Below are 144,179 nucleotides of genomic sequence, written 5' to 3' on the forward strand. Positions count from 1 at the left end.
TCCCCTTATAGTTATATTCCAGTGTGTGTGGGGTGTCGGTACGTGTGTCGGCATGTCTGAAACGGAAGGCTTATCTGCTAAGCAGGGCAGCGAGAGACAGAGACTCCCAACTGCCCCCCCCCCCCACCGCGGGACACTGTGGCCCGCGGGTGGGACAGCGGGACAGTCCCCAAAAAACGGGACTGTCCCGCGAAAATCGGGACAGTTGGGAGGTATGCATATGGCAGCAGAGTATACCACTGTGACTGCCTGGTCACTGCAATGGCTGATGCACAGGACACTACCACTGGCTGATGCAGGACAACACAGCAACACTGTAAGGGACTTGTTATTATTATATGGCAGCAGAGTATACCACTGTGACTACCTGGTCACTGGAATGACTGATGGCTGATGCACAGGACACTACCACTGGACTGATGCAGCACAATACACCACCACTGAACTGATGCAGCACAACACAGCAGCAATGGACATATGGCAGCAAGAGGACATAACCACTGTGACTGGGCAAATACAGCACAAGACACAGACACTGAGAGAATGGAGACACATCCTCTCTCTACACTCTCCAATGCCTGAGTGAAAATGGCGGCTCCTTATATGGAATCCAAACCCCGCAAGAATCCGACAGCAGGATGATGACGTTTTGCCTTGTTTTCAGCGGGAAAATCCAAGCCTGACTCTGATCCGGGCCCGAATTGTGAAGTCTGGTATGGTTCGGTTCTCTGAGAACCGAACCCACTATTCCCTACACCCCACCCAAATCAAACTCTCTCTGCACATGTTATATTTGCCCCTCCTGCAGTGCACATGGTTTTACCCAACTGCTAACAAATTTGCTGCTACAATCAAGTCTGAATTACCCCCATTGTTCCCAGCAAACGAAGTCCAGTATGTAATGTCACCCGCTCGCATGTTTGTACCAGGTCAGCCAGTAGTTGAATCTTTCTGCACCTCTCTTGTGACAGAGGAACTAGATACTGTAGTGTTCAATTGTACCTCTAAGAACTGTATTTGCTGAAGTGGATTTGACTCGCTTTTCTCCCAGTTTGTTATCCAACCATAAGACTGAAGGATCTGTAATTATCTGTCCACAGCATCTTTCACTGTTTTTTCTTTACTTTTCTGCAAAATAGTAAGTTGTCCAAAAACATCCAAACTTCTACCCCTTGTCTTCTTAGATAAGCAATAAGCGCCACAAAGGAATTTTGTAAATATTCTTGGGGAAGTTGCCGATCCTAAGAAAAGATGTGAACAGAAGATGCATTCCATGGATACAGAGGGGTAAATTTACTAAGATGGGAGTTCTATTTAAGATGGAATGTTGCCCATATGAACCAATCAGATTACAGTTATAATCTTCTAGAATGTACTAGATAAATGAGAAGTAGAATCTGATTGGTTGCTATGGGCAACATCCCATCTTAAATAGAACTCCCATCTTAGTAAATTTACCCCAGAGTCTGAGATATTTTCAATGTTCCCTGCATACTGGAACATCAAAAAAAATAGTAATCTTTTAGCTCTATTGATGCTATAAAAGCTGTTTCTCTTACGTCCTAGAGGACACTGGGGTCCACATTAGTACCATGGGGTATAGATGGGTCCACCAGGAGCCATTGGCACTTTAAGAGTTTAAGAGTGTGGGCTGGCTCCTCCCTCTATGCCCCTCCTACCAGACTCAGTTTAGAAAATGTGCCCGGAGGAGCAGGTCACAGCTAGGGGAGCTTTGCAGAGCTTTTCTAGTAAAGTAAACATTTTTAAAGGAGGCTGTTGGCAAGAGCCTGCTTGCAGCGAGGGACAAAGGGGGGGGAGCAGTGTCCGGCCTGCGGGGTCTGAGCCACTGTTTCTGCTGACTGGACACTGAGCTCGAGAAGGTTCGGATCGTTCTCCGCCACAGGGGACTGCTCGCCCCAGCAGCATGCCACCAACCCCTTACAGAGCTGAAGTGGTGAGTGAGACACCGACCCCCCCCCCCCCTTGCAAGCGGGGGGTCGGTGTGAAGATGGTGGCAATGGGGAGGGAGAGCAGTGTTAACTGCGCTCCTGGGAAGGCTCAGAGGCACATGGTGCGGCGCTGTGAGGGTAGCCCTGGGCCAGCGCTTACCCCCACACTGGTCCAGAGGTTTGTCGGGGTCCGCGGATCTCAGCCAGCACATTTTACTTCAGGCCAGTATAATCCTTGAAGAGCGGGAAGACAGCGCCATTAAGGGGGTAGAGCTTCTCAGCGGATCCAGCAGCGTTCCAGCGCAATTTTCCTGCCTGCACAGCGCTGAGAGGAAGAACAGGTCCCTCCACAGCAACTCCAGCTATCTGTACACGGTACCAGGGGGTTGTAGAAGGGAGGTGAGGCTGTAAAACGACTGTATCCTATTAAGGTGCACAGTCAGCGCTGACAAGGGGTCTCCCTTTACTAAAAGTGCTGTGTGTGGGTTGGCTCCAATGTCTGTCTCTTGCCATTCTTGGGGGGAAACTGTCTGTCCCCGTGTGTGTGTGTGTGTGTGTGTGTGTGTGTGTGTGTGTGTGTGTGTGTGTGTATAGAGTGTTTGGTGGTCTCCTTTAGCTATGTCCAGGGACACTGTCATATGTTGCAGAGGATTTATCCTCCCAGGATGATCCCATTCCATGTAATCAGGATAGCACTGGTCTAGCACAGATACCTGCAAGGGAACCAGAGTGGTTTTCCTCTATCAAATCTTGGATTTCTCAGATTTCTGACAGGGTTGCAAGTAATGAATCTGCAACACAGGTATTACAGAGCTCTTTGGCAGTATAGCCGGTTTCGGGTACCTCAGGACGCTCCGCTATATACCCCCATAAGCGCGTGCTTGTGCATGTCACACAAGACGACACTGATACCGATTCTGACACCACAGACGGTAATGGGGATGTGTTGCGGGGGTCCGCATCTCTTGCAAAGGGGGTGAAATTGATGATAGAGGCGATCAGGGATGTGTTGAATATTAATAATACCACACCTGAGCAGGTTGAGGAGGCTTTTTTCACTGAAAATAAAGCCTCGCCAACCTTCCCTGTGTCAAGGGAATTAAGTTCTGTATTTGAGAAAGCATGGGAAAACCCTGAGAAAAAATTCCAGGTCCCTAAAAGGGTACAGGTGGCGTTTCCTTTTCCTGAGGAGGTTCGAAAAAAATGGGAAAACCCGCCGATTGTTGACGCATCTGTGTCCGGACTCTCAAAGAAGGTGGTTTTGCCTGTTCCAGGTTCTACCGCCTTAAAGGAGTCGGCTGATAGAAAAATTGATAACACGCTTAAATCATTGTACACTGCTTCAGGGGCTAGTGCATGGATTGCAAAGGCTTTAGTAAAGTGGTCGGCTACCTTACTTGAGGATTTGGATACGATGTAAAGGGATGACGTTGCTATATATTTACGCAACATACATGATTAGCAGGTTTTATGGTAGAATCCATGAAAGACCTGTGTTCCATGGCTGCAGGAATATCTTCCATGTCTGTTTCAGCTCGTCGGGGACTGTGGCTGCGACAGTGGTCGGCGGACGTGGAATCCAGGAAAAGTGTGGAGGCCCTACCCTATACAGGTCAGGCTCTCTTTGGGGAAGCGCTAGATGCGTGGATATCCACGGCTACAGAGGGTAAGTCTCCGTTTTTTCCCTCTGCAGCACCTGCTCCGAAGAAGTCCTTCTCTTCATCTGCAACGCAGTCCTTTCGGCCTAACAGGCCTAGAAAGGCCAGAACGCCCAATACCTTCTTTAGGGGAGGTCGAGTTAAGTCCAAGAAACCTGCAGCTGCAGGTTCCCAGGAGCAAAAGCCTGCTTCAGGTATGCCTAAGTCCTCCGCATGACGGTGGACTGCGCGGCCTGGAGATGGGGCCAATTGGAGCCAGACTCAGACACTTCAGTCACGTCTGGGTATCGTCCGGCCTGGATCCCTGGGTGATAGATATTGTATCCCAGGGATATATGCTGGAATTTCAAAGTCTCTCTCCTCATCGTTTTTTCAAATCAGGCTTGCCAACTCTGTTGGCAGACAGCACTATACTACAGGCCGCTGTCCAAAAACTGGTAGAGGCACAGGTCATTGTACCAGTACCACTTCACATGTAGAACAAAGGTTACTATTCGATCCTTTTCGTGTTACCGAAACCGGATGGTTCAGTCTGGCCCATTCTGAACCTAAAATCATTGAATCCCTTTCTAAAGGAGTTCAAGTTCAAGATGGAGTCTCTCAGGGCGGTGATATCAGGTCTGGAAGAGGGGGAGTTCCTGGTATCTCTGGATATTAAGGATGCGTACCTCCACATTCCGATCTGGCTGCTGCATAGGGCTTATCTCCGTTTCGCATTGCTGGACTGTCAGTTCCAGGCCCTGCCATTCGGCCTCTCCAAGGCACCAAGGGTGTTTACCAAGGTGATGGCAGAAATGATGATTCTCCTCCGCAAACAGGGTGTGAACATCATTCCATATCTGGTCGATCTGCTGATAAAGGCATCGTCCAAGGAGAAGCAGCTGCAATCCATTGTTCTCACAACATGCCTCCTCAAGAGTCATGGTTGGATCCTGGACCTTCCAAAGTCACATTTGGAACCAACCCAGAGGTTATAATTTCTGGGAATGATCCTGGACACTGAAGTGCAAAAGGTGTTTCTTCCGCAGGAAAAGGTGTTGGTGATACAAACTATGGTCCGGGATGTCCTGAAGCCATCCCGGGTGTCGGTTTATCAATGCATTCGCCTATTGGGAAAGATGGTGGCCTCTTACGAGGCTCTCCAGTACGGGAGGTTCCACGCTCAGTCCTTTTAACTGGATCTCCTGGACAAGTGGTCGGGATCTCATCTCCACATGCACCAGAGAATTTGTCTGTCGCCAAGGGCAAGGATTTCACTCCTGGTGGCTCCACTTGCCTCACCTTCTAGAGGGCCGCAGGTTCGGGATTCAGGACTGGGTCCTTCTAACCACGGAAGCGAGCCTTAGGGGCTGGGGAGCAGTCACACTAGGAGTAACCTTCCAAGGACGGTGGTCAAGCCTGGAAGCCGGCCTGCCCATCAACATCCTGGAACTAAGAGCCGTCTACAATGGTCTTCAGGTGGCCCCTCTTCTAAGAAATAGGGTCATTCAAGTGCAGTCCGACAAAAGAATAACAGTGGCTTACATAAACCGACAAGGCGGAACGAAGAGCAGAGCGGCAATGTCAGAGGTGACAAGAATACTCCTCTGGACAGAAAAGCCATCTTCATTCCGGGAGTAGACAACTGGGAAGCAGACTTCCTCAGCAGACACGATCTCCATCCAGGAGAGTGGGGCCTCCATGTGGAGGTGTTCAAGGAAATAACAGATCTTTGGGGTCTACCCCAAATAGACTTGATGGCCTCTCATCTCAACAAGAAGCTTCAGCGTTATTGTTCCAGGTTGAGGGACCCACAGGCAGTGGCAGGGAACGCCCTGGTGTCTCCATGGGTGTTCCAGTCAGTGTACGTGTTTCCACCACTCCCACTCATTCCAAGAATCCCAAAGCTCATATGGAGAACAAGGGTTCAAGTGATCCTCATTGCCCCAGACTGGCCAAGAAGGGCTTAGTACGCGGACCTTCTGAATCTAAGAAGAGCCGAGGCCTCTTCCTCTTCGGGAGGACCTGCTGCAGCAGGGGCCGTTCGCCTGTCAAGACTTACCGCGGCTACGTTTGACGGCATGGAAGTTGAGCGCCTGATTCTTGCTCGGAAAGGCATTCCGAAGAAGGTTGTTCCTACCCTCGTACAGGCTAGGAAAGGGGTAACGTCTAAACATTACCTTCATTTTTGGAAGAAATATGTCTCTTGGTGTGAGTCCAAGAAGTTTCCTACAGTGGAGTTTCAACTGGGACATTTCCTTCTCTTCTTGCAAACAGGAGTGGATATGGGCCTGAGGTTGGGATCTGTGAAGGTCCAGATTTCGGCCCTATCCATTTTCTTTCAGAAACAATTGGCTGCCCTCCCTGAGGTTCAGACCTTTTTGAAGGGAGTTCTGCATATCCAACCTCCCTTTGTACCGCCTACCGCGCCATGGGACCTTAACGTGGTGATGCAGTTCCTCCAGTCAGATTGGTTTGAGCCTCTACAGGAGGTAGAGGTTAAATTTCTTACATGGAAGGCGGTCACGTTGTTGGCCTCAGCTTCTGCTAGACATGTGTCCGAGCTGGGGGCTTTATCCTGTGAAAGCCCTTACTTGATATTCCATGAAGATAGAGCTGAGCTCTGGACACGTCAGCAGTTTCTTCCGAAGGTTGTGTCAGTGTTTCATATCAACCAACCTATTGTGGTGCCAGTGGCTACTGACTCCTCAATTACATCAAAGTCCTTGGATGTCGTAAGGGCTCTGAAGATATATGTGAAGAGAACTTCTCGTCACAGAAAATCGGACTCTCTGTCCTATATGATCCCAAGAAAATTGGGTGTCCTGCTTTCAAGCAGACTATCTCTCACTGGATCAGATTCACTATCCAGCACGCTTAATCTACGGCAGGACTGCCGTGTCCAAAATCTGTTACGGCTCACTCTACTCGTAAGGTGGGGTCTTCCTGGACGCCTGCCCGGGGTGTTTCGGCAGTACAACTTTGCCGAGCTGCAACTTGGTCTGGGTCGAACACGTTTGCAAAGTTTTACAAGTTCGATACTTTGGCCTCTAATGATCTGAAGTTCAGTCAATCAGTTCTGCAGGAGCCTCCGCGCTCTCCCTCCCGTTCTGGGAGCTTTGGTACATCCCCATGGTACTAATGTGGATCCCAGCATCCTCTAGGACGTAAGAGAAAATAGGATTTTAGTACCTACCGGTAAATCCTTTTCTCGTAGTCGTAGAGGATGCTGGGCACTCGCCCAGCACTTCGTTTTCCTGCAAATGTTATTTCACTTTGTTTTAGTTGAGTACTGCATTGTTATTTGGTAAGTAATGTTTCAGCAGTTTCTGAATGTTCAAGCTACGTTGGCTTGGCGTGCCTTGTATGTGTGAGCTGGTACGAATCTCACCACTATCTGTGTATAATCCTTCTCTCGAAGATGTCCGTCTCCTCGGGCACAGTTTCTAGACTGAGTCTGGTAGGAGGGGCATAGAGGGAGGAGCCATCCCACACTCTCAAACTCTTAAAGTGCCAATGGCTCCTGGTGGACCCATCTATACCTCATGGTACTAATGTGGACACCAGTATCCTCTACGGACTACGAGAAAAGGATTTACCGGTAGGTACCAAAATCCTTTTTTTTTGTCGTAAACCTGCCAAATTTTATTGTTTCCATACAAAACCTTATCTTCGCAAAAATTTTCAGCTGTCTGAGATCCAGAATAGTTCTGAACCCCATGTTGCCTTTTCTACCAGAATATAGTAGAGTAAAACATTTCTTTATCTTTGATGACTGGACAACCTCCAGAGCCTTTGAGCTGATTAATTTTTGTTAACTCTTCTTAGCAAGCAGTGTGACTTCCAAGGTCAAAACTGGAATCTCTGATTTCACTAAATGATTCCTTCTTGGAATCCCTGCAATTCCATACTATACCCTTGAAATACTATATCCCAAACTCATCTCTTCTGCACAGATTCCTGCCAATGCCTGACAAATTTCAGAAGACCCCTGTCACAGATGTGGTAGACCACATTTATGGGCAGCACATGCATGCAAGGAATAGTCTGTTTTCTAACTTATGAGAGTTCCCCCCCTGTTTGGTAACAGACTGGATGCGGTAATGTAGGAAATGTCAGGAGGAAAAATTTGCAAACTTACCTAAGGATAGGAGTAGTAGGTACCCTTCTATACAGCAATTTTAAGAAGCTAGTTTTATGCTAGCATGGCATTTCGGTGGTAGACATTCTATAGGAATGTCGATGCAGTCCTTCTGCCAAACCTTCATTAGAGGCAGTTGAAGATAACAACTACTACTACAGGTCTACCTTGGTGAAAAAGCTTCCTGTCTAGAACTAGGGCGATGGGATGCAGTCTATGTGCAATGGCTGCCATGAAGTATTAAAGAAGAAGTAGGCTCTACTGAATGCTGAAGAGATGCAGCTTGGTCAATGTGCCAAAAAATCAAGATCCCTACCAAATTTTATTTATGATCCTTTTGACACTAGGGTTTGGTGGCATAATCTGGCAGTGTATGACATCTGAAGGAGAGAAGAGTCTGGGATGTCCCCAACTTGTTTAGTTACAATATAATTCTCTTTAGGGAGAAACCGCAGTCATAAGTTAGTGTGGTGAAGTGCAGTAATACTAATCACTTTGAGGTCATGACTGGGGCAGGAATTGATGTGAATAAATACTTAGTCTCTGTAAAGCGATGCCTATTTAAATTGAATGTTGAGCATCTCTGTACTCTTACATTAATCACTGTAAAATATTTCCTATGTTTTCTCAAGGTCTTCAGGTACATGATTCCACTCTTTAAGAGTTAACTAAGGCATCACCAGAAGTTTAAGTTTTTGGAAAGACTGAAATATGATTGTCCAACTAGGTCGTATTTAAATCAATGCAAATACACTACTGATGTTCCTGTGTCACAAAAGTACTATTGTTTAAAATAGTTTTTCAATCTGGTGATTTTATCTTGGGGTATGAATAACAGCAGTCTCAATGATGGTGGATTGGTCAGAGACCATGGAGATGATTGTCTCCAGGTGCTAGCACTGAAGTGGTCTCCTTGACCTTCTCAATTGCCCCATGTTCCACTTTTGATACCCCAGAACCAGGTTAGGCCAGGAAACCAGCGAGCTTCCACAGCATCTAGACATGGACAACAGATCAGTGGCAAGTTGCAATTCAGGGACCAGGCAAGGTGCTCGACCTCTGCCTTCTTTAGGCTTCTCCCCCCTCATGCACTACAGGGGAGTGCATTTTCTCCCAGCTCTGCCTATGGGGGGCTGGGGGTAGCACACAGCTGACCCAGAGCGTAAGATCAGGTGCGGGAAGGGGTTTTTAATGTGTATACTATACCTCTTTATGCTGTTGGGGTTGAGGGGTAGCAGTGTAACTCGATTTTGGTAGAGTGGGTAAGGGTGTCTCTGAGTGCTGCTGAGGTTGTGGTGTTTGGTGGGAGTGTGCAACTCTGTGCTGCTGAGGTGTTGGTGAAGATGCTGCTGTTATTTTGGGGTGTTGGTCAAGGGAAAAAGTGTGGCTCTGGCTGTTGAATATGAGAGAGGGCACCTGGGTGTTGCTGAGGTTGGGGTGTGTCTGTGTGCTGTGGGAGTTGGCTTGTTGGTACAGGGGGCAACAACTACTATCTTGCCTCTGGGTGGCCTGGTGGGAATTTACGTCCCTTCTCAGTCATGTAAAATGAAATTACTTCAGTGTATTGGTAAAGATTCAAATATATTCAAAACAAAGTTGAATGGTTATTCTTTTAAACATTAATGACCCACGGGTTTGCTTGGTAAATTTATGCACAAGGCACTTGGAATAAAGTTATGAAAAGAACATCCTAAAGTGGTACATGATGAAAAAAGGTGGAAACACACATTTTGCAAATGCTCCATGCAATCAGCACCCAGACACACTGGTACGGAGCTTGCACATTGAGTTATATTGTAACAGTATAACTTAATTGAAAAGATCACTCACTAATCCTTTCAAGTACCAATGTTTATTTCTATTAAAGCCCAGATTTACAAAGGATCAGTCGTCACATAATCTTCTAATCCCTGTAAAACCGATAATTACTTAAAAATGTGCAAATATGCTTTGCTTGAGTGAATAAGATGCTAACTGTAGTAAAAAAAAAACCAACTTGTTTCCTTTTAATATAATCCAGTGATGGTCAAAAAAATGTTTTCCTGTAGCATTCTGGTTGCCCTGCAAGGTTTAAAGAACAAAGGGGTCAATTTAAAGTTATACGCAATGGGCGATTATTACACAATGGTCCAATAATTCAGGATTGCTCATGCGCACAGTGTGTAATGTACACGTGCTGGTGAACATTTGCAAATGCATAAGCAAGTGTACAGAGAGTGTATGCAGAGAACTGATACACTGTGACATATGGGCATAACAGGTCGTGCCAAAGGAGTGGCTGAAATTTCATTACATAAGTAGGTAGAAATGGGCGTGATATGGGCTGGGCTAGGCCGAGCATGCACATGTTCGCAATTGCATACTTACACGCAATGATCTGAAATCTCTCAACTGAAACAATTTGAGTAGCTCTGGGTCTACACAGACAATGATAATGATGTATGGTTCCAGTGTTTTAAGTTCTATAGTAACATTGGTGTTCCAAACACACCGCATACCTGTGCATACGGTGAAGCTACTTTTAATTTTGCACAATATCTATGCCTATGGCACATACAAAGCACTTTTCTTTATGTTCTGCTCAGGAGCATCCCCTCCCTTAGGGGATACTTCTTTATGATATCCCCATGGTAATCCTGTGGAACCTATGGACCCCAAAGAAGAAAACAAGAGTTATAGTACACTTACCATGGTTAACTCTGTTTCTTTGTGATTTATAGGCTACACAGGATTACCATGGGGTTTAGGTGGTTTGAACGAACCGGACATCAAACAGTTAAAGCTTTTCAGTTCCAAAATGCCATGTGTCCTCCTCCCCTATAACGCCTCCCCAGGCCATACAGGGAAGGACAGATGAGAGGGAAGAATGGAACACTCAAGAAACACACTCATATTAGAAGAGGAGAACTAGTGAACATATAATAATAATAATACCCATAAGCCCAGTGCATCAGGGTGGGAGCTCTGCGGAGCCTATAGACCTCTAAGAAACAGAGTTAGTCATGGTAAGGCTACCATAACTCTTGTTTTTTTCTTTAGGATCCATAGGTTCCACAGGATTAACATGAGGATATCCTAAAGGAGTATCCCCTAAGGGAGGGGATGCGCCTTTCGCCCAAAGGCAGCATCCTGAGGCAAAGGTATCGAAAGAAAAGATACGGAGGAAAGTATGGACGGAAGACCACAACTGTTTGCAGATGATCCATGATTATCCACCCATGAAGGCCCCACAGTGGAATGAGCCTTGAGCACAGTAGGAACAGGTAGATCTGCTTCCATGTATGCCTGATCAATGGTCATTTGAAGCCACCGAGCCAAAGTCTGCTTGTTAGCAGGCCATTCCCTTTTGTGAAAACCGTACAAAACATTGCACGGCTGGAAACACAATCTCTTTATTGATATGAAATTTGGAGGGTATCTGGTATCTTTAGGAAGGTATCAAGACCTAATCTTGAGGACAGCTCTGGATGAAAAATCAAAAAAGGAGACACTCTGGGGGCAGAGGCAATAGCCAAGAGTAACTGATCTGCTTGTAATGCCTGTAGAACTGAAGACAAGTCCCACGGAGCCACCAGAGGGATAAATGGAGGCTGAATGCATATGATCCCCTGAAAGAAAGTTCTAATATCTGGCAGAGAAGCAATCTTTCTCTGGAACCACACGGGAAGGGCAGACACCTGTACTGTACCTTGAGGGACGCTAGACAAAGACCTAAATCCAATTCTGCTTGAATAAAAGCAAGTACTCTTGCCGCCTTGAAAGTAGAATGATTGTAGTTCCTTGGCGAACACTGGAAATAAGTGTGGAAAATCCTATAATAAATCCTTGCAGACTTGCGTGCCTTAAGCATTGTCTAGACAACTGAGCTCGAGAAGACCTAAGATTTTAAAAGAGATGTCTTTGAGCCACGTCATGAAAGACAGCCAAGCCAGGTCCTGATGTAGACCCTGTGTTAACAGATCCAGTCTGAGAGGAGTGTCAATTGACAGACCCTGCATGTCTGCAAACTTAGGATGCCTCAGCCAGTCTGGGGCTATAAGAAGCATTGTGCCTCACTCCTGTTTGAACTTGAAAAGCACCCTCAGAAGAAGTGAAACTGGAGGGAAGATGTATCCCATATTGAAGTTCTACCGTTCTGCCAGAGCATCTATGAAGGCGCCTGCGGGATCCCTGGTTCTAGACCCCTATACTGGCAGTTTGTGGATGTGTCATGATGTCATGAGAGCCACTTCTGGATGACCCCATCTGTCCACTAGATCCTGAAACACCTGTGGATGTAGAACCTACTCTCCTAAGTGTATGCCCTATTAACTTAGGTAGTCTCTCATGGCGGCTTAACTTTTCATGCTTCCCTGATGGTTGAGGTAAGCTACTGTAGTCGCGTTGTCAGATTGGACCTGCACTGGCTGACCCTGAAGAAGGTCCTGGGCCAGACTGAGTGCTCTGAACACTGCCCTGAGTTCCAGTATGTTGATGGGCAGGCGACTCTCAAGGACTGTCCAATATCCCTGCAAGGATTATTGGCTGAACTGGCATCATTGGTGAGTAGCACCCAATCTGAGATCCAAAATTGATGGCCCTGGTTCAAGTGGGACATCTTAAGCCACAAGAGTGACAGCCGAACCTCTCAAGATAATACCATTGTCTTTGCTCTGTAAAGATGATGCTGTAAATTCCATTGTGACAAAATAAGGTGTTGCAGAGGTTTAGAGTGAAATTGGGCTTGTTCCGGCATGTTGAAGGTGGACCCCAGTACCTGCATGGCTGAGTGTATGGACACTCACCGGCATTGAAGAAAACTGGACAGACAAGAGTACCATTATCTTTTCGGCTGGCAGAAAAATCCTCTGACCCTGAAAATCTAGGATGGCTCCCAGATGTAATATTCTTTGAGATGCAGCCAGGGAGGACTTCTTCCAGTTGATAATCCAACCGTACATCTCCAGACAGGCAATGGTCAAACGGAGACCAAGCCAGGATCAGTAGGTCATCTAGGTAGTGTAAAATCCAGACTCCCTGATGCCCGAGATGTGCAGCCATGACTGACATCATCTTGGTAAAGACCCGAGGGGCCATAGAGAGTCTGAAGGGCAGTGCCTGAAACTGATAATGCTATTGAAGAATGGCAAACCTGAGGTATTGCTGATGGATGACATTGATTAGTACATGTAGGTGTGCATCCTGAATGTCCAGGGAAGCCATAAAATCCCCAGATTCCAATACCTGGGCAATGGAACGGAGGATTTCCATGCAAAACTTGGGCACTCGGACAAACTTGTTGAGAGCCTTGGAGTTGAGTATGCAGGGCAGTCGAGAGCCTGGCTTGTCCCAGGAACTATTCAAGGGGCATGGCCTAATCACAGGAGGTGTGGTCATGTACCCTTAGAAAAAAATACTGAAAAAAATTGTATTTTAAGCACCTCCATGGCCACACTACAGCCCAGTACACAGCAGTGTGTGCTAGGCTGAGGAGAAGAGCTTCTAGATAAGGGGGAGGGGGCCCGGGTCCCTACTGGACCCTCTCTGGGCCCCTCCATCAGACCTGGGCCCAGGTAATTTGTTCCCTCTCCCCTCCTCTCTTGGCACCACTGTGAGTATGGGTCGAAAAGAGCCATTTGGTTTGTGGACAAGGAACAGTGTGGAGTAAAACCATGTCCTTTGTTGAAGTAACGGAACTGGCATTATAACTCCTGACTATAGAAGGACATGAACGGCCTTTGCAGAGAGAATGCCCTGAGAGGATCTGCTAGTGACACCATACAACAAAAGTGCTGCGGAGGACATCTCTGAAAGGTGAGAAGGTATCCGTGAGAGACCACCTCCTGCACCCAGGTGACAGTTGTAGTCTGACACCAGGCCTCGGCAAAGTGAGAAGTTGGCCTCCCACTCTGGGATCCCAGAAGGAGGCCCATTCTGTCAGACAGAGGGTTTGTTGCCAGTTTTGAAGCCAGACGTCTGGCAGCCCAAGACTGCTTTGTTCTTGGCTTACCCTTACGGGAACTGGACTGGCCTGCCCCTTGGCCTTTCCCTGCAGCCGAAAGGCCCTAAAAGTTGATGCTTTCGTTTTAGCAGCCGAAGTCAGGAAGGCTGTTTTGGAAGCTGCTACCGTGGCTACCATTTTGTCTAGCCCAGAGCCAAAGAAAATCTCTCCTGTAAAATGCAATGATTCCAATGCTTTCCTTGAATTGGAGTCCGCTCTCCAAGAGCAAATCCAGAGTACCCTTCTAGCAGCTACAGAAGTAGCTGATACCTTAGAAGTAAATATTCCTGTATCCAGGGCTGCTCCCCAATATACAAGGCTGCTCTTTAATAAGAGAAATATAGGAGAGCTGTTCCTGGGTTGCCTCTGCAGAGAGACTGCAGTCCAGAATTTGCTATCCATTCCCTAGCATGCTGGGGGCAGCCCATCACTGGGCAAGGCCGTTCAGCATGCTGACCGCTGCCTCACTCCCCCCCCCCCCCCCCCTTCCCTTCAACAAGCAGAAATTGCAATCATATCGCAATTTCTGCTTGTTAGCAGAAGCAGAGGACAGCTCCTGCCGGTGCAGCTTAGCTGTGCCCGCAGGAGTCCCGCTGCCACATTCTTTATTGCGGCGGCTGTTTGTGACGTCACGCAATAGCTGTGATCACGCCTCCATTTGGCCGCCTCCGCCCCCCATTCACGCCGCACCGCCCTGCAACACTCCGTCTCCTCCCTGGAAACGGAGCGTTGCGCCCACCAACCCGCGACCGCCTCTGCCTGATTGACAGGCAGAGGCAATTGCATTTTCTGCGCCCCCCCTAACAATGCGTGTGATAAACATTGTATATCTGTATAGGCAGCCATTTTAATGAAGACAGCCAATAAACATGCAGCCAAGTTATTGACCTGTTTTGGCTCGGGTGGGTAGTTTAGTACCCAGCACTTAAATATTTATTCCTAGAATAATGAATGCTGCAAAATAAAATGTCTATATACATATAAATAAAAACCATAATGTTAGCCATCACATATTGTTTTTTCTACCCCATCCCCTTTTTAGCAACTTTATTTGAAGCTAACAGTAACACTACAAAAAAATTAAATTTTTTTATATAAAAAATATTCCTTTGCTATGATGTTCATGGATAGTAGTATTTAATTATTATTTGTCATCTCACATGCACCACACCTGTGTTATGTGCGTGTAAAAATCAGTGGGTAGTTTTCTACCCAACAGGTCAATAGATTTAGTCATTATCTAGCACCTTCTAGAAGATCATATCTAGAATCTGATTGGTTCCTCTGGGCAACATATTAACTACTAAAAACCTGCACTTTAGAAAATATACCCTATGGTGTCTGACAAGTGTGTACATATTTATAAAACAACAGCGGCGCACGCCACAAAAGAAGGTGTAGTCTCACAAAAAGGGACGTGGTCACACAATAGTACTCCCATGGTTACAGGAATATAGTGGGAGACAGGGAGATAGTAGGTGACTGGGGAGGCAGGTGTGACAGGTAGATAGTGGGTTACAGGGAGATAGTGGGTTACAGGTAGGCAGGGGTGATGGAGATAGGTGACTGTGGAGGCAGGGGTGACAGGAGATAGTGGGTGACTGGGGAGGCAGGGGTGATGGAGATAGTGGATGACTGGGGAAGCAGTGGTGACAGGGAGAATAGTGGGTGACTGTGGAGGCAGAGGTGACAGGAGATAGTGGGTGGCAGGGGTGATGGAGATAGTGGGCAACTGTGGAGGCAGGGGTGACGGAGATAATGGGTGACGGCAGGGGAGATAGTGGACAACCCCCCCAGCACAGCAAGGCAGCTCCCACTCACAGTATATACAGCTTGGCAGCTCCCACTCACAGCATATATAGCACACACTTTTACAGTAGTATATATAGAGCACACAAACCCTCACACCACATACTGTACAGCATGCGCAGCACACAAAGCACGCGCACACAGTACATACAGTACACATACACACAGTACATACAGAACACGCTCACACTCACAGAGCACATACAGCTCACATTTACAGTATATAGCCACTATAGACCTCAGCACAATCCTAGTTAGCCAGAAGCAGCAGGTCAGCAGGGTTACTGTCATCTGACCTGAGATTACGCACCGGGGTCTCAGTTCCTGAGCAAGGACTCTCTGTTACCCACAGCCGCCTCCCTGCTGCACATGGGTGCCGCCATCTTGTACCTTCCAGGAGGCGAGACTGGCATTGGCTGCTTGGCGAGTGGGTGGGAGGTGGGGGTGGCCAGCAGCAGCTGTGCGGACTGGTCAGTGTCTGGCAGTGGTGGCAGGAGGTGTCACGAGTGTCGCAGATTGTGATGCATTTCTCCCTGCATCATGCAGGGAAGGGGGGGACATGCTATTCCGCCCACAAGAGGTGCCACACCTAGGCATGAGCCTCATGGGAAATCCGGCATTGTGGGTTACCCTTACAGGATAATTTGACATTGTAAAAAAATAATCACACATTGGGGGTCATTCCGAGTTGATCGCTCGCAAGCTGCTTTTAGCAGCTTTGCACACGCTAAGCCGCCGCCTACTGGGAGTGAATCTTAGCTTATCAAAATTGCGAACGAAAGATTCGCAATATTGCAAAAAGACTTCTCTGTGTAGTTTCTGAGTAGCTCGAGACTTACTCTTCCAGTGCGATCAGTTCAGTGCTTGTCGTTCCTGGTTTGACGTCACAAACACACCCAGCGTTCGCCCAGACACTCCTCCGTTTCTCCAGCCACTCCCGCGTTTTTCCCAGAAACGGTAGCGTTTTTTCACACACTCCCATAAAATGGCCAGTTTCCGCCCAGAAACACCCACTTCCTGTCAATCACATTACGAACACCAGAACGAAGAAAAAACCTTGTAATGCAGTGAGTAAAATTCATAACTGCATAGCAAATTTACTTGGCGCAGTCGCACTGCGGACATTGCGCATGCGCATTAGCGACTAATCGCTCCGTTGCGACAAAAAAATAACGAGCGAACAACTCGGAATGACCCCCATTGTTCTTTGCTATTATTACATTGTACATGAGAACTATATTTATTATAAAAATTGTCTAGTGCAGCTACTGAGATTTTATAAATAAATGTTAAAAAAACATCAGGCACAGACATAAGGGACTAAGGGGGTAATTCCAAGTTGATCGCAACAGGATTTTTGATAGCAATTGGGCAAAACCATGTGCACTGCAGGGGAGGCAGATATAACATGTGTAGAGAGAGTAAGATTTGGGTGGGTTATTTTGTTTCTGTGCAGGGTAAATACTGGCTGCTTTATTTTTACACTGCGAATTAAATTGCAGATTGAACACACCCCACCCAAATCTAACTCTCTCTGCACATGTTATATCTGCCTCCCCTGCAGTGCACATGGTTTTGCCCAATTGCTAACAAAAATCCTGCTGCGATCAACTTGGAATTACCCCCTAAACAAAGTCAGAATACAAACAGATTTTACAACAAATATGAAACAACTTAAAGAATGGTCTACTCTAAATGCATTTGTTGCAGCATGCCCTATTTGCTCAAATGCAACTGTAAGTGGTATAGCAATCTTGTTAATATGAAACAGGTAACAGGTTGCTGCACATTTGTGCTAGTTTCATGTTTTTTTAAATTAAATCTTGTGTATAATGTGATTTTTAGTCTGCAGGTTTATGTTTAGCTGTTTTGCAATTACTGTGCACTATTCTTTGCCACTAGAGGGAGCAAGAACACTGTCAGTGTATCTGTCATCTTAGACCACTGTAGGTTAAAATTAGAGATGAGCAGGTTCGGTTCCCTGAGAACCGAATCCTCCCGAACTTTATGCTCCGACCCAGATCCGAGTCTGACTCGGGATTTCCCGCCTGACTCGGAATCCAGAACGAGGCAAAACATAATCATCCCGCTATCGGAATATTTCAGGTTTTGGATTCCATATAAACATCCATGCATCACCGCCATTTTCACTCCGAACTTGGAGAGTGAGGGAGACAGACCTCTGTCTCCCTCTGTGCATGGTGGTGTAGGGTGGGGTTAGTGTGTGTGCTCTGTAGGGGTGCTGCTGCAGCACTGTGGTGTACCTGTGCTGTGTTAGGGGTGCTGTCCTGGGTGTCACTGGTGTTTAATTTGCTGCAGCTGTACATGGGTGTTGCTGTCACTATGTTGTACAGGGGCACTGTCCTCCTGTATGCTGGAAAATATCAGGGTGCTTCTGGCCCTGTAAGTTGTAAAAATTCAGGGGTGCAGTTAAAAATTAAAAGCACACTGCTGAATGCTGTAAAATATAGGAGTGTTGCTGTTCAAATAACATTACACTGGCCCTGTATGCTATAAAAATTCAGGGGTGCAGTTAAAAATTAAAAGCACACTGCTCCTGTATGCTTTAAAATATAGGGGTGCTGCTGGCGCTGTATGTTGTAAAAATTCAGAGGTGCAGTTGTTTAAAATTAAAATCACACTGCTGTATGCTGTAAAATATAGGGGTGCTGCTGTGCCTGTATGTTGTAAAAATTCAGAGGTGCAGCTAAAAATTAAAAGCACACTGTTCTTGTATGCTGTAAAATATAGGGGTGTTGCTGTTCAAATAACATTACACTGGCCCTGTATGCTATAAAAATTCAGAGGTTAATTTGTTAAAAGGTAAAAACACACTGCTGTATTCTGTAAAATATAGGGGTGTTGCTGTTCAAATAACATTACACTGACCCTGTATGCTATAAAAATTCAGGAGTGCAGTTTTTAAAAATGTAAAAGCACACTGCTGTATGCTGTAAAATATAGTGGTGCTGCTGGCCTTGTATGTTGTAAAAATTCAGAGGTGCAGTTATTAAAAGTTAAAAGCACACTGCTGTATTCTGTAAAATATAGGGGTGTTGCTGTTCAAATAACATTACACTGACCCTGTATGCTATAAAAATTCAGGAGTGCTGTTGTTAAAAATGTAAAAGCACACTGCTGTATGCTGTAAAATATAAGGGTGTTGCTGTTTGAATAACATTACACTGGCACTATGTTGTAAAAATTCAGGGGTGCAGTTGTTAACAATTAAAAGCACACTGCTGTATGCTGTAAAATATAGGGGTGCTGCTGGTCCTGTATGCTGTAAAAATTCAGAGGTGCAGTTGTTAAAAGTTAAAAGCACACTGCTGTATGCTGTAAAATATAGGGGTGTTGCTGTTCAAATAACATTACACTGACCCTGTATGCTATAAAAACTCAGGGGTGTAGTTGCTAAAAATTAAAAGCACACTGCTGTATGTTTTAAAATATAGGGGTGCTGCTGGCCCTGTATGTTGTAAAAAATCAGAGGTGCAGTTGTTAAAAGTTAAAAGCACACTGCTGTATGCTGTAAAATATAGGGGTGTTGCTGTTCAAATAACATTACACTAACCCTGTATGTTGTAAAAATTCAGGGGTGTAGTTGTTAAAAATTAAAAGCACACTGCCGTATGCTGTAAAATATAGGGGTGCTGCTGGCACTGTATGTTGTAAAAATTCAGAGGTGCAGTTGTTTAAAATTAAAAGCACACTGCTTGTATGCTGTAAAATATAGGGGTGTTGCTGTTCAAATAACATTACACTGGCCCTGTATGTTGTAAAATCAATGTTCACTGGCCCTGTTTTGTATGGTGTAATTATTCTGGGGTGCAGTGAAAATCAATGTACACTGGCCCTGTCTTGTATACTGTAATTATTCTAGGGTGCAGTGAAAATCAATGTACACTGGCCCTGTCTTGTATGCTGTAAAATTACAGGAGTGTTGTGAAAATACAGGGGTGCTCGCACTGTCTGCGATTGCGATGTCTAGGCCTGACCTTCACAATAAGAATAAATATTTTGAAAAGCGCTGATATTCAACACAAAAACAATAAACTTTTATATGCTTACATTTTTTATTAAAAACAAACTGCTTACACAATCAATATATATAACAAATAAGAACAATATTCACCGGCCAGTGATTATATAAAAACAGAATAATATATAAAATTATTTTAGCATTACTCTAATCCAAATATAAAAAGAAAGAATTGGCTGAGTCCTGTGTGGCAGCAAGAAACAATGGGGGTAATTCCAATTTGATCACAGCAGGATTTTATTTAGCAATTGGGCAAAACCATGTGCACTGCAGGGGAGGCAGATATAACATGTGCAGAAAGAGTTAGATTTGGGTGGGTTGTTTTGTTTCTGTGCAGGGTAAATACTGGCTGTTTTATTTTTACACTGCAAATTAGATTGCAGATTGAACACACCCCACCCAAATCTAACTCTCTTTGCACATGTAATATCTGCCTCCCCTGCAGTGCACATGGTTTTGCCCAATTGCTAACAAAAATCCTGCTGCGATCAACTTGGAATTACCCCCAATGTTGCTACTAATGGCAGCTGAACAGAATTATTTAGAGCCCAGAAACAGTTCCAATATTCTGTTACACATGTATCACAGAAAGCTCCTTGATGATATGCAATGACTCCAATATGTAGAAAGCTTAAATGAGTCAGTAATGGCAGTAATTAATTATTTGTACTCATGAACTTATAGATGCAGATTTAAAGAGCCAGCTGAACAAAATAAGAAAAAGGGGTTACCCTTAATTTTGAGTCGCTCCACAGTCCTCTGGCCATAAGTACAGAAATACAAGATGGCCTTATCCAAAAGATGATCACTACTGAGGCGCTTTCCTCCGTATCAAAGAGGATGTCCGCTACTCCTCAGTAATGAGCTCTCAATGGTAGTTGCTGTTATGCATGGGCTCATTCCTCTCCATACTCAGGAGTTCTTTTATGTGGCTGCCCAATGTGTAGATGGGTGTCCTCTGTGCCCGCAGCACACAGCGCCCACACAGCGGGTTACCTCCATCTTTGTTACAGAGCTGTCACGGACATGCTTATACTGCTGCACAATGTTAGATGTAGTGTCTCCATCTCCACAGTTCACCATGGGATAACCCCACCCATGCAGCAGTGCTCCATAGCAGTGACTCTCCCTGGCTCTATAGTAAGCACGGCCAGCCCCCGCCAAGCACACACCAGCCGGTGATCAATGGTATAATAATTGGGCCCTTTGGTTCTGCCCTTCACAACACTGTATGGGAAGAGGAGGCTCCTACCACCATTTGCATGCCACCTGCAAGTGCTGGAAGGAGCACCCCCAGTCCAGTTGCTGATATTGAGATTGAGGATGTCACTGTAGAAGTACACCAGAATGTGGAGGAAATGGGTGTACTGTAGCTGGCGCTGCGGAGGAAGTTGACAATGAGGATTCTGATGGTAATGTGGTTTGTTTGAATAAGGCACCAGTGGAGACAGTTGTTGGCCATAGGATGAAAAAGCCCATTGTCATGCCTGGGTAAAATACCAAAAAAGCCACCTCTTCGGTGTGGAATTATCTCTCCACAAGTCTGGACACCAGGTGTCAAGCCATCTGTTGCCTTTGCCAATCCATAATGAGTAGTGGTAAGGACGTTAACCACCTAGGAACATCCTCCCTTATGCGTTACCTGCAGCACATTCATCATAAGTCATTATCAAGTTCAGAAACTTTGTGTAATAGCGTAAGCAGTCCACTGACACCTAAATGATGTGGTTTTGTTTGAATATTATTTCTCTGTGAGAATGAGTATGTAAACATTGAGGGGGGGGGGGGATCTGACGACATCTTGCCACTGTAGAGTCAGTTTGTGCAAGGAGAGATTAATTGCTTTTTTTTTGGTGGGGGCCCAAACAAACCAATCATTTCAGCCACAGTCATGTGGCAGACCCTGTCTCTGAAATGATTGGTTTGTTAAAGTGTGCACGTCCTGTTTATACAACATAAGGGTGGTTGGGAGGGCCTAAGGACAATTCCATCTTGCATCTCTTTTTTTTCTTTGCATTATGTGCTCTTTGGGGCATAGTTTTTAAAACTGCCATCCTGTCTGCCACTGCAGTGCCACTCCTAGATGGTCCAAGTGTTTGTGCTGCCCACTTGGGTCACTTACTGATGGGTCCATGTTTGCCTTGACCTTTAATAGGATTAATTTAGACTGAGAAATCCCCTGCTGTAATGACTTAATCCCCTGCTGTATTGTTCTTTGTATTGTATTGCAGCTGAGAACAATAGATGAAGGGTTTATGTTAATAAACCATGTTGTGCCTAGGCGCAGCAAACCAGCCAAGGTAACCAGGGTCCCATCTGTAGCTTAGTCATCCAACGACCTTGTTGCACCTCTTTTTTTTTCTTCTTTGTATTATGTGCTCTTTGGGGCATAGTTTTTAAAACTGCCATCCTGTCTGACACTGCAGTGCCACTCCTAGAGGTAAATTTACTAAGTTGGGAGTTATTTAGAACTGGTGATGTTGCCCATAGCAACCAATCAGATGGTATTTATTATCATCTAGAAGCAGTAAGATAAATGTTAAGTAGAATCTGATTGGTTGCTGTGGGCAACATCACCAGTTCTGAAAAACTCCCAACTTAGTAAATGTACCCCCTAGATGGGCCACATGTTTGTGCCGCCCACTTGTGTCGCTTAGCTTAGTCATGCAGCTACCTCTGTTCAACCTTTTGGCTAAAAACTATATTGTGAGATGTGAGGTGTTCAGAATAGACTGGAAATGAGTAGAAATGAATGTTATTGAGGTTAATAATACCGTAGGATCAAAATTAGCCCCAAATTGTGTGATTTTAGCTGTTTTTATGTTTTTTTTAAAAATCATCTAGATCCAAAACCAAAACCATAAAGGGTGGTTTTGGCAAAACCAATCCAGATCCAAAACACGAACGGGGATCCAGACCCAAACACAAAACCCGAAAAGTGCCCGCCACACATCTCTAGTTAAAATCTGCTTATGCTTTATGCTACAGGTTGAGTATCCCATATCCAAATATTCCGAAATACGGAATATTACGAAATACAGACTTTTTTGAGTGAGAGTGATATAGTGAAACCTTTGTTTTTTGATGGCTCAATGTACACAAACTTTGTTTAATACACAAAGTTATTAAAAATATTTTATTAAATGACCTTCGGGCTGTGTGTATAAGGTGTATATGAAACATAAATGAATTGTGTTTATGTACACACACTTTGTTTAATGCACAAAGTTATAAAAAATATTGGCTAAAATGACCTTCAGGCTGTGTGTATAAGGTGTATATGTAACATAAATGCATTCTGTGCTTAGATTTAGGTCCCATCACCATGATATCTCATTATGGTATGCAATTATTCCAAAATACGGAAAAATCCGATATCCAAAATACCTCTGGTCCCAAGCATTTTGGATAAGGGATACTCAACCTGTATCTGTTAGTAAGTAACACGCTATAGCCTTGGCTTACTTATAGTAATATTATTGGGGTGGGGGTGGGGGTGGTGCCTTATATACATCAAAGCCCCTTAACATATCTGTGATTTCAGTCAAGTTTTGGCTTCTTATAACTAACCCAGCAAGCATCAGCCCCTTTCAGACTGATGTGTTCCTGCTTGTTTAGCAAATAGATGTACAGTACACTAGAGCTGATGCACAGTTGAATGGAAGTTGTCAGTAAATGGCCCTGCATTGCGTGCAGAGACTTATGCATATATTTACACATCAGGGCTTAAAGTGGTACAGGTAGTGGTGGTGGAACTCATTTCCACCCCCACCCCCCCTTCCCCACCACCACCTCCCAATAGGCAGAGCCAGTGCTAGGGTGTTTGGCGTCCCCCTGTAAAAACTATAAATTTGTGCATTGCCTCCCACACTTTATAAAGAGACAATGGTCTCACAAGGAAGGGGCGGGGTGACACAGTAGATCCCCCAATTCAAAATTACGCCACACAGTAGCATAATCTTATTCCCATTACACCGCTTGTAGTGCCCCTTATTCATATTACACCACATAGTAGTGTCCCTTATTCACGTTACGACACACAGTAGTGCCCTTTATTCACATTATGCTACACAGTGGTAAAGCTTATACACGTTATGGAATTACTGTGCAAGGCCATGGAGGAGGTGGAACTAGTTCCACCGACAATTACAGGTGCATAGCTATACACTTTTGATCGACTCTGCATGGCACACAATTTCATTGGCACACCATCACTGATTATTGCCTATATAACAAAGCTCCTTAGTTGCAAGTTATGTGACTAAAAAAGCGTAAAATTTTGCAACGCCAATACTGTTGCTTGAGCATGCATACTCTCCTGACATGGGCATATGTTTATTAGACCCTTTTTGGTGTTATTTCTCCAAAATGCAATCAAAACCGAAATTAGATACTGTAACCCTAAAATAATTCTCTCTGTATATATAGTGTTATAAAAATCAAGCATGACAAATGCTTTTAGAACACAAAGACAACATTTTCTTTATCTTGCGTAGTACTAAAAGCCTCAGCATGGTAACACCTTTTATTATGTTTTATTAATAGGACGTGCAAACCAGCCCCCCCCCTCCCCCTCCCTGTTCTCACACACACACACACACACACACACACACACATTCACCTCGTTTCCATTTTATTTCCCATCAGGTATATTTGATGCATACCAATTAACTCATATAATATTGCAAAACAAGGGTTTTAGAGAGTTTGCTAAGTAGGTGCAAGATCAGAAAACAGAGAAAAGATTAAAGTTGTTTTCTATTTATGAGCTAGTATTACTATGTATATGCCAGCAATGGCTAAGCAATGCTTATAATTTTACATAATCAATATTTGTCTGAAATTATTTTGCTGATGGGGATACAGTGGTTCTGTTTCTAGTGTTTAGAGAAGTGAAAGTCAAATTTCTTGATGTAAAACATTTCTGAGGAAGGTTGTTTGCATACCAGGGAAGGTCTCTATTGTTACAGTAAATCAGTAGGTATCAATGGTAGAAAATTTTTATATATCCAAATCACGCAGAATATCAAATGTTCTATGTTGTCCTATTCTAATTGCCAGTGTATTTTTGGATTGTGGGAGGAAACTGGAGTACCCAGAGGAAACCCACGCAAGTACAGGGAGATTACACCTCAGTTAGGGCCATGGTTGGAATCAAACCCAGTGCTGTGAGGCAGTAATGCTAACCATTACACCATCCGTACTGCCCCTTATGTCATCTGTGTTGTCCTTTATTAGCACAATGACTGAAGGAGATGGTCCTGGTGATCAGTAATAAAGGCTGATTCAGAGTTGCACCTGGATCTTGCCATTATTCGCACTGCGCTTTGCATCCAAGCTGATCACATCGGCTACTTTGAGCAACGTAATACACATCTCTTCCGCATCTCCACTTGCAGCTGATTGGGTATAACAGTGCACCTAGTTTGGTTTAACAAAAATGCAGCCGGAGGCATTTGTATGAGATAGACACCTCCTGCATGTATTTGCGAGTGATGTGTTTGAGGAGGCAGCCTTGGATCTACATCGCAAACATTGTGCTATTCGTAATGTCTTTAGACAATGGCCAGTCTGCATAAGCTGGAGATTACTAAGGCTGGCCGTCAGTTCCGGGCACCCGGGTCTTGTCTAGAGATGAGTGGGTTCGGTTCTCTGAGAACCGAACCCTACCGAACTTCACGTGTCAAACACGGGTCCGAGCCAGGCTCGGTTGTTCCCGCCTGACTTGGAAAACCTGAATGAGGCAAAACGTCATCCCGCTGTCGGATTCTCGCGAGATTCGGATTCCATATAAAGAGCCGCTTGTCGACGCCATTCTCACTTGTGCATTGTAGAGGGTACAGAGAGGACGTGGCTACGTTCTCTCAGTGTCAAATCTCAGTATCAGTGCTTATTGCTGCTCAGTAATACTAGTACAGTGTCTCTCTTGTGCTGCATCTTGCTGCTGTAGGGTGCTCTGGTAGTAGTGTCCTGTGTCTGCATCGGTCATCATTATTCTAGTCACAGTGGTATCTGGGGGTGACAATTCCAGAGTGCTTTTGTGCTGCTCAGTAATACTAGTACAGTGTCTCTCTTGTGCTGCATCTTGCTACTGTAGGGTGCTGTGGTAGTAGTGTCCTGTGACTGTGTATCGTTCATCATCATTCCAGTCACAGTGGTATCTGGGGGGTGACAAATCCAGAGTGCTTTTGTGCAGTGTCTTGTGCTGCATCGTGCTGCTCAATGTCAGTTCTCCGTAGTATCATCAGTGCTCAGAATCATCAGTGCTCAGTATCACTGCTCATTGTCTTGTGATGCTCAGTAATACTACATTACTAATACAAGTACAGTGTCTTGTGCTGCTCAGTGTCAGTTCTCCGTAGTATTATTAGTGCTCAGTATCATCAGTGCTCAGTATCACTGCTCATTGTCTTGTGGTGCTCAGTAATACTACATTACTAATACTAGTACAGTGTCTTGTGCTGCATCTTGCTGCTGTAGGGTGCTGTGATAGTGTCCTGTCACTGTGCATAGGTCATCATCATTCCAATCAAAGTGGTATCTGGTATCTATCTAGTGGTATCTAATTCCAGACATTACTGCCGTCTAATTCCAGATATATTACTGGCATATAATTCCACACATGAAAAAATGGAGAACAAAAATTTGGAGGGTACAATAGGGAAATATCAAGATCCACTTCCACCTAGTGCTAAAGCTGCTGCCACTAGTCATGGCAGAGATGATGAAATGCCATCAACGTCATCTGCCAAGGCTGATGCCCAATGTCATAGTAGAGAGCATGTAAAATCCAAAAAGCAAAAGTTCATTAAAATGACCCAAAAATCTAAATTAAAATCATCTGAGGAAAAGCGTAAACTTGCCAATATGCCATTTACGAAACGGAGTGGCAAGGAACAGCTAAGGCCCTCTCCTGTGTTCCTCATGACTAGTGGTTCAGCTTCACATGAAGATGGAAGCACTCATCCTCCTGCTAGAAAAATGAAAAGAGTTAAGCTGGCAAAAGCACAGCAAAGAATTGTGCGTTCTAAATCACAAATCCCCAAGGAGAGTCCAATTGTGTTGGCGGGTGCGATGCCTGACCTTCCCAACACTGGACAGGAAGAGGTGGCTCCTTCCACCATTTGCATGGTGCACCCACAGTCCAGTTCCTGATATTCAAATTGAAGATGTCACTGTTGAAGTACACCAGGATGAGGATATGGGTGTTGCTGGCGCTGAGGAGGAAATTGACGACGAGGATTCTGATGGTGATGTGGTTTATTTAAATCAGGCACCAGGGGAGACACCTGTTGTCCGTGGGATGAAGAAGCCCATTGACATGCCTGGTCAAAATAAAATAAAAATCACCTCTTCGGTGTGGAATTATTTCAACAGAAATGCGGACAACAGGTGTCAAGCCATGTGTTGCCTTTGTCAAGCTGTAATAAGTAGGGGTAAGGACGTTAACCACCTAGGAACATCCTCCCTTATACGTCACCTGGAACATCCTCCCTTATACGTCACCTGGAGTGCATTCATCAGAAGTCATTGACAAGTTCAAAAACTTTGGGTGACAGCGGAAGCAGTCCACTGACAACTAAATCCCTTCTTCCTCTTGTACCCAAGCTCCTGCAAACCACATCACCAACTCCCTCAATGTCAATTTCCTCCTTAGACAGGAATGCCAATAGTCCTGCAGGTCATGTCACTGGCAAGTCTGACGAGTCCTCTTCTAACTGGGATTCCTCTGATGGATCCTTGAGTGTAACGCCTACTGCTGCTGGCGCTGCTGGCACTGCAGTTGTTGCTGCTGGGAGTTGATCGTCATCCCAGAGGGGAAGTCGGAAGACCACTTGTACTACTTCCAGTAAACAATTGACTGTCCAACAGTCCTTTGCGAGGACGATGAAATATCACAGCAGTCATCCTGTTGCAAAGCGGATAACTCAGGCCTTGACAACTATGTTGGTGTTAGACGTGCGTCCGGTATCCACCATTAGTTCACAGGGACTTAGAGAATTGCTTGAGGTAGTGTGTCCCCGGTACCAAATCCCATCTAGGTTCCACTTCTCTAGGCAGGCGATACCGAGAATGTACACAGACGTCAGAAAAAGTGTCCTCAGTGTCCTAAAAAATGCAGTTGTACCCACTGTCCACGTAACCACGGACATGTGGACAAGTGGAGAAGAGCAGACTAAGCACTATATCACTGTGACAGCCCACTCAGTAGATGTATTGCCTCCCGCAGCAACAACAGCGGCGGCACCAGTAGCAGCATCTCGCAAATGCCAACTCGTTCCTAGGCAGGCTACGCTTTGTATCACTGCTTTCCATAAGAGGCACACAGCTGACAACCTCTTACGGAAACTGAGGAACATCATCGCAGATTGGCTTACCCCAATTGGACTCTCCTGGGGATTTGTGATATCGGACAACGCCACCAATATTGTGCGTGCATTACATGTGGGCAAATTCCAGCACGTCCCATGTTTTGCACATACAATTAAGTTGGTGGTGCATAATTTTTTGAAAACGACAAGGGCGTGCAGGAGATGCTGTCAGTGGCCCGGAAAATTGCGGGCCACTTTCGGCATTCAGCCACCGCGTGCCGAAGACTGGAGCGCCAGCAAACACTCCTGAACATGCCCTGCCATCAGCTGAAGCAAGAGGTGGTAACGAGGTGGAATTCAACCCTCTATATGCTTCAGAGGATGGAAGAGCAGCAAAAGGCCATTCAAGCCTATACATCTGCCTACGATATAGGCAAAGGAGGGGGAATGCACCTGACTCAAGCGCAGTGGAGAATGATTTCCATGTTGTGCAAGGTTCTCCAACCCTTTGAACTTGCCACACGTGAAGTCAGTTCAGACACTGCCAGCCTAAGTCAGGTCAATTCCCTCATCAGGCTTTTGCAGAAGAAGCTGGAGACATTGAAGGAGGAGCTAAAATGGAGCAATTCCGCTAGGCATGTGGGACTTGTGGATGGAGCCCTTCATTGGCTTAACCAGGATTCACGGGTGGTCAATCTGTTGAAATCAGAGCACTACATTTTGGCCACCGTGCTCGATCCTAGGTTTAAAGCCTACGTTGTATCTCTCTTTCCGGTATCTGCAGATGTTCAAAGACCTGCTGGTGAGACAAATGTCAAGTCAAGTGGAACGTGACCCGCCAACAGCTCCTCATTAATTTTCTACCACTACTGGAGCTGCCAGGAAAAGGATAAAATTTCCAAAACCACCCGCTGGCGGTGATGCAGGGCAGTCAGGAGCAAGGGCTGACATCTGGTCCGGACTGAAGGACCTGTCAACGATTACTGACATGTCGTTTACTGTCACTGTATATGATTCTGTCACCATTGAAAGAATGGTGGAGGATTATATGAGTAATAGCATCCAAGTAGGTATGTACGTATACTGGCAGGAAAAAGAGGCAATTTGGAGGCCCTTGCACAAACTGGCTTTATTTTACCTAAGTTGCCCCCCCCCTCCAGTGTGTACCCCGAAAGAGTGTTTAGTGCAGCCGGTCACCTTGTCAGCGATCGGCGTAGGAGGTTACTTCCAGAAAATGTGGAGAAGATGATGTTCATCAAAATGAATTATAAATTCCTCCGTGGAGACATTTACCAGCAATTGCATCCAGAAAGTACACAGGGACCTGTGATGGTGGATTCCAGTGGGGACGAATTAATACTCTGTGAGGAGGAGGCTGTACACAGTGAAAGGGGTGAGGAATCGGAGGATGAGGATGATGTGGACATCTTGCCTCTGTAGAGCCAATTTGTGCAAGGAGAGATTGATTGCTTCTATTTTGGTGGGGCCCCAAACCAGCCAGTCATTTCAGCCACAGTCGTGTGGCAGACCCTGTGGCTGAAATGATTGGTTTGTTAAAGTGTGCATGTCCTGTTTATACAACATATTTATCTTTGCATCATGGGCTGTTTGGGGCCAATTTTTTTAAGTGCCATCCTGTCTGACACTGCAGTGCCACGCCTAGATGGGCCAGGTGTTTGTGTCGGCCACTTGGGTCGCTTAGCTTAGTCATCCAGCGACCTCGGTGCAAATTTTAGGACTAAAAATAATATTGTGAGGTGTTCAGAATAGACTGGAAATGAGTGGAAATTATGGTTATTGAGATTAATAATACTATAGGATCAAAATTACCCCCAAATTCTATGATTTTAGCTGTTTTTGAAGGTTTGATTTTTTAAAACACCCGAATCCAAAACGCATCCGAATCCGACAAAAATCCGAAAGGGAGATTTTGCCAAGACACGTCCGAATCCAAAACACGGCCGCGGAAGCAAATCCAAAAACAAAAAAAACACAAAAAATGCCCGCTGCACATCTCTAGTCCTGTCACACCTACAAAACAGGAGCAACACCCCTTCATGTTGAAGAATGGTGCTAGGGACTGCCCCCGCTCTGCCCCTCCACAAACGCTGCAGCATGTTAGTCATGCTGCAGCTGACGGGGCTGTAAGCAATATCACAAGACCCATTCTACACGTGTCTCGCAACTGCACTGCCCCACAACCATCGGATTTGTACGTATACTATAGGGTTTAAAACAAATCTAAATTAGGCCCAATGAGTAGAAGGTATCGTAGGCTATTCGGAGTTGAGTGTATGCAGAGATCTGTCTGATTTCTGATGGTTCTCTGCACCATAACAAGGGCTGGTGCAAATATGCACTGACAATGACGATGACTAATTTGACAAGCAAATGAAATGAAATGGGGTGGTGCTGCCACATTGATGCTGTTTACTCTGTACTGTATATATTACAAGATCCACATTTATATCTGAACACGTAATGCAAACACATCTGTGACAGACTTTGTACAGTTCATGATCAGGCCCACAATGACTAATGGGGCAGAGAAGAGGGTTGTGTGTGTATGGACTGGGAGGCTGTATGCAGAGCTGCAAATGCTGCCTTAGATGGCTTATAAGGGTGAAAGGATCACCTACACCAAAGTTGCTCAGTGATTGTAAGAAGAAGTTTCACAAACCTGAACAATCTCCAAATCGGAATCCAGTCGCATAACTGACAGTAAGCATGTTGACGTTCATAATGTTGACACCAAAATGTCAACAATAGTCGAATGGTTCAAACTGTTGACAGGCACCAGGTCGACATCTTCAAACTGTCGACAGGTTCACAGGGGGGAATCCAATTGCTGGCAGCAAATTTAAGAAAACATGTGGCGCCGGGATTTTCCTGCAGCCACTGGTTTTTTAGATTGCAGGACAGAAAATGGGATGCAGTGATTTCTATGTTTTTCTCACATCTCCAGAGCAAGTCTGATTTTTCCTAAAATCGTTAATTTTAGGAAAAATCTCTGGGACCCCGGGTGGCACCATCCCCTGAGATCTAATTAAGCATTTGGAAGTTTCCAATTAGCTTAGTTATGCAGTTATTACCTTCTGCCGAAGCTATTTCCTCTGCAGGAGGGTAAGTATGTGAGGTATGGGGAGTGTGTGTGTGTGTGTGTGTGTGTGTGTGTGTGTGTGTGTGTGTGTGTGTATAAATATGTACGAGTGTGTGGATGTGTGTGTGAGTGGCCCGGGTGTATGTGACTCTCCCCCAGAACTTGCATCTCCCAGCATCCTCCGGGACTCCCAGTAGCCCCCTCCCTAGTGAGAAGATGGAGGGGAGACCACCGGGAGCCACGGAGAACCCTGGACAGGTACCTTTATTTTTTATGCACCATGGGGTTTTCAGTAGAGATGAGCGCCTGAAATTTTTCGGGTTTTGTGTTTTGGTTTTGGGTTCGGTTCCGCGGCCGTGTTTTGGGTTCGAACGCGTTTTGGCAAAACCTCACCGAATTATTTTTGTCGGATTCGGGTGTGTTTTGGATTCGGGTGTTTTTTTCCAAAAACACTAAAAAACAGCTTATATCATAGAATTTGGGGGTCATTTTGATCCCAAAGTATTATTAACCTCAAAAACCATAATTTACACTCATTTTCAGTCTATTCTGAATACCTCACACCTCACAATATTATTTTTAGTCCTAAAATTTGCACCGAGGTCGCTGTGTGAGTAAGATAAGCGACCCTAGTGGCCGACACAAACACCGGGCCCATCTAGGAGTGGCACTGCAGTGTCACGCAGGATGTCCCTTCCAAAAAACCCTCCCCAAACAGCACATGACGCAAAGAAAAAAAGAGGCGCAATGAGGTAGCTGTGTGAGTAAGATTAGCGACCCTAGTGGCCGACACAAACACCGGGCCCATCTAGGAGTGGCACTGCAGTGTCACGCAGGATGGCCCTTCCAAAAAACCCTCCCCAAACAGCACATGACGCAAAGAAAAAAAGAGGCGCAATGAGGTAGCTGACTGTGTGAGTAAGATTAGCGACCCTAGTGGCCGACACAAACACCGGGCACATCTAGGAGTGGCACTGCAGTGTCACGCAGGATGTCCCTTCCAAAAAACCCTCCCCAAACAGCACATGACGCAAAGAAAAAAAGAGGCGCAATGAGGTAGCTGTGTGAGTAAGATTAGCGACCCTAGTGGCCGACACAAACACCGGGCACATCTAGGAGTGGCACTGCAGTGTCACGCAGGATGTCCCTTCCAAAAAACCCTCCCCAAACAGCACATGACGCAAAGAAAAAAAGAGGCGCAATGAGGTAGCTGTGTGAGTAAGATTAGCGACCCTAGTGGCCGACACAAACACCGGGCCCATCTAGGAGTGGCACTGCAGTGTCACGCAGGATGTCCCTTCCAAAAAACCCTCCCCAATCAGCACATGATGCAAAGAAAAAGAAAAGAAAAAAGAGGTGCAAGATGGAATTATCCTTGGGCCCTCCCACCCACCCTTATGTTGTATAAACAAAACAGGACATGCACACTTTAACCAACCCATCATTTCAGTGACAGGGTCTGCCACACGACTGTGACTGATATGACGGGTTGGTTTGGACCCCCCCCCAAAAAAGAAGCAATTAATCTCTCCTTGCACAAACTGGCTCTACAGAGGCAAGATGTCCACCTCATCTTCACCCTCCGATATATCACCGTGTACATCCCCCTCCTCACAGATTATCAATTCGTCCCCACTGGAATCCACCATCTCAGCTCCCTGTGTACTTTGTGGAGGCAATTGCTGCTGGTCAATGTCTCCGCGGAGGAATTGATTATAATTCATTTTAATGAACATCATCTTCTCCACATTTTCTGGATGTAACCTCGTACGCCGATTGCTGACAAGGTGAGCGGCGGCACTAAACACTCTTTCGGAGTACACACTTGTGGGAGGGCAACTTAGGTAGAATAAAGCCAGTTTGTGCAAGGGCCTCCAAATTGCCTCTTTTTCCTGCCAGTATAAGTACGGACTGTGTGACGTGCCTACTTGGATGCGGTCACTCATATAATCCTCCACCATTCTATCAATGTTGAGAGAATCATATGCAGTGACAGTAGACGACATGTCCGTAATCGTTGTCAGGTCCTTCAGTCCGGACCAGATGTCAGCATCAGCAGTCGCTCCAGACTGCCCTGCATCACCGCCAGCGGGTGGGCTCGGAATTCTGAGCCTTTTCCTCGCACCCCCAGTTGCGGGAGAATGTGAAGGAGGAGATGTTGACAGGTCGCGTTCCGCTTGACTTGACAATTTTGTCACCAGCAGGTCTTTCAACCCCAGCAGACCTGTGTCTGCCGGAAAGAGAGATCCAAGGTAGGCTTTAAATCTAGGATCGAGCACGGTGGCCAAAATGTAGTGCTCTGATTTCAACAGATTGACCACCCGTGAATCCTTGTTAAGCGAATTAAGGGCTGCATCCACAAGTCCCACATGCCTAGCGGAATCGCTCCGTGTTAGCTCCTTCTTCAATGCCTCCAGCTTCTTCTGCAAAAGCCTGATGAGGGGAATGACCTGACTCAGGCTGGCAGTGTCTGAACTGACTTCACGTGTGGCAAGTTCAAAGGGCATCAGAACCTTGCACAACGTTGAAATCATTCTCCACTGCACTTGAGACAGGTGCATTCCATCTCCTATATCGTGCTCAATTGTATAGGCTTGAATGGCCTTTTGCTGCTCCTCCAACCTCTGAAGCATATAGAGGGTTGAATTCCACCTCGTTACCACTTCTTGCTTCAGATGATGGCAGGGCAGGTTCAGTAGTTTTTGGTGGTGCTCCAGTCTTCTGTACGTGGTGCCTGTACGCTGAAAGTGTCCCGCAATTTTTCTGGCCACCGACAGCATCTCTTGCACGCCCCTGTCGTTTTTTAAAAAATTCTGCACCACCAAATTCAAGGTATGTGCAAAACATGGGACGTGCTGGAATTTGCCCATATTTAATGCACACACAATATTGCTGGCGTTGTCCGATGCCACAAATCCACAGGAGAGTCCAATTGGGGTAAGCCATTCCGCGATGATCTTCCTCAGTTGCCGTAAGAGGTTTTCAGCTGTGTGCGTATTCTGGAAAGCGGTGATACAAAGCGTAGCCTGCCTAGGAAAGAGTTGGCGTTTGCGAGATGCTGCTACTGGTGCCGCCGCTGCTGTTCTTGCGGCGGGAGTCCATACATCTACCCAGTGGGCTGTCACAGTCATATAGTCCTGACCCTGCCCTGCTCCACTTGTCCACATGTCCGTGGTTAAGTGGACATTGGGTACAACTGCATTTTTTAGGACACTGGTGAGTCTTTTTCTGACGTCCGTGTACATTCTCGGTATCGCCTGCCTAGAGAAGTGGAACCTAGATGGTATTTGGTAACGGGGGCACACTGCCTCAATAAATTGTCTAGTTCCCTGTGAACTAACGGCGGATACCGGACGCACGTCTAACACCAACATAGTTGTCAAGGACTCAGTTATCCGCTTTGCAGTAGGATGACTGCTGTGATATTTCATCTTCCTCGCAAAGGACTGTTGAACAGTCAATTGCTTACTGGAAGTAGTACAAGTGGGCTTACGACTTCCCCTCTGGGATGACCATCGACTCCCAGCGGCAACAACAGCAGCGCCAGCAGCAGTAGGCGTTACACGCAAGGATGCATCGGAGGAATCCCAGGCAGGAGAGGACTCGTCAGACTTGCCAGTGACATGGCCTGCAGGACTATTGGCATTCCTGGGGAAGGAGGAAATTGACACTGAGGGAGTTGGTGGGGTGGTTTGCGTGAGCTTGGTTACAAGAGGAAGGGATTTACTGGTCAGTGGACTGCTTCCGCTGTCACCCAAAGTTTTTGAACTTGTCACTGACTTATTATGAATGCGCTGCAGGTGACGTATAAGGGAGGATGTTCCGAGGTGGTTAACGTCCTTACCCCTACTTATTACAGCTTGACAAAGGGAACACACGGCTTGACACCTGTTGTCCGCATTTCTGGTGAAATACCTCCACACCGAAGAGCTGATTTTTTTGGTATTTTCACCTGGCATGTCAACGGCCATATTCCTCCCACGGACAACAGGTGTCTCCCCGGGTGCCTGACTTAAACAAACCACCTCACCATCAGAATCCTCCTGGTCAATTTCCTCCCCAGCGCCAGCAACACCCATATCCTCCTCATCCTGGTGTACTTCAACACTGACATCTTCAATCTGACTATCAGGAACTGGACTGCGGGTGCTCCTTCCAGCACTTGCAGGGGGCGTGCAAATGGTGGAAGGCGCATGCTCTTCACGTCCAGTGTTGGGAAGGTCAGGCATCGCAACCGACACAATTGGACTCTCCTTGTGGATTTGGGATTTCAAAGAACGCACAGTTCTTTGCGGTGCTTTTGCCAGCTTGAGTCTTTTCAGTTTTCTAGCGAGAGGCTGAGTGCTTCCATCCTCATGTGAAGCTGAACCACTAGCCATGAACATAGGCCAGGGCCTCAGCCGTTCCTTGCCACTCCGTGTGGTAAATGGCATATTGGCAAGTTTACGCTTCTCCTCCGACAATTTTATTTTAGGTTTTGGAGTCCTTTTTTTTCTGATATTTGGTGTTTTGGATTTGACATGCTCTGTACTATGACATTGGGCATCGGCCTTGGCAGACGACGTTGCTGGCATTTCATCGTCTCGGCCATGACTAGTGGCAGCAGCTTCAGCACGAGGTGGAAGTGGATCTTGATCTTTCCCTAATTTTGGAACCTCAACTTTTTTGTTCTCCATATTTTATAGGCAGAACTAAAAGGCACCTCAGGTAAACAATGGAGATGGATGGATTGGATACTAGTATACAATTATGGACGGACTGCCACGGTTAGGTGGTATAAAAAAACCACGGTTAGGTGGTATATAATACAATTATGGATGGACGGACTGCCTGCCGAGTGCCGACACAGAGGTAGCCACAGCCGTGAACTACCGCACTGTACACTGGTTGATAAAGAGATAGTAGTATACTCGTAACAACTAGTATGACGACGGTATAAAGAATGAAAAAAAAACCACAGTTAGGTGGTATATATTATAATACAATTATGGTTGGACGGACTGCCTGCCGAGTGCCGACACAGAGGTAGCCACAGCCGTGAACTACCGCACTGTACACTGGTTGATAAAGAGATAGTAGTATACTCGTAACAACTAGTATGACGACGGTATAAAGAATGAAAAAAAAACCACGGTTAGGTGGTATATATTATAATACAATTATGGTTGGACGGACTGCCTGCCGAGTGCCGACACAGAGGTAGCCACAGCCGTGAACTACCGCACTGTACACTGGTTGATAAAGAGATAGTAGTATACTCGTAACAACTAGTATGACGACGGTATAAAGAATGAAAAAAAAACCACGGTTAGGTGGTATATATTATAATACAATTATGGATGGACGGACTGCCTGCCGAGTGCCGACACAGAGGTAGCCACAGCCGTGAACTACCGCACTGTACACTGGTTGATAAAGAGATAGTAGTATACTCGTAACAACTAGTATGACGACGGTATAAAGAATGAAAAAAAAACCACGGTTAGGTGGTATATATTATAATACAATTATGGTTGGACGGACTGCCTGCCGAGTGCCGACACAGAGGTAGCCACAGCCGTGAACTACCGCACTGTACACTGGTTGATAAAGAGATAGTAGTATACTCGTAACAACTAGTATGACGACGGTATAAAGAATGAAAAAAAAACCACGGTTAGGTGGTATATATTATAATACAATTATGGTTGGACGGACTGCCTGCCGAGTGCCGACACAGAGGTAGCCACAGCCGTGAACTACCGCACTGTACACTGGTTGATAAAGAGATAGTAGTATACTCGTAACAACTAGTATGACGACGGTATAAAGAATGAAAAAAAAACCACGGTTAGGTGGTATATATTATAATACAATTATGGATGGACGGACTGCCTGCCGAGTGCCGACACAGAGGTAGCCACAGCCGTGAACTACCGCACTGTACTGTGTCTGCTGCTAATATAGACTGGTTGATAAAGAGATAGTATACAATACTACTAATATACTGGTGGTCAGGCACTGGTCACCACTAGTCACACTGGCAGTGGCACTCCTGCAGCAAAAGTGTGCACTGTTTAATTTTAATATAATATTATTTATCATGTACTCCTGGCTCCTGCTATAACAACCTGCAGTGCTCCCCAGTCTCCCCCACAATTATAAGCTTTATATACAATACATTGATGTGCAGCACACTGGGCTGAGCAGTGCACACAGACTGAGTCACTGTGTGACTGTGTATCGTTTTTTTCAGGCAGAGAACGGATATATTAAATAAAACAAACAACTGCACTGTCTCTGGTGGTCACTGGTCACTGTGGTCGTCAGTCACTAAACTCTGTCTGCACTCTCTTCTAATCTACAGTATCACAGCAATCTCTCTCTCTCTCTCTCTCTTCTAAATCTAATCTAAATGGAGAGGACGCCAGCCACGTCCTCTCCCTATCAATCTCAATGCACGTGTGAAAATGGCGGCGACGCGCGGCTCCTTATATAGAATCCGAGTCTCGCGAGAATCCGACAGCGTCATGATGACGTTCGGGCGCGCTCGGGTTAACCGAGCAAGGCGGGAAGATCCGAGTCGCTCGGACCCGTGAAAAAAAAAGTGAAGTTCGTGCGGGTTCGGATTCAAAGAAACCGAACCCGCTCATCTCTAGTTTTCAGCGCTGAAATTGTGAGTGTGCATATCCGCTGTAATCCAATATTGGGCTTGGTTATTTACCTTACTAAACCTTGCTCCCAAGTGGATATGCATCACAGTGTCCATATCTAAAATGTCCATATATAAAATGTTGCCATGTGAAATGTCAACATTTTGAGGCTTAGTGACTCCACTTCCATGCATGCACAATGAAGGACCAAACAGAGCTTCATGACACATTTACTGACCCTGCACAGGAACCTTAGCACCAGCCTTGATTGTAGTGTCTGCAGGAGTGGATCATTTTTGCTGGCCTACCAATTTTCATTTGTCAGTAAGCAAATATTTACATATTTATATATTTACACATATACAGTACACAGTATGTACAGTATATCTGGGATGCAGTTAATATACTGGCTGTTGGGATCCCGGCAGCCGGTGAAATGTCGGCTGCCACAATCCTGACTGCAGCCCAGTATTCCTACTGGTGGTGAGAATATAACCTGTGGTGAGCGCAGCGAGCCCGGGAGGGGACTCTCGAGGGGACTCGCTGCAGCGCAGTCAGGATTCTGGTTGACGGGATGCCGTTGTCAGTATAGTGGCAGCATCCAGTCTGCTGGTCTCCCATATGCATTCCGTCTTATCTAATGCCTACTGTATGCCCCACATTTCAGGATCACTGACGTTTCATTATCTCTCCCTGACATGGCACCTCTACATTTCTGTATGTTGGGACAGAAGGACATGTTACCCCAAGAAAAGAAATCTTCTGCAGGGTATTTATTTTTCTAGTAATCATGTGCTATCAGCTGTGCAGTATGTATTACACAACTGATAAAGAACCATTTATTCTATGCCTTCCATCTAGAAACTAGTCTGTGCTGGACTTATTTTATAACTTCCCTTTTACCTAAGTCCTGAATAAACAGCTACAGTACACAGAGACCACATAGAGCTGTGGTGTAGTAGCAATGACGTGAGGAATATGTAGAAATGCTGTAAGTATTGATAACACGCTTGGCTGTACTACTATGCTCTATGTGTTTCTCAGAGATATAATAACAGTATGTACTTTCCATGACCTAGGTGTACACCATACGCAAGACCAGCCCGGTACAGTGTCACACATCAGTGGGTGTCTCCCCTCTGACTCCCAGCTGGGTGTGGGAAGGTGTCTCCCCTCCTCTCCTGGCTGGGGGTGGAAAGGTGCTCTCTTCTACAGTCCCAGTGACTGCTCATTAACACATTAGCTGTAGACTGGATGTGCTCTTAGGTCACACTGACAGCACCAGTCAGACCAGAGACTGCCCTCCCAGCTGACAGAAAGATGCTAGTAAAGTAAGTTGTATCATTCAGATGCCTTTATTCAGCACCAGCACTGCATACTGTAGTTTGTGGATATTGATGGGGAAGTTTAGTGATGGATTATACTTTGCTCAAACGATCCTAATGTAATACAGTGTTTTAGTTGTAAGCTGCATATGTTTACATTGCACCTTTCCTTATTCTTCTGTATATCTGTCCTTTTTTTCCCCCATAGTGATAATGTTTTACTGTATGTCACCCATTTAAAATCACTGTTAAATTGATTGACTTTAGGTGACAGATCTAGTGGAAAAAATTTTTCCCTAAACAAAACAGCAGATTAATGTATATATCTATATGTATATAATGTATATATCTATATAAGGTGCTATTCAATAGTTGTTGTTTTTTAACTGATTAGTTTCTGTAGATTTTATAGGTAACACACGCATATATATATATATATATATATATATAAAATCATTTTCATGTCTCCTGTTTGTTTTTGTTTTTGCTGTGTTTTGTAACATTTTCTTAGCAAGCAGTGTATGGATGTCTATAAATATCCACAATTTTCCCTTAAAAAAATGCTATCTATCCTTTCTTTGACCATATAAAATGTTGCAATATGATTACATTTATGTAATGTGTATATGTGCATTCTGGGCAAGTATAAAGTGCACATAACTGATGGTTCCAGTAGTAGTTTCTGAAAGTGCTTTATATTTAATATCAAGTTTCTAGTATTTAATTTAAGGCGGTCATGTCTATCTCTGACCACCACTTACTGTATAGTCTACTGTAGGTTAGGGATTTTTAACTTCAGTTCTCTGGTACAGTATTTCTGTCTCTGGAAACAGGTGGGATAATTACTGACACAGCAAAATAGATGAATTCACCTGTGCATGATTAAAGAAATGTAGAAAACATGACCTGTTGGGAGTACTTGAATACTGAATATGAAAACCGCATGTTATGGGGAACCAGTGTGCGCAACTGTGCTCATCATGTTTGCTAACATTGATTATAAACTTTTAATTGTAGATAATATAAAAAATATTTCTTCATAATGCCTTGAATTTAAAACTATATAGTAACATATTTATCATGCATATTTTTCATAAAATTATGCAGAAACAGTAGTTTCTGCATAATATTTGATTGCGTTCTGACCCCTATGTACCAAACTCTGAAAGGCAAAGTTTCTCGGAATTTGATCCCATTGGTTTTTGCAATAAGTGCTTTACGAATATGGATTCTATACTCGCAGGACAGTACGTTCCCTTTCCTGCAGCCTACGTATGGCTCCCGAATCTGACACTGCCCATATAGGCCCCATACTGACAACTGTGTTTTATAAATTGAATTAGGGAAATTGTATTTTACTGTATTTAGTAAAATAATTATACATCAATAAATAAGGGCAGACCTTTAAATCTTGAGATTGTCTTCTGCATTCTGTATAATTGAAAAAAGACTATATAGTTATTACACTTTAAAGAATATTTCATATGAACATAATTTAATGTTAGCAAAAATAAGTCGGTTTATTCTACACTTATTTGTGTGACTGTGACAGAGCTGAGGATCTTGTGGCTGATGGACAGCCAGATGTACCCCTGCCCCAAAAATGTTTAAGCTAAATTGCTTTTCTCAGTTCTAGGTCTGGCCTTCGCTTAGGTCCGGCCTTAGGGGGTAATTCAGAGTTGATCGCAGCAGAAAATTTGTTAGCAGTTGGGCAAAACCATTTGCACTGCAGGTGGGGCAGATATAACATTTGCAGAGAGAGTTAGATTTGGGTGGGTTATTTTGTTTCTGTGCAGGGTAATTACTGGCTACTTTATTTTTACACTGCAAATTAGATTTCAGTTTGAACACACCACACCCAAATCTAACTCTCTCTGCACATGTTATATCTGCCCCCCCTGCAGTGCACATGGTTTTTCCCAACTGCTAACACAGTTGCTGCTGCGATCGACTCTGAATTAGGCCCTTAGTTCCCGGACTGAGCCTGTGAGCATTTTGGGAATTTGAGCAGCACTTCCGTACCCCCCCCCCCCCCCCTTCTTCCTTCCCCCTGGAGTAAATGTAATGTAGGGAGATTGTTGAATAAAGGGGGAATGAGCTTATGGTATGTATAGTAACTTATTTATTCAACAATACCTCAAACATTTATATCTGCTATCTGTGGTGAAAATGTAGATTTTTCAATATTGGAACAAATTATATTTTTGGAAATTCCACAGAATTTATTGTGATTAAATGTTCAAATATACTGAATCTGAGTTGGCGCTGCTCCTTGTTTCCATCTATCGGAGCCTTTGTGTTCATTTATCAAAATCAGAAAACCTTTGGTTATTAAAATTATTTATGGTAAACATGTGCATGATATAGTGGGCCTATTTAACGCAATATGGATTTTTTTTTTTAAATCAAGAATGTCAAGTGCTGCAGTGACAAATTTGCAAGAACATAATAATCCCACATTTTACACTGCTTTCTATTGTCAGATGTCCATTTACCATAGCATAGGAATGTATGCCATTAGAACAAATATGCAAAATATTTAAAAAAATACATATTCCTCTGAAAGAGATCTTACATGTTTCATAAAACCTAGAACAGAGCAATGTTCTGCACAATTTTATAAATTCTGATGATTATAATGTAAAGATCACCAACATATAGTCCAGCACTGTGCACTGAGAGGAACATGATACAAGAAACATATTTACCATGACATGAAAATAATATAAAATAGGTAACGAAGACTTTGCCTAAATAAGCATCAATAATGATGTACAAGTTATACTATTATAGATTGTATACTAATAATAGAGATTGCATTAAATATGAGGTTGTGGAGAGTAGATGTTTTAAATCAGCCATGCTACTTACAGCCAATAAAAATTGTTAGTTAGACAAGCCTATCTCCCACTGCGGTCTTGATAGCTATTAATGGGGGTGTTGGAAAGCAGAAATAGATGTTAGAGTAAGGGTGTGTACACACGGTGAGATCCTTGCTATGCCCGATTTTCACTTGCGATTTCCCTTGAACTCCCCAGAGCCCAGCACCACCGATTTTGACTAACTTTTCTTGAGATATGGACTATGTGTGCTTACGATTTTGGCTTATGTGAGATTTTGGCTTATGTGAGATGTCATAGACATGTGAGATGAAGTAGATAGTACACCGATCTAGCAAGGATTGACTTGCCTGCACAGTCTATCTTTTCTTGTGATGCCGACCTGGCGGGACCGCGCATCGGGATCGAATCGGGATCGCAAGGTGACTTTCACCTTGCGATCTGCACTAACTTTTCTTGCAATTTTGACTATATAGTCAAAATCGAAAGAAAATATCTCACCGTGTGTACACACCCTAAGTAATTACAATGTTTCGATGGATTACATACTGTACTATTTACTGGTGGACGGGATGCCGACTGTCAATATCCCAACAGTGGCATCCTGCCCACCAGAATGCTGACAGCGGGGCAAGTGCTAAGAGTCCCATTGCGGGCTCGGTGGTTCGCTGCGCTCGCCACAGGATCTATTCAGTGGGAATAGCCCTGGTGCTCCGGGATGTCGGCTATCGGTATTGTCAGCTGTTGGAATTTTGGTGCCCTAGACGCTGGGATCCCGACTTCCGGCATTTTAACTGCAACCCGTTTCAAATTTCAATACATGTTGGTATCTCAAACACATCAAATCAACAACAGCAAAAAACTACAGCACTCTAAATACAGTATATCCTCCACATTCATTATTGGCTTGAAAAGGAAGGTGCTATTCTAAAACATCACATAGTGTATCATCATAAATATCTGGCGGTTATGACTACCAGCTGTATCTTTGCTCCTTCGGACTGCATCTTTAAACACATGCAATATTATGGTGTGACTACATCTGAATTGATCACAAAATATATTTACCCTAGTTCCAAAGCTTCAGGAGCTTAGGAACTATAGACCAAACAAGTCTCATATCACTTTGCTGATTTGATGTTAGACTTTTTTTTTTTCAGAATTGTGAACTGTAATTTGTTACTACAATATGGTATTTTGTCCGAATATAAAATTATATTACAACTAAAGATTAAAAAAATACTGATTCAGTAATGACAGGCCTCTGAATATTTTTCTTTTCATTATTATTATTATTATTATTATTATTATTATGTTTTGTTTTTTCAAACAGCAACATTTGAGTCATATGGGAGGAAGTTACAACTTTTACAAGGAGAACTTGATGTTCTGAGAATAACATTGTAACATAGAATGTTTTATTGTAATAATTAAATGTAAAATAACTGGGCAGGTAATTTTGTTCTCAATTTAAGACTCACTTTTATAATAAACCATACACTGGATATTTTTTATTATTATTATTATTATTATTATTATTATTATTATTATTATTATTAATTATGTGTCAGGATCTCATAGCTCATTCCTGGGAGAAATCACTTTAGAACAAACAAGTTATTTTTATATACCATTGTTGTTCCCCATAGGCTATCACTTTGGATGCACATTGCTTACTAAAATGGACTGACCTATTAATTCCTGGGACCATATTAAAATAGAAGTTGTGTACCTGCACACTCAAATTAATTTATTATGAGTGTATGGAATCCAAAGACATACACTCAATGATTTGATCCCTTATGGTATTAATAGGTAGTCCTTTATTGGTACAGGGGGTGCTGCCAACTACAGTATATGATAGAACTAGCAACTAGAGATGAGCGGGTTCGGTTTCTCTGAATCCGAACCCGCCAGAACTTCATGTTTTTTTTCACGGGTCCGAGCGACTCGGATCTTCCCGCCTTGCTCGGTTAACCCGAGCGCGCCCGAACGTCATCATGACGCTGTCGGATTCTCGCGAGGCTCGGATTCTATCGCGAGACTCGGATTCTATATAAGGAGCCGCGCGTCGCCGCCATTTTCACACGTGCATTGAGATTGATAGGGAGAGGACGTGGCTGGCGTCCTCTCCATTTAGATTATAAGAGAGAGATTTACTGGAGCTGACTAGGAGGAGTACTGTTACTGTAGAAGTGTAGAGACTGAGTGGAGAGAGTTTACTAGTGAGGACAGTGCAGTTTACTTTATAATCCGTTCTCTGCCTGAAAAAAGCGATACACAGCACACAGTGACTCAGTCACATACCATATCTGTGTGCACTGCTCAGGCTCAGGCCAGTGTGCTGCATCATCTATTATCTATATATAATATTATATATATCTGTCTGACTGCTCAGCTCACACAGCTTATAATTGTGGGGGAGACTGGGGAGCACTACTGCAGTGCCAGTTATAGGTTATAGCAGGAACCAGGAGTACATAATATATTATATAGTGAGTGACCACCAGACACACAGTGCAGTTTATTTAATATATCCGTTCTCTGCCTGAAAAAAGCGATACACACAGTGACTCAGTCAGTCACATACCATATCTGTGTGCACTGCTCAGGCTCAGGCCAGTGTGCTGCATCATCTATATATATTATATATCTGTCTGACTGCTCAGCTCACACAGCTTATAATTGTGGGGGAGACTGGGGAGCACTACTGCAGTGCCAGTTATAGGTTATAGCAGGAGCCAGGAGTACATAATATTATATTAAAATTAAACAGTGCACACTTTTGCTGCAGGAGTGCCACTGCCAGTGTGACTAGTGACCAGTGACCTGACCACCAGTATATATAATATTAGTAGTATACTATCTCTTTATCAACCAGTCTATATTAGCAGCAGACACAGTACAGTGCGGTAGTTCACGGCTGTGGCTACCTCTGTGTCGGCACTCGGCAGCCCGTCCATAATTGTATATACCACCTAACCGTGGTTTTTTTTTCTTTCTTTATACATACATACTAGTTACGAGTATACTATCTCTTTATCAACCAGTCTATATTAGCAGCAGACACAGTACAGTGCGGTAGTTCACGGCTGTGGCTACCTCTGTGTCGGCACTCGGCAGCCCGTCCATAATTGTATATACCACCTAACCGTGGTTTTTTTTTCTTTCTTTATACATACATACTAGTTACGAGTATACTATCTCTTTATCAACCAGTCTATATATTAGCAGCAGACACAGTACAGTGCGGTAGTTCACGGCTGTGGCTACCTCTGTGTCGGCACTCGGCAGCCCGTCCATAATTGTATATACCACCTAACCGTGGTTTTTTTTTCTTTCTTTATACATACATACTAGTTACGAGTATACTATCTCTTTATCAACCAGTCTATATATTAGCAGCAGACACAGTACAGTGCGGTAGTTCACGGCTGTGGCTACCTCTGTGTCGGCACTCGGCAGCCCGTCCATAATTGTATATACCACCTAACCGTGGTTTTTTTTTCTTTCTTTATACATACATACTAGTTACGAGTATACTATCTCTTTATCAACCAGTCTATATTAGCAGCAGACACAGTACAGTGCGGTAGTTCACGGCTGTGGCTACCTCTGTGTCGGCACTCGGCAGCCCGTCCATAATTGTATATACCACCTAACCGTGGTTTTTTTTTCTTTCTTTATACATACATACTAGTTACGAGTATACTATCTCTTTATCAACCAGTCTATATATTAGCAGCAGACACAGTACAGTGCGGTAGTTCACGGCTGTGGCTACCTCTGTGTCGGCACTAGGCAGCCCGTCCATAATTGTATATACCACCTAACTGTGGTTTTTTTTTCTTTCTTTATACATACATACTAGTTACGAGTATACTATCTCTTTATCAACCAGTCTATATATTAGCAGCAGACACAGTACAGTGCGGTAGTTCACGGCTGTGGCTACCTCTGTGTCGGCACTCGGCAGCCCGTCCATAATTGTATACTAGTATCCAATCCATCCATCTCCATTGTTTACCTGAGGTGCCTTTTAGTTGTGCCTATTAAAATATGGAGAACAAAAATGTTGAGGTTCCAAAATTAGGGAAAGATCAAGATCCACTTCCACCTCGTGCTGAAGCTGCTGCCACTAGTCATGGCCGAGACGATGAAATGCCAGCAACGTCGTCTGCCAAGGCCGATGCCCAATGTCATAGTACAGAGCATGTCAAATCCAAAACACCAAATATCAGTAAAAAAAGGACTCCAAAACCTAAAATAAAATTGTCGGAGGAGAAGCGTAAACTTGCCAATATGCCATTTACCACACGGAGTGGCAAGGAACGGCTGAGGCCCTGGCCTATGTTCATGGCTAGTGGTTCAGCTTCACATGAGGATGGAAGCACTCAGCCTCTCGCTAGAAAAATGAAAAGACTCAAGCTGGCAAAAGCAGCACAGCAAAGAACTGTGCATTCTTCGAAATCCCAAATCCACAAGGAGAGTCCAATTGTGTCGGTTGCGATGCCTGACCTTCCCAACACTGGACGTGAAGAGCATGCGCCTTCCACCATTTGCACGCCCCCTGCAAGTGCTGGAAGGAGCACCCGCAGTCCAGTTCCTGATAGTCAGATTGAAGATGTCAGTGTTGAAGTACACCAGGATGAGGAGGATATGGGTGTTGCTGGCGCTGGGAAGGAAATTGACCAGGAGGATTCTGATGGTGAGGTGGTTTGTTTAAGTCAGGCACCCGGGGAGACACCTGTTGTCCGTGGGAGGAATATGGCCGTTGACATGCCAGGTGAAAATACCAAAAAAATCAGCTCTTCGGTGTGGAGGTATTTCACCAGAAATGCGGACAACAGGTGTCAAGCCGTGTGTTCCCTTTGTCAAGCTGTAATAAGTAGGGGTAAGGACGTTAACCACCTCGGAACATCCTCCCTTATACGTCACCTGCAGCGCATTCATAATAAGTCAGTGACAAGTTCAAAAACTTTGGGTGACAGCGGAAGCAGTCCACTGACCAGTAAATCCCTTCCTCTTGTAACCAAGCTCACGCAAACCACCCCACCAACTCCCTCAGTGTCAATTTCCTCCTTCCCCAGGAATGCCAATAGTCCTGCAGGCCATGTCACTGGCAATTCTGACGAGTCCTCTCCTGCCTGGGATTCCTCCGATGCATCCTTGCGTGTAACGCCTACTGCTGCTGGCGCTGCTGTTGTTGCCGCTGGGAGTCGATGGTCATCCCAGAGGGGAAGTCGTAAGCCCACTTGTACTACTTCCAGTAAGCAATTGACTGTTCAACAGTCCTTTGCGAGGAAGATGAAATATCACAGCAGTCATCCTACTGCAAAGCGGATAACTGAGTCCTTGACAACTATGTTGGTGTTAGACGTGCGTCCGGTATCCGCCGTTAGTTCACAGGGAACTAGACAATTTATTGAGGCAGTGTGCCCCCGTTACCAAATACCATCTAGGTTCCACTTCTCTAGGCAGGCGATACCGAGAATGTACACGGACGTCAGAAAAAGACTCACCAGTGTCCTAAAAAATGCAGTTGTACCCAATGTCCACTTAACCACGGACATGTGGACAAGTGGAGCAGGGCAGGGTCAGGACTATATGACTGTGACAGCCCACTGGGTAGATGTATGGACTCCCACCGCAAGAACAGCAGCGGCGGCACCAGTAGCAGCATCTCGCAAACGCCAACTCTTTCCTAGGCAGGCTACGCTTTGTATCACCGCTTTCCAGAATACGCACACAGCTGAAAACCTCTTACGGCAACTGAGGAAGATCATCGCGGAATGGCTTACCCCAATTGGACTCTCCTGTGGATTTGTGGCATCGGACAACGCCAGCAATATTGTGTGTGCATTAAATATGGGCAAATTCCAGCACGTCCCATGTTTTGCACATACCTTGAATTTGGTGGTGCAGAATTTTTAAAAAAACGACAGGGGCGTGCAAGAGATGCTGTCGGTGGCCAGAAAAATTGCGGGACACTTTCGGCGTACAGGCACCACGTACAGAAGACTGGAGCACCACCAAAAACTACTGAACCAGCCCTGCCATCATCTGAAGCAAGAAGTGGTAACGAGGTGGAATTCAACCCTCTATATGCTTCAGAGGTTGGAGGAGCAGCAAAAGGCCATTCAAGCCTATACAATTGAGCACGATATAGGAGGTGGAATGCACCTGTCTCAAGTGCAGTGGAGAATGATTTCAACGTTGTGCAAGGTTCTGATGCCCTTTGAACTTGCCACACGTGAAGTCAGTTCAGACACTGCCAGCCTGAGTCAGGTCATTCCCCTCATCAGGCTTTTGCAGAAGAAGCTGGAGGCATTGAAGAAGGAGCTAAAAGGGAGCGATTCCGCTAGGCATGTGGGACTTGTGGATGCAGCCCTTAATTCGCTTAACAAGGATTCACGGGTGGTCAATCTGTTGAAATCAGAGCACTACATTTTGGCCACCGTGCTCGATCCTAGATTTAAAGCCTACCTTGGATCTCTCTTTCCGGCAGACACAGGTCTGCTGGGGTTGAAAGACCTGCTGGTGACAAAATTGTCAAGTCAAGCGGAACGCGACCTGTCAACATCTCCTCCTTCACATTCTCCCGCAACTGGGGGTGCGAGGAAAAGGCTCAGAATTCCGAGCCCACCCGCTGGCGGTGATGCAGGGCAGTCTGGAGCGACTGCTGATGCTGACATCTGGTCCGGACTGAAGGACCTGACAACGATTACGGACATGTCGTCTACTGTCACTGCATATGATTCTCTCAACATTGATAGAATGGTGGAGGATTATATGAGTGACCGCATCCAAGTAGGCACGTCACACAGTCCGTACTTATACTGGCAGGAAAAAGAGGCAATTTGGAGGCCCTTGCACAAACTGGCTTTATTCTACCTAAGTTGCCCTCCCACAAGTGTGTACTCCGAAAGAGTGTTTAGTGCCGCCGCTCACCTTGTCAGCAATCGGCGTACGAGGTTACATCCAGAAAATGTGGAGAAGATGATGTTCATTAAAATGAATTATAATCAATTCCTCCGCGGAGACATTGACCAGCAGCAATTGCCTCCACAAAGTACACAGGGAGCTGAGATGGTGGATTCCAGTGGGGACGAATTGATAATCTGTGAGGAGGGGGATGTACACGGTGATATATCGGAGGGTGAAGATGAGGTGGACATCTTGCCTCTGTAGAGCCAGTTTGTGCAAGGAGAGATTAATTGCTTCTTTTTTGGGGGGGGTCCAAACCAACCCGTCATATCAGTCACAGTCGTGTGGCAGACCCTGTCACTGAAATGATGGGTTGGTTAAAGTGTGCATGTCCTGTTTTGTTTATACAACATAAGGGTGGGTGGGAGGGCCCAAGGACAATTCCATCTTGCACCTCTTTTTTCTTTTCTTTTTCTTTGCATCATGTGCTGATTGGGGAGGGTTTTTTGGAAGGGACATCCTGCGTGACACTGCAGTGCCACTCCTAGATGGGCCCGGTGTTTGTGTCGGCCACTAGGGTCGCTAATCTTACTCACACAGCTACCTCATTGCGCCTCTTTTTTTCTTTGCGTCATGTGCTGTTTGGGGAGGGTTTTTTGGAAGGGACATCCTGCGTGACACTGCAGTGCCACTCCTAGATGGGCCCGGTGTTTGTGTCGGCCACTAGGGTCGCTAATCTTACTCACACAGCTACCTCATTGCGCCTCTTTTTTTCTTTGCGTCATGTGCTGTTTGGGGAGGGTTTTTTGGAAGGGCCATCCTGCGTGACACTGCAGTGCCACTCCTAGATGGGCCCGGTGTTTGTTTCGGCCACTAGGGTCGCTAATCTTACTCACACAGCTACCTCATTGCGCCTCTTTTTTTCTTTGCGTCATGTGCTGTTTGGGGAGGGTTTTTTGGAAGGGACATCCTGCGTGACACTGCAGTGCCACTCCTAGATGGGCCCGGTGTTTGTGTCGGCCACTAGGGTCGCTTATCTTACTCACACAGCGACCTCGGTGCAAATTTTAGGACTAAAAATAATATTGTGAGGTGTGAGGTATTCAGAATAGACTGAAAATGAGTGTAAATTATGGTTTTTGAGGTTAATAATACTTTGGGATCAAAATGACCCCCAAATTCTATGATTTAAGCTGTTTTTTAGTGTTTTTTGAAAAAAACACCCGAATCCAAAACACACCCGAATCCGACAAAAAAAATTCGGTGAGGTTTTGCCAAAACGCGTTCGAACCCAAAACACGGCCGCGGAACCGAACCCAAACCCAAAACACAAAACCCGAAAAATTTCAGGCGCTCATCTCTACTAGCAACAGTTAAGAGAGATAAACTGCATTGTCGACGCACAAGGCAGATAGGTAATCATTAAAACATAACCTTTATTTTCTTGTAATTTAAAATAGTGTGGTTACAACTCACATACTGATCAGGAACTACAGTGAAACATAGAGGTTAAAATCATAAAGACTGACAAATATTAATGTGCAACTGAAAGAAATATTAAAGATTGTGTGTAAAGATTTAAAATTGTGTCCACATGTTGTTATTGTCCAGATGGTATATTGCCACTATGGTCACAGCAAATCCACTTATTGGCTATATTCAATATAATGGATGCAGTATTAGGGCTCCCAGAACTATCAGTGCCCTTAGGTCCTATTTATGGTTACCCTGGATGTATTAGGTCTATGTCCAGATATCCCTATCACTTTGTATATATTTTTGTATTTTAATCACACTTCACTTACATAGCACTTCTGTGCTTCTTATTAACCCTTATTAATTTTCACCTGTGTGCTGACCTGGGGTAGCCGACCTGTGCCGACATGATGGGGTCCTGCACCCCGGACCCATACCTAGTATTAGGGACCCCCAGTGACGGAGACGCCTTGCCGATCGGCCTGGGGGCTTAACCCTATATCTGCAGATTTACGCAACTAAGATCTCCGTATTATCTGATTATTATGTAGTATTATTTTTCACTCAGTGTACATTAGAGAACACAAATTGTTTTTTCTATGTCCAGAGTTATCTCATATCCAGGATAGAATTCCTCAAATGTTTTGAATATCACATCAAAATTGCTTTCATAAATATAATTATGTCACCAACCTGCTACTCGCTAAATATTACGTAGAAGTAATGCACCTTATTGTTTGTAGGCTGCGAGTACAGTTTAAATGTGACTAGTATACTGTAAGTTGTATTAGCTCCAATTAAAATTTTCATTTCAGTGGATATATAAAATTTCAATAATGATCTTCATATGTATGCATAAATAAGGGAATCGTAGACCAAACAAGATATTTAATTTAAATACAGTATACATCCTATTTTGTGTATCGACAAAATCGCTTCTAGAACAGAGTGGATTCTATGGGGGGAATTAAAATGTTTGAAAAGTCGGTTGAGTGTGTTTTTTCCTGTCTATTAGATAGGAAAAAACAGACACCAAACTGACTTTTCAAACAATTGAATATCCCCCTATGTTTTCCTTATATTAAATATATGACCTACCACCATCTCTTGTTTCAGTAGAAATGATCAGCCTAAAATTAGTTAATTTGGTTAAGTTGATATTTATCTATTATTTATTATCTCACTTACTTTATTACTTCTTTAAGTTGCACATTAATATTTGTCAGTCTTTGTGATTTTAACCTCTATGTTTCACTGTAGTTCTTGATCAGTATGTGAGTTGTAATCACACTATTTTAAAGTACAAGAAAATGAAGGTTATGTTTTAATAATTATCTATCTGCCTTGTGCATCGACAATGCAGTTTCTCTCTCTTAACTTTTTCTAACCATAGTAAAATAGTCAAGAGGCCCAAGCACAGGGTAAACTCATGACAGTCAAGTGGGCTGCTATGGTTCTACTGACTGATTACAACTTTTTTGATTACAAATGAAACAGAATTGTACATGTAAACAAGTTGTATATATAAACTACAGTATGAGCCTGATTCTGATTTGGGAATAAAACAAGAAAGAGCAAGTAACTCTGCAACCGGACAACCCAAGTTGTAATGCAAGGGGTGCAAATACATACAGTTTTTCTGTGCAGGGTAAATACTGACTACTTTCACATGTACTGTAGCCAACAAATACTGGACAGCATTATTTTTAAACTGCAATTTACATTTAGATTTGGGCACACCTTCCCATATCTAATTACTCTGCACATTGTAAATCTGCCCGTCCTGCAGCCAGTAGCGGATCTTGCTACGGGCACACAGGATTTTTGCCCGGGGCGTTGCCTTCTGTAGGGTGCCGCCGCCATGGCAAGATCTGCTACTGGTGGTGACCCTGGTGCTGTGCTGTCACTGCTGTGCAGTGCGCGATGATGTCAGCGCGCACCGCACGGCATTGTGGGACCGGCACATAGACGCTAGGGGTCATAATTGACCTCTAGTGTCTATCCAGTGCTATGGGAGAGATGTCTTGATGTCTCTCCCATAGATCAGAGGAGCGGTGCCGGCGGCCAGAGACGGAGGTCAGCAGCGGTCGGGAATCGGGAGCAGGGATGGTGAGTATTAATTAATTTATTTTTGTTTTATTTTTTTTTTTGTAAGCGGCACAAACTAGGGGTCACAACTCTTTGGGGGCACAAACGGGGGCACAACTCTACAGGGGGCACAAACGGGGGCACAACTCTACAGGGGGCATACCTGACCACGCCCCTATATTTGCCCGGGGCGCTACAAGGGCTAGAACCGGCCCAGCCTGCAGCGCAACATGGTTACACAGTTAGTGTATGTGATGCTACTTACTTTATTCCCAAGTCAGGATCATGCCCTCTGTTTCATGTAGAGAAAGAGCTCATGTTTTGATTGATGTGTCTACTGTAGTTGATCACTGTATGGTTGCTTACGCTCCAGCCTTGCTGGTGATTAAACAGCAAATACAAGAGGCGCATACCCCAGTAAATATAAATAAAATAGAAAGAAAAGGAGTCCCAAATAAAGATCTGTGATTTCTTATAAAATAAGGGAAGCACCACAACATGTTTATAAATGTATTACTCAATTCATTAAAAGTTGAGTCCCAGAAGTGTTTTCAGTATTAATATTGCTTTTTTTCATATATATTTCCCCTAATCAACCTCAATTGGTAACACTTCTTAGTCAGCATCAACCTCTAAGTGAGTGATTATGCTTTACCGTGCAAGGAACCCCCTAATGTCTCAGATCTATATTACTAGTAATCATACAGCATTTCATGAGAAGACCCAGTACCCTATAATTATATGTACTCCCTTCTTCCTTATATTACTATAAAGCAAATAATATGAATAAGTATACTAGTTACACATTGCTAGTATCTGTCAGTGTATTTCACTTTTAAAATAACAAAATGGTATGTTACTACTAACACATGTTGGCTGGCTGGGATTAGTAATGAAATGTAAACAGTCAGCGCTGGCAAAGTGCCCTAAGCCTGAAAAGAAATAAAAAATGCTTGATTGCTAAGGGGAAGATTTATAAAAACTTCTAAAATATAAAAGTGCAAGGTGTTGCCCATAGCAACCAATCATATTTTAGCTGTCATTTTCTACAATGTACTAGATAAAAGATAGCATGAATCTAATTGGTTGCTAAGGTATGGTCAATACCTCCACTTTTCCTTTGACATTGAATGTACCGCTGTGAATATTCATCAAAGTTATGTATATGTTCTATATGTTATAACTTGAAAAAATAATAAGCGTTTTGCTAAGGCATGTTTTTCAGACTTAGGGGGTTGAAAGTATATTGTGCCTTTGCTTTCATTGTCCTGGCTGCAAAATGATCTGAAAGAAAATGAAATACTGTACATATCACATATCTTGCGATTTAATCATGTTTAAGCTCTTTTCTATCTGAAATTTGAGCTTTGCAGATGGGATCGGTATTCGATCCCAGCGGACAGAATGCCAGCGGTCACAATACCAACACTGTCATCCTGATGATCACGATCCTGAGGGGGGTGAGGTAAGTATTCAAACCCCCACCCCTCCCCCCTAAACCACCCCCCTTAGTGATTAACCCTAACCTCCCCCTTAGGGCCTAAGCCTAACCCCTCCCCCGCAGTGCCCAGAGGCAAGTTGGGGTTTAGTCCACCCTCCTTAAAATACCAAAAGGGAAAACATATATGATGTGTGTGTGTGTGTGTGTGTGTGTGTGTGTGTGTGTGTGTGTATATATATATATATATATATATATATATATACAGTGCAGAGATGGTGGCACTCGCGGGTTTTGTAGTTCAAAGGAAAAACGGACACACTGGTCTCAAGCTTAGATCAACGTTTCGTTAATTTAATAACGTCATCAGGATACATAATACAAATAAACACAACAATATATAGCCACTTACCACACCTCGTGAGTCCCCGCCAGCGTCCGCGGCGCCGGGTCCACTGACGACGCCCCTCGACATCACGCACTTCCCGTGCATCTGGCCGCATCGGACGGTAGCTAGGCAACATAACAACACACACAGTGAGGGGGATCGAGCAGGCGTAGTCACAGACACAGACATGGCTAAAATCCACATTACAGAAAATGTCTTAAAATCTCGGACACTGTCTCAAAGATCTGACAAACAACCATGTAAACAAGCACATATATAGATATATCAAGGAGCTGGACAGTGTATATTATATCAGAAAAAGAAACATAATATCTAATTTATGTCTCAGAAATATGCCCGCAAATGCAGGTCCATGCTCAATAATATAGTCATAAACATCAATGTGACAGTCAGACAAACAGGTACTAGAAACAAGAATACTGACATTGCAAAAAAGCCACTTATTTCCCTATAATAAATGTAATACAAAAATGATTAAAGAAAGCAGTTTAAAGGTAAATGTTCATTGAGGCCTCTTGGGGCAATGGTATTCAAGCGATGGATCCATCGGGATTCCATCTGCAACAGTGTTTTGCCTCTGTCACCACCTCGTAATCGTTTGGGCACTGTATCTATGATCTTGTACCTTAACGTGGCTAGACCATGATTAAGAGCTTTAAAATGTCGGGCAACGGTTGATTAATCCCACTTTTGCCACCTTCCAGGGCCTGTCGGATAGAGGACCTGTGGAGTGCCATACGCTCTTTAAACTGTCTTGTGGTCTTCCCCACATAGAGAAGACCACAAGGACAGCGTATGATGTAGACTACATGAGTGCTACTACAGGTCAGTATATGGCGTATGGTTATTCGCTCCCCCGAATATGGGTGGGCGAACGAATCCCCGTATTCCATAAAACTGCATGTCGTGCAACCGGTGCAGCGGTAGCAGCCCGGTTTCCTAGATAAAAACGTACTAGGACCACTTGTCGTGCGGGCGGATATATCATTCTTTACAAGCCAGTCTTTTAAGTTCTTATTACGGGTATAGCTTGACATGAGTTTCGACTTTCTCAACATATGAAGTTCTGGATCGGAGGTCACTACTGGCCATAAATTCTTGACAACCCTCGCAATTGCTGGACTAGCAGAGTTGTATTGCTGAACAAAAGGTATAATGTCCAGCTTCTTCTGTTTATTGTTGTCTTTCATTGGAACCAAAGTTCTGGAACGTGGAATGGCCAGCGCTTTCTTCTTTGCCTCTATCAGATCATGATACTTGTATCCTCTTTTTATAAATTGTCGAATCATAATGTCAACTTCTCTAATGGTGTTATCCATGTCATCTGAAATCCGGTGTATCCGGAGAAATTGGGAATATGGAAGTCCCTTCTTAGTAGAACCCGGATGCTGGCTATCGCCACGCAGAATGGTGTTGCGGTCCGTGTTTTTCTTGTACAAGGCAGTATGCACCCTGCCGTCCTTAAGCGATAGCTGGACATCCAGGTAATTGACACACTGGGTGCTCATGTTATACGTAAACTTGATGGTACTCTCAGTAGAGTTGATCCTTTCCATAAGTTCACTAAATTCGACATCAGTGCCCAGCAAAATAAGGAGAAGATCATCGATATAGCGTACAAAGAAAGCTATCTTCTCAGTGATCTCCCTTTCACTGAAAAATGCCTGTCGCTCAACATCGAACATATAGCTATTGGCGAAGGCTGGTGCCACGCAAGATCCCATGGCACAGCCCCGTTGTTGTACAAACCAACGTGAATCAAATAAAAAGTAATTCCTCTTTAATGTTAATTCTAGAAGTTTGATGAAAAATGATACTTCAGGGCCCCTGTAGATGGAACTAGATGAGATCAATTCTGTCACAGCTTCCAGGCCGCCTGTGTGTGGGATATTAGTATATAGACTTACAATGTCCAAAGTGCATAACCATGCATTGGGAGGGAGCGCTGGTAAATTCTGTAAGAGTATTATTAGTGAGGTCGTATCTTTGAGGTATGTACTTTGGGCCTGGACCACTGGTTGGAGAAAGGCATCCAAATATTGGGATATCTTGTAGAATATCGACTCTCTGGCCGATATAATCGGACGACCCGGGGGAGCAGTGGGGTGCTTGTGTATCTTTGGCAACGTATACAGAACCGGAGCCACCGGATTCTGCTGTATCAGTGTTTTCATAGTTGCCTGAGAGATGATCCCATTCATAACCGCTTCCTCCAACACTCCTCTAAGCTCCGCCTCAAATCTTGTAGTTGGATCCATTGAGAGTTCAAGATATACTGCCGTATCCTCCAGCTGACGGTATACCTCCTCCTTGTACATTTGAAGATCTTGTATCACAATACCGCCCCCCTTGTCTGCGGGGCGGATAACGATACTGGTATCACTACTCAACTTCTTGAGCGTCTCCCATTCCACTTTAGACATATTTGATCTCGATGGTTTGATGGTTTGAGCGACACCCTTATCTTGTTGGTCCAATGACCGGTTGAAGCATCTCAGTGACGTATTCATGCTGGTGGGGTCAAATTTTGAAGACCCTTGGATTTTCCTCAATGGATTCTCATCCCCTGAGTCCATAGACCCACTGTCCCCAAAATGTTCTCGCAATCTTAATTTTCTATTAAAACGGTAGGCATCTATTTTCCATTGGAATTCATTGAACTGGCTAGAGGGAACGAAGGACAGACCTTTGTTGAGAAGACTCTTTTCCTCACTTGACAAAGGCCTATTAGATAAATTGAAGACCCCGGCGAAGAAATAGTCTTCAATTTATCTAATAGGCCATTGAGGAAAATCCAAGGGTCTTCAAAATTTGACCCCACCAGCATGAATACGTCAGTGAGATGCTTCAACCGGTCATTGGACCAACAAGTTAAGGGTGTCGCTCAAACCATCAAACCATCGAGATCAAATATGTCTAAAGTGGAATGGGAGAGGCTCAAGAAGTTGAGTAGTGATACCAGTATCGTTATCCGCCCCGCAGACAAGGGGGGCGGTATTGTGATACAAGATCTTCAAATGTACAAGGAGGAGGTATACCGTCAGCTGGAGGATACGGCAGTATATCTTGAACTCTCAATGGATCCAACTACAAGATTTGAGGCGGAGCTTAGAGGAGTGCTGGAGGAAGCGGTTATGAATGGGATCATCTCTCAGGCAACTATGAAAACACTGATACAGCAGAATCCGGTGGCTCCGGTTCTGTATACGTTGCCAAAGATACACAAGCACCCCACTGCTCCCCCGGGTCGTCCGATTATATCGGCCAGAGAGTCGATATTCTACAAGATATCCCAATATTTGGATGCCTTTCTCCAACCAGTGGTCCAGGCCCAAAGTACATACCTCAAAGATACGACCTCACTAATAATACTCTTACAGAATTTACCAGCGCTCCCTCCCAATGCATGTTTATGCACTTTGGACATTGTAAGTCTATATACTAATATCCCGCACACAGGCGGCCTGGAAGCTGTGACAGAATTGATCTCATCTAGTTCCATCTACAGGGGCCCAGAAGTATAATTTTTCATCAAACTTCTAGAATTAACATTAAAGAGGAATTACTTTTTATTTGATTCACGTTGGTTTGTACAACAACGGGGCTGTGCCATGGGATCTTGCGTGGCACCAGCCTTCGCCAATAGCTATATGTTCGAAGTTGAGCGACAGGCATTTTTCAGTGAAAGGGAGATCACTGAGAAGATAGCTTTCTTTGTACGCTATATCGATGATCTTCTCCTTATTTTGCTGGGCACTGATGTCGAATTTAGTGAACTTATGGAAAGGATCAACTCTACTGAGAGTACCATCAAGTTTACGTATAACATGAGCACCCAGTGTGTCAATTACCTGGATGTCCAGCTATCGCTTAAGGACGGCAGGGTACATACTGCCTTGTACAAGAAAAACACGGACCGCAACACCATTCTGCGTGGCGATAGCCAGCATCCGGGTTCTACTAAGAAGGGACTTCCATATTCCCAATTTCTCCGGATACACCGGATTTCAGATGACATGGATAACACCATTAGAGAAGTTGACATTATGATTCGACAATTTATAAAAAGAGGATACAAGTATCATGATCTGATAGAGGCAAAGAAGAAAGCGCTGGCCATTCCACGTTCCAGAACTTTGGTTCCAATGAAAGACAACAATAAACAGAAGAAGCTGGACATTATACCTTTTGTTCAGCAATACAACTCTGCTAGTCCAGCAATTGCGAGGGTTGTCAAGAATTTATGGCCAGTAGTGACCTCCGATCCAGAACTTCATATGTTGAGAAAGTCGAAACTCATGTCAAGCTATACCCGTAATAAGAACTTAAAAGACTGGCTTGTAAAGAATGATATATCCGCCCACACGACAAGTGGTCCTAGTACGTTTTTATCTAGGAAACCGGGCTGCTACCGCTGCACCGGTTGCACGACATGCAGTTTTATGGAATATGGGGATTCGTTCGCCCATCCACATTCGGGGGAGCGAATAACCATACGCCATATACTGACCTGTAGTAGCACTCATGTAGTCTACATCATACGCTGTCCTTGTGGTCTTCTCTATGTGGGGAAGACCACAAGACAGTTTAAAGAGCGTATGGCACTCCACAGGTCCTCTATCCGACAGGCCCTGGAAGGTGGCAAAAGTGGGATTAATCAACCCGTTGCCCGACATTTTAAAGCTCTTAATCATGGTCTAGCCACGTTAAGGTACAAGATCATAGATACAGTGCCCAAACGATTACGAGGTGGTGACAGAGGCAAAACACTGTTGCAGATGGAATCCCGATGGATCCATCGCTTGAATACCATTGCCCCGAGAGGCCTCAATGAACATTTACCTTTAAACTGCTTTCTTTAATTATTTTTGTATTACATTTATTATAGGGAAATAAGTGGCTTTTTTGCAATGTCAGTATTCTTGTTTCTAGTACCTGTTTGTCTGACTGTCACATTGATGTTTATGACTATATTATTGAGCATGGACCTGCATTTGCGGGCATATTTCTGAGACATAAATTAGATATTATGTTTCTTTTTCTGATATAATATACACTGTCCAGCTCCTTGATATATCTATATATGTGCTTGTTTACATGGTTGTTTGTCAGATCTTTGAGACAGTGTCCGAGATTTTAAGACATTTTCTGTACTGTGGATTTTAGCCATGTCTATGTCTGTGACTACGCCTGCTCGATTCCATCTCACTGTATGTGTTGTTATGTTGCCTAGCTACCGTCCGATGCGGCCGGACGCACGGGAAGTGCGTGATGTCGAGGGGCGTCGTCAGTGGACCCGGCGCCGCGGATGCTGGCGGGGACTCACGAGGTGTGGTAAGTGGCTATATATTGTTGTGTTTATTTGTATTATGCATCCTGATGACATTATTAAATTAACGAAACGTTGATCTAAGCTTGAGACCAGTGTGTCCGTTTTTCCTTTGAACTACAAGACCCGCGAGTGCCACCATCTCTGCACTGTGTATTTGGCCGTAAGACCTGATTGGGAGGCACCGGGGCACTATGACTTCTAAGGAGAGAGTGCCGGCTATTTTGTACCTATATATATATATATATATATATATATATATATATAAAGAAACAGAAAAAAGGAAGGCGCAAATATGAGCAGAGTTTGAAATCTTTACTAGTAAAAGAGTAAAAGCTCACGTACATCGAAGTAAAATAATACCAGCTCCCTTCTCCAAAACCCCACAAGAAACGTCTCCAGATCGCACCCAGCAGTGCTTCAGACAGGGGAACTTTAGCGGTTCACATTCAGCTGTGCTTCCATCCAAGCACTAAATCACAGTGCATGCGGCTGCTCGTTCAGCACTTGGTATAGGCGTCCCGACCGGTTTCGTCACAATAACTTCGTCAGGGGGCGTGTGGCCAAACGGAGTTTCCGTGTAATATTTATAGCACATCCATATCAATTAGATCTTTCAATAAACTAATCAATGTCACATTCTAATACACTTGTTTCTTTGCGCATTCAGTAACCATCATTAAAACAGATAGATTTAATAACAATTCATATTTATAAGAACCGAGGATAATCCATAGCCCATCAGACAGCAATATGCCTCTACTGGAATAACCTTTATCTGAAGACCTAGCAGCATAAATCTTAGATTGTGCTTGCCAGTCAGAATTCTCTGTGCAATTTTATTTATTTCTTCTGAACTGGGACTTGGGGATATATTAGTTTTCTGCTTACTCATATGGCTACTCTTACAGTGGATATAGCAAATGCTATTAACACTTTTAATCAAATTTGAAGTCAGAACTTTATTACCATTTGAACTTAACACTAATTCTAAAAATTTAATATGACTTTCATCTACTTTAGCCATAAACTTCAAATTAAAATCATTAGTTTCAATAAGATCTATAAACTCTTGAAACTCTATGTAATACCCCCCCAGACTATAATAATGTAATCTATATTTTGCTTGAACAATTTGATTTACATTATAATGGACAAACTAATTGTTGTTAAAATAATATTTTTATCCCAGACTCTCATAAAAAGATTTGCAAAAGTATGGGTGAGAACCGTCCTGTTCGTGTTTCTGCACTGTTGAATAAAAGTCTCTTCCAGGAATTGGAAATAGTTGTGTTTGAATATAAATGACATAATATCACACACATTTTCAATAAAAGTTATATCCAATAAAGGGTCATTAAGCAAAAACATATATTTTTTAAATTATATATATAAAATAAACTAATTTATATACTTAAAATTAAAATTAAATTAAATTGAATAACACAATTTAAGCAAATAAGTTGGCTTCGCATAAGTGTTTATTTAGATGAAACAAACCGTATTCCTAAATAATATAAAGCTGTGAAAGTTTAGACAAGAAAACATAACTTTTACTGAAACAAACTATGATCTCTAATGGCCGGCCTGAAAGACTGCACAATTGTAATTGAAAATTAAAGATAGCAGTAAGTAACACTCTCTCTTCAACTTAGTTATTTTCCTATGGTTTTAACTCTAACCACAGTAAGTAGGCAATGTCTATATATAGGTAAGTTCTAAGAAGACCAATGACCCTCAAAACTGTTACATCCTTTTGTTACTACAGTATTGTGTTTTTTGTTGTTTTTCTCTTTACATTACATATATAACTTTCATGCATTATACGACACAGATTGTTACCACAACACAATTTTAACGTAATATCAGAACAACAACAGATATAGATATATTATTAAGTAGTAAAAACATATAGCTGAAACAGTGTGAAGCTGTTTTTGTAGGAAATAAAGCTTGTAAATTATATGAGTGTTAGTACAGTGTATGTGGATACAAGTGTAAATGAAACTGCTATTGGCAAATGTAGACAAAGATAAAGGTGGAAGAAGAGAAGGTAGGGCACAAAGCTTTATTAATGTAGACCCTGCTCACTTGGAGGAATTAATAATATCACATGGAAACACTGCATCTTTATCTACTGAATACAGTATTTGTCCTTAAAAAATGTCTGCCTTCACTATGTGGTCTGTTTTAACATAAAACAGTATTACAGTATATTCATTTTTATGGATGCTCTGTGACTAAGGGGTCTATTCAATGCATGTCGGATCTTCTCCGATGGAGAGGATCTGACAATGCAGTATTCAATTTGCTGGCAAATCCGACTGGTTTTTCCTGCTTTCGACAATGCCAATCCGGATTTTTTTTAAAGTCGGATTGACATTGTCAAAAACGGGACTAAAACCTGTTGGATTTGGCCGCAAATCCAACAAAACAAGTGGATCCGCTGCTAATCCACTGATCCACGTGTTTTCTGACAAGCTGGAAAAACGGCGGTACCATTGAATAGTTCGAATCATGATTCGAACTAAAAAAGTCAGAAACTGCCATCTTTCCGACTAGACGGCAGTTCTGCCTTCAATTGAATAGACCCCTAAAAATGAAAAAAAAAAAAAATATTTAAAGACCTAGTCTAGATTTTCATGTATTAAATAGTGTTCAGAGGTATTTAATAGGTTCAAAAACTAAATTCAATACCTCCATAAAATACTTTATATACTCAAACAGCAGCTAATTTCACAGAATATATTACAATGTTAAAAATTTGTAATTAAAGTAATGTAGTAATTACTCAGACTACCTATATTTTTCGGCACTTACAAATTGCAATAACACGTTTTAAACAAAATAATCACATTTTCTTTTTCCTAAGTCCTTGATATTATCTGATGTCTGTTGCACGGTTGTTCCACTTGCTGTTCTTTTATCTTATCATCAGTAATCTTTTTTTTGGTACAAAGGTTCTCCCGTCACCCACACAGAGCTGAACACTGTACCCTATTTGTGATGTGTAATGCATACAGCATACACTGGGAAAATGTGTGACTCATTTTCCATCTTAGAGATAGGGAGTAATTAGTATTAATAATATACATAATAATGTTTAAGCTCTTATTTGTGTCTTTCATTGTATATTTAAAAAAAAAACAACAACAAAAACACAGTTGGAAATCTTAAAGTGGATTTCAATGTATTAATATTTTCTACAAAAACAGAAATCATATCTACTCTTTAGATGGAACCCAGCTGTGTCCTGTATGCAGTGGTACTGATTGTCTAGCCATTAGATGGTTAGACAATGGTCATGGTAAACAACAATACTCAAGCTGTGTCATGGAAATACTTATTTGAATTTAAAGGGCCTAATGTGTGCTAAGAAAAATTTCCCCACACCTTTACACCACCACTATCATCCTGATCTGTTGGCAAAAGGCAGGATTCATCCATTACAACTGAGTGTATTTATTTGGAGCACTGTGATTTATGCAAACTGAGTGTCTGCTAATTGGTATCTGTATAATAAAGAGCACCTTCAAAATTAAATTAATGTTTAAATAGGGAGTTTTACGGATTTAGCATAAACATCCTTTCCAAGTGATTGCCAAAGCTTATTGTGCAACTAAAGGGATCTTTGCAAATTGCCTGACTATGGTAACATTAGTTTTCCACCCATAATAACTGCATTGCACATTAAATACACATTACTAAAGAAAGATACCCTCCCTAATAAATATTATTTTTTCATCCCTGTTCATCAATCTATAATTTATAATAGAAAGGACCAAGATTGCATGCTCCTGCTCACTCCATTCATTTCTACACCTTGGTAGTCAGTAATGCCCTTCCACATCATAATACTCAATATTATTAATATACAAAGTAATATGAAAGGACCTGACTAATAATAATGAGGAAATACATACAATGTCAAGATTTCGGCAGGAGGGGTTTCCAAATGCGTCATTTTGGAAAAAAAGTAAGAAAAAAAATAGTAACCTCTCTTACTTAAATCCATATTGACTGTCTTACCAAATTAATAAAATAATATTGTAAGTTAGTATTAAAGTTATTCCTCCAGTGCTTGGAATCACTCTAAGCAGCCAAGAAGATGTAGATAAGTACAAATAATGTTTTGGTGGTTTTTTTTTTATTTCTCCTAATCACAGACCACACTAGAGCCACAACATAAGTAAAACAGATAATAGCAGACAGTTTGTTCAAAGAACAGTTCATTGAAATATACGAAGATTCCAACTAAAATTAGTCTTCTTAAGGAAAGTGTTAATAGTTTACAATGCATTTTATTCCTTCTAAACTACAGAACTTTAGTGATTCGAATGGAGGGTGGGGGATGTAAATATTTCTGGACAACTTGAAACCTATCTCAGTGTTCCCCTGCTTAGGGCTTTAACACATAATTGGTTGATTTGGTTGACTGTATATAATTGATTATTTATACCAGGATGCACTTTAGAGATCTACTTTTAAAAATATTGTATACTGTATCTTGAATGACAACACATCAGCTTCGAACATCTATGTTCTTTGGTCTCCTATTCCTCTTCTTTCTTAATTTTTTCAACTAGAGTAGAATATACAATGTGCTTTTATTTATTGATTGATTACTTTGGCCTATTCAGTTCCATAGTATTAATACCAAAGTTTAACATACTGGGGGAATTCAATTAGTTGCAAGTCCTGTCGCTCTATGCTGCACCTACGGTAGCTCTGGACTCCATAGGGCTGCGTACAAAAAAGTATAAGGGGCCCTACTCACTGGCCGACCCGCCGCCGAGCTGCCCGACGGCGGATACGGCCGAGAGAGCGACCCGGCGGCGGGGGGGGCAGTGACGGGGGGAGTGAAGTTTCTTCACTCCCCCCGTCACGAGGCTGCATTGAAGTGCAGGCAAATATGGACGAGATCGTCCATATTGGCCTGCATGCACAGCCGACGGGAGACCAGCGATGAACGAGCGCGGGGCCGCGCATCGTTCATCGCTGGAGTCTCCACACTGAAAGATATGAACGAGTTCTCGTTCATTTATGAACGAGATCGTTCATATCTTTCAGAAAATCGTCCAGTGTGTAGGGCCTATAAGTCTGGGTCCAGTTCGGGCCACGAGGGGGGCAAGTTGTGGTGCCGTTGCCTGCATTTACAAACCGTCGCAATGGAAACTTGCATCCTCCCCTCGCGGCTAATTGAATTTCTCCCACTGTATCTGTTGTCATATCTGCTATTTTCCATGATACCTAAAAGGATAACGTTGCCTGATGCAATGAATTATGCCTATTGGTGTTTAAGTTTTCAAATTAACACACACTACATTTTATTCTGAATTTATAGTAATAGTTGATCAGGATAGGTCAGTATTAATTTGTCCAGAAATCAAGATCTTCTTTGAAGCGAGAATCATTCTACAGTATGTAGAAATTCTACAGTTAAAAATTGTATAAGAAAAAATATCCCTTTGCGTCTATGAAATAATGAACCAAATGTAAACAAATTCATGTATGTCATTGCTGAGATATTTAAGTGTGTTACTACAGTATTATACAAGGACAGACCAGCCACAGCCAGCCCAGCTTTAATGTGTTACTGTGCAGTGTGTTTAGGCATGTGTTACATCATCGCATTATAGCAATTGCCAAATAATTATAACTATAAATTCCTCTAGTAGACAGATCAAACTGTGTTTTTTTAATAACCTGGCTCTGGTCTCTGGCAGATTTTTATTACTGAAGGATTTTCACAACTGAACCATCAAGAGGAATGGGGAGCTTACCCAGCAAAAGAGGATATTCAGCTATTCAGACATCCATGGCCAACACCCAAGGAAATCACGCTGGTATGAGATCTGTTCTTATAAGTTTATGCATTTGTATGTTTTTATTTGAAAGAAAACACAAAACACTATTTTATAATACTTTTGTAATGATTTACACTACTAGTAGAGTATTGTATTGACTTCCTAGCATGTTTACAGCCGCTAGGTACACATTTGCATTTGCGACGCCATGTGTGTACATCTCTGATTCATGCCCTATGGTAGAACATGCGTTGTGATTTATACGTAACAAATGTAACGCTAAAATCTTTTGCTTCACAATTTTCTATGTCTTTGTCAACAGTGGACAAGTGCGTATTTGTGGCTCTGTACAACTTCCCAGTCGGTGGTCAGGCTGATGTAAGCGTAAGAACCGGAGAGCAGCTGCACATCCTTTCTGAGTGAGTGGCCTCGGACAGCTTGGTTTTTTCTACTTTAAGTTGAATAAGATGCAAGTATAAATACGTTCTAAAACCTCAGCTCACCAGCACCTAAATAAAAGTAAAAAAATATATAATGCAAGGCATACATATACCTTGTGTAATGCTTGTGTTATTATTCAGGTATTATGGATAATGATAATGCAGCATTATGTGCCACCTACAAGTCGAGTTATGTCTGCATAAAATCAGATTGCAACGTCCTGCATGTAAGAATGATGGATGGGTTGGGATTGATTTGCCGGCGGTCGAATGCCAGCGGTCAGAGGGTCGACCACACTTAGGTCGACAGTCATTAGGACAACCACTATTGGTCGACAGTGACTAGTTCGACACCTGACGTAGGTCGACACGGTCATTAGGTCAATATGAACAAGGTCGACATGGAAAAAGGTTGACATGAGTTCTTTAAACAATTTTGGTGTCGTTTTCTTTGTTAAGTGACGGGGAACCCGAATTAGTGCACCGTGTCCCCTTGCGTGGCTCGCTATGCTCGCCATGATTTGGGCAAGGTTACTAATTGTAGTCCACGTGGATAGCAAAGTATGAAAAAGTTCCAAAAATTAAAAAAAAATGTGAAAAACTCATGCCGACCTATTTCCATGTTGGCCTAGTACATGTCGACCTAGTAACAATTTCGACCCATAGACCATGTCGACCTAATGCATGTCGACCAATAGTGGTTGACCTAATGACTGTTGACCTAAGTGTGGTCGACCTATTGACCGTATACCGGATCCCAGATGGATAGCACACCAGTCATCCTAACTCATTCCCTTCAGGATGGTAGCTTTTCCTTTCCAAATTTAGCAATGATTTGTTCCTTGAGTTAACTTGGACTCAATTCATTTACATAAAAGATGCATTTTAGATAACTAATTGATTAATTAAGTAAGCTCAAGTTAAGACAAGAAAATATCAGCGCTACATTTGGATGCGGACAAGTATGTCCCACATGGAATTCTGTAGGCAAGGTTGACTAGAGGAGGAATGTGCAAATTACTGTAATATGTCTTTTGCCTTAGACTGTGGGGTTTATGCATGAAACTCAAGGCAGACAATGTAATAATTTAATAGCCTACCCACAATGCAGGGCAGCAGTTTAAATTGTGAAAGGGTATTTTTCAGCAAGTGTGTGGTGGAAGGGGTCTATGTAGACAACCCAACAATTAACAATAACGCCCTTTCCTCTCGACACCTTTTCTGGATGTTCCACCTTTATCATGGGCCTCAACTCTTTCAAGGATTTCATAGACTGCCCATGTCTGACTGACTCTAAAACTATGTGCTCTGCTAGCGGTATACCTGCCAATATTCCCAATCCTAAAATCCCAAGCACAATCAATTTGTGTGAGGCTGCATCTCTTAAGGGGGGTACACACGGAGAGATCCGTGCTTAAAATCTAAGCAATCTTGCTAGATTGCTTAGATTTTAAGCACGGATCTGCCGTGTGTATGCCCCCCAGCGATAGCGATGCGCGGCCTCGCGCATCGCTATCGCCGGTGCTAGATTGAGCCTGCATGCAGGCTCAATCTAGCGGGTCGCTCACTTCACCGTTGTGTGAAGTGAGCGGCCCCCCGTCGGCTTTCCCCCTCGCTCAGCACATCGCGCTGTGCTGAGCGGGTAGAGAGATGTGTGCTGAGCAGTCTGTGTTAAGATCGCTCAGCACACATCTCTCCCGTGAGTACCCCCCTTTAGTCATCAGAATTAAGTACTGCCCCACTAAAATGAGAACTGTTGACAGCCATGCAATGCAGGACAGAATTTGTGGACTTTCTGCTCTGCTAAAACATTACACTTTGGGGTATATTTACTAAGGTCCCGATTTTGACCGAGATGGTGTTTTTTCTTCAAAGTGTCATCTCGGGAATTTACTAAACTCAAATCACGGCAGTGATGAGGGCATTCGTATTTTTTTGGAAGTTCATGGAAAAAATTACGGATGAATACACCATCGGTCAAATACGCCTGGAATTTGGTAGAACTCGGTCATTTACTAAAAAGTGCAATTCACAAACACTGCCGACAATAGCCAAACACTGCCATGAAAAAATACAAATCGTGAAAAAGTGCTAAAATAAAACAGACCTGCTTTTTTTTACCGTGTTCTGATAGGCATGCACGGATCCATGAGATCCGTGCATGTTTATCAGTGGGAAGGGGTGGGAAAGTGTTAAATTTGCATAAAAAAATGCGTGGGGTCCCCCCTCCTAAGCAAAACCAGCCTTGGGCTCTTTGAGCCGGGCCTGGTTGAAAAAATATGGGGGGAAAAGTGACCGGGGTTCCCCCATATTTAATCAACCAGCACCGGGCTCTGCGCCTGGTCCTGGTTCCAAAAATACGGGGGACAAAAAGCGTAGGGGTCCCCCGTATTTCTGAAACCAGCACCGGGCTCCACTAGCCAGATACATAATGCCACAGCCGGGGGACACTTTTATATTGGTCCCTGCGGCCCTGGCATTACATACCCAGCTGGTCACCCCTGGCTGGGGTACCCTGGAGGAGTGGGGACCCCTTCAATCAAGGGGTTCCCCCCCTCCAGCCACCCTAGGGCCAGGGGTGAAGCCCGAGGCTGTCCCCCCCATCCAAGGGCGGCGGATGGGGGGCTGATAGCCTTTTTGACAAAATTTGAATATTGTTTTAGTAGCAGTACTACAAGTCCCAGCAAGCCTCCCCCGCAAGCTGGTACTTGGAGAACCACAAGTACCAGCATGCGGTGGAAAACCGGGCCCACTGGTACCTGTAGTACTACTACTAAAAAAATACCCCAATAAAAACAGAAGACACACACCTTGAAAGTAAAAGTTTAATACATACATCCACACCTCCAAACATACATAGTTACCTATGTTCACACGAGGGTCAGTCCTCTTCTCCATGTAGAATCCATGGGGTACCTGTTGGAAAAATTATACTCACATAATCCAGTGTAGTTCGGTCCTCTTCTTTTCTATTTGTAATCCACGTACTTTGCAAAATAAAAAAACGGACACCCGACCACGCACTGAAAGGGGCCCCATGTTTTCACATGGGACCCCTTTCCCCGACTGCCAGGAACCCCCCCTGACTTCTGTCTAAGAGGGTTCCTTCAGCCAATCAGGGAGCGCCACGTTGTGGCACCCTCCTGATTGGCTGTGTGCTCCTGTAGTGTATGTCAGGCAGCACACGGCAGTGATACAATGTAGCGCCTATGCGCTCCATTGTAACCAATGGTGGGAACTTTGTGGTCAGCGGTTGACCGAAAGTAACCTCACCACTGACCACAAAGTTCCCACCATTGGTTACAATGGAGCGCATAGGCGCTACATTGTATCACTGCTGTGTGCTGCCTGACATACACTACAGGAGCACACAGCCAATCAGGAGGGTGCCACAACGTGGCGCTCCCTGATTGGCTGAAGGAACCCTCTTAGACAGAAGTCAGGGGGGGTTCCTGGAAGTCGGGGAAAGGGGTCCCATGTGAAAACATGGGGCCCCTTTCAGTGCGTGGTCGGGTGTCCGTTTTTTTATTTTGCAAAGTACGTGGATTACAAATAGAAAAGAAGAGGACCGAACTACACTGGATTATGTGAGTATAATTTTTCCAACAGGTACCCCATGGATTCTACATGGAGAAGAGGACCGACCCTCGTGTGAACATAGGTAAGTATGTATGTTTGGAGGTGTGGATGTATGTATTAAACGTTTACTTTCAAGGTGTGTGTCTTCTGTTTTTATTGGGGTATTTTTTTAGTAGTAGTACTACAGGTACCAGCGGGCCCGGTTTTCCACCGCATGCTGGTACTTGTGGTTCTCCAAGTACCAGCTTGCGGGGGAGGCTTGCTGGGACTTGTAGTACTGCTACTAAAAACAATATTCAAATTTTGTCAAAAAGGCTATCAAAAAGGATGAGGGATCCGCCGCCCTTGGATGGGGGGGACAGCCTCGGGCTTCACCCCTGGCCCTTGGGTGGCTGGAGGGGGGGACCCCTTGATTGAAGGGGTCCCCACTCCTCCAGGGTACCCCGGCCAGGGGTGACTAGTTGGGTATGTAATGCCAGGGCCGCAGGGACCAATATAAAAGTGTCCCCCGGCTGTGGCATTATGTATCTGGCTAGTGGAGCCCGGTGCTGGTTTCAGAAATACGGGGGACCCCTACGCTTTTTGTCCCCCGTATTTTTGGAACCAGGACCAGGCGCAGAGCCCGGTGCTGGTTGATTAAATATGGGGGAACCCCGGTCACTTTTTTTCCCTTATTTTTTCAACCAGGACCGGCTCAAAGAGCCCGAGGCTGGTTTTGCTTAGGAGGGGGGACCCCACGCATTTTTTTTTCCAGATTTAAACAATGTTGTTTTTTTTACGAAAGGTGCACAATGAAGCCCAGCATGGATCTCACAGATCCGGCCGAGATTCATTGTGTTAAAGTCGGCAGTGTTTTACAATTCACTCACGTAAAACACTGCAAAAAAATACGAATGACATCGACATCGGTAAATACGAAAATGCAGAATACGACAGCTTAGTAAATTAGTCGTAATAAATTAAAAAAGTTGCAATTTTACACTTTCGATGTCATTTGTGATTGAACTTTAACCTCATTCGGAAAAATACGAATTTTAGTAAATATACCCCTTTGTCTCATCTTAGTCTAGCATTTTGAGTGTGTCCATTTAATTCACTGTTTTATTTAAAATAAATTCTATAATTACATTTCTTATCTTGAGGACTACCACGGCCTATACCTAGTGGAGCGGACTACATTTTGGCTGACAATACAAAAAGATTGCCAGTACTATCAATATAACCCCATGATATATATAAACATATAACTAAATGTGTCTGGGTGAGCTGATTAGATGTGGATCTTTGTTGTGAATACGGTGGCCCATCCCGGGGATTTCGGTATTAGCCAGCCCCTTTGTTTTTTCAATGCTAGGCAGCATTGAGCGTCCTCAGGAGGCTCAGATGCTGTCCAACTCCCCTTGCTTAGCTCCCCCGGCTGTGCACACTGCATAGTGTGATGTGCAGTCAGAGGTCACGCTGCGCAGTCAACTGCCTGCCACCCGGACTGCACAGCCCGCACTGCCCTGAAGGAAGTGGACCCACCCCCTACTGTTCCAGACAATGATGAGTTATGCGGGCTAGTCTGGGTAAGGCAGAGGGGATGGGACATTGCAAATAAACCAATGCTGGGTATCCCGGGATTGATCATTTTTCAATCCCGATTCCCGGGTACTCTCTTGTATATATTTGTGCACCTGAATGTACAAGGACTGAGATGCCCACTGTCATCACAGCATCCGTAGGTGCAGAAATACCGATTGGTGTATCTTTAGACACCACCATCGGTCACACCATTGAAACTTTCTCCCATACACATACTCATAATGTAGAACATCTTAGTCACCATCGAGGAATACCCATTCCTTTTCCAAGACATTTCTGATACCGTGCATCTCAGTCACAACAGCACCTTTGTGTGTACTGTCTGTATAAAGCATATGTCATTATGGAAAATCAATGAGTTAGTGTGCATGATAACCCCCGCTTTACATTGTGGGGAAGAGGCTATTTTATTGAATAGCTCCAGATGTGAAACCCAGAGCTATTCCCCATGTGACAATCCCCGCTCTCAATTGAATACCTCCCATATTGTCTGTCTCCTTTATATTCAGATTTCTTTTATGTGAAGGAGTTTATATGTTTGCTCCGTGTTTGCATGGGCATCCATCCAGTGCTCAGTTATCCTTCCACATAATCCCAAAAATATACTGATCTGTTAATTGGCTACCGACAAAAATGTGTATTTATTATAATATAACTGTAAGCACCAGTAGTGTCAAGGACTTATGCGACTGATTCCATTGAACAGCAACTGGGTAGACTCAATATACAGTAGCTGCCTCATGCTCTTCTAAAGTGTTTTGAGTTGTTATTATTATTATTATTATTATTATTATTATCATCATAGTTATGTTTTCCTACAGTACATTTAAAGTGTTTATATTTTCCAGGGATGGGGACTGGTGGAAAGTTATGTCTGTCACTTCTGGACGAGAATGCTATATGCCGAGAAGTTATATTGTCAAAGTTTACAACAGGTATCTATACATATAATAAAACTGTAAGGATTGTGTCTACATAGAAATTTGTTTTGAGAAATATACTTCTAGGGACTGTTTATAAACTATGGAGACAAAAATATAAAATAAAATTCTGAATTGTTTGCCTGATTGTGAGGCTGATTCAGTTGTTTTACCTCACTAGGGGACGCAAAATGGAGCAATTCAATTGTTACTTCATTTAGACGCCCGGTAAGCCACGGGGATGACATTTCTTCTCGCATCCTCCTGACGTGAGAGCAGTAATGTGCACTAAGTCATCACTTTGGGCGTCCAAATGGGAGTTTGGACACCCAAATCAGGTTTAGCCATTTTATGCACTTCATGCGCGATTTGCATGTCTGCCCAAACAACATTTGAATACTGACAATGGTTTCGGTGTCCAAACAGCCCAAAGCAATTGAATTCCCCCCGTCTGTTCATTCAAACATCATGCAAAAACTAGTGGATGAATTTGGATCACATTTTCACTATTGTATAGCTTAGTGACATAGAAAGAAACTGAGGTACTGTATGTATGGTCTCGATGTGACATCAGGGAGAAGAGCAATAAAGGGATAAACAGACGCATAACACTTGGCGCACTGAAAGTTGGTGTTCTTATCAAGCTTCTGTGGTACTTGACTTTGCCCAAGATATGCAACGGAACCCGACTTACAGTCACTGCTCTGCAAAAGACACTAATTAACCACTTTGATAAAGCTGCCAAATGTCAGCGAAATGTGTAAGTGAGCCAGCCTCTGACCCAGACACCACAAGGCCAGCCCACAGGACGTTTTGCAGTTGCTCCATCCTTGGATATTTCCAGCTTAACATTGTGGACACTTAATAAAGGGAGAACCACCAATCATCTGCACAGGATCAGAAACAGAATTTAGACCCTCACTAGGTGGGATACCCAGCCAATCCACGAGGAAATCGGTAATTATATACCAAAGAGATTGGACACATCTGCATATTACAAAAAGATCCTGTTGATAGTGTGACCGGTCACAAGGACACTAACTTTATCAGGTGTGCCTTCACAAATAACCAATTGGGTTTCAGAGACTGGCAATGAGGCTGTCTTTTTACGTTTTTATCTGAGAATCACTTTTTAATGTGTTTATAGTGTGTTTATTAAATTTATGTGAATTATTTTATGAAATCACCTGTTTTAGATTCATTTTGAGCGCTGATATTTTCTTATTACTAATTAACCACTTGCCTGGCAAGGTCACATCAGATGCGACCACACCAGGCAGGGCTTTCCCAGACATGGTCACATCTGATGCGACTAGTCAGTAATGCTTACTGGGCGGCTGTGGGAAGATAATATTTACACAGCCGCCAATCTCAGAGAGTCCTCCTGGTGCCCCTACACCATCGGATCTGCCCACAATGTGTCCTGATCACTGCTTCCCACATTGATCGGACTGTCCTTGATAATGCCTTTCCCACTCTCACTTGGCGGCTGCAGAGATCTGCAGCCACCAGGGTCATCCAGCGCTGTCTGCTCCCAGTGTGAGCACGCGCCTGACGGCTGCAGAGAGCTGCAGCCGCAGGGGCCATCCATCCCTACATGAGCCCACTGTGATTAGACGCCTGGTGGCTGCAGAGAGCCGCCAGGGTCATCCATCGTTGTCCGCCCCCACTGTGAGAAGCCACAGTGGGGGGCGCACAGCAATGGATGACCCCACCGAGCGTGCACTCACAGTGGGGGCATGTAGGGATGGCTGGCCCCGGCAACATGACACGAGGTCGTGGGGTATGGGAGACTCCCAAAATACCTTTTACTAGCTTGGGAGGAGGGGGGCTGTATAATAAAAATAAACAATAATAATACACACATAAAATAAAAAAATAAACACACATAGGAACACACCGGGACGGGGGTAGCACTAAACAGTGAGGGGGAGCATTGACACTGGGGTGAGGGGGTCTACTACCACTAGTGGGGGGGGGGGGGGAAAAAGCTGTGGATTTTTTGCCACTGGAGGGGCTATTTCTGATAGGTGGTGGTTAGTGATTTTACAAAGAGTGCTTATGGACACAGGGGGAATGGAGGGTGTAAAACCCCACCTAGGTGTATTTTTTTTTTAATGAAATATTTATTTATTTTATTAAAAATACTTTTTAAGCTTTTTTAAACAAAAAAAAAATAGGACAATTTCTGAGCTGTTTTTTCTCCAGAATAATTGTCAGTTAAGTGGTTAAGGCAGCGATTCTAACAGGTTGTGGCGCAGGTAATACTGTGCTTACTACACATACCCCTTACCCCCAACAATTTTCCTTTGCAATTCAAGCACCTGCAGTTTCCTGTAAGCGTCTGTTTCACTATCACGATCAACAAATCCAGGAGGCAAACGCTCAGGGATGCAGTGTAAAACTAAGGACCAGTTGCTTCTCCCATGTGCAGCTTTACATGGCTTGCTCATGAGTTAGTAGCCCCAAGAATCTTTCTGTGTTAATCCCTGAAGCAAAAACTGCAAATATTGTTTACAAAGAAATTCTGTGATCAATGTCTACAACAGGCATTCCCAACCACGGTCCTCAAGGCACACTAACAGTGCAGGTTTTAGTAATATCCAGGCTTCAGCACAGGTGACTTAATTAGTAGCTCAGTTATTTTGATTTAACCATCTGTGCTTCAGCCTGGATATCACTAAAACCAGCACTTTTGGTGTGCCTTGAGGACCGTGGTTGGGAATGCCTGGTCTACAATATAAAATATACATCATAATATTAGATGGCACTACTGTCTTTGTAAGATTGCTTCTGCTGATCAATAACAGACATCCACGCAAGCGAAGCTCCCGGTAAACGCTAATATTTTTTTTTTAAATTTCAATTCAATAATTTTTATTGAAGTTTTCGATTTTGCGTCAACAATTTACACAAAAACAAACTTAAAACTACACACATACACAATGTGCACCTAAACAGCTGTACATGTATAAGGCATATAGTACATCCAACAGATATAATGTCTCATAAATCACACAGTCACAAAGCGTCGGCGTCTGGGATTAACACAACCCAAACATATCACTTCCAATATAAGAATAGGCATAGCAGAATAAACACAGTATATCGAAATACAGCATAGCAAAGCAAGGCCGGCCGCGGGGGTATCCACCTCCAAAAACATCCCAGAATAAAACAAGGAGAGAAATACAAATCTAGTCTTTATTTATCCTTGAAATACTTAGAGTCCATCCACCTGCCCCATACTGTAAACCATTTCCTCTCCATCTTCCTAGCCAGGAACACAAATTTTTCATGTGCAATAGTTTCGTTGAACAGGGATATCCAAGCCTTAGGTGCCGTGGCCTCACCAGCCAGCCACAGCCAGGCAATACAAACCCTAGCCAAGGCACATAAATTAATGACATATCGCCTGCTAGGCGGATCTAAAGCTTCCTCATCCACAATCAGCAGTGTACACAGCGCAGGCGTACATACGGAGGAGGGAATACCTGTATCACCCAAGGTACGTATAACAGCCGTCCAGAACAGAGACACGCCAGGGCACAACCAAAGTAGATGCCAGAAGTCGGCATCCATGGCTCCACACTTAGGGCACCGTGAGCTATGAGATCCCCCAATATGTGCTAACCTCACCGGGGTCATATACACTCTATGAAGAATATATAATTGTATTTGCTGGTATCTAACAGAGGAAGTGGAGATCCGATGGGCTCCCATAGCAGTATTCCATGCATCATCTGATAGCATACCCACATCTGACTCCCACCCACCCCGAAGGGCAGTGAGAGGGTCAGTATGATGCATCTGGAGAATACGACCATATATCCTAGAAACTAGATGTCCCGAGTCCAGCGTCTGCAACATTAATTTGACCAGGGAATCAGCGAGGACTGGAGGGCCATTTGGGAACTGGGCATCCAAAGCGTGTCTCAGCTGAAGGAATCGAAAGAAGAACCCTGAGGGGATATTATGCGCCTGTTGAAGTTGTTGGAACGAGTTAAGGGTCCCATCACTATATAAATGGCCTAAAGAGGACACTCCTCAGTTACCCCAAACCTCTCGGACCTGAAGATGACACAGTTCCGGCAACCCGTAAGCATTATCCAGTGGGGTATCAGGATCAACACCATGACCACGCATCACAGAGTGCACCAATTTCCATATTAGGAGAGATTGCTTAATAAGTGGCAATGTGGATATTTTGACGCTACCGCAAAGAAGTAGCTGTAATGGGGAGCCCCCAGGGTAATCATGGTGCAGCATCAGCGAGTGCAAAGCCAGGGCATCGAGGTCGTTAACCCACTCCCAGATATGCGTCAGTTGCACCGCATAATAATAGAAACGGAAGTTGGGGAGAGCCAAACCCCCCATTTCCCGTGACCTGGTCAGGGTATCCAGTCTCAAACGTGCCCGCTTACTAGCCCACACCAGGGAGGAAAGCAACCCATTTATTTGTTTAAAAATCTTCTGCGGAATATAAACAGGAGATTGCTGCAAAACATAAAGAAGTTTGGGCTGGAAGACCATTTTTACCATATTAACACTCCCCGTGACCGTTAAAGGTAACTTTCCCCATGTCTTCACCCGGCTATGGAGATGCGTTATTTGTGGAGTAATATTTAGAGAGGAAAATTTTTGAGGATCATTAGACACCCAAATGCCCAGATATTTGAAGGAGTCCACCCACCGCAGCGGGAGAGCTACCAACGGGGAGACAGGAACTTCGCCCCGAAGTGGGATAATAAAGGATTTCTCCCAATTAATCAGGAGCCCAGAGTATCGCCCGAACCCAATAATAATTTTCAAAATCCTAGGCATAGACTCAGCATAGCGATCCACAAACATCAGAACGTCATCGGCATACAAGGCCACCCTGTCCTCACGGGCACCCACCTTAAATCCAGAGATCCCCACGTCCGCTCTCAGGAGGCACGCAAGGGGTTCAATGGTCATAGCAAACAGAGTAGGGGACAATGGGCAACCCTGTTGCGTACCTCTAGATAGGGGAAAGGAGTGAGATACGAAACCATTAACCGCCACCCTCGCCGAAGGAGAGGAATACATCAACCGAACATATTTAATAAAGTTTGGGCCTTTACCAAATCTACGCATAACTTCCCACAAATAATCCCACTCCACAGAATCAAAAGCCTTAGCGGCATCCAACGAAACGACTATGGAGGAGGAGGGGTCCGCGCGGGGGATTTGTAGGTGAGTAAACAGACGTCTAAGGTTAATGGGTATCGATTTATTGGGCATAAATCCCGTCTGATCCTGGTGTATAATGTGAGAAATAACTGTATTTAATCTGCCAGCCAACACCTTAGCCAAAATTTTAATATCAGTGGGTAAGAGGGATATAGGGCGATAGGACTCAACTTTCCTAAGATCCTTGTCAGGTTTAGGGAGAACTACAATCACTGCCTCTGCCATAGACGGGGGGAGAGACTCCTGTGCAAAGATCTGGCCATACAACTCAAGTAGGCGCGGGACAAAGAAATCCAGGTGTTGCCTATAGACCTCAGGAGGTATGCCATCCAAGCCTGAGGCTTTGCCACTAGGGGAGGCCTTAACAGCTTCCATAATTTCATCGGAGGAGATAGGCGCCTCCAAAAGGTCACAAGCCTCACTGGATAAGGTGGGGAAACAAACACTGTCTAAATAATCGTTCAGTTGCGACGAGGTGCAATCTAGTTTGGATTCATACAAGCGGCTATAATAGGATACAAATTCAGCCGCCATTTGTGGAGTCTGAGTCAGGGGAACACCGTCAGAGTTCACAATCTCAACCACAACACTAGTAGGTCTATCACCCCGGGCCAAAGAGGCCAGGTACGTCCCCGGCCTATCCCCAGTAGCGTAAAAGGTATGAGATGAGAAAAGGAGTCTATGCTGAGTCTTTTCCATTAGGTAATCTTTCCATTCCCTCTGAGTTGATAACCAGGCTAGCTTAGAACTGTTCAAAGAATCTTGTAAGTATTGTAATTCTGCAGCGACACTCTGAGCCTCCAACTCAGCCTCCCGTCGCCTATAGAAGGACTTCAAACTAGACACCCATTTAATCAAACTCCCCCGCAGAAAGGCCTTAAACATGTCCCATAAATTAGAGATAGCTTGGTCGGCACTATTCAATTCAAAGAACTCCCGCCATGCAGCCACCAGGTCAGAGCCGTCCCCCATGTGAACAAGCCAAAATGGGTTAAATTTCCATACAGCTTGGTCCCTAGAACAGTTAAAGTCTAAACTAAAAGTCAAAGGGGAATGATCTGATATACCCCTAGTCTCATATCTGATACTACCAACCCGGGGAACCATGTCGCTCGAGAGGAGGGCCAGGTCAATCCTGGAGAACGAAGAATGAGAGTGAGAGAAACAGCAGTATTGTTTAAGAGACGGGTGTCTCAATCTCCAAGGATCGACCAGGCCCAACCTCAACACCACATTTGCAAAAGTGGATCTCCCAGGACACGCAGCAGATGAAGATATAGAGAGCCTGTCCTTCGCCATATCTAGCACATTATTGAAATCCCCGAGGCAAATAACAGATATCCCGGGGGATGAGGCCATGAAACCAGCAACCTTCTTAAGAACATCAGGAGAATAGGGAGGGGGCACGTAAACAGCTAGAAGGAGGACAGGGACATAAAATAGTCTACATTTCAAAAACACATATCTCCCCCAGGGATCCGTTTGTATAGATTCCAGCATGAAGGGGACGGTCCGCCTAATAAGGACTGAAACTCCACGGGAGGCAGAATTATGCATGGAGTGTTACGCCCATCCCACCCAGGGTCTTTTCAATGAGAGAATCTTACTCCCCACTAAGTGCGTTTCCATAAGGCAGACAATATCAGCGGCATAATGTTTAATCTGTCGGAGTACCAGGGACCTCTTAACTTTATCATTGAGCCCTCTCACATTCCACGATAACACTTTAAGCCCCGCCATAGTACAGCAAAAGTACAATAAGTGCAACACCCCGCGGCCAGCCAATTCCGCCATGCATAAATTCAGTAACCAGACACCGTTGCTTAAATAGCACAGCAGCAAACCATGTACATTCACAACATACATTTCCACACAAAAAGTAAATACAACTTAAAACCGTCCCCCACCCCCCTCCCTGTATACCACCCCCAACATGCAGCATACTTGGATCCCAAAACTGAGAGCAAAAACCTAAAAATAAAAATAAACAAAACTTCGGAGCACCATTAACTAGTGCAAACACTCCTTAATCGGGGCCAAGAATTTAATGACTCTCGGGAAAAAAATAAGATTTTACTTACCGATAAATCTATTTCTCATAGTCCGTAGTGGATGCTGGGGACTCCGTCAGGACCATGGGGAATAGCGGCTCCGCAGGAGACAGGGCACAAAAGCAAGCTTTTAGGATCACATGGTGTGTACTGGCTCCTCCCCCTATGACCCTCCTCCAAGCCTCAGTTAGGTACTGTGCCCGGACGAGCGTACACAATAAGGAAGGATCTTGAATCCCGGGTAAGACTCATACCAGCCACACCAATCACACCGTACAACTTGTGATTTGAACCCAGTTAACAGTATGATAACAATGAAGTAGCCTCTAAAAAAGATGGCTCACAACAATAATAACCCGATTTTTTTGTAACAATAACTATGTACAAGTAATGCAGACAATCCGCACTTGGGATGGGCGCCCAGCATCCACTACGGACTATGAGAAATAGATTTATCGGTAAGTAAAATCTTATTTTCTCTAACGTCCTAGTGGATGCTGGGGACTCCGTCAGGACCATGGGGATTATACCAAAGCTCCCAAACGGGCGGGAGAGTGCGGATGACTCTGCAGCACCGAATGAGAGAACTCCAGGTCCTCCTCAGCCAGGGTATCAAATTTGTAGAATTTAGCAAACGTGTTTGCCCCTGACCAAGTAGCTGCTCGGCAAAGTTGTAAAGCCGAGACCCCTCGGGCAGCCGCCCAAGATGAGCCCACCTTCCTTGTGGAATGGGCATTTACAGATTTTGGCTGTGGCAGGCCTGCCACAGAATGTGCAAGCTGAATTGTACTACAAATCCAACGAGCAATAGTCTGCTTAGAAGCAGGAGCACCCAGCTTTTTGGGTGCCTACAATATAAACAGCAAGTCAGACTTTCTGACTCCAGCCGTCCTGGAATTATATATATATATATATTTTCAGGGCCCTGACAACGTCTAGCAACTTGGAGTCCTCCAAGTCCCTAGTAGCCGCAGGCACCACAATAGGTTGTTTCAGGTGAAACGCTGACACCACCTTAGGAAGAAACTGGGGACGAGTCCGCAGTTCTGCCCTGTCCCGAATGGAAAATCAAATATGGGCTTTTGTAAGACAAAGCCGCCAATTTTGACAATCGCCTGGCCGAGGCCAGGGCCAACAGCATGGTCACTTTCCATGTGAGATATTTCAAATCCACAGATTTGAGTGGTTCAAACCAATATGATTTGAGGAATCCCAACACTACGTTGAGATCCCACGGTGCCACTGGAGGCACACAAGGGCTGTATATGCAATACTCCCTTGACAAACGTCTGGACTTCAGGAACTGAAGCCAATTCTTTCTGGAAGAAAATCTATAGGGCCGAAACTTGAACCTTAATGGACCCCAATTTGAGGCTCATAGACACTCCTGTTTGCAGGAAGTGCAGAAATCGACCTAGTTGAAATTTTTTCGTGGGGCCTTCCTGGCCTCACCCACGCAACATATTTTTACCACATGTGGTGATAACGTTGTGCGGTCACCTCCTTCCTGGCTTTGACCAGGGTAGGTATGACCTCTTCCGGAATGCCTTTTCCCTTAGGATCCGGCGTTCAAACCGCCATGCCGTCAAACGCAGTCGCGGTAAGTCTTGGAACAGACAAGGTCCCTGCTGGAGCAGGTCCTTTCTTAAAGGCCGATGCCACGGTTCCTCTTGGAACAGACATGGTACTTGCTGAAAGCAAATCCCTTCTTAGCTCCCGAGGCCATTAGTCCTCTGTGAGCATCTCTTGAAGTTCCGGTTACCAAGTCCCTCTTGGCCAATCCGGAGCCACGAGTATAGTTCTTACTCCTCTATTCTTATAATTCTCAATACCTTGGTTATGAGAAGCAGAGGAGGGAACACATACACCGACTGTTACACCCACGGTGTTACCAGGACGTCCACAGCTATCGCCTGAAGGTCTCGTGACCTGGCGCAATACCTGTCCCATTTTTTGTTCGGGCGGGACGCCATCATGTCCACCTTTGGTCTTTCCCAACGGTTCACAATCATGCGGAAAACTTCCCGATGAAGTTCCCACTCTCCCGGGTGGAGGTCGTGCCTGCTGAGGAAGTCTGCTTCACAGTCGTCCACTCCCGGAATGAACACTGCTGACAGTGCTATCACATGATTTTCCGCCTAGCGAAAAATCCTTGCAGTTTTGCCACTGCCCTCCTGCTTCTTGTGCCGCCCTTTCTGTTTACGTGGGCGACTGCCGTGATGTTATCCCACTGGATCAATACCGGCTGACCTTGAAGCAGAGGTCTTGCTAAGCTTAGAGCATTATAAATTTGCTCTTAGCTCCAGTATATTTATGTGGAGAGAATTCTCCAGACTTGATCACACTCCTTGTGTGACTGCTCCCCAGCCTCTCAGGCTGGCCTCCGTGGTCACGAGCATCCAATCCTGAATGCCGAATCTGCGGCCCTCTAGAAGATGAGCACTCTGTAATCACCACAGGAGAGACACCCTTGTCCTTGGATATAGGGTTATCCGCTGATGCATCTGAAGATGCGATCCGGACCATTTGTCCAGCAGATCCCACTGAAGAGTTCTTGCGTGAAATCTGCCGAATGGAAGCGCTTCGTAATAAGCCACCATTTTTACCAGGACTCTTGTGCAATGATGCACTGACACTTTTCCTGGTTTTAGGAGGATCCCGATTAGCTCGGATAACTCCCTGGCTTTCTCCTCTGGGAGACACACCTTTTCCTGGACTGTGTCCAGAATCATCCCTAGGACCAGCAGACGTGTCGTCGGAACAACTGCGGTTTTGGAATATTTAGAATCCACCCGTGCTGTCGTAGAACTACTTGAGATAGTGCTACTCCGACCTCCAACTGTTCTCTGGACCTTGTTCTTATCAGGAGGTCGTCCATTTTCTTTGAAGACGAATCCTCCTTTCGGTCATTACCTTGGTAAGGACCCGGGGTGCCTTGGACAATCCAACGGCATCGTCTTGAAACTGATAGTGACAGTTCTGTACCACGAACCTGAGGTACCCTTGGTGAGAAAAGGCAAATTTTGGGACATGGAGGTAAGCATCCCTGATGTCCCGGGACACCATATAGTCCCCTTGTTCTTTGCTATCACTGCTCTGAGTGACTCCATCTGGATTTGAACCCTTGTAAGTGTTCAAATTTTTCAGATTTAGAATAGGTCTCACCTAGCCTTCAGTACCACCATATAGTGTGGAGTAATACCCCTTTCCTTGTTGTCGGAGGGGTAATTTTATTATCACCTGCTGGGAATACAGCTTGTGAATTGTTTTCAATACTGCCTCCCTGTCGGAGGGAGACATTGGTACAGCAGACTACAGGAACCTGCGAGGGGGGAAACCTCTCGACATTCCAATCTGTACCCCTTGGATACTACTTGTAGGATCCAGGGGTCCTGTACGGTCCCAGCGTCATGCTGAGAACTTGGTAGAAGCGGTGGAGGGCTTCTGCTCCTGGGAATGGGCTGCCTGCTGCAGTCTTCTTCCCTTTCCTCTATCCCTGGGCAGATATGACTCTTATAGGGACGAAAGGACTGAGGCTGAAAAGACGGTGTCTTTTTCTGCAGAGATGTGACTTAGGGTAAAAAACGGTGGATTTTCCAGCAGTTGCCCTGGCCACCAGGTCCCATGGACCGACCCCAAATAACTCCTCCCCTTTATACGGCAATACATCTTTGTGCCGTTTGGAATCTGCATCACCTGACCACTGTCGTGTCCATAAACATCTTCTTGCAGATATGGACATCGCATTTACTCTTGATGCCAGAGTGCAAATATCCCTCTGCGCATCTCGCATATATAGAAATGCATCCTTTAAATGCTCTATAGTCAATAAAATACTGTCCCTGTCAAAGGTATCAATATTTTTAGTCAGGGAATCCGACCAAGCCACCTCAGCTCTGCACATCCAGGCTGAGGCGATCGCTGGTCGCAGTATAACACCAGCATGTGTGTGTATACTTTTTAGGATATTTTTCAGCCTCCTATCAGCTGGCTCCTTAAGTACGGCCCTATCCGTAGATGGTACCGCCACTTGTTCTGATAAGCGTGTGAGCGCCTTATCCACCCTTAGGGGTGTTTCCCACCGCGCCTTAACTTCTGGCGGGAAAAGGTATACCGCCAATAATTTTCTATCGGGGGAAACCCACGCATCATCACACACTTCATTTAATTTATCTGATTCAGGAAAAACTACAGGTAGTTTTTTCACCTCACACATAATACCCTTTTTTGTGGTACTTGGAGTATCAGAAATATGTAACACCTCCTTCATTGCCCTTAACGTGTGGCCCTAAAAGAAAATACGTTTGTTTCTTCACCGTCGACACTGAAATCAGTGTCCGTGTCTGGGTCTGTGTCGACCGACTGAGGTAAATGGGCATTTTACAGCCCCTGACGGTGTTTGAGACGCCTGGACAGATACTAATTTGTTCGCCGGCCCTCTCATGTCGTCAACCGGCTTGCAGCGTGTTGACATTGTCACGTAATTTCCATAAATAAGCCATCCATTCCGGTGTCGACTCCCTAGAGAGTGACATCACCATTACAGGCAATTTGCTCCGCCTCCTCACCAATATTTTCCTCATACATGTCGACACACACGTACCGACATACAGCACACACATAGGGAATGCTCTGATAGAGGACAGGACCCACTAGCCCTTTGGGGAGACAGAGGGAGAGTTTGCCAGCACACACCAAAACGCTATAATTATCCAGGGACAACCTTTATATAAGTGTTCCTCCCTTATAGCATTTTAATATATATACATATCGCCAAATCAGTGCCCCCCCCTCTCTGTTTTAACCCTGTTTCTGTAGTGCAGTGCAGGGGAGAGCATGGGAGCCTTCCCACCAGCCTTTCTGTGAGGGAAAATGGCGCTGTGTGCTGAGGAGAATAGGCCCCGCCCCCTTTTCGGCGGGCTTCTTCTCCGGAGTTTTAGATATCTGGCAGGGGTTAAATACATCCATATAGCCTCAAGGGCTATATGTGATGTATTTTTCGCCATACAGGTATTATACATTGCTGCCCAGGGCGCCCCCCCCCAGCGCCCTGCACCCTCCGTGACCGCTGTGTGAAGTGTGCTGACAACAATGGCGCACAGCTGCAGTGCTGTGCGCTACCTGATGAAGACTGAGAGTCTTCTGCCGCCTGGTTCCGGACCTCTTCATCTTCAGCGTCTGCAAGGGGGGTCGGCGGCGCGGCTCCGGGACGAACCCCAGGGCGAGCCCTGTGTTCCGACTCCCTCTGGAGCTATGTCCAGTAGCCTAAGAATCCAATCCATCCTGCACGCAGGTGAGTTGAAAATCTCTCCCCTAAGTCCCTCGATGCAGTGAGCCTGTTGCCAGCAGGACTCACTGAAAATAAAGAACCTAAAAACTTTTTCTAAGTAACTCTTTAAGAGAGCCACCCAGATTGCACCCTTCTCGGCCGGGCACAAAAACCTAACTGAGGCTTGGAGGAGGGTCATAGGGGGAGGAGCCAGTACACACCATGTGATCCTAAAAGCTTGCTTTTGTGCCCTGTCTCCTGCGGAGCCGCTATTCCCCATGGTCCTGACGGAGTCCCCAGCATCCACTAGGACGTTAGAGAAAAAGGAGGTAGCCCCCAGCCACCAACCACTATCCCCCCGAAAAAATTGAGGGGAGATCTTAGAGATCCACCCCCTAGGTCTATCCAATACCCAAAATGAAACATACACGGATATCAGAGAACCAAACATATCAGGCCAAATATACAACCCCCCCACCCCCCAAAAGGGAGAAGAAAAAGCAAAACAAAAACCAGAAATAAAAAAATCAAAAGCATACCAGAGATATCAGAGCAGACAAGTGAGTAATCATATAACCTGCCTAAACCGCGGGAGCAGAATAGCGGGGATAAAGTGAACAATGACAACAATCAAACATTCCCGCATCCTATCGCCTCGCAGTAAATAGCACATATAAACAAAACAAACAGGATGAGTAACAAGAAAAACAAAAAAACCAGGAGAAAGTCAGCCGGAGATTAACGGATCTGCAAGGGCACACCTCGCCGGGAATCGTCTGTCCAGCCACACCACTGCCTCACGAGGAGTTGTGAAAAACTTTGTTTCCCCATCAGCCACCACCCGCAGCCTAGATAGTAAGAGCATGGCATATGGTAGGTCAAGTTCACGGAGCCTCCTCTTAACAGGTAGGAACTGAGCCCTATCTTTTTGTACATCCACCGCAAAATCCGGAAATACCGATATAGGCGACCCATTCCATTTTAAAGGGCCCTTGGTACGAGCCAGCCTCAAAACTGTGTCCCGGTCATGGAAGTGGAGGAACTTAGCAATAAAGGTGCGGGGTGGAGCCCCCGGAGGCAGCGGGCGCATCGGAACTCTATGGGCCCGTTAAACAGTGAAGTAAGGCGAAAATTCCTTAGATCCAAAGGCATCCCGGAGCCATTTTACGAGAAACTCTTCGGGAGCTGAGCTCTCTTCCTTCTCGGGCAGGCCAATGAAATGGACGTTATTGCGCCGCAGACGCCCCTCCATATCTGTCAGCTTTTTGCACACATCAGTCATCTGAGATTCCAAAGCATCAGTGCGACGACCCAGCGGGCCGACAGAATCTTCAACATTGGATATACGGGTCTCCGCTTCTCCCACTCTCTCTCTCACCCGCTGAAGTTCCTGATGAATAATGGAGAGATCAGACTGCACTTGCCCGATTTTATCAGCCAGACGCGCCTCGCTGGCAGTCACCGCATCCAAAACTCTCTGCAGTGCGGCATCCGGAGGGTCAGAAGAGGCGGATCTAGATGCAGGAGATGGGGGCGATGCCTCAGATCTTGCAGTCTCCCCCCTCCGTTGCTGAGGGCCATGGTCACGAACAAACTTATCCATCGCTCCCGACGCCGCGCCAGTCTGGCACCCCTTCACCATTTTGGACAACACGGTGTCGTTCCCTCCGGTCAGCAGGATATATCAAAGCAAATACAGGCAAAGGGGGGCGCCCACCCCAACATCCCACAGACCGGCCAGCGGGTGCGAGAAAATATATAGATATGTATAGATAGACAGCAGGGCCAAAGTCTCCAGTTATAATGCAAAGTGTCCACCTAATGCATCAGGGATGCAGGGACTGTCACCCCCAAACATAGATGTGGGACGCAGAGGATCAATCCCCCAGCACCAACCTCCAGGTACAGCAGGGAAGCTCGCGCCACCGATAATGAGGGCAGAGACAGCGAGCCAGAGGATTAAACAGGAGGGGGGAAAGGTTATATGCAGCCCAATAGCCACCCAGCCAGCACAGTTGAGGCTCCAAGGGTTACTCCCCCGCACGGTATAGAAAGTGCACCACTTGTACCTGGGTCCCAATGTGGAAGGGGACATACAGCAGCAGGGATACAGAAAATGGCCTCCAAGGCAGGCAGCCAGCAATATGCAGGGTGGCCACACTCCCCTCCAGACTTCACCCACGAGTAGAGGGACAAACAGTGCAGTCCCGCGGGCCGTGTATGTGTGCCCCGGCCGGCTGCAGCGGGCGGCGGCGGACAGCGGGAGCTGCACTTCCGGTGTCCCGGGCAGCGCGAGTCCGCGGCAGACGAGATGATGCAGGGAGCCCCACACAGGACTCCCCCCCCCCAGATACCACAGGAGGCTGACGGGGCGGCAGAGGAGAGCCCGGCGCTCTTGTCGTCCAGGTGCTCTGGCTGGCCGCAGCGGGCGGCGGCGGGGAACAGGAGCCGAACTTCCGGACAAAGCACGAGGCAGCAGTCCCCCACTCCGGCCCAGCACAGATCAGGGCCCACAGGTACACAGGGCTCCCGGACCTCCGGAGACAGCGGCAGGATACTCAAACCCGTTCCAGGGGGGGCAGGGGGTGCTCACACACCGATGGCCCCAGTATTAGACCCAGGGGGGAGTACAGGATATATCTGCAGGATTAAGTGGGTGGAGAGCTGCACGATGCAAGTGCTACTCCATGCCCGTCCAGGCCACGCCCCCGCTAATATTTAATTTTTAAATAAGCTGTTACTTTCATATGCTCACAAAGTACTAGAGACTGTTCTGTGCCTTCAACAGTTAATTATACTTAGTTATAATTCTACATCATACATTTTGTATGGCAACAACATTATAGAGATATACAACAAACATGCTTTTGCCAAGTGACAAACAAAGGAACAGAATAATTCCTAACCACGACTTCCTGATTATTTCAGGTGGCTATATAAAGGTATAAATCGGATGAAAGCAGAAGAGTTGCTTATGATGAACTGCAACCAAACTGGTTCCTTCTTGATTCGAGAAAGTGAAACTAGAAGAGGTACAGTATGGTTAATAAAATGTGTAATTCCCCTCCGGAAAATTCCAATTTACTAGACAAATACTAGAAAATAAAAGTATTCTTTAGCAAATAAACATCCAGACATATATTATGCAAGGCATGTTCCTCATGCAGTCACACTCTCTTTGTATAGCACAAAACCTGGCAAGTAATAGGTGCTACAATCACTAAAAAAAGTAAGTGTAATCATACACACTTACTAATTAAACTATACAGGTGCCAGAAAACAATGCAAAACAGGAAATTGGTGAAAACGATAAATGGCGCTCCTCTAAATGGGTGTTACATATATATCACAAATTCATATGAAAAATAAAAAATATATCTCAACAATATACATTCCTGTAAGCCACTTGTATCCTCAGCATGTAATGAAATCCACCGCACTCTGTTAGGTATTCTTCCTCTTGATTAGTTCCCTCTCAGAATAAACATGGAATAGAGGAAATGCGGACAGAATAGTGCAGCAACGTTTTTTAATATGAGACAAGCACAACGACATAAAACATAAAATCCTCAATAAAATCCAATCCAAATAAAATTGAGACATACAGGTGGCAGAAGAGAAGCCCAATGGGCAAAAAGGTGTGCAATTACCGGACACTCTGAGAACCAAAGGCTTTCAGAATAGCTTAGATGTATATAAGTGCCAGGTGACCTCCCGGGTTTTCAGCCTCCTGGATCCGATAAGCGCCTCCACCAAATTCCAATTAGGTGATCTCCCTGCACCTCACCAACGCGTTTCAGGTCCTATCTGGACCCTTTTTCAAGGTAGTGAAAAAGGGTCCAGATAGGACCTGAAACGCGTTGGTGAGGTGCAAGGAGATCACCTAATTGGAATTTGGTGGAGGCGCTTATTGGATCCAGGAGGCTGAAAACCCGGGAGGTCACCTGGCACTTATATACATCTAAGCTATTCTGAAAGCCTTTGGTTCTCAGAGTGTCCGGTAATTGCACACCTTTTTGCCCATTGGGCTTCTCTTCTGCCACCTGTATGTCTCAATTTTATTTGGATTGGATTTTATTGAGGATTTTATGTTTTATGTCGTTGTGCTTGTCTCATATTAAAAAACGTTGCTGCACTATTCTGTCCGCATTTCCTCTATTCCATGTTCATTCTGAGAGGGAACTAATCAAGAGGAAGAATACCTAACAGAGTGCGGTGGATTTCATTACATGCTGAGGATACAAGTGGCTTACAGGAATGTATATTGTTGAGATATATTTTTTATTTTTCATATGAATTTGTGATATATATGTAACACCCATTTAGAGGAGCGCCATTTATCGTTTTCACCAATTTCCTGTTTTGCATTGTTTATTCTTTGGAGGTGTGGGAGACGCCTCCATGGTGGGAATTTGTTTTAGGCTGCACCTATTCTTTGCGCACCAGACAGAAGCCAGTGCCTTCTTGTATTTAGGTGCCAGAAAACAGTCTTAAAGATGGGATGTAGTTAATATCCATGTGTTCATGATCTCGACAGAATACTGACAGCGGCATGCCGATGGTAAGTAAGTTCAGAATCTTAATGGATCCCGACGGTAAGTACTGTAGTTAGGGGTAGGTTTAACGTTAAGCACTAGGGGGAGCTAACCCTAACTGGACTAGGCTGCGGCCGTCGGGTAGGGGGTGTAGGGTTAGACTGCAGGAGGGGACAGTTACGTTAGTGTACAGCAGTAGTAGGTTAGGATTAGGGTTAAAATAGTTACTAAAATCCATCTGGATTTTGTTTTGAATGTCGGGGTGCTGCTGTCGGCATTCTGACCATAGGGATCCTGTGTGCTGACATATTAATAGCAACTAGCACCCCTAAAAATGCACGTACAATAATTACATTATCAATTATTCTCTGCGGTGTTCCTGCTAGTGTTCTGGGACCACAAAGAAGCATGTTATAAAGTGCTGAGAAATAGAATCAACATTCCTAGCCACGGAGGTCCCAAATTGCCCTCTGTCACCATCAAACTTTGACAAGTATTGAAGCTATTTGAAAATAAAAGCAGTATATGGAGAACTATACAGCTATATAGTATTGACCCAGTGTCACATTGTTAGCTTTTATAATGCTGTGATGGCCCAGGTAGCTGTTACATCCTGGTATGTGTTATGTTAATGGACACACATTAATTGAAGCATGACCGTCACCGCTAAGGCCAGGTAAATCTGTTGCAGCATTTTAGTGCTATTTAATTGGTTCTCCAATTAAGTGGGCAGCTCACAGCTAGCACCTTTCATTTTACATCTATGGGTTCATATAATCACCCTGCATCATCCATTCCAATTTATGTTAAACAACATGTTCACGTTTTATTTATACCAACCTTTAACAAAACACGTAAAAGTCTAGTGAATATTTTCACACTATTCTTGCCTACAAAGTGGTACAGAATAAAAGACCAAGAAGATGTTATACAGGAGAGAATGCAAGTGTTGCTTGCCACAGAGGAGATTTGTTCAGTACTGAACCATTATTCATGAGACCCACACCTCCAAACAATATAGCTGGCATTCACCTGAACTACAACGGATACTCTTAATTTTAAGCATCTGTAATTACTCTGTTAAGTGGTCTGAAACTTACATTTCAGACAGAACCTCTTACGCTTGTGATCCGGCCTCAGGAAGTCATCACAGCTGTCAAACAGTATGTGGTGTGAGTAGTGGAAAGTATACATTGAAGGCATTAGCAACAGGAAACCATAGCGTTCTTACACAGGTGCAATGTATTGTTATTGCAACATTTTGTCTTTATTCTTGTCCTCTAGGGTATTTTACTGGATATCATTAAATGAAAGCTGATGAAACTATTACTAATAGCATGCCAGCTTTGTGTGTTCATGTACGAATAAATATATATATATATATATATATATATATATATATATATATATATAGTCCTGCACTCTCAACTCCCATCAATGAAATGTTGCAATAGGGGGATGCGATGCTCCCAGTGGTTAAACCACCTATTATAGGTGGGACCACATATATATTTGTGGTTTCCAAGAATATGGAGGTGCACTCTCCAGAGGAATTTACTTTAACAAGCTTTTCAAGTCAAATGTTTATTTCAGTCAATGCTTGGCTTTTAGTAGTCGATGTTTCAATCCATCACCATGAATCTTTATCAAGACAAGCCATATCGATATCAATTTAAAGTATATCCATGTAGCAAATGTATAGGGATAAAAACAAACTGAGGCGGTGATTGATGTCCTGTGGTGTTTGTGAGATGTATTTATGTAGACCCGGTGGTGTTACCGACAGGATTACCAGTGGCACCCTGTACTTCTGGTTTCTGGGTATATAAGTCATGGATTTGTTGTTGTGTCCAGCGTGGTTTCTGCAGGGTTTACTGGATGGCTTGTCTCTTGTCTGTGATTATGACGGTTTTTCTGACTAGTTTTGGTGCAGTATGAAGTTGTTGGCTAATGTGACTTCTGAGATTTATGCTTATATTTATATATTTTTATCACAGCCTGATATATGAATTGATTGAACCACCAGGATTAATTATTTGTTGTGAACCTGACAGTGAGTATGTCTCAGTATTCGGTGAGCTTTGAACCTGACCTGTAGCCATTACTATTAGTACTATTACTATTTTATTCTGATTGAGCGCGGCTTCTTTTGAATTCTTTCAGTGAGATGTATACACATATATATACCTAATGGTAATTGAGAAGCCTATCCTGGTGAGCCATTGGCTGGTCTGTTGTGAGTATTTTAGATTTATACAGTACCTGTGACTATTGATGCAGTTTCTATCCATTTATCTTTTACTTTTTTTCTGGTATGGGACATCCACAGTGGGGCTTTATCTGTTTGTATAAGCTCTTTCCTTTGCAGATTTGGAAATACTTTAGGCACTTAGAGTTTCTTTGGTGTTTTATGAAGTAACATTGGTTATGTGTGCATAGGGGCCTGGGAGACTTAGGGGGTCATTCCGACCCGATCGCACGCTGCGCTTCCTCGCAGCCCTGCAATTGGGTCAGAACTGTGCATGCGCGGTGGCCGCATTGCGCAGGTGCGTTGTTGCCCAGCGACGGCTGGCGCCAGGCAGCAACGCCGCTAGCGAGGAAAGCGGTCGCAGCGGCGACCGCAAGAAGATTGACAGGAGGAAGGCGGAACCGGGCGGCAACTCACCGTTTTCGGGGAGTAGTGAGTCCAACGCAGGCGTGTTCATGCATTTGGAGGTCGGATGTCTGATGTCAATTCCGGGACCTGCATCGCTGGATCGATCGCACAGGGTAAGTAACTCTTACCCTGGTCTTCTTTTACAGGAAACCTTTTTTGCATATCAGGGCTGCACAAGCGTTTGCAGCCCTGCTATGCAGAAATACACTCCCCCATAGGCGGCATCTAGTTGATTGCACGGGCAGCAAAAAGTTGCTACGTGCGATCAACTCGGAATGACCCATTTAGTCTGTTCTTTTTGTTTTTATCCTTACACAGTTGTTACATTGATGTACTTTAAATTGATATCGATATGACTTGTCTTGATAAAGATTCACAGTGATGGATCGAAACGTTGACTACTAAAAGCCAAGTTTTGACTGAAAATAAACATTTGACTTGAAAAGCTTGTTAATGTAAATTCCTCTGGAGAGTGCACCTCCATATTCTTGGAAACCACAAGTGTATATATACACTATTCTGCAGAAAATCAGTAGCAATGCCCACCCAGTTGTATCATCTTGCATGACACATCAGGTGGACGATTGATAAAGTTTGCATGCACTTCATCAGATAGGTCGGCAAATCGGCCGGATAGTCGATTTATCAGCCAGGTGTGTATCCAGCTTAAGGCTAGAGCCAACCGAAATTTTTTCCCTATATCTAGATCTATATAATGACAACCAAAGTTATCCCTTTGTGTGGTTATTCAAGATGGTTCAGTTTCAAATATCTAATCTCTGATTTAGTTTACAGGGAATTATACGATGATATTGTATAGTGACCACTAGACTTCCATAAGAATGCTACTCTGTATTCCTATTTATAAACGGATAACAATATATTATTATTATTATTATTATTATTATTATTATTATTTCAGTGATTCACATATAGATTATGAATAGATTGATCAGAGGTTCATCATGTCTGCTGCAACAATCTGGTGTATGTGCATGGTCTATAGGATACCAGTTTTCATAAGGCATATGTTTATTACAGGATGTTACAGTTTGTCGGTGAGGAGAACGAATCAAGCTATGAGGGACTCCATCAAGCATTATCGTATCAATCACTTAGATAATGGATGGTTTTATATTTCTCCTCGTCTGACCTTTCCCACTCTCCGGGATATGGTGGACTACTACTCTGGTAAATTTGCATTTTATAAAGCCTATATGCAATGATTTTTGTGTCAATCTATTTTTCATGATATACATTAAAACATTTACCTTAATTATCACAAATATTCTCAATGAAAATGTACGAATTTAAAATTATCAATAAACATTACAAGTGAAATCTTTTCAAATGAATCAAGCAAAGAAAAGGCTTTTCATACTGAAATATGATTTAGTTTTTCTTTCTTTCTTTTGTTGGGGAGTTAGGTAGAGCTTCCTTAAAATGCATTCGGGAAAGTTATCTGTTCTCATCCCTCCCATGAATCTCTGTATTGCTCCTCTCTCCACACAGGGAGCATACAGATGTGTCCTCATACATCTTTGCTATATCCTGCCATGTATGGCACAGTTTTGCATGCCATAAACTCAGAGATTTAGCCATGCCTTGTGATTTTTCTCAATTTTCTCAAGTTACTTTATACATATTCTATTATGGCAAACAATTTTTTTTAAATCCATTCACTCACAACTCGTGAAAAACAACATAGCCGTGTTTTGCACGTTGTGCCAAATTCAGTAAAAAAGCGAAGATGTAAGTGGACACATCTGTACCTTAGTGGCACCAGGAGACTGAGTGAGAGGCAGTTACGTGACCGCCGGTCACAATACCAATGCCGGAATCCTCCCCCTTATAGTCCTAACAGTCGGCATGCCGACTACAGGGACTATTCCCACAAGGGGCTTTGCTCCCCCACCCCCGCCGGGATTCCAACATCGGTAAGGAGACATGTGGTCTCCTGATTGCCGGTCACTCATACCGAACCCGATGGAATCACTACCAATTTTACCATAATCCGTTGATATCTTTCATCTGTTATTTGCCATAGGTCTGCAAAGAATTGTAAAATATTATTTTTGCATTATTATTATTGTTTTAGTTATTGGCATTTTATTCATATTATTTCACTGCTGCTTTGTAACGTTGTATACATAGTACACAAGTAGACTGGGATGCACAACAATTATATTTCTACTTATTGTAGGAACATGTACTGTACTTTCAAATTTGAAGTCACTTTGTTACAATGGGTGAAAAGCCCTTTAATGTCATCACGATTACATGCAAATAAAAATAAAAATGACTATTTTCGTATAAAAATGCAATTAATGATACTATAGATCTGCCTCTTAGTATCAATTATACCCAGGAGACCTAACTGATTCCATTTAGCGCCCTTTGGAAAAAGTTTGCAAAAGGCAGAATATAGAAAAAAAAATATGTTCCCTAATTTGCATATTATTCCCTATATAACAATTGTTTTTATTATTTTAAAACTTGTATTACAATGTGCTACAAAATAAAGCCATATCTCTTTTATGAAAAAAAATATATATTTAATAATTTAAAAAAAACTAAAATACTGTAACAAAACCCAAACTGCCTAATGCATGCAGAGGTTCCCAAACGTGGTCCTTAAGGCACTTTAATGGTACAAGTTTTAAGTATATCCATTCTTGGCCACAGGTGGCTTAATTAGTACATCAGTCAATTTGATTTAGCCACCTGTGGATAAACTTAAAACCTGGACTGCTGGTCTGCCTTGAGGGATGTGTTTGGGAACCTCTGGTCTAAAGTATGAAGTTAGTTTTGATTAGGCTTACCATACTATCCCTTTAAATCAGGACACTAATGAATTACACAGGTTCTGTGGCTGTCTGACTTCAAGCCTGCATTTCCCCTTGTTTTAATCAGCCACAGAACCTGTGTAATCCATAAGCATACATGTTTAAAGGGATGTTATACTAACTAAACTCTGTACTTGCGGTTCCTGTTGGTTCAGGCAGTAATGCACATCCCAGTTCTCCAGCTCTAGCATCCAGTGACACATGACTGTGGACTTGTACATTCCTTGATTTATATACTTCCAATTGAGCATTTACAGTATATACTTCCAATTGAGCATGGTCTAAAGGTTCCTGCACTCTCCAAATCACTGCTATATGTTCCGCCAACTAACTGAATGTAGGGGGTCATTCCGAGTTGTTCACTCGTTGCCGATTTTCGCAACGGAGCGATTAAGGCAAAAATGCGCATGCGCATGGTACGCAGTGCGCATGCGCTAAGTATTTTAGCACAAAACTTAGTAGATTTACTCACGTCCGATCGAAGAATTTTCATCGTTGAAGTGATCGAAGTGTGATTGACAGGAAGTGGGTGTTTCTGGGCGGAAACTAACCGTTTTCTGGGAGTGTGTGGAAAAACGCAGGCGTGCCAGGATAAAACGCGGGAGTGTCTGAAGAAACGGGGGAGTGGCTGGCCGAACGCAGGGCGTGTTTGTGACGTCAAACCAGGAACGAAAAGGGCTGAGCTGATCGCAGTGTAGGAGTAAGTCTCAAGCTACTCAGAAACTGCTAAGAATTTTCTATTCGCAATTCTGCTAATCTATCGTTCGCTATTCTGCTAAGCTAAGATACACTCCCAGAGGGTGGCGGCCTAGCGTGTGCAATGCTGCTAAAATCTGCTAGCGAGCGAACAACTCGGAATGACCCCCATACTTCTTTACAGTCAGGTTTTAGGGATATCTAAACTTGAGTACAGATGGTTAAATCAAATTGAGTGAGGTACTAATTAAGTTATCTGTTCCGAAGTATGGATATTCTTAAAATCTGTAAAACCTGGACTGTAATGGTGGAGGTTGGGAAACTTAGTCATTAGTCATTACCATTTATTTACTTTTATATGTTCTCTTCTTTAAGAAATCTCAGATGGAATTTGCTGCATCTTAAAGGAGCCATGTATTGTACAACGATTCACCCCTCCTGTGGTCCTAAATTCTGCACCAGTCATTGTAAGGAGGCCAACACTTAACTGGAAAGATCTTGATAGGTAAGACATATGGATCAAAATTATTAATAAATCTAGAATAACCATGTTATCTTGTTTTGCTATCTAAAGCAATCTGACCAACCTGTATTTCTGATATTACAGTACTATGAAAATTTCAAATGTCTTTTCACGCTCCAGATTTAGGGCCCGATTCAGACCTGATCGCTCCTCTGCAAATTTGCAGAGGTTTGCGATCACATAGTCGCCACCCAAACAGAGTGAATGCCCGCCCCGTGCATGTCTGGGTACGCCTAGCGAAAAGCTCTGAGTACACTGGTCAGCTGCAAATCCGTTCGCAACTCATTCATCATCGAATGTTCTTTCCAGTCTGAGCGTAGGTCAGGACCTACTCCTACAGTGCGATAGCAACAGGCTGATCGGGGCCGGAGCTGACGTCACACACCCTTCCTGAAAACGCTTGGGAATGCCTGAGTTTTTGCTGACACTCCCAGAAAATGGCCAGTTACCACCCAGAAATGTCTGCTTGCTGTCCATCAACTTGCGTACGCCTAGCGATCAAAAAAGAAGCTGGATTCTTTCACAGTTTGGCCTCGCACGTGCACATTACAATTCGTACGCATGCACAATCGATCGATAATCATCTACCCTGCAAAAACACACAACAGTGATCAGGTCTGAATTGGGTCCTTAGTTGTATAGTACTGGAGTGACTATGAATGCATTCCATTATTCTGTAATTCTATTCCTAACATTCAGAGGCCACAATTACATATTGCAGATTTATGTAGGGTCATAGGGAGGGGTGTGCGAGCCGTGCTATCGCCCAGGGTGCAGAGCCCTGTGGACGGCACCATCTCTGCACTTTGGCCCCTGCATCTGGCTAGCAGGGTGCCTGGAACGGCTCCCTGTGGACAGTAGCACTACTGCAGTATTACTTGGAGCATCCAAAAGATGCTACGAGCACACACCCTGCGGTATGTAGAGCCGTCTGCAGCATCTGTGCAACTCTACAGTTCTTCCTGCTGATGGCACCACCCCCACATGTGATGTCAGAGGGCAGCCTACAGATCTGCTTGGAATTTATACCCATCAGCTACAACATTAAAACCATCTGCCTAATATTTCGTTGGTCCCCCTCGTGCCTCCAAAACAGCTCTGATCCATTGAGGCATGGACTTCACAAGTACTCTAAAGGTGTCCTGTGGTATCTGATACTAAGACGTTAGCAGCAGATTCTTTAAGTCCTGTAAGTTGCAAGGTGGTTTCTCCTTGGCTCAAACTTTTTTCAGCACATCCCACAGATGTTCGATTGGATTGAAATCTGGGGAATTTGGAGGCCAAGTCAACACCTTGAACTCTTTGTCATATTCCTCAAATCATTCCGAACAATTTTTGCACTGTGGCAGAGCGCATTATCCTTCTGAAAGGGACCACTGCCATCAGGGAATATTTTTGCCATGAATCGGTGTACTTGGTCTTCAACAATGTTTAGGTAGGTGGTATTATATGTGTCAAAGTAACATCCACATGAATGCCTGGACCAAAGGTTTCCCAGTAGAACACTGCCCAGACCATCAAACTGCCTGTCGGCTTGCGTTCTTCCCATAGTGCATCCTGGTGCCATCTCTTCCCCAGGTAAACAATGCACACGCACGCGGCCGTACACATGGTGTAAAAGAAAATGTGATTCATCAGACCAAGCCACCTACTTTCATTGCTCCATGGTCCAGTTCTGATGCTTACATGCCTATTGTAGGCACTTTTGGTGGAGGACAGGGGTCAGCATTAGCAGTCTGACCGGTATGTGGCTACGCAGTCCCATACACAGCAAGCAGCAACACACTGTGTGTTCTGACACCTCTCTATCATAGCCAGCATTCATTTTTTCAGCAATTTGTGCTAAAGTAACTCTTCTGTGGTATAGAATCAGACGGGCTAGCCTTCGCTCCACTCGCACAACTTTTGTTAGGTACTAACCACTGCACACCGGAAACATGCCACAAGACCTGCCATATTGGAGATGCACTAACCCAGTTGTCTAGCAATCACAATTGGGCCCTTGTCAACGTTTCCCAGATCCTTACGCTTGTAAATTTTTCCAGCGTTAACTGCAGTCTATGGACAGAATAGTAAGTAGCCAGAAATAACAATGACATTTTTATTCCCCAGCTCCACACTATTTAATGAAGATGAAAGTTTGAATGAAGAATGTCCTGTCAGCCTGGGTCTGCGGGAGGCCGTAAGTTCTTACATGTATATGACAGAAGACATGGACTCAAAGGCCGCACTGGAGAGAGAGCGTCTATGGAAAACATAAGGAAGATTTGTTTACAAAAAAAAAAAAGACAACACTTCGGCAAGCCATTTCTTTGATTGGGAAATGACACTTTGAATTTTCAAAATAAGGTTTCAAGACTTTAATGCAGTATTCATTTCAGCAAGAAATTGCCGGCCAATATTTCCTGACATGTGCTGCCAAAGACTTCTATATTTATTGCAGCTGTGCTGCTTTGCCTATTATTTTTTCAGTTTTAAAGAAAATTACCTATTGTTTATTTCGTTTTTGTTGAAAACTGTATAATCTTTTTCTGCCTCCATTCATAATCTTATAATTAAAATACCAGTAAAACACTAGTTTGTCTTCATTTTGATTAAATCTACATGTTAACTTTGCTTAACAGCCTTTATACTTCTGCATGTGTGTAGGGCTGCTTGCGCAAATACTTATAATGCTAAATTGAGATTTTCCAGACATCTTAAAAAGAAACATGTGATTGTTTATTATTATTTAAATACATGCCAACAAATTGGCATGCACCTTTCTCTCGACTTAGTTTAAAGATAATGGTAGATTGGTTTATACATTTATACATAATTTGTTCACAACTACAACTAAAATTCGTTCGAATGGGCTACAAATATGAGAACATGCTAAATTTGATTTAAGCAAGTTTAAAATAAAGCAAGGCGACGTTTGTAACTTTGCAAAGTTTCCTATATACTATAGAGTTGAATGACAGGGACCAATATGGGTGGTCATTCAGAGTTGTTCGCTCGCAAGCTGCTTTTAGCAGCTTTGCACACGCTAAGCCGCCGCCTACTGGGAGTGAATCTTAGCTTATCAAAATTGCGAACTAAAGATTTGCAATATTGCGAAAAGACTTCTCGGTGCAGTTTCTGAGTAGCTCGAGACTTACTCTTCCAGTGCAATCAGTTCAGTGCTTGTCGTTCCTGGTTTGACGTCACAAACACACCCAGCGTTCGCCCAGACACTCTTCCGTTTCTCCAGCCACTCCCGCATTTTTCCCAGAAACGGTAGCGTTTTTTCAAACACTCCCATAAAACGGCCAGTTTCCGCCCAGAAACACCCACTTCCTGTCAATCACACTCCGATCTCCAGAACAAAGAAAAAACCTCGTAATGCCGTGAGTAAAATACCAATCTTCATAGCAAATTTACTTGGCGCAGTCGCAGTGCGAACATTGCGCATGCGCAATTAGCGGAAAATCGCTGCGATGCAAAGAAAATTACCGAGCGAACCACTCGGAATGACCACCCTGGTCAGGGGAAAAGCTGAAGAATACATATAACCATAAGCAGAGGTGTGGTCAAAACTTTGAAGGCCCCATAGCAATATGTTGAAAGGCCCCCATCTCAAAGTTTTAAGAGAGACACTTCTCTCCAAATCGGTTGTTCATTTTAGACGCAATAGTAGGGCCCTATTTCATTTTATGAACGATAGTAGTGACCTAATTCAATGTATGCCCCATAGTAGAGCCCAAGTTCACATTACACCCACAGTGCCCCACAATTCATATTATGCCATATTGTAGTGCCGCCATGTTACACTGTAATTTAAAGTTGAGCTAGAACATGCTCCCCTATGCACATTCTAAATCTGCCCCACCTGTCATGGTGCAAGTTTACTCTGCTGTTTCTGGTTAAGCTCCCAACTTTAAATCAGGTCCAGAATCACTGAGTTACACTTTTTTGTGGCCATATTGAACTGTATTTTTAAAGTTTTTCTATTTTTTTTATTTAGAGTCTAAGAATAGAGCTGGGGTAATGACAATTAATTAACTTTGCTGTGTTGTTTGATTTGGATGGGACTAAACACAGAGTTTATGCTAAATTTTGTGGCCAATGTAGAATAAAGTGAATTCAAAATCTGTTCTACAAAATATTATCCAAGGCTGATTGATGATACAAATTATATGGTTGTTATAGTTTATTTATATGGCACCACAAGGGTTCCACAGTACATAACACAGTATATAAACAAATGAGCAAAACAAGAAAACAACAACTATGGGGGGTATCCAATTAACCACAATAACATGGTTTTGCAATATAAAGGCTTTTTATTGTGATAACTTGGTATCCAATTAGCTGCGAAAAGTTATCAGCGAAAAAAGTCTCCATAGGGTTTATCGCAAATTTCTTTTCACCATCTCTGAGCAGGTAATACGTAGTGTAAAATCCCTATTTTAAGATAAAAATATGGGGATTTGGTTTAGAATCCACCTGAATGACTAATTAGGCAGTAAGATATTTTTAATTATTTTTAATTGTCCAATAACTACATGTCATGGCCACTAATAGACTTATAATGTATATATATAGGACAAGTACATGTTACATAAACATTGTTGCATCAGGGGACATGACACTGAAATACGCATCAGGGTTTCAGAAACCATTGTAGTGTGTATGGAGTAGAAGATAGTCTAAGTAAGAGAGGGAAAAGCACACGAGGAGAGAGGGTCCTTCTCATGAAAGCTTACATTCCAAAAGGGAGGGGCAGACAGACAAGGGTGACACAGATGGGGCAGAAGTGAGCATGGAACAGAGGGTTAGCATGAGAGATGGCTGGGTTTGATGAAGAAGTGGGTCTTGAGAGCCCATTTAAAGTCTGTAGAAAGGTGGAGAGTCTGATAGGGAGAAGTAGAGAATTCCAGAGATATGGAGCAGCAGGTGCAAAATCTTGGAGGCAGGAATGGGAGGAAGTAATCAGTTGGCAGGAGAGGTGGCATGTATTTGTGGAGCAAAGAGGGCGGGCGAGAGTGTAAAGGGAGATAAGGTCAGATATGTAAATGGGAGAGGAATGGGTGAGGGCTTTGTAAGAGAGTATGAGTACCTTGAATTGAAAGAGGAAGGGGAGTCAGTGTAGGGCTTGTAAGAGAGGTTAGGTGGACAAAGTACATTTAAAAAAGAAATATGAGCCGGGCAGCAACACTGAGGATAGAGTGGAGTGGAGAGAGGCAGTAGTCAGGGAAGCCATAGAAACATAAAAACATAGAATTTGATGGCAGATAAGAACCACTTGGCCCATCTAGTCTGCCCCTTTTTTACTATATTTTTTACTTCAAATCTTATTTGATCCTTATTTCTTTGTAAGGATATCCATATCTCTATCCCATGCCTGTTTACATTTTTCTACTGTCTTAGTCTCTACTACCTCTGATGGGAGGCTATTCCACTTGTCCACTACCCTTTCTGTGAAGTAATTTTTCCTCAAATTTCCCCTGAACCTCCCTCCCTCCAGTTTCAGTGCATGTCCTTGTGTTATAATACATCTCTTAATTTGAAGAAAGTTTCTCTCCTGGACTTTATTAAAACTAAAACTCTTGACATATTTGAAAGTTTCTGTCATGCCCCCCCCCCCCCCCCCCTTCCCTTCTCTGCTCCAAACTATACATATTTTTTAGTCTTTCTGGGTATGTTTTGCGATGTAGGCTATGCACCATTTTAGTTGCTCTTCTTTGTACAGTCTCTAATGTATTAATATCCTTTTGAAGATATAGCCTCCAGAATTGAACACAGTATTCTAGATGAGGCCGTACCAATGACCCATACAGTGGTATTATTACTTCTTTCTTTCTGCTGCTGATACCTCTCCCTATGCAACCAAACATCTGACTAGCCTTCTTCATTGCTTTGTTACATTATGTACATCAAGATATACCACTTACCTGCCTTTAAGTCACCTGAATAGTGACCCCTAGATCCCTTTCCTCCTGAGTAGTTTCCAGTATAGTGCCATTAATACTACAGTATATTTAGCCTTTTGTGACCCAAGTGCATAATTTTGCATTTTTTTTTCAATAAACTGTAATTGCCACACTCTTGACCATTCCTCTAGTCTACCTATATCCTCAATCATTTTACCCCTTTAGGTGTATCTACCCTGTTGCATATCTTTGTATCATCTGCAAAAAATAATAGTTTCCCTTTAATGCCATTTGCAATGTCACCAATAAAGATGTTAAAAAGTACTGGTCCAAGTACAGATCCCTAGTGTACTCAACTGGTAAAATTTCCCTCCTGTTAATACACTCCATTTACTACAACTCTTTGTTTTCTATCCTGCAATCAAGATCTTATCTATTCAACCATCTTAGTATCCAATCCCAAGCTTTTGAGTTTATTTAGCAGTCTGCGATGTGGGACAGTGTCAAAAAGCCTTACTAAAGTCTAAATAAGCTATATCTATGGCTTCACTTTTATCTATTACTTTAGTCAGACAGTCAAAAAAGTCAATAAGGTTTGTTTGACATGATCTCTCCCAGTGAATCCATGCTGTTTTGGATCCTGTAAATTGCTGGATTTGAGATAATCTACAACTCTTTATTTTAAGAGTATTTCCATCAATTTTCCTACTACTGATGTAAGGCTCACTGGTTGGTAGTTGCTTGCTTCTTCTTTGCTCCTACTTTTGTGCAGTGGGACTATGGGCCTAATTCAAGGTTGATTGCAAAAGTAAAATCTTCCTCTAATGGGCAAAACCATGTGCACTGCAGGTGGGGCAGATATAACATGTGCAGAGAGAGTTAGATTTGGGTGGCGTGTGTATAACATGTGCAGAGAGAGTTAGATTTGGGTGTGGAGTGTTCAAACTAAAATATAAATTGCAGTGTAAAAATAAAGCAGCCAGTATTTACCATGCACAGAAACAATATAACCCACCCAAAACTAACTCTCTCTGCACACGTTATAACTGCCCCACCTGCAGTGGACATAGTTTTGCCCATTAGAGGAAGATTTTGCTTTTGCAATCAACCATGAATTAGGCCCTATGTTCGCTCTTTTCCAGTCCTCTGGAATTACTCCTGTAGCTAGTGACTGGTTGAATAATTCTGTTAATGGTGCTACCAGCACCCCTTTAAGTTATTTTAGTATCCTTGGATGTATCCCATCTGGCCCCATTGATTGATCCACTTTTAGCTTTGAGAGTTCTGTTAGGAATGTCTCCTCTGCAAAATGTACTTGTTTCATTTTTCTGAATATCCCTGCAACTTAACTGTGGGCCCCTTCCCCTCTCTTTCAGTAGTGAATACAGAGCAAAAATAATTATTAAGATGAACTGCTATTACATTGTCTCCCTCATCAAGACTCCCAGTCTCTGTCTTTAGTCTTATTATTCCACTTTTTGGTTTTCTTTATTCGCTTATACAGGTTGAGTAGCCCTTATCCAAAATGCTTGGGACCACAAGTATTTTGGATATCAAATTTTTCCGTATTTTGGAATAATTGCATACCATAATTACAGTATATATCATGGGGATGGGACCTAAGTCTAAGCACAGAATGCATTTATGTTTCATATACACCTTATACACCCAGCCTGATGGTAATTTTAGCCAATATTTGTAATAACTTTGTGCATTAAACAAACTGTGTGTACTTTCACACAATTCATTTATGTTTCATATACACCTTATACACACAGCCTGAAGGTCATTTAATAAGATATTTTTAATAACTTTGTGTATTAAACAAAGCTTGTATACACTGAGCCATCAGAAAATAAAGGTTTCACTATCTCACTCCCACTCAAAAAATTCCGTATTTCGGAATATTCCGTATTTCGGAATATTGGAATATGGGATACTCAACCTGTATACCTAAAAAAAAGTTCTGCCTTCTTTACCCACTGACTGGGCCATTATCTCCTCAGCTTGTGCCTTTGCACATCTGATTACCTTCTTAGTCACCCTCTGTCTAACAAGATATATCTCTTTCCCTTCATTATTTTGTGTCTGCTTATATTTCCTAAAAGACATTTTTTTTGCTTTCACAGTACATGCTATTTCTTTTCCTTGTGTTTTTCCTAACACTTTTGATACAAAGGCCGGTTGCCTTTAATATTGCCCTTTTTAATGTTTTCCACCTCTCCTGCACTGCTTCCAAGTTCCTTCACTCTGCATAGAATCGCTTACGCATTTTTTCATCCCTACAAAGTTAGCCTTCCTAAAATCTAACACCTTTGTTTTTGTATGGGTTGAGTCAGTCTTAATCTTTATGCTGAACCATACTGCTTGATGATCACTGGATCCCAGGTTTTCACCCACTTTTATGTCAGATACTCTGTCTCCATTTATAATTATTAAGTCTAATATTGCGTCTGTCCGAGTGGGCTGCCACACCAATTGGTATTGGGATGCTTCCTGCACGGAATTACAAATGTCCCTACTTCTAGTTGAACTTGCAACAGACACCTCCCAGTTTACATCAGGAAGATTAAAGTCTCCCATGATTATTACCTATCCTTTTAATGCCATTTTAGTGATGTCCTGCTATAGGTTCTTGTCCAGTTCCTCTTCCTGACCTGGTGGCCTGTATATCACCCCAATACGAAGAATCAACTTCTCCCTTGTTTCTATGGTCATCCAAAGGGCCTCAGTTTTTTCTTCAATACTTTGTATTCAGGTAGTATTTATGCTATATTTTTACATACCTTGCTACCCCTCCTCCGATTTTTCCCTTTCTGTCCTTCCCAAATAAAGTATATCCTGGTATAGCTATGTCCCTGTCATGATTGACATTGCACCATGACTTCGTAATTGCAAAAATATCCAAATCATCCCCTGTCATTATTGCATTTAGTTTTGGATTTTTATTTCCTAAGCTCCTAGAATTTGCACACATAGATTTTAGAGTTTTGTTTGTGCTTTTCCTGTTCCTAGCCATGTTCATTTCTCTGCCTATGTTTATTTGGTTTTGATCTAAATTATCTTCTGTTGCTGTTGTGCTTCCAATTCCCTTTGCCTGCAGAAACAATATCTCTGGGGTGGGGGAGCAGATTGCTTTATTCCTATTTGGTTAACTGCCCCCCCCCCCTCTGCTAGTTTAAACAGTTCTTGATGAAGTATCCAAACTGTTCAGTTAGTATTCTCATTCCCCCTGCAGATGGGTGCTTGCCATCACTTTTGTATTAGCTCCTATCTTGCCAGATGGTGTGCAGGGCTGGCATCAGAAGATGTGGGGCCTGGGACTGACAAAATAGGCAGGCCCCCCTCCAGCCCCTCCCCGCCCAAAAAATAAAATAATAACAATTATATATATATATATATATATATATATAAACAAGAGGGTTCTGCACTCTCATCAAAGTTCCTAATGGTGGGTGCTCCCGACAGACGAAATGTCCGCAAATGTAGACGAGAATTCCACGTGGTGGAGGGTGCACTCTCACTGTGTATAAAGTCCACACATTTCTTCAATAGAAAATTTTTATTGTAGCCTCAAAGGTTTCGACGTTTTGATCCAAAAACCAGGATCTTTTTCAAGAAGGGCCATACATGAATCATCAAATCCAATCATAATATAATGAAGCCGAATAATTAAAAGTATATCTAGAAAAAATAGAACATAAACATGACTGAGCCTCCCAGGTCCCAATATATAACAATATTAGCGACAATGCTTGTATCAACATAAACTACTACATAATACCAGATTTAGAAAAAAGGAACTCATATACCAAAAACAGGTGGCAGAGTAGTGAGACTACAAGGAGGAATAAAATAACACCCTGTGTTCACCACTGGTCTTAAAATGCATGCAAGGCCTACCCCTCCTCACCTCTATCAGCACATTCCAATGGGGCTGCATGTCTGAACTGCTGTATACCAAGTGTGGAGAATGTCCATATAATCACAGCTCTGCAACCAAACCACTGCTGTAATCAAAGGATATCTCTATTATAAACGTGTATCAGAATCAAATGTATATATCAAACCTTGTTACCACATAAATACCTATGGGTCTGGAAAGGTGTGCACAAGACTACACCTGGATAAGGCATTCTCCCACTCAGGGTCAACAGCTGCAGGATCTCAAAAAGGACATTCAGCCACTGTGATTACACATATACTCTGTTTAAACAATGTGCATCTGAGGCATAGAACTATATATAAAAAAAGCCATAATCAACGATCAATAAATACCTATAGGTTCAAGAGGATACACATAGGGCAGCCCCTGGGTTAAGCGTTCTCCCACATCAAATCCATACAGCTACAAACAATAAGTAAACCCAAATCAAAAGATTATAGGATTATACAAACATCAAACTTAATCAGTGGGACAAACCCAACATAGTTACTCACAGAAACATGTGGAACACTGCACAAACCAGGGCTGCATGCACCAACTGGATCTAAGCAGGGGATTTAAATACCCCTTGACCCGGAAGTATCAAGGGTGTGAGGGGTCAACTCAAAAAGTCACCTGAATAATTATCCAAACCTTTATTCCACTTGATTAACCGTTTACCATCAGCACAAAAGGCCAAATAAGCAATCAGTATGCCTGTGTATGCATTAATATTCACAGTACAACAGAGGGAATACACAAAAAAGCGCTGCATGCGCCGGGGGACCGGAAACAGGAACTGTCATGCGTTCCAACCGCCAAGCCTGGTGGAACGCACGCTGCAAACACACAGCGCACGACACCCGCACTGGGACAAAGTCCCCGCACCACGAGCACAGTCCCCCCGCCACCAAACAGACACATCCGCATCAACCCCACGGGCCGGAGGGACCGAACCGATCCACACATGCCGGGGGCCAGAAACAGGAAGTCCCGTGCATTCCAGCGGCCGAAGCCGGTGGAACGCACGCTGCTAACATAAATAGGGGATGGAAAAACGATCTAATATATTTAGAGACAAAGTGATGTTTTATATCAAAAGATGAGATCATCCCTCAAGAAATATATATATATATGTATATGGTTCCTCAAAGAATCAACTGTTGAACACCATATAAAAAAGGGTCAAAAATTGTTATAGGGGACCCAGGAGGAGGCAGCAGCAATAACAATACAAAAACATAAACAAAAAAAACAAAAACAAAAAACATACATAAAACAGTTACAATTAAAAAGACAAGCTGGCTATATAGTGAACAAACCTATACAGCAAGCATATCGTTATCTATACATTATATACTGACACCAATCAAGGGGTGCATTGGACATGTGTTGAAGATATACCATTGATAAACTGGTCAGAGACTTATAGACAAACACTTAATGGATTATATTCATTGAGCCCCCTAGGGGCTACTGTGTCCAATTCATTGATCCAATAACATTCCCTCCGTTTAAGCTGCCCCACTCGATCGCCTCCAGTCGACAGAGGGGGAACCCAATCAATCAACATACACTTTAGACTTGCTACTTGGTGCTTAGCCTCTAGAAAGTGTCGTGCGACAGGTTTATCAGAGGTTCCACTGTTTAAAGCGGTATGTATAGAAGACCGGTGTTTGGCCATCCGGTCTCTAAAATTCCGCATAGTCAACCCAACATAAAGAAACCCACATGGACATTTCAGTATGTAGATGACATGATCCATTCTGCAATGTAGATGAAATCTGATCTTGATGGTGGTCCCAGTGTGGGGATGATTGAAAGTCAGTCCAACCATCAATGACCTGCACGTCGTGCAGTTGCCGCACGAGAAACATCCGGGTTTCTGTGTATACAATTGTGTACGGGAAGGCCTAGCTTCAGGATACATGGTGGGTCTCATCAACATTTGTTTCAGGTTCGGACCTCGCCTATACGCCAACATTGGTGGTTTCATACGGGTGAATGGTAACGTGGGATCAGAACTGACAATAGCCCAATGTTTCTTCAAAACTTTATTGACATGTCCAGAGTGGTTATCAAAGTGGGTGGTAAACACCATCCTATCTTTAGATTTATTACGCTCACTATCACATGTCCCTGAGAAGATCGCTTTTGCTTTTTCAAGACATCTAGATAATACTCTAGTATGGTAACCTCGTTCCCCAAAACGTATAGTAACATCAGTGAGTTGTGTCTCTACCTTCTCACTGGCTGAGTTAATCCTAAGAACCCGAAGGTATTGGGACACAGGTAAGTTGTGTTTTAGGGCCGGTGGATGATGACTAGAGGCATGCAGGGTGAGGTTACGATCTGTTGGTTTCCGATATAATGTCGTTGCCAACAGATTGTTAGTTTTATTGATAGTCAAATCAAGGAAACTAATACTGGTGTCCAAGCAAGTTGATGTAAATTTAATGGGACTAGCTAGAGGGTTTAGTTCACTGACCATAGATTAAAACAGCTCCTCTGTGTTGGTCCAAAGCAAGAAAATGTCATCGATAAAACGACGATAGAAGAAAATTGAATGGCCATATTTAGGAAAGATGTTGACAGACTTATACTGTGTCATGTATAGGTTAGCGTATGAGGGGGCCAGGTTTGACCCCATCGCTGTACCCGCTAGTTGTAAATAATATGAATCTTTATACATAAAATGGTTGGTCTTCAAGACAAATTCGGCCAATTCGATAATAAAGTCAATGGGCATGTTTATTTTAGGACCTTTAATCAATGCAGTTCTTAAAGAGCTTAACCCGTCATCATGTGGTATCACTGTATATAAGGAGTTGACATCCATTGTGGCCATTAGACAAGGGACGCCATATAAGTCTACCCCTTTAAGCTGTGAGAGAAAGTCTCCAGTATCCTTGATGTAGCTATCACTTCTAGTTACTAGGGGTTGGAGAATATGGTCTACAAACTGGGCCAGTGGTTGTAACAAAGACCCCTCGGCGGCTATGATAGGCCTGCCAGGCGGTGCATTCAAACTTTTATGTACTTTGGGCAAAGTGTACAAGATAGGGCATTTGGGATGTTTGACAGTGAAAAGGGAATGCAGCTCACTATCCAACCACCCATTGTCAAGACCCCTTTTGAGACATGCGTCAATGGTCCGCTTAGTGCTAGGCACAGGATTAGATCCTAATCGTTGATATGTAATTTAATCCACCAATTGACGCATAATTTCTTTATCATAGTCTTGCCAGTTTTGAATCACCACCGCGCCACCTTTATCGGCTGGGCGAATAACTAACTCCTTATTTTCACGCAATCCTTTTAGGGCAACTCTTTCTGCGCTAGAGAGGTTGTCAAAGCTTTTAGGGGGTGAGTAATTGCTGATATCTCTGTTAACGATCCTTAGAAACGTTTTAACGCTGGCATTCTGAGAGGGAGGATCAAACGTGGAAGGTTTCTTAAACGATGTATGGGGTCGATCTGTAGTTTTATCAGAAAAATATTCCTTAAGTCTAAGGGACCGACCAAATCTAAACTGATCAACTGTGTTTTGAAATTTATTGTGTTGATAAGTTGACACATATGACAAACCTTTAGACAAAAGAGACATATCGGCCTCATCAAGAGGTGTATTGGACAGATTAAACACTGTACTTATGTTTTTCTGGGTCTCCCACGTCTTCTGGTACCCGCCCCTCCTTGGGTGCGGCCTCCGCCGCCTCTGGGTTTTCCAGAATGAGGGGGCAGATCTGTGCCTACCTCTAAAAAATGCCTCGAATCTCCAGACCCTGCATTGTGGTCTGTATCAGAGGTGGACACCGAGGAGGCAGATTCAACCGGAAAAGGTGGTGCCCTTCTCCTTCTCATGGGTCTATTGGTATTGTCGTTAAAATTGTGAGTATTACCCAGCAACCACCTATACACAGTGTGGTTTTTATTATCATTGGTGACTACTGTTAATTTTTTCCGTTTAAACGGAATTAACTCTCGCTGGTATGTATCAATTTGTACCTGTAATTTTTCAATCCAATTTTGAGTTTTATCGTCACGCAATAGAGGAATAGCACTAACATTAGCTGCCTCAATATCAGCCCTAACAACCTTGAGATCAAGTCCCACCTCCTCTATTACCAGTGCTATCAGATCGAGGGAACATTTGTTTAGGATGCCACACCATCGACTGCAAAATTTAGGATTACTTCTCCCTATGGTAGGTGTATTAATAATGTGAAAACCTCTCGGAATCTGCCGTCGCCGGTGGTACTCAGAGAGGAATTGCCCATGGAGCTTCAGATCAATTTCTCGTTGCCTTTGTTTCAATAACCGATGAAATATATCGAATGGAGTGTCTGCTGGTAATGCCTCAAAATCAATTTTATCAAACAACAACTTCTCCACCTCATCAGTAAAGGATAAGGTGCCTTGTTCGGCTTGTGACAGCAAGCCGTCATCAAGTAGATATGCACCTTCCTGTGTCATTTTTGAAAAAAAAATTTTTTTTAAATATATATATATACACAAGGACAATACAAAACACAAATTGCTGCATACACAGTGTCACATAACAATGTACTACTTTAAACAAGATATAAGGATGGGTGTCAGAAAAGAGAAGGACCACAATAGCAGAGGTCCTGCACCTATACAAACAAGAGGGTTCTGCACTCTCATCAAAGTATCTAATGGTGGGTGCTCCCGACAGACGAAATGTCCGCAAATGTAGACGAGAATTCCACGTGGTGGAGGGTGCACTCTCACTGTGTATAAAGTCCACACATTTCTTCAATAGAAATTTTTTATTGTAGCCTCAAAGGTTTCGACGTTTCGATCCAAAAACCAGGATCTTTTTCAAGAAGGGCCATACATGAATCATCAAATCCAATCATAATATAATGAAGCCGAATAATTAAAAGTATATCTAGAAAAAATAGAACATAAACATGACTGAGCCTCCCAGGTCCCAATATATAACAATATTAGCGACGATGCTTGTATCAACATAAACTACTACATAATACCAGATTTAGAAAAAAGGAACTCATATACCAAAAACAGATGGCAGAGTAGTGAGACTACAAGGAGGAATAAAATAACACCCTGTGTTCACCACTGGTCTTAAAATGCATGCAAGGCCTACCCCTCCTCACCTCTATCAGCACATTCCAATGGGGCTGCATGTCTGAACTGCTGTATACCAAGTGTTGAGAATGTCCATCTAATCACAGCTCTGCAACCAAACCACTGCTGTAATCAAAGGATATCTCTATTATAAACGTGTATCAGAATCAAATGTATATATCAAACCTTGTTACCACATAAATACCTATGGGTCTGAAAGGTGTGCACAAGACTACACCTGGATAAGGCATTCTCCCACTCAGGGTCAACAGCTGCAGGATCTCAAAAAGGACATTCAGCCACTGTGATTACACATATACTCTGTTTAAACAATGTGCATCTGAGGCATAGAAATATATATCAAAAAAGCCATAATCAACGATCAATAGATACCTATAGGTCCAAGAGGATACACATAGGGCAGCCCCTGGGTTAAGCGTTCTCCCACATCAAATCCATAGCTACAAACAATAAATAAACCCAAATCAAAAGATTATAGGATTATACAAACATCAAACTTAATCAGTGGGACAAACCCAACATAGTTACTCACAAAATCATGTGAAACACTGCACAAACCAGGGCTGCATGCACCAACTGGATCTAAGCAGGGAATTTAAATACCCCTTGACCCGGAAGTATCAACGGTGTGAGGGGTCAACTCAAAAAGTCACCTGAATAATTATCCAAACCTTTATTCCACTTGATAAACCGTTTACCACCAGTACAAAAGGCCAAATAAGCAATCAGTATGCCTGTGTATGCATTAATATTCACAGTACAACAGAGGGAATACACAAAAAAGCGCTGCATGCGCCGGGGGACCGGAAACAGGAAGTGTCATGCGTTCCAACTGCCAAGCCTGGTGGAACGCACGCTGCAAACACCCCAGCGAACACACAGCGCACGACACCCGCACGGGGACAAAGTCCCCGCTCCACGAGCACAGTCTTCCCGCCACCAAACAGACACATCCGCATTAACCCCACGGGCCGGAGGGACCGACCCGATCCACACACGCCGGGGGCCAGAAACAGGAAGTCCTGTGCGTTCCAGCGGCCGAAGCCGGTGGAACGCACGCTGCTAACATAAATAGGGGATGGAAAAACGATCTAATATATTTAGAGACAAAGTGATGTTTTATATCAAAAGATGAGATCGTCCCTCAAGAAATATATATATATATATATATATGTATATGGTTCCTCAAAGAATCAACTGTTGAACAACATATGAAAAAGGGTCAAAAATTGTTATAGGGGACCCAGGAGGAGGCAGCAGCAATAACAATACAAAAACATAAACAAAAAAACAAAAACAAAAATACATACATAAAACAGTTACAATTAAAAAGACAAGCTGGCTATATAGTGAACAAACCTATACAGCAAGCATATCGGTATCTATACATTATATACTGACACCAATCGAGGGGTGCATTGGACATGTGTTGAAGATATACCATTGATAAACTGGTCAGAGACTCACAGACAAACACTTAAGGGATTATATTCATTGAGCCCCCTAGGGGCTACTGTGTCCAATTCATGGATCCAATAACATTCCCTCCGTTTAAGCTGCCCCACTCGATCGCCTCCAGTCGACAGAGGGGGAACCCAATCAATCAACATACACTTTAGACTTGCTACTTGGTGCTTAGCCTCTAGAAAGTGTCGTGCGACAGGTTTATCAGAGGTTACACTGATTAAAGCGGTATGTATAGAAGACCGGTGGTTGGCCATCCGGTCTCTAAAATTGTGCATAGTCAACCCAACATAAAGAAACCCACATGGACATTTCAGTATGTAGATGACATGATCCATTCTGCAATGTAGATGAAATCTGATCTTGATGGTGGTCCCAGTGTGGGGATGATTGAAAGTCGGTCCAACCATCAATGACCTGCACGTCGTGCAGTTGCCGCATGAGAAACATCCGGGTCTCTGTGTATATAATTGTGTACGGGAAGGCCTAGCTTCAGGATACATGGTGGGTCTCATCAACATTTGTTTCAGGTTCGGACCTCGCCTATACGCCAACATTGGTGGTTTCATACGGGTGAACGGTAACGTGGGATCAGACCTGACAATAGCCCAATGTTTCTTCAAAACTTTATTGACATGTCCAGAGTGGTTATCAAAGTGGGTGGTAAACACCATCCTATCTTTAGATTTATTACACTCACTATCACATGTCCCTGAGTCCATTGGGCTATTGTCAGTTCTGATCCCACGTTACCATTCACCCGTATGAAACCACCAATGTTGGCGTATAGGCGAGGTCCGAACCTGAAACAAATGTTGATGAGACTCACCATGTATCCTGAAGCTAGGCCTTCCCGTACACAATTGTATACACAGAAACCCGGAGGTTTCTCGTGCGGCAACTGCACGACGTGCAGGTCATTGATGGTTGGACCGACTTTCAATCATCCCCACACTGGGACCACCATCAAGATCAGATTTCATCTACATTGCAGAATGGATCATGTCATCTACATACTGAAATGTCCATGTGGGTTTCTTTATGTTGGGTTGACTATGCGGAATTTTAGAGACCGGATAGCCAACCACCGGTATTCTATACATACCGCTTTAAACAGTGGAACCTCTGATAAACCTGTCACACGACACTTTCTAGAGGCTAAGCACCAAGTAGCAAGTCTAAAGTGTATGTTGATTGATTGGGTTCCCCCTCTGTCGACTGGAGGCGATCGAGTGGGGCAGCTTAAACGGAGGGAATGTTATTGGATAAATGAATTGGACACAGTAGCCCCTAGGGGGCTCAATGAATATATTCCATTAAGTGTTTGTCTATAAGTCTCTGACCAGTTTATCAATGGTATATCTTCAACACATGTCCAATGCACCCCTCGATTGGTGTCAGTATATAATGTATAGATACCGATATGCTTGCTGTATAGGTTTGTTCACTATATAGCCAGCTTGTCTTTTTAATTGTAACTGTTTTATGTATGCTTTTTTCTGTTTGTTTTTTGTTTATGTTTTTGTATTGTTATTGCTGCTGCCTCCTCCTGGGTCCCCTATAACAATTTTTGACCCTTTTTCATATGTTGTTCAACAGTTGATTCTTTGAGGAACCATATACATATATATATATATATATATATATATATATATATTTCTTGAGGGATGATCTCATCTTTTGATATAAAACATCACTTTGTCTCTAAATATATTAGATCGTTTTTCCATCCCCTATTTATGTTAGCAGCGTGCGTTCCACCGGCTTCGGCCGCTGGAACGCACGGGACTTCCTGTTTCTGGCCCCCGGCATGTGTGGATCGGTTCGGTCCCTCCGGCCCGTGGGGTTGATGCGGATGTGTCTGTTTGGTGGCGGGGGGACTGTGCTCGTGGTGCGGGGACTTTGTCCCCATGCGGGTGTCGTGCGCTGTGTGTTCGCTGGGGTGTTTGCAGCGTGCGTTCCACCAGGCTTGGCGGTTGGAACGCATGATACTTCCTTTTTACGGTCCCCCGGCGCATGCAGCGCTTTTTTGTGTATTCCCTCTGTTGTACTGTGAATATTAATGCATACACAGGCATACTGATTGCTTATTTGGCCTTTTGTGCTGGTGGTAAACGGTTAATCAAGTGGAATAAAGGTTTGGATAATTATTCAGGTGACTTTTTGAGTTGACCCCTCACACCCTTGATACTTCCGGGTCAAGGGGTATTTATATCCCCTGCTTAGATCCAGTTGGTGCATGCAGCTCTGGTTTGTGCAGTGTTCCACATGATTCTGTGAGTAACTATGTTGGGTTTGTCCCACTGATTAAGTTTGATGTTTGTATAATCCTGTAATCTTTTGATTTGGGTTTATTTATTGTTTGTAGCTATGGATTTGATGTGGGAGAACGCTTAACCCAGGGGCTGCCCTATGTGTATCCTCTTGGACCTATAGGTATTTATTGATCGTTGATTATGGCTTTTTTGATATATATTTCTATGCCTCAGATGCACGTTGTTTAAACAGAGTATATGTGTAATCACAGTGGCTGAATGTCCTTTTTGAGATCCTGCAGCTGTTGACCCTGAGTGGGAGAATGCCTTATCCAGGTGTAGTCTTGTGCACACCTTTCCAGACCCATAGGTATTTATGTGGTAACAAGGTTTGATATATACATTTGATTCTGATACACGTTTATAATAGAGATATCCTTTGATTACAGCAGTGGTTTGGTTGCAGAGCTGTGATTATATGGACATTCTCCACACTTGGTATACAGCAGTTCAGACATGCAGCCCCATTGGAATGTGCTGATACTAGAGGTGAGGAGGGGTAGGCCTTGAATGCATTTTAAGACCAGTGGTGAACACAGGGTGTTATTTTATTCCTCCTTGTAGTCTCACTACTCTGCCACCTGTTTTTGGTATATGAGTTCCTTTTTTCTAAATCTGGTATTATGTAGTAGTTTATGTTGATACAAGCATTGTCGCTAATATTGTTATATATTGGGACCTGGGAGGCTCAGTCATGTTTATGTTCTATTTTTTCTAGATATACTTTTAATTATTCGGCTTCATTATATTATGATTGGATTTGATGATTCATGTATGGCCCTTCTTGAAAAAGATCCTGGTTTTTGGATCAACACGTCGAAACCTTTGAGGCTACAATAAAAAATTTCTATTGAAGAAATGTGTGGACTTTATACACAGTGAGAGTGCACCCTCCACCACGTGGAATTCTCGTCTACATTTGCGGACATTTCGTCTGTCGGGAGCACCCACCATTAGGAACTTTGATGAGAGTGCAGAACCCTCTTGTTTGTATAGGTGCAGGACCTCTGCTATTGTGGTCCTTCTCTTTTCTGACACCCATCCTTATATCTTGTTTAAAGTAGTACATTGTTATGTGACACTGTGTATGCAACAATTTGTGTTTTGTATTGTCCTTGTGTATATATATATATATATATATATATATATATTTATTTATTTTTTTAAATTTTCAAAAATTACACAGGAAGGTGTATATCTATTTGATGACGGCTTGCTGTCACAAGCCGAACAAGGCACCTTATCATTTACTGATGAGGAGGTGGAGAAGTTGTTGTTTGATAAAATTGATTTTGAGGCATTACCAGCAGACACTCCATTAGATATATTTAATCGGTTATTGAAACAAAGGCAACAAGAGATTGATCTGAAGCTCCATGGGCAATTCCTCTCGGAGTACCACCGGCGACGGCAGATTCCAAGAGGTTTTCGCATTATTATTACACCTACCATAGGGAGAAGTAATTCTAAATTTTGCAGTCGATGGTGTGGCATCCTAAACAAATGTTCCCTCGATCTGATAGCACTGGTAATAGAGGAGGTGGGACTTGATCTCAAGGTTGTTAGGGCTGATATTGAGGCAGCTAATGTTAGTGCGATTCCTCTATTGCGTGACGATAAAACACAAAATTGGGTTGAAAAATTACAGGTACAAATTGATACATACCAGCGAGAGTTAATTTCGTTTAAACGGAAAAAATTACCAGTAGTCACCAATGATTATAAAAACCACACTGTGTATAGGTGGTTGCTGGGTAATACTCACAATTTTAACGACAATACCAATAGACCCATGAGAAGGAGAAAGGCACCACCCTTTCCGGTTGAATCTGCATCCTCGGTGTCCACCTCTGATACAGACCACAATGCAGGGTCTGGAGATTCGAGGCATTTTTTAGAGGTAGGCACAGATCTGCCCCCTCATTCTGGAAAACCCAGAGGCGGCGGAGGCCGCACCCAAGGAGGGGCAGGTACCAGAAGACGTGGGAGACCCAGAAAAACATAAGTACAGTGTTTAATCTGTCCAATACACCTCTTGATAAGGCCGATATGTCTCTTTTGTCTAAAGGTTTGTCATATGTGCCAACTTATCAACACAATAAATTTCAAAACACAGTTGATCAGTTTAGATTTGGTCGGTCCCTTAGACTTAAGGAATATTTTTCTGATAAAACTACAGATCGACCCCATACATCGTTTAAGAAACCTTCCACGTTTGATCCTCCCTCTCAGAATGCCAGCGTTAAAACGTTTCTAAGGATCGTTAACAGAGATACAGGTTGAGTATCCCATATCCAAATATTCCGAAATACGGAATATTCCGAAATACAGACTTTTTTTTAGTGAGAGTGAGATAGTGAAACCTTTGTTTTTTGATGGCTCAATGTACACAAACTTTGTTTAATACACAAAGTTATTAAAAATATTGTATTAAATGACCTTCAGGCTGTGTGTATAAGGTGTATATGAAACATAAATGAATTGTGTGAATGTAGACACACTTTGTTTAATGCACAAAGTTATAAAAAATATTGGCTAAAATGACCTGCAGGCTGTGTGTATAAGGTGTATATGGAACATAAATGCATTCAGTGCTTAGATTTAGGTCCCAATACCATGATATCTCATTATGGTATGCAATTATTCCAAAATACGGAAAAATCCGATATCCAAAATACCTCTGGTCCCAAGCATTTTGGATAAGGGATACTCAACCTGTATCAGCAATTACTCACCCCCTAAAAGCTTTGACAACCTCTCTAGCACAGAAAGAGTTGCCCTAAAAGGATTGCGTGAAAATAAGGAGTTAGTTATTCGCCCAGCCGATAAAGGTGGGGCGGTGGTGATTCAAAACTGGCAAGACTATGATAAAGAAATTATGCATCAATTGGCGGATGAAATTACATATCAACGATTAGGATCTAATCCTGTGCCTAGCACTAAGCGGACCATTGATGCATGTCTCAAAAGGGGTCTTGACAATGGGTGTTTGGATAGTGAACTGCATTCCTTTCTCACTGTCGAACATCCCAAATGCCCTATCTTGTACACTTTGACCAAAGTGCATAAAAGTTTGAATGCACCGCCTGGCAGGCCTATCATAGCCGCCGAGGGGTCTTTGTTACAACCACTGGCCCAGTTTGTAGACCATATTCTCCAACCCCTAGTAACTAGGAGTGATAGCTACATCAAGGATACTGGAGACTTTCTCTCACAGCTTAAAGGGGTAGACTTATATGGCGTCCCTTGTCTAATGGCCACAATGGATGTCAACTCCTTATATACAGTGATACCACATGATGACGGGTTAAGCTCTTTAAGAACTGCATTGATTAAAGGTCCTAAAATAAACATGCCCATTGAATTTATTATCGAATTGGCCGAATTGGTCTTGAAGACCAACCATTTTATGTATAAAGATTAATATTATTTACAACTAGCGGGTACAGCGATGGGGTCAAACCTGGCCCCCTCATACGCTAACCTATACATGACACAGTATGAGTCTGTCAACATCTTTCCTAAATATGGCCATTCAATTTTCTTCTATCGTCGGTTTATCGACGACATTTTCTTGCTTTGGACCAACACAGAGGAGCTGTTTTTATCTATGGTCAGTGAACTAAACTCTCTAGCTAGTCCCATTAAATTTACATCAACTTGCTCGGACACCAATATTAGTTTCCTTGATGTGACTATCAATAAAACTAACAATCTGTTGGCAACGACATTATATCGGAAACCAACAGATCGTAACCTCACCCTGCATGCCTCTAGTCATCATCCACCGGCCCTAAAAGACAACTTACCTGTGTCCCAATACCTTCGGGTTCTTAGGATTAACTCAGCCAGTGAGAAGGTAGAGACACAACTCACTGATGTTACTACACGTTTTAGGGAACGAGGTTACCATACTAGAGTATTATCTAGATGTCTTGAAAAAGCAAAAGCGATCTTCTCAGGGACATGTGATAGTGAGCGTAATAAATCTAAAGATAGGATGGTGTTTACCACCCACTTTGATAACCACTCTGGACATGTCAATAAAGTTTTGAAGAAACATTGGGCTATTGTCAGTTCTGATCCCACGTTACCATTCACCCATATGAAACCACCAATGTTGGCGTATAGGCGAGGTCCGAACCTGAAACAAATGTTGATGAGGCCCACCATGTATCCTGAAGCTAGGCCTTCCCGTACACAATTGTATACACAGAAACCCGGAGGTTTCTCGTGCGGCAACTGCACGACGTGCAGGTCATTGATGGTTGGACCGACTTTCAATCATCCCCACACTGGGACCACCATCAAGATCAGATTTCATCTACATTGCAGAATGGATCATGTCATCTACATACTGAAATGTCCATGTGGGTTTCTTTATGTTGGGTTGACTATGCACAATTTTAGAGACCGGATGGCCAACCACCGGTCTTCTATACATACCGCTTTAAACAGTGGAACCTCTGATAAACCTGTCGCACGACACTTTCTAGAGGCTAAGCACCAAGTAGCAAGTCTAAAGTGTATGTTGATTGATTGGGTTCCCCCTCTGTCGACTGGAGGCGATCGAGTGGGGCAGCTTAAACGGAGGAGATGTTATTGGATCAATGAATTGGACACAGTAGCCCCTAGGGGGCTCAATGAATATAATCCATTAAGTGTTTGTCTATAAGTCTCTGACCAGTTTATCAATGGTATATCTTCAACACATGTCCAATGCACCCCTCGATTGGTGTCAGTATATAATGTATAGATACCGATATGCTTGCTGTATAGGTTTGTTCACTATATAGCCAGCTTGTCTTTTTAATTGTAACTGTTTTATGTATGTTTTTTTGTTTTTGTTTATGTTTTTGTATTGTTATTGCTGCTGCCTCCTCCTGGGTCCCCTATAACAATTTTTGACCCTTTTTCATATGTTGTTCAACAGTTGATTCTTTGAGGAACCATATACATATATATATATTTCTTGAGGGATGATCTCATCTTTTGATATAAAACATCACTTTGTCTCTAAATATATTAGATCATTTTTCCATCCCCTATTTATGTTAGCAGCGTGCGTTCCACCGGCTTCGGCCGCTGGAACACACGGGACTTCCTGTTTCTGGCCCCCAGCGTGTGTGGATCGGTTCGGTCCCTTCGGCCCGTGGGGTTGATACGGATGTGTCTGTTTGGTGGCGGGGGGACTGTGCTCGTGGTGCGGGGACTTTGTCCCCGTGCGGGTGTCGTGCGCTGTGTGTTCGCTGGGGTGTTTGCAGCGTGCGTTCCACCAGGCTTGGCGGTTGGAACGCATGACACTTCCTGTTTCCGGTCCCCCGGCGCATGCAGCGCTATTTTGTGTATTCCCTCTGTTGTACTGTGAATATTAATGCATACACAGGCATACTGATTGCTTATTTGGCCTTTTGTGCTGATGGTAAACGGTTAATCAAGTGGAATAAAAGTTTGGATAATTATTCAAGTGACTTTTTGAGTTGACCCCTCACACCCTTGATACTTCCGGGTCAAGGGGTATTTATATCCCCTGCTTAGATCCAGTTGGTGCATGCAGCCCTGGTTTGTGCAGTGTTCCACATGATTCTGTGAGTAACTATGTTGGGTTTGTCCCACTGATTAAGTTTGATGTTTGTATAATCCTGTAATCTTTTGATTTGGGTTTATTTATTGTTTGTAGCTATGGATTTGATGTGGGAGAACGCTTAACCCAGGGGCTGCCCTATGTGTATCCTCTTGAACCTATAGGTATTTATTGATCGTTGATTATGGCTTTTTTGATATATATTTCTATGCCTCAGATGCACGTTGTTTAAACAGAGTATATGTGTAATCACAGTGGCTGAATGTCCTTTTTGAGATCCTGCAGCTGTTGACCCTGAGTGGGAGAATGCCTTATCCAGGTGTAGTCTTGTGCACACCTTTCCAGACCCATAGGTATTTATGTGGTAACAAGGTTTGATATATACATTTGATTCTGATACACGTTTATAATAGAGATATCCTTTGATTACAGCAGTGGTTTGGTTGCAGAGCTGTGATTATATGGACATTCTCCACACTTGGTATACAGCAGTTCAGACATGCAGCCCCATTGGAATGTGCTGATAGAGGTGAGGATGGGTAGGCCTTGCATGCATTTTAAGACCAGTGGTGAACACAGGGTGTTATTTTATTCCTCCTTGTAGTCTCACTACTCTGCCACCTGTTTTTGGTATATGAGTTCCTTTTTTCTAAATCTGGTATTATGTAGTAGTTTATGTTGATACAAGCATTGTCGCTAATATTGTTATATATTGGGACCTGGGAGGCTCAGTCATGTTGATGTTCTATTTTTTCTAGGTATATTTTTAATTATTCGGCTTCATTATATTATGATTGGATTTGATGATTCATGTATGGCCCTTCTTGAAAAAGATCCTGGTTTTTGGATCGAAACGTCGAAACCTTTGAGGCTACAATAAAAAAAATTCTATTGAAGAAATGTGTGAACTTTATACACAGTGAGAGTGCACCCTCCACCACGTGGAATTCTCGTGTATATATATATATATATATATATATATATATATATATACTAGGTGCTTCATCGCGCCCTACGGGCGCTCTTCACACCGTCGCAAGGGGCTACGCCCCCTTAACCCTTGCATGCCTTTCTGGGGTTTAATATTTGTATTATATGGAGTATTACCTGCATTCCTTTGTTAGTGGTTAAATATTGCACAATGAAAGGGCGTGCGATGGTGAAGGAGGCGCAGCCCCTTGCGACGGCATGAACAGCACCTGCAGGGCACGATGTACAGAATGTAGCGGGTGCGGGCGGGACTGCGGATGGTGTCTGTAGATGCTGCGGGTGGAGGGGGGGCAGAAGTGGGGGTGGGGCCCGGATGGGGAAGGTTCGGGAGGTGCTGCGCATGGGGGAGGGGCAGAGGAGTGGGGGATGCAGATGGGGGAGGGGTCCGGAGGCACTGCAGGTGGGGGAGGGGCAGGGGTGCCACGGGTGGGAGAGGGGCAGGTGTGGGGATGTTGTGGATGGGTGAAGGGTTCCGGAGGTGCTGTGGGATGGGTGTGCCGGGGGTTGGGTAGGGGACCGCAGGCACCATGGGTAGGGTAGGGGCAGGTACGGGTGTTGCGGCGGATGGGAAAGGAGGTCCGGAGGTGCTGCAGGTGGTGGAGGGGCAGGTGCGGGGGTGCCATTGGTGGGGGAGGGGTGGGTGAGGGGGGGACCGCTGATGGAGGAGGGTGTCTGCAGATGCTGCGGGTGGAGGGGGGCAGGTGTGGGGGGAGACGTATAAGGGGGATGAATGGTGGAAGGGGCCTGGAGGTGCTGTGGGTGGTGAAGGGGTGGAGGAGTGGGAGCCACGGGTGGTGTAGGGGGTCTGGAGGCACAGCATGTGGGGGAGGGGTGGAGTGCCGCATGTGGTGGAGGGGAAGGTGCGGAGGTGTAGTGCATTGGGGAGAGGTCTGGAGGCGCTGCGGGTACTGTACATGCCATAAAAGGTAGTTGGAGGGTATGCAGTAACAGGGCCAGGACAGGGGTGACAGGGTCAGCACAGGGTTGACAGGGTCAGTACAGGGTTGACGGGGCCAGGACAGGGGTGACGGTGCAAGGACAGGGGTGACGGGGCCAGGACAGGGGTGACGGGGCCAGGACAGGGGTGACAGGGCCAGGACAGAAATGATAGGGACAGGATAGGGGTGACAGGGCCAGGGTAGGGGCGGCAGGACCAGGACAGGGGTGACGGGGCCAGTATAGGGTTGACAGGGCAAGCACAGGGGTGACAGGGCCAGGATAGGGGTAACAGGGCCAGCATAAGGGTGACAGGGCCAGGATAAGGGTGAAAGGGCCAGGATAAGGGTGAAAGGGCCAGAATAAGGGTGGCAGGGCAAGGCCAGGGGTGACAGGGACATGACAGAACATAGGGCACGGGAGAGATTGGTATTAGGGACAAAACAGTGGTGACAGACAGATGTGTCTTACCGGAGTCACTGCTGCTGGCTGCTGCTGTTCCATTCCAACCTGTTGGGATCTGCTGCTGCTGGAGACTTGGCATGGCTGACTCTCTCAGGCTGGAGTCCTGCTTTCTCTGCCAGTCCGCATCCCTCCCCCCCTCCTCAGTCACACACCGCAGACCTCGCGCAGCTGCCGGGCACTGTGGTAAGGTGAGACTGGAAATGACTGGTTAGCCCCCAGGAGATGCTGCGGCTGGAGGGAGGAGGGGGTCATAGCATGCACGTGGCGCGGACCTCACGGCTTCCGGGCACTGTGGTAAGGGGAGACTGGGAGTGACTGGTTAGCTCCCAGGAGACGCTGCGGCTGGAGGGAGGAGTGGGTCAGAGCCTGCAAGCAGCTCGGATTTCTGCAGCGCTACCCACCAGCTAAAGTGTGTGAATGAGCTGGGCGCACTCCACTGCGGGTGGCAGCGCTGCAGCTAGCGGTGGGGTTGCCGGGGCTGGAGATAACAGAGGCAGTATGGAACCTGCACAGCGGCAGGTGCCCCACTAAACTGCAGCTAAGAAGCGTGTAGTGTGTCAGAAAGTGACGCTCCTCCACACCAGAGAGACCCTGCTGAGTATGCCGATGTGGGGGGTCAAGCACACAGTGAGCCGGTGCCCGTCTGTCTGTATGACATACCCCTCACACACCCCCATACCTCCCAAATGTCCCGATTTTCGCGGGACAGTCCCATTTTTTGGGGTCTGTCCCGCTGTCCCACCCGCGGGTCGCAGTGTCCGGCGGTGGGGGGGGGGGGCAGTTGGAAAGCTCCTGTACTCGCTGTTCTGCTTAGCAGAGCAGCGGTGAATAGTGGAGACAGAGGGAGAGGGGGCATCATGGGGTACGGATTACGGGGGGGGTTCCAGCAGCAGAGCCGGATTAAGGGGAGGGGGGGGTGGCCATGGGATACGTACCGTTGGCCCCACAGTTTTAGGGGGCCTCCCGGCTGGAGTAGCTCTGTCCCAGCTCAGAAGCTCCCCCCGTCCTGCCAGCAGCAGCGGCAGCATTGTGCTACAGTCAGCACACGCTGCTGCATATTGGCAGGTCTGTGGTGTTGCAGGGAGGCAGCAGTCTCCCTGCTTTCTTCTCCCTGTGCGGGTGTGTAGGGGGAGCGACCACGTCCTCTGGATTTAGCCCTAGCTGAGGGGTCAAAATCCCATAAAAAAAAAAATTAAAAATCGGAATTTGCATAAGGGGGCGTGGCCGCGCGGGCCGCGATTAGGCCACGCCCCCAACCCACAGCAGGCACAGCAATGAGATAGGGCTCCCCTGTCTCAAGTGCCCTGTGCCCCCCGGACTCATAATCAGCCCTGGGGGCATGCCAGCAGCTCACAGAGCGCTGGGCAAGCCCCCTCACTGACGAAAACGGGGGCCCTCCCGTGAAGCCACGCCCCCTTTTCGCCGAGTGTGTTTTCCTCCTTCTGCCTGGAGAAAGCTCCTGCAGAAAGCTGGGAGGTATGCACCCCTGCCTGTGACATGCCCAATGCCCATGCTATCTGCTTCTGCTCCTAGTCTCCTGTAGATTTGGCCAGATCTCTGTGACTCATTTGAATAACTCCGCCCACTGTTGTGACTCCGCCCAGCGTTAGCAAATGAATCACAAGGTCACAGAATAGGGCTATTATATAGGAGATATACATTTATTTAAAAAATAAAAATTCCTATGCATATACGAAGCACCACCATATTATACCACTTGCACCATATTAAGTCCCCACAGTAATGCCCCTGACACCATATTATGCCCCCACAGTTATGCCCCTTTCACCATATTATTCCCCACACAGTAATGCTCCTGACACCATGTTATGCCCATCACCATATTATGCCCCACACATTAATGCCCCTGACACCATGTTATGTCCTTCATCATATTATGCCCCCACAGTTATGCCCGTCACCATATTATGCCCCACACAGTAATGCCCCTGACACCATGTTATGCCCATCACCATATTATGCCCCTCACAGTAATGTATCGGACACCATATTATGCCCCCATATTAATGCCCTTGTCATCATATTGTGCCCCACATAGTAATTATAACCGTACCTGCTCATTGTCTGTGAGTTCCCCACCCCCCTACTCTTGCTGTTCGCGCCTGACTGCCTGCTTCAAATAAAAACTCTTAAAAAACGTCCATTCCAAAATGGCCGCCACCTGAGAAGACAGTTATTAAAAATACTAGAGGCGCCTCCTCTAGTATCTTTAATAACTGTCTCCTGTGAGGCGGCGGCCATTTTCGAAGAGACATTTTCAATATAGCGATGCGGACGATGGTGGTGGGCGGATGGCAGTGCGGGCTGATGGTGGCATAAGCAACCCGGGCCCTCCCTTCTCTGTCAGAGAAGCTGGGCCCGGGCTAGCTGTGCCCCCAGAACCCCCCTGACGGTGGCCCTGATGGTGTGACTATGGTCTATAAATCCAAACCTCTCCTCATTGCACCAAGTCTTTAGCCAAACATTGAAGTTTCAATGCAATGAGTTCTATCTTCCCCTCTGTGTATTGGCAATACTTCTGAGAAAGTTACAGTGGTTGCCACCTGCTTCAAAGCAGTACCTAACTTCCTAAATTAATCTTTTATGGCCGTGACTTCAGCATTAGCCAGGTCATTTGTCCCTAGGTGGACAATGACATCCACCTCCCCATCTTATCTTGCTGCCTTTACAATTCATAGCATGTGCTCTTTATCCCTGGGAGCTGTGGCTCCAGGTAAGTGCCATACTTGTTTCTCTACTTCATTTGCATTTCCCAGATATATTCCTCTAACAATGGAATCTCCCAAGAGAAGTGCAGTCCTTTTTGGAGATGCAATTTTCCTATTCCTTTTCCTGTTCCTATCAGTGACGTGCGACGTCCCTGGTTCCTATAGTTAGTAGAGGTCCCATATCCTCCTGTTCTGTAGTGCCTCTATTAGGTGCATCTTCCAACCCTGCAAGAACAGCATATGAGTTTTGAAGGTGTCTGTGCTCCTTTTGAAATCTCTGCTATAAATGTCTTCATTGTATTATTCTAAGCATTGTTATAGTCAAAACTCACCGAATTTGCAGCACTTTTTCATGAGTTTTAACATTTCCAATGGAAACTGAAGACAAAACAGACGACAAAATGGACCAAAAATACAACAGAAATAGACCAACACTTCCTGGTGGCTTTCTATAGGGGAAAACACACCACATGCAATTTCTACATCACACCTCCCAAGCACATTGTGAGGGGTGTAGGGCCAGATTCAGTAAGGATTGCAAATTCTGCTAATTAGCAGAATTTGCAATCCTCTGGATCGCATGCTGGGGGGCTGCCCATTGCAGGGCAAGGCCGCCAAGCATACTGACCGCTGCTTCCCCACCTTCAACAAGCTGAAATTGCAAACGCATTGCAATTTCTGCTTGTTAGCAGAAATTGAGTATGCATAATGCCGGCGCAGGTGTGGCAAAGAAATTTTGCTACATCCTCACCTATTCGCCTGATCTCGCACCCAGTTCAGGGTAGGCAATTTGCGGTTCTCGAGGTAATCACAGGACTCTTATAATGATGGGTTGTGAAAGGTCAAAACAACGCCGGCAGCAATGTGTGGCTCTGCAGGGGATCTACGTGGACAAGACTTAAGTTCAACATACCCTCCAGTACTTCCATGCTGAAAATTGGTACAAATAAGGGAAGGGGCGTGGTCACGGGTAAAGGGGGTGTGGCTAAGCAGCACTCCTATAGGCTTCAATAGGAATAGGAGACACTGTAAACTGCATGTGATGTCACACAGCCATTGACTTCACACAGATTGTTGTTCCTATTGACTAGATCAATGTTTTAATTACACACTATAAAAGTGAAATTTTATCTCAAGAGTGCCCCATAAAGAGAGTTCCCCTTTTTCTTTTGTCTTTTACTATACAGTCAGTCACTTACACACTAAATACAGCAATGACAGCCACACAATGACAAAAAAAAGCTGAGCTGCCTGTGGGCCTCCGACTGAGATTCTGTTTAGCTCTAAAGTCACACTGTTGGCAACTCACCACAGTACTGTAGGCAGTGGCACCGAGCACCACACAGCAGGTCCCATCTGGCAGATTCTGATTTTCCCTAACACTAATAGCAAGGCCAAGGCAGCACTGCAGCAGAGTAGGGAGCGTGATGTGACGTCATGTCAGTGTTGCGCTCCCGGTGGCCCGAACTTAGAAAAAATAGGAAGAGCTGGGAGGTGTCACACTTCAGAGCACAGTAACTTGCTTGGCGGCGCATACGCAGGAAATGGAGGCGTAGCGATGGTCCAGCTGTATGAGTACCGGCATTTCTTAAAGGTACGGCGTACCATTCCCGCTTTCTGAGCCCATTTCACAAGCAAACTCGATGTGAACTTTCGCAGTGGATGCTTACTCTGTTGGAGCAAGATGAGGAGAATTTCTTTGCATATCTCATGATTATGGATGAATGCTGGGTCTACCTGTACAATCTGGAGACCAAAGAAATGAGCACGGTGTGGAACCGCTCCTCCTCACCCCCTTCTAAAAGGCTAAGATGCAGGGAAGGTCATGCTGTCGGTTTTTAGTGACCGTCATGGCGTAATCCTAATTGATTACCTTCCAAAGGGTCAGACCATCACCAGCTCTTACTACTACACTCTTCTGCAGAAATTGTGAGATGCCGTGAAAGAAAAACGCTGTGGTATGATCAGCAAAGGCATCTGTCTCCTAGCAGACGATACCTCCGCACATTATGCCCGAACACCTGCTGTGGAAACCGACAGGTGTGGCAAAGAAATTTTGCTACATCCTCCCCTATTCGCCTGAACTTGCACCCAGTTCAGGGTAGGCAATTTGCGGTTCTCTAGGTAATCACAGGACTTTTATAATGATGGGTTGTGAAAGGTCAAAAAAACGCCGGCAGCAATATGTTGCTCTGCAGGGGAACTACGTGGACAAGACTTAAGTTCAACATACCCTCCAACACTTCCATGCTGAAAATCGGTACAAATAAGGGAAGGGGCGTGGTCACAGGTAAAGGGGGTGTGGCTAAACAGCACTCCTATAGGCTTCAATAGGAATAGGAGACACTGAAAACCGGTACATAGCTCCTTTTGGCCGGTGTAGACCATAAAAAAACGGTATTGTACCAGTCAAAAAGGTACAGTTGGAGGTTATGCATACCACATTGGTAATTGAAACTTTATGATTCTCCATTGTAGTATTATTATTATTATTATTATTATTATTATTATTAATAATAATAATATTAACAGTTTCTTAAATAGTGCAGCAAATTCTGTTGCGCTTTACAATTGGAAACAACAGTGATAAAACAAAACTGGGTAATAATAACAAACAGTCATAGAGGAAGGAAGGCCCTGCTCACAAGCTTACAATCTATAGGGAAATAGGCATTGATACACAAGGAGAGGTGCTACCCACTACAAAATGATCCACCAGATTGCAAGAGTTCTTGGTGGGCTGCATGATATAGTCACACAGCAATGTTGACCTGGGTTGAGGAGGATGGGAAAGAAATAATAACAAGTAAGTGTTAAGGGGGGAACACACGTAGAGATGTGTGCTGAGCGATCTATCACTGACCGCTCAGCACACATCTCTCCTCCCGCTCAGCACTCAGCATGATGTGTGCTGAGTAAGGGAGGGGGAGGGAGGAGGGCTGCTAATTTTACCCACCGGTGAAGTCAGCGATGTAACTAGATTGTGCCTGCATGCAAGCCAATCTAGAACTGACAACAGCAACGCGCAGGGCTGCTCATCGCTATCGCTATGGGCGGAGAGATCTGTGCTTAACTTCTAAGCAATCTAGTCAGATTGCTTAGAAACTAAGGCCCTCATTCTGAGTTGTTCGCTCGCTAGCTGCTTTTAGCAGCATTGCAAACGCTAAGCCGCCGCCCTCTGGGAGTGTATCTTAGCTTAGCAGAAGTGCGAACGAAAGGATCGCAGCGTGGCTTCAAAAAACGATTGTGCAGTTTCTGAGCAGCTCCAGACCTACTCCTAGCTTGCGATCACTTCAGACTGTTTAGTACCTGTTTGGACGTCACGAACACGCCCTGCGTTCGGCCAGCCAGGCCTGCGTTTCCCCAGGCAAGCCTGCGTTTGTATCTGACAAGCCTGCGTTTTTCCACACACTCCCCGAAAACGGTCAGTTACCTCCCAGAAACACCCCATTCCTGTCAATCACTCTGCGGCCAGCAGTGCGACTGAAAAGCGTCACTAGACCTTTTGTGAAACTGCATCGGATGTTGTGCAAGTACGTCGTGCATGCGCATTGCGATGCATACGCATGAGCAGAAATGACACATTTTTTTCTGCCTGATCGCTGCGCAGTGACCGAAAACAGCTGGCGAACAACTCGGAATGACCACCTAAGCACGGAACTCTCCGTGTGTACCCCCCTTAAGAGTCTTTATCATAGGGATACCATCTACACTAGTAGAAAAACTGAAATTGAATGTTGTCATTCCTGGTACACATAACAAAGCAGAGTTATGCTATTATATTAATTTATTAATTTTTTATTTATTAAAGTAGATGCTATTTTTGTAAGATACTGTTGATCCAAAACTATGAGGATTATTAATTAAAATGAGAGACAGAACGTCATTACTGTTCCAGAATAAGGTGGTGATGATAATTATATTAGCTGTTTGGGCATGAATAGAATAAATACATATCTAAATAGTTTGTTCTAATGTCGCTTTAAGCACAACATAAGTCTAAAAGGTTGTGGAAAATTTACATTGTAGTAAATCACTCTGTAACCCTTTATGTACTAGCAAACCTGAAATAACGGCCAAGATATATTGGCTGCTGGAGTAATTATGAGCGAAAGGAGACGTGGGTTTCCCATGTTTTTCTTTCTGAACTGTGGTAATGGCTGGTACATTCCTGAGCTGTCTTATCTATATGAAACTGAACTGATGATGATCTTCCACCCTTTAGCTATACATGTGTATGCAGTGTGAGTAGGTGGGCAGCACTACCAACAGTCTGCATTAATGTGCATAGCATACAGCTGGGGAGATTTACAACATCTATATAATAAAAATGATGCTAAAAATCTTATGATTAAAAAGAACTGTCATTAGCATGTGCAAGGATTATGTGCTTCTGACTTTTGTGTTAAGCAGTGTGGTGAATCTGGACATGCCAATCAAAACAAGCTTGTTGGCTTGATAAATAGTGGTGATGAAGACCCTGGTGTTTTCTACTCTACTCAGAGAAAGAGAAATACTGTAATAATTCTAGTGTGTACCCTCCAACTGTACATTTTAGTACCGATTTTTTTATAGTCTGTACTGGCCAAAAGGGGCTTTGTACCGAGTTTAGTGTTTTTGTAGTCCCATAGATTTATATGGCAGTGCCACAGGGCCATGCACCCTTTACCCTTGGCCATGCCCACTTTTGTTCTCTGTACTTATTTCCTGGGTTTCAATGTTGGATGGTATGCTAGTGACAGTCACAAGAGTACAGATATAAGAGTAGGGGCCTAATTCAGACCTGGACACTGCACCTGCAGCGTTTGCGGGCTCAAGGCCGGTGAAGTGGGAGCATGCGCAGAAGCCGAACTGCGTGTGCGCACACAGTGAGATGCGACTACATCTCAGCTGTGCAATCATCTCTGCCTGATTGAAAGTCAGAGATGGTCGCAGGGCCGTTTGGGGTTAGTGTCGGCAGCATTGAGACATCATTGTGGCTTTACTGGAGCGGGTAGTGGTTGCCGCGTGATGTCACACGCAGCTGCTGCGACCAAAAATATGGCGGGTCTCCGTCTGCCTTCGCAGCTAGACAGAGGGCTATTCGGAAGGTGCGAAAGCATCGCTGCTGTGAGATGCTTTCATATGTCTAGGAGGGGGGTTGCTGGATCCGGCATGAAGGCAGACTTGCCCTTTGCTGGGGGTCCCCCTGCATGTCAAAGATGTCAGCATGATTTTTTGTATCGGCGCAAGGAATCATCTACGTCATGCAGTGTGTACGTACTATTGCGTGCTCCCGCTGTTCGCATGTAACATCTTCTGGTCAGCCCTGCTTCATAGCCAGCCGGAAAATATTGCATGCGACCCAGTGCACTGTTATCAAGGACAGAATGAGATTTGTTCCGCTGTTCATTACATCGGGCTATTGTGTACTATGATTGTGTACTGTCTGTGACTGTGTACTGTGATTGGACACTGACAGCAAATAGATTATCAAGATTTTCTTGACCTCAGTACTTTGTCCTCCACGTGCAGCGATTACTGTAGACACTTAAGAAATGATAATGGGCAACACACACACTAAGGCCCAACTATATGTAATCCTAAGTAAGCACAAGATAGTTTTTTCATTATATTTTCATATAAATTTACACTGTATATAGGTACAAAAATGGTGTGTTATATCTAACTTACTGTAGATCACTGTGTTATATCTGATACCCCTTACAGACCGCGTAAGGCGGGTCACACCCGGAAGCCGTACATGGGTGCTTCCCATGTGCAACCCACCTGAGCCCCTATTTGCCGCTGTCCCCAACCTGGCATATTGATCTCCAAGTGCCGTCTGTCCCTATAGTGTGAATGGGAAATGGGTCGCATCAACCTGGCTTTCCCGTTCACACAGTACAGCGAGCCGGGTTGCACACACGTTCAACCCTGCTCGCTACCCGAGTTGAAATGCCGGGTCGCGTGATTATTTCAACTGGCTCCTTTCAAACCGCACAGCAACATGGGTTATGCGTGCTCATGTGCAATAACCCATGTTTAAAGCTGGCGGCCTGAAAGGGTTATAACATAGATAGGCTGACCATATTATCCCTTTAACCTGGGACACACATGAATTACACAGGTTCTGTGGCTGCTTAAAACCAAGTGAAATTCAGGCTTGTAGTCAGCCAGCCACAGAACCTGTGTAATCCATGAGTGTAGTTTACAGAAGTAGAATGGCTCGCAACAACACCTTAGTTTCTATTGTATTTATTCATGCATATGTCCTTTCCCCTTTACGTATTCGTATTTAATTTTTTACATATATCCTAGTTGGGGAGGTGCTCCTGGAATATAGTAAATGCTCAACAAACCAAAAGAAAAGAAGTATTCCCTGTTATGGGCACACTCGGACATGCGCACTCAATTTCTTCTAATAGTCAAAATATCATGAGATAGTTGACCACTAATGATAAAATATGACTTTTATTGTATGTATTTAAAACACCTGCGAAATATAGTACATGTGACAATGGTGATAATTGTGAAGAAATATGTGAATTTAAAATGTTATTCCACTGTTATTTCAATGTCTTTCAACTCAAATGTTCTTACACTGTTTCCATTATTTTAGCAATAAGTTGTTGCCATTTACCACCTCCAGATACCAAGTACGATACATTGATATCTGTCAGGGTGATAATTAGTGTCTGTTATAGCTGTGTTATTCCAATCTTATTAAATGTCCTAGGTTTATTGTTTTGGGTTTGTTACTTCTTCAGTGTTAGCAGTGTGTGCACCACTGCATTTTAATATACCCCTTTTATCCCTAGATAAACCTTTTATTAAGATTGGACGTGTATCTTTTATTCCAGGGCTGGGGCAATGTTATATATATATATATATAACATTGCCCCAGCCCTGGAATAAAAGATACACGTCCAATCTTAATAAAAGGTTTATCTAGGGATAAAAGGGGTGTATTAAAATGCAGTGGTGCACACACTGCTAACACTGAAGAAGTAACAAACCCAAAACAATAAACCTAGGACATTTAATAAGATTGGAATAACACAGCCATAACAGACACTAACTATCACCCTGACAGATATCAATGTATCGTACTTGGCATCTGGAGGTGGTAAATGGCAACAACTTATTGCTAAAATAATGGAAACAGTGTAAAAACATTTGAGTTGAAAGACATTGAAATAACAGTGGAATAACATTTTAAATTCCCATATTTCTTCACAATTATCAACATTATCACATGTACTATATTTCGCAGATGTTTTAAATATATACAATAAAAGTTATATTTATCATTAGTGGTCAACTATCTCATGATATTTTGACTATTAGAAAAAATTGAGTGCGCATGTCCGAGTGTGCCCATAACAGGGAATACTTCTTTTCTTTTGGTTTGTTAATTCATGAGTGTCGCAGGTTAAAGGAATAATATGGTCAGGCTAAAATAGTTCACATGACCGTGCATTATTTCCCACAAACTGTCCTTCATAAATGCTCCAAAACCTCATGACAAAGCCTCAGCATCACTTACTGACAGCAGCCAATCCCTGCCTCACTGAGAGCAGAACATCCCTGCCTTACTGACAGCAGAACATCCCTGCCCTACTGACAGCAGCCTATCCCTGCCTCACTGACAGCAGAACATCCCTGCCCTACTGACAGCAGCCCATCCCTGCCCTACTGACAGCAGCCCATCCCTGCCTCACTGACAGCAGAACATCCCTGCCTTACTGACAGCAGCCCATCCCTGCCTCACTGACAGCAGAACATCCCTGTCCTACTGACTGCAGCCCATCCCTGCCTCACTGACAGCAGAACATCCCTGCCCTACTGACAGCAGCCCATCCCTGCCTCACGGACAGCAGAACATCCCTGCCCTACTGACAGCAGCACATCCCCGCCTCACTGACAGCAGAACATCCTTGCCCTACTGACAGCCCATCCCTGCCTCACTGACAGCAGCCCATCCCTGCCTTACTGACAGCATCACATCCCTGCCCTACTGACAGCAGCACATCAGTACCTCCCTGACAGCAGCACCTCACTGCCTCACTGACAGTAGCACATCCCTGCCTCACTGACAGCAGCCCATCCTTGCCTCACTGACAACAGCACCTCACTGCCTTACTGACAGCAGCCCATCCTTGCCTCACTGACAGCAGCACCTCACTGCCTCACTGACAGCAGCCCATCCCTGCCCCACTGACATCAGCACATCACCGCCCTACTGACAGCAGCACATCCCTGCCTCACTGACAGCAGCACATCCGTGCCTCACTGACAGCTCAGGTGGCCAATCCCGGGATTGGGATCAGCGGGATCCCGGGATTTAGGCCAAAAATAGGCAGGGATTCAATCCTGGGATTGGAAGCTCCAATCCCGGGGATTTCGGGATCAGTCAGCCCATTAATGTCGGGCAGCGTTAAGCGTCCTCAGGATGCTCAATGCTGCCCGGCTCCCTCCTCCCGTCTCCGCTACGCAGAGTGACCTCTGACTGTAAGGTCACGCTGCACAGTCACCAACCACTGAGCCTGATGGTACGGTGGCCGTCACCCACCACCTCCCGGCTCCCCCTGCAGTCACCGCGTCTGAATGAAGTTTCTCACCCGCCCTGCCCTGCAGTTTTGTGACTTTAGTTATGTCTGCGGAGTGGGTGGGAAGAGGCAGGGAGGGGCATGAGGGACGGGCAAACACAGTAAGAAAGCCAATCCCGGGTATCCCGGGAAACCCGGGATTGACCATTTTTCATATAGATTGAAGGCAGGGCATAATAAAGCTAGCTGATACAAGCTGTGAAGTGTCTAAAATACACAAAGGGTCCGCTCTTTCCTGTCGCCCGGTTCACTAAGGCAGGTTAGAGTTTCTTTTGCTACCTGGCGCCTGCCTTTCCTGAGGTAAACTATATCCAAAATGGGTCATGCTGGTCATTAAATGGACTCCCCTGTTGAAAGGTACAATATTTAATACTGTCCAGTACTCTTAATAGCTGTGTCTGCCAAGTAAAAAAAGTGTCTCTCTCTCTCTCTCTCTCTCTCTCTCTCTCTCTCTCTCTCACCTTACCCCTATTCAGCTGTGTATGTGGAGCTGTGTGACTCTGGGTTTCTAACTGAGGGCATTAGCTGGAGTGTCTGTGTGTCAGAGGTAGGTACCTGCTATCAGTGGCCTCACCCACTCCCCTCTATCACCTGATACCTTTCCCGGCAGCTTCTCTCAGTACTGGGCAGGCTGGTGTCACTGCAGCGGCTGGCGGCTCTCACAGCGGTCTCCTCAGCGGCAGCTCCCCTCTCCACTGTGTGTCTCCTCACAGCGGTCTCCTCAGCGGCTGCTTCACTCTCCACAGCATGTCTCCTCTTACACACACTGGTGCGAACCCCGCCTCCTCTTTTTCCTGCTCTGCCACAGCCAATCAAAACTACATCAGCCACAGCCAATCAAAATTCCATCAGCCTTTTACTCTCCACAGCGTGTCTCCTCTCACACACACACTGGTGTGAACCCCGCCTCCTCTTTTTCCCGCTCTGCCACAGCCAATCAAAACTCCATCAGCCTTCTCACTCCCTCCTCCATTATAAGTAAGTCCAAGGGTTCTAGTGCCTGTCTGCTCACTGGTCTTGCTGGCATCTCCCAGGCAACAGCAGAAGGGAGTGTTAACCCCTTCAGCATTAACAGGATGGGTAGTAATCGAAGCTCAGCAAGGGGAAAATTAGGGGACCTTACTCATGTCTTATCCAGTCCGACAGTTGCCTGCAATACATACCCTTTGTAGTACAAATTAAGGAGTCCAGTTCAGAGTGTCACACATACTGCTGTGTTCTTCACATTATCAGTGGCAATAGCGGTACCAGGTCCGGTGGCACCCAGTGCGACCAATAATACCCCTTGTCCAAAAAAGGGGTGTGACCTCCTGGAAAGAGATGTGGCCTTGTAGGAAGTTCCACACTAATGTCACTATGGAGAAGGGGCCTCGCAGAAAGCTCCCGTTTTCCTCTCTCCGGGGCATGTCCAGCAATCCCCCGAGTGATTTTTATAATGCCTTTTTTATATAAACCAGTGAAAACCTCTTGGTTGTAGAATGTTTATGTGTCAAATAAAATAGTATTTAAAATATATTATATTAACTATTTAACTGCTGCTGTTTAATTCCTTTTATTAGCAACTAGAGGACAAACTATATGAAGTACATAAACACACTTAATATTTACATATTCTTTATTGTTACATATTCTGTATTATTAATTTTTGAGTATGCCACATTTATCAAAACCGTGATCTGTGAGTCACTTATTCTACTGAAAACTGGGTCTGCCCATGTATTATATTTCCACCCTGTGATCTGAGTTTTGTTGTGATCATCAGTAGAAGGTTACTTTCCCTTTACATATAAAACAAGAAATATATGATTTTTCTTCCTTTGTAGGAGAACATGACTTACAATCTAAGATGAGTTTCTCAGACATGTGAGTCATTGAAGATAGCACCTTATAACATGATATTCTGCATTGTGGCAACACAACTAAAACGTAATTTTAAACATAGCAAGCAAAGGGGATTCCTCTGTACTCCCTCTCTGTAATGAGAATTAGTAAAACAATGTAAGGCTTAAGTTCTTAAACTGGGCATACACTAAACAACTACTGTATCTGGCAGATAATCTGCCAGATCTGGCTGGTTGAAATGAAAACCCGTGATTTAACCAATTTGTCTGAAATCGTCTAGGGATTGTCCAAAATGCCACTATTATTCATTACTATGCTTTTTTTCGGGTGGTTTTCAGTTTGCCGGCTGTCGGGATCCCGGCGCACAGTATACCGGCACTGGAATCCCGACAGCCGGCATACCAGCACTTTTTCTCCCTCTTGGTGGTCCACAACCCCCCCTGGTGGGAGAATAAATAGCGTGGTGCGCATAGCGTGCCACCGTGCCTGCAGCGTGGCAAGCGCAGCGAGCCCGCAAGGGGCTCATTTGCGCTCACCACGCTGTCAGTATTCCGGCGGTCGGGATCCTGGCGCTGGTATGCTGGTCGCCGGGAGCCCGGCCGCCGGCATGCCATACTACACCCCTTTATTTCACCTTGTGACTCTCTTTTCATCAATGCTTCCACCCAAATCTTGGTATGACGTGCTCTTCATGGGGAGTGTTCAGGTTCAGTAACATCACAGGGAGATTCGGGGACCCTCTGCCCAACACAAGATAGACCACAAACACCACAGGAATGTACTGTATCACACAGATCTGTTCCAAAAGCCACCTTGGCACATTTATTAAATGGGTCCTGGATAACTGCAGTTTTTTTGCATTTTATATAAAAAGTAACATAATGAGATTGTTAAAAGAAAATATATACAAGATAGGCATAGACAGTTCTACGACCATAAGCTGCTATCGCACTCATACTTGCTTGCACATTGAAAAATCATGCAATACAATGGAATGGTAAAGCAGTTAGAAATGTCCAAAACTTTAGTATTCTGTGGTATCAAAGATGCCAGTCCTTTTTACTCGCTCCCAGCTTTTAATCATATATATGCATCTCAGATGGAGGAAGATATAGGGGAGTTATTCAGAGATGAACGAAGATGGCTGCAGTGCATACGCAGCCAGTACTGCATTCATTTCTGCACATGCTGGGGGCCGCCCAGGATAGGGCAAGGCCGCCCAGCATGTGTGAGGCCGCCTCCCGATGCTTCCGCAGCGCAGGTAGGTAGTAAGCGGACATATTTTTTTGAAGAGGCTGCGTGTGACGTCACACAGCCGCCCCGAAAATGGTCCCGCCCCCGTATTCCCGGCATCGGTCCTGCGACATCTGACAAAGTGTTATACAAAACGCGTTGTAGTGCGGTCTCCTAACGGTCATCCGAGTGGACAAACAGCACCTAGCGGCTTTTACCTGAGGTGTTCCAGCACTGATGAAGCTGCATGGTCTAGGATCCGAACAGGAGTGCAGGGAGATTGGAGCTGGGCCCGGTGGAGTATATGTATTAAGCCATGTGGTAGTCAGCCCACACAGTGGATATTTTTGGTACGGGAGGCTTGTTTTACAGTTTGTTCATCCATGTATTTTATCCAATAAATCTTTTAATGCACTATGGAGTGCCTCCACTATTTGTTTTTCTAATATATATATTTATATATAATGTGGGAAGGGGCACCATAGCATGGGTTTTCTCTGCGATCAATCTTGTCATGCCTTTTCCCCACAAGACATGCGCATTAGTGCCCTCATTCTGAGTTGATCACTCGTTAGCTGTTTTTTGCAGCGCTGTGATCAGATAGCTGCCGCCTCTATGGTAGTGTATTTTCACTTTGCAAGTGTGCGAAAGCTTGTGCAGCCGAGCGGGATGAAAAAGTTTTTTGCCGTTTCTGTGTAGGTCTGGACTTACTCAGCCCTTGCGATCACTTCAGCCTGTCCGGTTCCAGAATTGACGTCAGACACCCGCCCTGAAGACGCCTGGACACGCCTGCGTTTTCCCTACCACTCCCAGAAAACGGTCAGATGACACCCATAAACGCCCTCTTCCTGTCAATCTCCTTGCGATCGTCTGTGCTAATGGATTCGTCGCTAGAAGCAATGCACAGCAACGATGCTGTTTGTACCCGTATGAAGCGCGTTCAAGTTGCAGTGCATACGCATGCGCAGTAGTAACCTGATCACTGCGCTGCAAAAAACGTCAGTGAGCGATCAACTCGGAATGAGGGCCTATGTCCCTATTGAAAAAAATTAGGGTGAGGTGGGTGCCAATGCTCTCTCTGGCACAGGGCACCAAAAAGTGTTGTTATGGTGAAAAAAAATCACTGTTCCACCCTACACAGATCCCAGCCCCAGGTGATAATGGGGTCTGGGCACTTTCCAAAATGTAAAAGAGAAACGATAGTATTGCATAGTGACACTTTTGTTAAAAACACGAGATGTAGTTAATATCCCGGCAGTCGGGATCCCGGCGGTCATAATAGCGGCGCCAGGATCCTGACCGCCAAGAATGCCAACAGCTGCGCCAGGGCTATTCCCACTCATGAGTGTCCGTGACACCCATAGGGTGGTAACAGAACCTGTGGCAAGTGCAGCGAGCCAGCAAGCCCACATGATCTCTTCCTTTAACTCTCCCATGATCCTCTTAGACATCCCATTTGGCTTCGCCCCCATGTTGCCCCTGACGTTACCGATCACTTGGTCTGTTCCTGAATTATAAAATATAGAATTTTAAAAAAAGGTAAATGCTGCAAAAAGTAGCATAGTTTTTAATGAAGATTTTTAAATAGGCCATTATATTCTAAATCATTTGGGTATTAAGTTCACCGGCACTCACAGTGCTTCACATTTTAATACCATATTGGTTTGAGATGATCTTATATTAGCCAAGAATTATTATAAGAAGCTGGATCGTAATGGATTATTGAATTATAGGAGCATTATGATCTGGCAGTAATTTATGTTATGTTTATATCATTACATTATTAGACATAATACTTAATATTCAGGGCTTTTAGTAATTGTACTGTACCTTTGAATAATATCACAATTTATATATTTTTGGACAACATTTTTATTTTAGCTGTTTACGAAAACATTCAAATTACAGTTTAATGATCAGCTTTAATTTAAGGGGTATTTAGATACAAATTGGAGGAAGGGTTTAGGAATTATGTAGCGCCTTCTTTTTTTAAGGAACCAAAAGTAATTGGACATTTAACTCAAAAGCTGTTTCATGGACAGGTCTGGGCTATTTGTTTGTTGTTTATCAATTAAGTAGGCAAAAGGTCTGGAGTTGATTCCAAGTACGGCCATTGGAAGTTGTTGCTGTGAAGCTACAACACGTGGTCAAAGGAGCTCTCAATGCAAGTGAAATAGGCCATCCTTAGGTCGCAAAAATTCATAAAATCAATCAGAGATATAGTTGGAAACTTAGGAGTGGCCAAATCAACAGTTTGGTACATTCTGAGAAAAAAAAACACTGGTGATCTCGGCAACACAAAAAGGCCTTGACGTCCATGAAAGACAAAAGTGTTTGAGGAACACATGATCCTTTCCATGATAAATAAAAACCTCTTCACAACTTCCAGCCAATTGAAAAACACTCTCCAAGAGATAGTCATATCATTATCCAAGTCCTCCATAAAGATAAGACTTCACAAGAGCAAAAATAGAGGAATCACTACAAGGTGCAAGCTATTCATAAGTCTCAAGAATAGAAAGGCCAGATTAGACTTTGTTAAAACAAAAAACAAAAACATCCCAAAAAAGCCTTCCCAGTTCTGGAACAGCATGGACAGATGAAACTAAGATCAACCTGTACCAGAATGATGGAAAGAAAAAAATACAGAGAAGGCCTAGAATGGCTCATGGTCAGAAGAATATCAAATCATCTGTAAAACATTGTGAAGACAGTGTGATGGCACGGACATGCATGGCTTCCAATGTTGCTGAGTCATTAGTGTTTACTGTATTTATGATGTGACAAAAGACAGAAGCAGCCAGATGAATTCTGAAGTGTATATACTGTAGATAGACTGTCTGCTCAGATTAAGCCATATTTAGCAAAGTTGATTGTACGGCGCTTCACAGTACAGATGGACATTGACCCAAACCATACTGTGAAGGCAAGCCAGGAGTTTTTAAGACAAACAAGACATTTTATTTATGATTATGTTAATTTGTCCATTTACATTGGAGCCCCTATAGGGGACTGTGTATAAAAATAGTTGCAATTTCTAAAAGCCTCATACAACATTTTTGTTCAACCCCTTGTCCAGCAAACATATATTTGGACATATGGTACTTCTAGAAATGTAGGAAGGAGTTAAACAGAGGTGTCTAAAATAAAATGTCAGTTACACTTCCCTATGCTGGACCAGATTGGCGGCAAGAACTGTGAAACCATATTGAGTGGGTGGATAAAGGCTAGCGTGGTTTTATTTAAGAACATTTTGATCAACTCCGTACTGTATGAGGCTAATTGTTCAGAATCTGAAAGTGGAAACTTTACACCTCATAGTGTATTTAAGTTTAAAGGATTAGTAAACTAATATGAAATATTTCTGTATGATGAAGAACAGAGCGAGTAATGGAGAAACATAATCTCTTTACCCAAAAGCTTGTGTTCCACCTATGGTTTTTAGTGAAGAAAAGCAGATGTAAATACTTGTTATGATCTATAGAGCTGGAGAAGGCACATTTTTAGTGTTGGAGGGGTGTTTGGCCATTTCCAACTTGCAAAAGTTCTTGAGTCTGGCAGCAGCTCTGAGCTGGAGATATACTGGTTTTGTCTTGTAATCTTAAGGGCCCCAATACACTACAATGATAATGCCCGATTTCATCCAATTTCGGCCATTCGAATCGATATATTGGATGAAATCGGGCATATCGGATGTGTTTTACATCCGATCCGATCTGATGCGCGGCCCCGTGAGCATTGGATCGGATCGGATCCCCTAGATCAGAGATTTTCAACCTTTCACAACTCGCGGCACACTGAACAAGATTTAAATATTACTGACAAGAGGAGAGAAAGAAAGCTCTTGTGTGGGCGCACTCTTATGAAAAGAAGAAGAATTCTTCAATTATGAATCAAAGGAAGGTTAAAGTATGTTTATTAATCAAAAAATTAAAAAATTATTACCCCTCTGAGATCCAAAGAAAAATGTGAAAAATAGGAAAAGTGTGAGGAAATATTTAAAATGTTCTGGTCTGTTAATCACACGAGAAGGATTAGAAAGGCTGCAGACACCTGATAGTCTGACACCCATTTCTCCTGACCAGTACAGATATTCTATATTGATGAGACCAACCAGGGAGGTCAGTTTTGTGTCTTAAGGGACCACTTAAATAGGGTCAATACTAGACAAATTGCTATTCACCCGTTAATCATATAACACAAGTTAGAGATGTATTTATTAGCGTACGTGAATGCTAGTGAGAGTAAAGAAGAAATTGGAAAGAAAGAAAAAGGGGAACAATTAGTGGTGATACTGCTGTTGGTGTCCACCCTTCAGAAGAAGGGGAATAGTCCCTACTCTACAACACCGGGTATTCCCAGGGAGTCTCCTCTCAGGTACTAGCCCGGCCCGACGCTGTTTGGCTTCCAAGATCGGACGAGATCGGGCATTAGCAGAGTGGTATGATAGTAGAGAGGCTATCTACCAATGAGAGTGCACCTATATAGGAATGGTAGGATTGGGAGATTTTTGAAAGATAAAGCCATATAGTGTGTGGATCTGCTTTCCACGTTAGGCAAGGTGAAACAATTGCCACTCAGTGACGTATTACACCCTGGATCATGGATGAGAGTCCACAGAAAATTAGTGAGCAATGAAAAAGAGAAGAAGAGAGTATTGAAATAGATTTTACACTAATTAAGATTAGTTATTGGTTATTATCCCAAGAGGAATAAAGAAACTAGATAACAAGTATGGAGCGTCTGGTAGATTTGTGAATCCAAATATAAATCACATATACATTCTTTTTGTGTATAAACACCTATGAGTACAGTAGCAAAGAATCACTACTTTAGAAAAAGGATGAACCAAACCTATGGAGTGTAACACACTGCGTAGGCAATTATAGTGGAATAGTGTGCAAAGAGCAGGTCTGACCTGCAATCAATAGGATTAATAAACTGTAATATGCATGGGGAATCCCAACTGCATAGTATGCAGTGATCACTGGTGTATCCAATACAATAAGCACATATCACAGTGGTGGTTCAAACCTTAGTTAAAAGTAAAAGAAATGATACTCATAGTGTCAATTTCAGGAGACAGGTGATAGCAGGCAATCCTCCATGGAGAGGTCCCATTGTCAGGTCCGTGGAAAACGCGTTTTGCCCGTTGGGCTTGTTCACTTCCGGGATCTCGGAAGTGAACAAGCCCAACGGGCAAAACGCGTTTTCCACGGACCTGACAATGGGACCTCTCCATGGAGGATTGCCTGCTATCACCTGTCTCCTGAAATTGACACTATGAGTATCATTTCTTTTACTTTTAACTAAGGTTTGAACCACCACTGTGATATGTGCTTATAGTATTGGATACACCAGTGATCACTGCATACTATGCAGTTGGGATTCCCCATGCATATTACAGTTTATTAATCCTATTGATTGCAGGTCAGACCTGCTCTTTGCACACTATTCCACTATAATTGCCTACGCAGTGTGTTACACTCCATAGGTTTGGTTCATCCTTTTTCTAAAGTAGTGATTCTTTGCTACTGTACTCATAGGTGTTTATACACAAAAAGAATGTATATGTGATTTATATTTGGATTCACAAATCTACCAGACGCTCCATACTTGTTATCTAGTTTCTTTATTCCTCTTGGGATAATAACCAATAACTAATCTTAATTAGTGTAAAATCTATTTCAATACTCTCTTCTTCTCTTTTTCATTGCTCACTAATTTTCTGTGGACTCTCATCCATGATCCAGGGTGTAATACGTCACTGAGTGGCAATTATTTCACCTTGCCTAACGTGGAAAGCAGATCCACACACTATATGGCTTTATCTTTCAAAAATCTCCCAATCCTACCATTCCTATATAGGTGCACTCTCATTGGTAGATAGCCTCTCTACTATCATACCATGCTGCTAATGCCTGATCTCGTCCGATCTTGGAAGCCAAACAGCGTCGGGCCGGGCTAGTACCTGAGAGGAGACTCCCTGGGAATACCCGGTGTTGTAGAGTAGGGACTATTCCTCTTCTTCTGAAGGGTGGACACCAACAGCAGTATCACCACTAATTGTTCCCCTTTTTCCTTCTTTCCAATTTCTTCTTTACTCTCACTAGCATTCAGGTACGCCAATACATACATCTCTAACTTGTGTTATATGATTAACGGGTGAATAGCAATTTGTCTAGTATTGACCCTATTTAAGTGGTCCCTTAAGACACAAAACTGACCTCCCTGGTTGGTCTCATCAATACAGAATATCTGTACTGGTCAGGAGAAACGGGTGTCAGACTATCAGGTGTCTGCAGCCTTTCTAATCCTTCTCGTGTGATTAACAGACCAGAACATTTTAAATATTTCCTCACACTTTTCCTATTTTTCACATTTTTCTTTGGATCTCAGAGGGGTAATAATTTTTTAAATTTTTGATTAATAAACATATTTTAACCTTCCTTTGATTCATAATTGAAGAATTCTTCTTCTTTTCATAAGAGTGCGTCCACACAAGAGCTTTCTTTCTATCCTCTTGTCAGTACTTGTACTTTCTAGCTCTGGGCGCACCACCAATAGGGACTACAATTGAAAGGCCTCAATTTCCTTTCCAACAATTATAATTGTCTACTTTTGGTTCCTTTACAAATTGTTATAACTCATTACATACCAGTGCCCGGTCGCTCTTCCTTTTGAAGATTTAAATATTGCCAAGGCACATACAAATATAATGGTGATGCATGGTGCAGTTGCGTGTCCTAGGATGTCATGTCGCAACTTCTCCATAGGTAACGCCTGAGACACATCTGCGAAAGCCAGAAGAGCCCAACACCGCCCGGGTCCAAAATTAGAACTGGCTCTGCAACCACTAAACCCACCAGTATTGATCGTTCCAGGGCCTCAGTAGCGGCAAAACACTGACGGGCCTGGCTGTGCTTCTATGGCGACACACCTGGAGTCTGCTCAGGGCACACTAGTGTGCCACGGCACAGTGGTTGAAAAACACAGCCCTAGATTGACTGTGCTGCACTAGTGATATGTTGGACCCCACAGGCATGGCTGGGATTGCATAAGATACATTGTAAGCAAAAAAATCTGCATATGATGTATTTTATGCGATCGGGCGGTTCAAGGGTGATCACCTGCGACATGACGGTCCGACATGTCGCAGTAGTGTATGGGTCATTTAGTGTTGTGTTTGTGTACTCAGGGAAAGGATTTAAAATACATAAATACAGTATGCTACATATAATAACATTATTCCCTGTATATGGAGGGTAAAGAACAGTTTGTTTATTTATAAACTTTGATGTAGGGCTTAAGTAGTAAAGAGAGTATGCCAATAATTCAGGAGTGGTATCTCAAAATCCATATCATTATTAGTCACAGCATACTTCCCAACATATTTGTGTGCCATGGAGGGATATCATCCCCCGTTTTTGTCACTATAGGGGCATAAAGAGCACTCTGTGAGCTGCTGGCCATGCTCGCTGCAGCTCTCTGCTTGGAAACAGATGCTGTGTGCATGAGAAC

General features: G+C 43.9%; 1 protein-coding gene, 3 long non-coding RNA genes and 2 pseudogenes across 5 annotated transcripts; 4 read left to right on the forward strand and 2 right to left on the reverse strand.

Annotated features, from left to right (window-relative positions):
- Window positions 1-38,728: 38,728 nt before the first annotated feature.
- Window positions 38,729-98,086, forward strand: SLA2 (Src like adaptor 2). Its single transcript, XM_063960116.1, has 8 exons — window positions 38,729-38,933; window positions 65,161-65,280; window positions 65,564-65,660; window positions 71,693-71,779; window positions 87,227-87,330; window positions 92,531-92,680; window positions 95,407-95,536; window positions 97,667-98,086. The coding sequence occupies exons 2-8, from the start codon at window positions 65,205-65,207 to the stop codon at window positions 97,812-97,814; spliced, it is 792 nt and encodes a 263-aa protein (XP_063816186.1). The 5' UTR covers window positions 38,729-38,933; window positions 65,161-65,204; the 3' UTR covers window positions 97,815-98,086.
- Window positions 98,087-105,086: 7,000 nt separating this feature from the next.
- Window positions 105,087-105,658, reverse strand: LOC135057833 (uncharacterized). Its single transcript, XR_010244397.1, has 3 exons — window positions 105,538-105,658; window positions 105,362-105,458; window positions 105,087-105,132 (listed from the first exon to the last, which is right to left on the reverse strand). It is a non-coding gene; the product is annotated as an uncharacterized LOC135057833 (long non-coding RNA).
- Window positions 105,659-114,219: 8,561 nt separating this feature from the next.
- Window positions 114,220-114,765, forward strand: LOC135057834 (uncharacterized). 2 transcript variants are annotated; one of them, XR_010244398.1, is made up of 4 exons: window positions 114,220-114,249; window positions 114,342-114,409; window positions 114,501-114,598; window positions 114,678-114,765. It is a non-coding gene; the product is annotated as an uncharacterized LOC135057834 (long non-coding RNA). The 2 variants fall into 2 exon arrangements; XR_010244399.1 differs by lacking the exon at window positions 114,342-114,409 and having other exon boundaries at window positions 114,222-114,249.
- Window positions 114,766-119,848: 5,083 nt separating this feature from the next.
- On the forward strand, window positions 119,849-120,401 carry LOC135057835 (uncharacterized). Its single transcript, XR_010244400.1, has 3 exons — window positions 119,849-119,876; window positions 120,128-120,225; window positions 120,305-120,401. It is a non-coding gene; the product is annotated as an uncharacterized LOC135057835 (long non-coding RNA).
- Window positions 120,402-140,995: 20,594 nt separating this feature from the next.
- On the reverse strand, window positions 140,996-141,113 carry LOC134895889 (5S ribosomal RNA; annotated as a pseudogene).
- Window positions 141,114-142,551: 1,438 nt separating this feature from the next.
- LOC134896317 (5S ribosomal RNA) lies at window positions 142,552-142,669 on the forward strand (annotated as a pseudogene).
- The last annotated feature ends 1,510 nt before the right edge of the window (window positions 142,670-144,179 follow it).

This window comes from Pseudophryne corroboree, chromosome 3, assembly GCF_028390025.1.
Source record: "Pseudophryne corroboree isolate aPseCor3 chromosome 3, aPseCor3.hap2, whole genome shotgun sequence".
Classification (NCBI taxonomy): domain Eukaryota; kingdom Metazoa; phylum Chordata; class Amphibia; order Anura; family Myobatrachidae; genus Pseudophryne; species Pseudophryne corroboree.

Bases quoted from the DNA above. Each gene is read 5' to 3' on its own strand.
- SLA2 (XM_063960116.1), top strand. From the start codon at position 65,205: ATGGGGAGCTTACCCAGCAAAAGAGGATATTCAGCTATTCAGACATCC. The intron at 87,331-92,530 runs GTACAGTATGGT...TGTTTATTACAG, and splicing joins AGAAAGTGAAACTAGAAGAG to GATGTTACAGTTTGTCGGTG. The intron at 92,681-95,406 runs GTAAATTTGCAT...CTCTTCTTTAAG, and splicing joins TATGGTGGACTACTACTCTG to AAATCTCAGATGGAATTTGC.